A 144,179-nucleotide genomic window follows, 5' to 3' on the forward strand; every position below is an offset into this window, starting at 1 on the left:
TTCTTTTGGTGGTGAGATGCAATGGAACTGCCACCTCTGTTAAATACACAAGTTAGTTGAATGACCATAACATGTTTGACCTACGAGCAATAATCCCGTTAATACACAATAATCCCGTTCTCAAATATGTTTCTGTTCACAAGGCGGGTGATGTTTGTTTATAAATGCTGGCATACCTGCTTTTCTTCTGTGGCTGACTCTACTTTCACACTAGCAAATGACTTGTGTTACTTGTAGTTTTTCTCTTGTGGGTGTATACTGACTGTTTAAATCCCAACTAATTGCAGGTAGGAACTAAAGTTTGAAGTGGGGAACTGAAGCAATGTCGGACTATGGAGGCATAGGACTGGTCTGAGCAATCAATCGTTTGGATTTGTTACTTTACCGTGCCATAACTAATCTGCATAGAATTGAGAAAATTTAAATTCAAATTGTTACTTCCCACTGTGGATGAAATCACAGCTGTGTCTGCATATAGAAAATTACCTGTGCCTGCTGCTTTCTCACACTATATATATATATATGTGTGTGTGTGTGTGTGTATATATATATATATATATATATATATATATATATATATATATATATATATATATATATATAATTAATATAAAATCCTACACAGGGAGAGCCAGGAGCCTATCCCCAGGGACTCGGGGCACAAGGCAGGGCACACCCTGAATGGGGTGCCAACCCATCGCAGGGCATAATTATGCGCACACACACACACCCCAATCACACATTGTGATACCTGTGGAGGTTGTTGGTGATGTCGCTGACTGCTGTTTTGGGGTTTTTCTTCACAACTCCCATAATGTTTGTGTCATTGACTGATGCTGTTTTCCTTGGCTGACCTGTTCGATGTCTGGTTGTTAGTACACCAGTGGTTTTTTTTTTTTTTTTTTTTTTTTTCCCCCCTCTCCAGGACACTCCATAATGTTGTACTGGCTATGTCCAATGCTTGTGCTGTGGCTGTGATCGATTTTCCCTTTTTTCTCTGGGCCCAAACCAAGAGTAGACATTCAGAGCTATTAATTGTTTAAACAATCAATCTAACAGGGCACACCAGGACACAAAGAAACACCTGTCAGTCACATGTTCACACATTTTTGATCATTTGAAAAAAAAAGGGTGGGTTCAAACAAAAGGTGCTTAACACATCTATATCTACACATATACATTTATATAATATCAGGAAATGAAAGCTGAAATCCTGATCTATCATATCATATTCATCTTTTGATCTCAAACCCAAATGTCTTCAGTGTACAGCAAAAGAATTGGCCTTGCCGTTCCAGCAATTTCAAAGGGGACTGTGTGTGAGAGCAAACTGAGTATGAGAGCAAACATCCAGCCAAATAAAGTACATTGAGTACAACACAGTGGTGCTTATAACCACGTGTCACAACACACAACCAGACATACAAGGAATGGCAGCTTATGAGGTTTACCTAGGGTTAGGTGTGGCTACTGCATGTTCAACACAGGCTGCAAATATGAAGCTAGAATTAGAACATAGAAAAATATTAAGTTGTGCATCTTTTGCTTCATGTGCTCGGTTATGTTGTCGCCTAACCAAATCCAGCAACTATTATTACCACCAATACGCTAGATACTTACTGATTAAAAGAAAACACAAAAAAGGGTATTTTGAGAAACCTTTTATTCTTTGCATGCTTAGGCTATCCCCTTATTTTAAATGCTGTTTATTAAAAATATTTTTAATCATTATCATGTGAATAATCATTCACATGTCCAGCTTATATGACAACACTGTGCATTGAGTATATTTTTATTTTCCTTTGTTTGTAAATCACAAGCATTGGTGCTTAATGTCAATTTTTAGTTTTTCTGCAATCCCACTGTTAACTAATTCTGTAACTAATTTGAATTCTGTAACTAATATGATCAGATTAAAAGTTAAGTTCATGCTTTGTAATTAGTGTAACACGCATTCAGTGTATTGTTTACTACATAGACTCACCATACACTTTAATAGGAACACCAGTACACCTGCCCATTTACGCAGTTATCCAATTAGCCAATCATGTGGCAGCAGCACAATGCATAAATATGTGCAGATACAGGTCAAGAGTTCTGTGAGTGGAAATGCCTTGTTGATGAGAGGTCAGAGGAAAATGGCCAGATTGGCTCCAGCATCCAGGAAGGATTTAGTAACTCAATCACTCTTTACAACCGTGGTGAGCAGAAAAACATATCAGAATGCACAAAACATCAAACCTTGAGGTGGATGGGCTACAACAGCAGAAGACATCATCAGGTTCCACTCCTGTCGGACAAGAACAAGAATCTGAGGCTATCGTGGGCACAGGCTTACTGAAACTGGACAGTTGAAGACTGAGTTTTTTTCTTCTTTAATCTTCAACTATCCAGTTTGGGTGAGCCTGTGCCCACAATAGCCTCAGATTCATGTTCTTGGCTGACACAAGTGGAACCCAATGTGGTCTTCTGCTGTTGTAGCCCATCCACCTCAAGGTCTGATGTGTTGTGCATTCTGAGATGCTTTTCTGCTAGCATGGTTGTAAAGAGTGCCCATTTGAATAACTATAGACTTAGGAGTCCGAGGACTTAGAGAGTCGGACTTGTAACCCGAAGGTCATGGATTCGAGTCTCAGGTCCGGCAGGGATTGTAGGTGGGGGGAGTGAATGACCAACGCTCTCTTCAGCGCTCACCCTCAATACCACGACTGAGGTGAGACCCTTGAGCAAGGCACCGAACCCCCAACTGCTCCCCGGGTGCCGCAGCAAAAACGGCTGCCCACTGCTCCGGGTGTGTGTGCACTCGGATGGGTTAAATGCAGAGCACAAATTCCAAGTATGGGTCACCATACTTGGCCACACGTCACTTCACTTCAAATCAGTCTGGTCATTCTCTTCTGATCTCTCTAAACAAGGTGTTTCAGCCTGCAGACCCTCTGCACACAGGATGTTTTTTTTGTTCTTCACACCATTCTGTGTAAACTCTAGAGACTGTTGTGTGTGAAATTCCCAGGAGATCAGCAGTATCTGTAATTCTCAAACCAGTCCATCTGATACCAACAACAATGCCATGGTTAAAGTCACTGAGATCACATTTTTCCCCATACTGATATTTGATGTGAACATTAACTGAAGCTCCTGACCTGTATCTGCATGGATTTATGAATTGTGCAGCTGCCACATATTTGGCTGATTGGATAACTGCATAAATGAGCAGTTGTATAGGCATTACTATTAAAGTGGACAGTGAGTGAATATTAGTGATATATTTTCTGCTGCCTCCATATACTTAAACAGAAAGTATTGATTTCTGCTGTCCTGAGAAGCATACAGCATATCACCTTTTCGATGAATATCAAATCATTGAGTCAAACATAACATTATAGAATTTCTGTGTAAATTTTCAAAATAGCCTTTATTGTTAATTAGCTTTAGTGTGTGTGTGTGTGTGTGTGTGTGTGTGTATATGTATGTATATATATATGTATATATATATATATATGTGTATATATATATGTGTGTGTGTATATATATATATATATATATATATATATATATATATAAAAAACTTACTGGTAATTTTTTATCTTTTAAAAATATTAAATATGACCCACCTATTGGAAAAAAATCGTTGAACTCCAGTTGTTTACCAAACCTTTTATATTTATATATTAGAACCCATAAATGCACACTGCAAGTGGCTAGTATTGGGTAATGGTGATCTTAGTATACTACATAAATGCCTGTTTCCAATACTAATTATGATCACATGCAAATGGTCTGAAACTTTTGCCCTCTTTTAGGCTGTTTAAGTTTGAACTTCATTAAAATGATGTACATATCTGAGAGTAAAATCTTTGTGAACCTCTTCTGAATCTACTGTCGGATACCCAGTGGTGCTGCTGTTAAATGTAAGTTTTCAGGGAAAAAACTGAAATGAATAACATAAGACTAAACATGAGGGTCTGTATAATAAGCTAAATGAAAACAAGTTAATTACATACTTTAACAGGACAAGCAGCTGAACAGCTAGTGAAAATTAGAACTTTTTGTGCACAATACTGGTTTCCTGCTATAGATGCACAGTGATGTTCGATGTTCAATGTTCTGGGTGGTGTTAAAGGTCAGAACATTATGATGTATATGATGGAGAGTTGGTAAAAATAAAATGATGGCATTATAGAACAAAAGATAAAAAGTCCCTTTCTTGAGTTTAACACTGAAATTGAAAGGCACCACTCCCTATCTGTTAGAATTGTGTCAACCCAACAGAGACAAACAGATCAGAAAACTTAAAATTAAGAATTTGTATGTCTTTTCAGTGGAAGGCATGTATAATAAAACAACCTTGAAAAAGCATCCACACAACAAAATTTAATGACCGACACTGTATTTGCATGTATAAAGCATGACTACAAAAACCAAGTTCCAAAAAGTCTAATATTTCAGAGTTGGTTGACTGTGCACATAAATAAATGTGTGTAGTATTTCTAAAAATTACTGCTTCATTAAAAGAAAATAGCTTTGATAAAAGTGCAAAAAGCATGTAGAACCATCATGATGCATCGATATGTATCTATGTATCATTTATTAATTTCATTAATCATATGTGCAGAATTATTCAGAGAAGAATTTCAAGTCACATTAAAAGCTTTTAGTGCATTCTAATCCAAATCTTTGGTACAACCAGCTCCTTGGTTATACATTTAAATGTTCACTAGAAAAAGAAATTGCTTGATGTGCTTAAGTACATTCCTGGGGGAAAAAAAAGTCTTGATTAACCCCTAAACATAAAAAATTTCTAATTAATTAAACTATGAGAATGATGCTAAAGAAAGTAGTGTGTGAAGCACAAACCCTTTGTGAAAACTGTTGTAAACTCTTGTTTCACTAAACTAAAATTAAACAGCATTATATACAGTTCTGGGTATCCGACATGATGTGGAAATAAAAAGCCAACCAGTGTTCTGAATCAAATATGAGGGCGTATTTACTGCATTTTAATCTGTAAATGTTAAAGTTGCGGTGCTCAATTTTGACACCCAATTATATTTATCTAATCTTTCCCAAAAGTGCAGTACAGTACTCTGTTGTAATTAGAATGTGTAAAATATTCTATATAACTAACGTTATTGTATGTAATTAAATAAATATATTATGAGAAGCCATTTTACTGGGTAAAATGTAAATAATGTAAATAAATGATAGTAGGGCAGAGCTAACAAATACAGTAGTAGTAAGGGTGTGTTGGTTGAACATCATGAAAATCAAACAACATTTATCATTTATCTGCCACATAGATAGAAATTAGCTAAAGATAAATGTTATTCTGTTTTCCAATCATAAATAAACATGGTCTAAAAGTAGGAGTATAATCTATCATGTATTTTAAAACTGAAAGACATCAACAAAGTACTGTACTGTTAGTGGGAACTATAAAACATTACATTCTGTTGTATCACTATCATGGCATAGCCAAAGTGCCCCTGGTGAGGCAGGAGAGAGGGGAAGAAAGAGAACACCAGACAAGGGGAAAGGTCAAGGTCCAATCTGGTCCTTCTCACTGTTACCAAATAGTGTAACCCCCTCCTGAACCACCCATGAAGAAGTTGCTCTTGCGTTGTGTCATCACCACATTTGCACCCTGCATTGCTGCCAGCTGTGCTGCATTTGGAGCATGTCCAGGAGGAGGGGGCTGTTTTGATTGGAACAAGCAAATGAGGTACCATTATGGCTTTATAAACCAGCATTTATAAAAGTTATGGATAATTATAAACAGTGCTTAGACACAGAATTCATGAAAGAACCAAAGTGTTACATTAAGCCCACCCTGGAACATTCTGTAGTTTTTTGCATTACACAGTTAATGTACTATGTGAAAAAATTTTACATAACCATCATTTATTTATAATTGCAAACATGATGCAATGTGGTTTTCATTTTCTTATGAGAAATTTATTTAGTGGGCATACTCACAGGTATGGAAGCAGTGCTACCAGGGCCAAATCGAGCTCCAGCATCAAATCCCCCTTCCACTAGGACTGTGGAGCCTGGAGGATACACAGGTCCCATGGGGTAGTAACCCATGGGAACATTAGGGGTCATTGCACCAACAGGCACAGTCTGGGGCATGGGCACAAACATTTGAGTTGCAGGGTATGCAGTGGTTATTGGAGGTAGCTGCCCAGTAACCTGGGGTGGGTGCATATACCTTGGCTGATAGATCTGTAGAGGAAAAAGGAAGATGCCAGGTTCACAATTAAACTATTTATTCAAATGACTCCTACACCCTAAGAGTTAAGTAGTATAAAAACATTGCACTTCACCATAATTACGGATTGCAATGTTTGCAGTTTCACAGATGACAATAAATGAGCACGCAAGTATTAATCAGTTAGGGAAAGTTATGGATAATTATAAACAGTGCTTAGACACAGAATTCATGAAAGAACCAAAGTATTCATGAAAGAACCAAAGTATTACTACTCCTAGCTGTCAGTATTTTATCTGTGTACTTTATCTCTTACAACTGATGTTTTTTATTATGCTTAAATTTTAAGCACATTCTTATTTAAGAAATAGGCCTAGTCTTACTAGATTTTAGCACCTAGGACAATATAAGCTAAGTATACAATGTTATTTACCCAATGAACACCTACACATGTTATCTAATTTGGCTATGATTGTACCTTTATGCCTCTGCCACTAGGTGGCATTATGTTTTTGGGTTGCCCGTCGGTCCACATGTCCAAGATTCTCGTTAAAGCTATATCTCAAGAACAATTAGGTGCATGTTTGTAGGATTTATATGGAATCATCACTGTAACCAGCAGATCAACTGATTAGATTTTGGAATTGATCCAAACAAGATCACAGCAAGGTCAAATGTCTGAAAAAGGTTTTCTTCAATAGCTTCCTTCCTGTTTGTCATACAGAAATGTTACTTAAATGCTGACGTTCAGAAACTCAAGGCCCATTTTCAGCTATCTAAGATTTTTACCATCCGTCTCTCCTTCAGTCAATGTGAGAGTCTTGTTAATGTGATCTCAAGAACAAGTGGTTAATGTTTGTAGTGTCTATTTTGAATGGTGATTGTAACAAGCAGATGAACTGATTAGATTTTGGAATTAATCCAAAGGTCAAGCCTTAGATCTGTCAAGCCATCCAGTTCAGATGTCTGAAATAGTTTTTCCTTCCTCCCTTTTTGAAATATTGTTTAAGGGTATTTCAGGCATACAATTTTGTAACAAGAACTAGACTTGGTGGTGGTGGAAGCATCCCCATCTATGCCACTGGTGTACAGTTCTGCTTGTTTCTTACCTCAGAATAGGCAGGAGGGGCATCTGTGTATGGGGGTACCTGGGGTGGTGGCACTTGCATAGCAGGAGGGTATATGGGTGCTGTGCTCTGCTGAGGATACACAGCCTGTTGTGGATATGACCCTGCATGGATACAGTCAGGCATGGATTTTAGTAACAGCAGACACCACAATTCTGTGCTGTATTGAAGACATTTGATTGATAATAATAATTATATTATATTTAATAAATTGTAAATTAAAAAGTGGGATAAAAGCTATACTAGAAGCTGTCTAAATCTGTGTTGACCATGCCAGCTTGAGCACTGAACATATGCATGGACTGAGAGACCTGGTAAGATAAGTGGCTATGCTTGTGGAAATCAGGGTGGCAAATGATATTACACTAGTTTCTGCCATTTATTTTGCATAACAGCTAAGGCAGAAACTATTTACTAGAAACTAGCTAACATTTAGCCAACATGTTCATGTGCTTCGTATACTGAGGGTTGCCAACCTACCCGGATTAGCCTGGAGCCTCCTATAATTAGTCTAAGTCGCCCGGTATGAAAAAGAAAAAAAATTCCCTGAGATTATTTTGTGAGACTAAAAAGAGAATTCAAAGAAATTGATAATTAAAAATATAGCTGCAAGCAGTGATTAAAGGCTCAAGCACTTTCTTGCCCCACCCCTTAGTGACAGAGGGAGACCAGAAGCTGTTGGGACTATCCTACTAAATTTGATGGCATTATGTCAAGCTGTTGCTGAGCTATTGCCTCACTTTCTGTTTTAAGTAGCCCTACAAAGTTGCAAATGATCTCAAAGCTTGTTTGTTAATATAAGGTCATGTTGCTAAACTTAGGCTATATGCCAAATCTGGTGTCAAAATGCATTACTGAGAAATGGCCTTACTTTCTGTTTGGTGACTTCACAGACTTTACATGAACAATAAAGGGAATCAAGAGAAAGAAGAACCGTGATTTGATTTGCACTTCATTTGATTGATGTTGAACCGTTCAAAGTTATGAGCAGTTTTACTAATTTGTGAATTATAGTGCCCTAGGTCTGTTTGGTCTGAATACATCACAGAAGTGCCAAGATATGCCCTCAGCTCCTTTCTGGCCACTTCATTATCAGATTTCTTTTTGAGTGTTATGGACAAACTTTCCTGCATAAAATTTTTTTAAAAAATCGGAGAAGCAAGATTTGTTCGAGTTGCTCTCATGATACTGCCGTTCAAATTTCATGATGAATGGACAAAATTTGTAGGAGTGAAAAAAAATTGTTTAAAAAAGAAAAATCAAAATGAAGTAAAGTTCTACGTGGCGGAAATTTAACATCATATCTGGTATCCGTTGAATAACTCTGCATGACCAAAAGAATCAGACAGAAGTGAAACTGAATTTCTATGATGCTGTGCTTGGAGCTATGCTGCATTCAAGGCAAAGTTGCCACTTGAATTCCCCGCCTACAACCGGTAAAAGCCACAGAAACTACCCCCTCAACTTGTAAATTCAACTCGTCAACTTAGGGTAGTCTTCTCAACTACCAGTTCCTTCAGTGTTTATGGAGTGACCTCAAATCAACGTGACTGCGCACACTGCAAACGGTGTAAAGCAGGGGTCGGAAACTATGGCTCACGAGCCATATACGGCTCTTTTCAGTGATTGCCTATGGCTCAACGGTGGGAAAAAATAAATAAAAACAACCACGAAAGCTAGTGTGTCTCTTCAAATAAAATTTTACATATTACATATTTTAAAATATTACATAATTCATAATCAGTGCCCTTGTCATGTATACACCAACCATTCATGATGTGGCACAACAAGCCCAAATTTCACTGGATAATTTGGAGCGGAGCGGTAATTTCCTGGTCTAATTCACAAATCGGTTGAACACTACATAGCCATTGTCTGTTTTCAGGTTTGAACAAAATTAAAATGGCTAAAAGAAAAAAAAAATGATCAATATCGTTCTTTCCAGTCTGAAAGGACAGACGAATTTGCATTTGTGGAGGGAGCTGGATCTGCGGTTTGTCTCATTTGCAACAAGCGAACTGCGTCACTTAAAAAAAATTGAAAGTGAAGAGGCACTTTGAAACTCACCATGCTGCATTTGCCTTGAAATAACCATCAGGTGACAGGAAATAAAAAAAAAAAAAAAAAAGCATGTGCTGAGCTCCAGCGGAGAGTGCAGACCAGCCAGCAGCAGCTACAAGCATGGACCAACCAAAGCAATGGGCTCAACTGTGCTAGCTTTGCAGGTGATTGTGAAGAACGGAAAACCAATTACAGATGGAGAGTATGTCAAAGGATTTATGCTGAAATTGGCAAAAGGACTGTTCACTGACTTTCCAAACAGCGATGATGGGCCCAAGCACTACTGTGCCATCGCCACCTGATGGGTGTATGAAAACAACGCATACTGAAATGAGTGCTGTAGAGTAACTTGTTTTGCGCTGATCTGTTAGGTTAAGCCCACGTCTTGACAACAGCTTCCATGTCCAAACAAAGAGGAGAGATGTATTTTATCCTTATTAGCCATTAATTAATTGGAATGAAGTAATGTGTAGTGGGCACATGCGCAGACACACAAGGAATTTGTTGTGGTTTTTTAAGGTGCTCCTTGGTACATACATGCATACATATCTTACATGAGAACAGAAAACATTTAAATAGTAAGACTTAACAATAAAAAAAAAAAATAATAATAATAATAATAATGTGTATGAATCCGGAACAGAAGATTTATGTACAGATTTGTGCATTATTTACTCTATACACAGCTGTATAAATAAAGAGATATGCATTTGTATTAACATAATACTTGAGAAAGAGGCAGTAATTAAAGATGGAGGATGAATTACAGGAATGAATTACAGAACAGACAATGATTTCTATGTTAGCAGTTTAAGCTGGAAATGACATGGGGGGAAAAAAACTGTTTTTATGCCTAGATGTTCTAGTGCACAGAGATCTGTAACGTCTGCCTGAAGGGAGAAGTGCAAACAGGTTGTGACCGCGGTGAGAGGGGTCTGTGATGTTGTTACCTGCCCGTTTCTTCACTCTGGAGTTGTACAAGTCCTGAAGGTTGGGCAGGTGCACACCAATGATCCTTGCTGCTATGCTAACAGTCCATTGCAGTCTTCTTTCTGATTTGCTGGCTGACCCAAACCAGACAGTTACAGAAGAGCACAGAACCGACTCAATAACAGCTGAGTAAAACTGTGTCATCTGCGCTTGTGGCAGGTTGAACTTTTTCAGTTGACAAAGGAAGAACAACCTCTGCTGGGCCTTTTTCCACAATGGAGTTAATGTGAATGTCCCACTTCAGGTCCTGAGAGATGGTGGTGCCCAGGAACATGAATGACTCCACTGCAGCCACAGTGCTGTCCATGATGGTGAGAAGGGGGAGAGCAGGGGGGGTTTCTCCTGAAGTCCACTATCATCTCCACAGTTTTGAGCGTGTTCAGCTCCAGGTTGTTGTGACTGCACCAGACAGCCAGCTGCTCAACCTCTTGTCTGTAAGCATACTCGTCGCTGTCCTGGATGAGACCGATGACTGTAGTGTCATCTGCAAACTTCAGAAGTTTGACAGAGGGGTCTTTAGAGGTGCAGTCATTTGTGAAGAGGGAGAAAAGCAGTGGGGAGAGAACGCAGCCCAGTGCTCCAGTGCTGATGGTGCAGGTGTTGGATGTGAATTTTCCCAGCCTCACTAGCTGCTGCCTGTCTGTCAGGAAGCTGGTGATCCACTGACAGATGGAGGTGGGTACAGAGAGCTGTGTCAGTTTATTTAGAAGGATATGTGGGATGATGGTGTAGAAAGCGGAGCTGAAGTCCACAAACAGGATCCTTGCATAAGTCCCTGGTTTGTCCAGATGTTGGAGGATGTAGTGCAATCCCATATTGACTGCATCATCCACAGACCTGTTTGCTCGGTAAGCAAACTGCAGGGGGTCCAGCAAGGGTCCAGTAATGTTCTTCAAGTAGATCAACACCAGCCTCTCAAATGACTTCATGGCCACAGACATTAAAGCAACAGGTCTGTAGTCATTTAGTCCTGTGATTTTTGTTTTTTGGGTACAGGGATGATGGTGGAGCGTTTGAAGGGGACTTCACACAGCTCCAGTGATCTTCTGTTTCCTGAAGACTTTGCGTACATCATCTTCACAGCTCTTAAGTACAGGCTGAGAAACAGTAGGGGCGAGGGAGGGGGAGGGTGTTGATGGCTGTGTTGTGAGACGGTCAGAGCGGGTGTGGGGTGTCAGACCAGGCTTTTCAAACTTACAGTAGGACTCGTTCAGGTCTTCAGCCAGTTGTTGACTGGCCTCAGTGCTGGGGTATGGGGTCTTGTAGCTGGTGATGGCTTTCAGTCCTTTCCACACTGATGTAGAGTCATTACTTGAAAGCTGTTTTTTCAGCTTTTCAGAGTAGTTTTGCTTTGCCACTCTTATCTCCCTATTTAGTGTGTATTTGGCCTGTTTGTACAAGGCTTTGTCCCTACTTCTGTACGTGTCCTCTTTGGCCTGGCGAAGCTGTTTGAGTTTTGCACTGAACCAAGGTTTGTCGTTGTTAAATGTTAAATAAGTCCTGGTGGGAACACACATGTCCTCACAGAAACTGATGTAGGACGTCACAGTGTCAGTGAGCTCATCCAGATCAGTAGCTGCAGCCTTCAAAAACACTCCAATCAGTTCAGTCAAAGCAGGCTTGTAAATCCCGCTCTGCTTCAGTAGTCCATCTCTTTACAGTTTTTACTACAGGCTTAGCAGATTTAAGTTTCTGCTTGTAGGCCGGTAGAAGATGAACCAAACAGTGCTCAGAGTCTCCCAGAGCTGCTCGGGGGACAGAGTGGTATGCATCCTTTAAAACAGTGTAGCAATGGTCCAGTATATTGCTGTCCCTGGTGAGGCATGTGATGTGCTGTCTGTATTTAGGCAGTTCGCAGGTGAGATTAGCTTTACTAAAATCACGAGAATGATAATGAAAGAGTCCGGGTAACGCTGCTCTGTGTGTGATCTGATTGGTAAACAGTTCTAGCGCCGCGCTCACGCGCGTCAAGAGAAATGTACCAGAATAAACGAGGAAAACTCCCGTGGCGAATAAAAAGGCTTACAGTTAATAAAGAGAGCTTCCAAATTTGGGCAGCACATCTTTAAAACTGTCACGTCTGTACACCAGCCTTCACTGATATGAAAATGTAATCCACCGCCTCTCGTTTTCCCCGACGTCTTGGTGACGTGATCCGCTCTGAACAGCTGGAAGCCCGTTAGATGAAGCGCACTGTCCGGGATGGCTCTGTTCAGCCAGGTTTCCGTGAAGCTAAGCGCAGCAGAGTTTAAAAAGTCCTTGTTTGTGCGGGTGAGGAGTTGTAGTTCGTCTGATTTATTTGCTAGGAAGCAGAGATTCGCCAGATGAATGCTCGGCAGCGGAGTCCTAAAACCGTGCTGTCGGAATTTCACGAGCACACCAGAGCGCTTCCCTTGTTTGTTGCCTGGAGCGCTTGTATAGGATCGCAGCTCCTCCAACTAAAATGTCCAGTAAAACGTCTGAACGCTCAAACGTCGGCAAAAATTTGGTGTGCTATTTCTGATGTCCAGGAGTTCGTTTCTTGTAAAGCTGATCGGAAAAAAGTTGCTTAAGACAGGACAAACAAACAAAAATAGTACAAGTACCAAGGAACAACAAACCGAGGCTGCCATGTGCGACGCCATCTTGATACATGGCTCTGTTTGTGCTTTTCTTCTAGTTTCTGATTTGATTTGAATTACAATGTAACAGCTATGCAAAGATTAACTGTAATAATAGCTATGTAGTAGATGTCTTCAAAAAAAATTTTTTTTTCAAAAAAATCCACATTAAATCCAAAAATGACCTATTTCCTGTTGGGTGGAGCTAATGACTGTCATATTGAAAGTTGTTCAGCTTGATGAAAACAATATATGTACAGAGTTTGGCAAAACTTTTGACTTTAGTCAAAAGGGGGCACTACAGAGCTCCCCCTCCATGCTCATGTCTTAGCTTTTGCCTAACGGTGAACAACTCTGACGAGTATGCCGACTTTCATGAAATTTTAAGCACACTAAGAGCCTCAAAAACACCCTGAAAAGAGCATTAATGTTTGATGCGTTACCATGGCAACACTATTTAAGATATGAAAAATCCTTTCACAGTTTTACATCGGCCATATCTTGACATTATTCTGACTCTGAATGTCTTGGAGTAATGTTGACCAAATTTGGTGACAATCATGTGAATCCCCTACAAGGAGTATTTAAAACTTCACCCCATGCACTTTTCACAAAATCTAAAATGGCCGACTTCCTGTTGGGCAAAGCTAAAAAGTTGTTCGGTGTCAATGAGAACAATGTATGTACTAAGTTTTGTATATATACGTACAAGTATGAACGATATATGCACTAAGTACCATGTAATAGGGGGCGCTGCAGAGCCCCACCCCCACCACTCCCATGTGCTACCCTTTGCCCAGGCCTAATGGCCGACAACACTGTGTGCCAAATTTCATGAGTGTTTGAGCATGTTAAGGGCCCCAAAAGCTCCTGTAACCTTGAAAATAATAATAATAATATTGATAAAACTCCTTAGGAAAACAATAGGGCCCTGCACACATAATCTCAGTGCTTGGGCCCTAAAAATACAAGATATGCCACTATCAGCAAGAACGCTTCATGATCATGCCATCATGATGGGAAACCAATTAGAGACACAAATGCAGGTAGCTACTTTTCCTTGAGTCTACCGACGTTAGCAACATAGCACAGCTCAGTGTTGGGGAGAGGTGTGTAACACGTGACACATGTGAAGAGAGTCTTGCTGTTTTGCATGAGAGGCTCAACAAGAGGGGAGGATGTATTTTAATCATTTATGCACTTTGCCACAGAAAAGAAGCTGCAGCTGGATAAGCTTGTTTCTGTATTTACAGATGGAGCTCCCAGAACTTTGGGAAAAAAATAAAGGATTTGTTACTCTTTTGCGTGAACAAGAAAAGCGGCCCATTTTAAACTTCCATTGCATTTTGCACCAGGAGGCACTAATTATGGCCGTTAATCATGTGGAGAACAGCTTCAAGAGGTCATGTAACTGGTTGTGCATGCTGTAAACTTTACTGTTGCTCAAGCTTTGCATGATCGCCAGTTTAAATCGCTGTTAGATGAAGTTGGGAGCAATTACCCAGGATTGCTCTTGCACACCAATGTGCTTTGGCTGTCAAAAGGAAAGGTGCTCAACTGCTTTGCTGCCTGTCTGAAAGAAGTACGGGCTTTTCTGGAAATTAAAGGCATTGTTCATCCTAAGCTCACAGACATTGAGTGGCTGCTGAAATAGGCCTGTCATGATAATTATCAACTTGTCGTACGATATAGCCCATTCTGTTTACATGCGTGTTTGTTTACATAAAAATGAATGTCACAAACGTTTTATCCATTCACATTGCTTCTGTACTCTCGTCGGCTGTAGGGCTGTCAAATTAAAATTCGAACTTCGTTGAATTTAAGATGAAAATGCACACTGGAATGCAAAAACTGTGGGCATTTGAATTTACGATGTGTAGCAACCACTAGCACAGATTTTAATTAAAACATACTGCTGAAAAAAAAGAATAGTTCTAGTGTTTCAAATAATCCAGTCAATAACGTTGGGGATTGACCTGATTAAGCTGCATGAGCTGAAGCTGAACAGTGAATGAACACCTGTAAACTGAAGCACTTTACTAGTGGGTTAATTAACTCCTCCAAAAGCATCCTATACACATGAGATTAATCAGATATACCGTCATGTCCGGAAGTATTTGGACAATGACAGAGTTTTTGTGACTTTGCCTTTATACACCACCACAATGGATTTGAAATAAAACAATCAAGATGTGATCGAAGTGTAGACTTACAGCTTTATTTTAAGAGGTTCCACAAAAATATGGCATTTACCATTTAGAAATTACAGCCATTACAGTACCACTATTTTCAGGGGCTCAAAAGGTATTTGGACAAAGTGACAATTGTAAATATAACCATAATTTTAATACTTGGATGAAAATCCTTTGCAGTCAATGACTGCCTGAAGTCTGGACGCCATGTTCTCAAAACTCAAATTCTGAGTTTCCTCCCCGGAGATGCTTTGCCAGGCCTTCACTGCAGTCAACTTCAGTTGCTGCTTGTTTGTGGGTCTTTCTGCCTTCAGTCTTGTCTTCAGTGAGTGAAAAAGCATGCTCTATTGGGTTGAGATCAGGTGACTGATTTGGCGATTGAAGAATATTCCATTTCTTTGCATTCAAAAAGTCTTGAGTTGCTTTCGCAGTATGTTTAGGGTCATTATCCACCTGCACTGTGAAGTGGCGTCCTATCAGTTATGTAGCATTTGGCTGAATGTGAGCAGAGAGTATAGCCCTATACACCTCGGAATTCATCTCGCTACTTCTGTCAGCAGTCACATCATCAATAAACACCAGTGAGCCCATTCCATTGGCAGCCATACATGCCCATGCCATAACACTGCTTCCACCATGTTTGACACATGATGTGGTATACTTTGAATCATGAGCTGTTCCTTTCTTTCATCATACTTTTCTCTTCCCATCATTCTCATACAGGTTAATCTTGGTTTCATCAGTCCAAAGAATCTTATTCCAGAACATGGGAGGCTTTTTTTTAGATGTTTTCTGGCAAAGTCTAATCTGGCTTTCCTGTTCTTGAATGTTACCAGTGGTTTGCACCTTGTTGTCCTCTGTATTTACATTCATGAAGGCGTCTCTTGATTGTAGATTTTGACAATGATACGCCTACCTCCTCCAGATTGTTCTTGACTTCTGCTGATGTTGTGAAGGGGTTTTTCTTCACCAAGGAAAGGATTCTGCGATCATTCACTTTAGTTGTCTTCCATGGTCTTCCAGGCCTTTTGATGTTGTTGAGCTCACCAGTGCTTTCTTTCTTTTTAAGAATGTACCCAACTGTTGATTTGGCCACACCTAAGGTTTTTGCTATCTCTCTTATAGATTTATCTTGTTTTTTCAGCCTAATGATGGCCTCTTTCACTTGCATTGAGATCTCCTTGGGCTTCATATTGGTAGCTCCACTCGAACAGCTGCCAAACTCAATACCTGATATCAACTCCAGACCTTTTATCTGCTTCATTTGTCTTGAAGTAACAAGGGAATGGACTGCACTTGGTCAAATAACTTCGTCAGTCAATTGTCCAAATACCTTTGAGCCCTGAAAATGGAAGTACTTTGCTTAGAATGGCTGTAATTGCTAAATGGTAAATGCCATATTTTTGTGGAACCCCTTAAAATAAAGCTGAAAGTCTACACTTCGATCACATCTTGATTGTTTTATTTCAAATCCATTGTGGTGGTGTATAAAGGCAAAATCACAAAAACTCTGTCATTGTCCAAATACTTCCGGCCCTGATTGTATACACAACATAAATGTAATATTACAACTTGCTTCAGCACAAAATAACAAGAATGCATAACTTAAGTAACACGTTAGGTAGAATGGTAAGTCACATTGTGAATACGCTCTTTCTGTAACAATGCATTAGAACACCGGCAATGAATAACTAAAGAATAAAGAATTCACAATATTGTATTACAATAGTGCACTCATTGTAATATTTCAGGAGATCAGGTTTTCACAACAAGGGCAGTTTACACATTTTTACTGATACATGTTCAAGTTAATATATATAATGTGTGAATATTTGGTATTGTTTTATTTAATAGAGTAAAACTGACTAAAATAATTATCAGAAGACAAAAACTATGACTAAAAACAGTGTGAAAATTAACACTGGAACTGGCCTGAGAGCCTAGCTTAAATCTTTTCATTCTATAATTTTACACACTTTAGGTTAAAAATAAATGCACTTTGTTAACAGTTTGTTCTTTGCAATAAACAATAAGACATAGCACTGTTTGGTTTGTATTTCCTGTAACTCCTGTGGACTGTTGATTTAAAAATCTGGTGTTCTCTATTTTTTTGCCCTAACTGAAATAATGTCTTTAGAAGTCAAATATAATTAAAATTTTGGAAATATTTAAGTGAAAAATTCGAATTTAGTTTTTCCAGCCCTGTTGACAGCCGTACTCTGCTCTCTGTGTCAGAGGCGGGGCTCAGGCAGCTTCTCCACACACACAGAGCAGATAACGTGTTAACCGAGGCTTATGGCTGTTTTAACAGGTGTTTTCCCAACAACTGCATAATTCCAGCCATATGTATGTAGGATATTTAATTTTTGTGACATTCCAATTTCAATGTCTGAATATTTTTAAGAATTAAAAGTTTATTGCTCTTTAAAAGGGTGTACTTGCATTATGCTATTATATCAGCGGCATAATATATTCTTAAAATGACAATATTGTTTATCGCAATTATTTCTGGGACAATATATTGTCCAACAAAAGTAGTTATCATGACAGGCCTAATTCTGCAGACATTACTGGTCATCTGAACCAGTTCAAGGTTAAAATGCAAGGTATCAGAGAAACAGTCTTGTCCCTACAACAGTCTATGCATGCATTTTAATCAAAACTGGAGCTTTTCATAGAAGACATTGAAACTTGTCTTCTGCACTTTGAAACACTGCGGGGATTAAGAAATAAATGTTTAGAGACAGACCCCAGTCAACATTTTGACCTCAGGCAGCTGGCCGCCTTCAGGTCAGATCTTCTGATAACCTTCAAATCACATTTTGGAAAATTTTTTTCATGTTCTGCCCTCTTCAAATTCATAACCCCTCCACGTGAGTGTGCAGTGGATGCACAAGAACTGATCTTCATCCCTGGAGTTTCCATTGCAGATTTTATTTGGAAGTTGCAGAAATGCAGGCTTCCGATATGTGGGTGATCACGTTTAATACACTGAATGCCATACTGGAGCGTGTCAGTATTGCTGTACTGACAACAAAATGTTTGGCTCGACGTACTCATGCCAGCAGTCATTCTTGCATCTCAACAATATTAAAACCAATCTGCGCTCACGTCTAACTGATGGAAGCCTTAATGCCTGCATGAAGCTAAATCTCACCAGCTATGACCCAGACTACAAAGCACTCAGCAAAACCATGCAGCATCAGAAGTCGCGTTAATGGTAAGTAGAGTTCAATTTACTCTTACTGCATTTTGTATTGATTTACCATTTGATGAAGCTATCATAGTTGGGTAAATGAAGTCCAAGTGCCACCTACAGGCCTGTTAGGTGAAGTGTAGGCTGTTACGTCAAGAACCCGCAAAATGTGAAATGGCCTTTATTACATTACCACTTTTGATAATTATGCAATAATAGTAAAGATATCTACAATAATAAGAAGCATATAAAAGGTCGAAAAACTTAAAACGTTAACTTTTCTCTTGCTCTTTAAAGAAAAAAAATCATAACTTTTTTTTTTTTTTTTTTTTTTGGCGTTTATGGCTCTGCCAGCTGAAAAGGTTCCCGATCTCTGGTGTAAAGTGCCCCTTCTCTACTTTTAAATTTCATTTAGAACAGTATTGGCTTTAGATCAGTTAATATACAGACACAGTAGTTAGTTAAATCTATAAAACTGACCATACCAATCACCATTTTGAGAAGGTAATCATCAACATTAGACAGCTAGCGTGTTGCTAACACTACTTGCTATTGTCTGGTGGCTAGCTTGTTGCTAAGCTACTTGCTGCTGTCCTTTGTTGTTGCTATACTGTAAATTCAGTACAAAATGTTGCATGAATGTTTGAAGTTCACTATAGTAGAACAGTACCTATAGCCACTCAGGCCTGTAACTGAAAAAATCTTGTTAAAGTAGTTTTTTAATGAGCTTAATGTGCTCCCACTTAGCATATTTAACATGCAGAGGTGGGAAATGACGTTATTAAAACTTGCAAATGACCACTGACAAGGCACCACGCACACAATATTATTGCAAACATACGTCCAACTTGACCTGTAGGTGGTGCAAGAGCACTTGAGGGGCGTACACCAAAACTGCTGTGTAGACTGTGCTATAACACTGTGCCAAATTTCATAAAACACACACTAACAGTTCTATGGGCTGCCCTTGACTCCCTTATCGAAGAAGATGTACAATTCCAATATGGTGCCTTTGCACCTTCGGTTCTTCGCCCCTAATAAGCTGAAAGGTTGAACATGTGAGTCTCTTTACATGACATTAGACACGACTTCCAAAATTGTGGTCTTTCAACCATTCATGAGTGCTGTATATATGCACCGGGTAAACACAATAAAGCCCTGTCAGATATACAGCCCCCTCTGAAAGTACTGGAACAGCAAGGCCAATTCTTTTGTTTTTGCTATAAACTGAAGACATTTGGGCTTGAGATCAATAGATGAATATGCTTTATTAATATGAATCAAATTTCAGCTCTCATTTACTGATATATACATCTATATGTGTGAAACAACTTAGAACGTGGTACCTTTTGTGGCAGACCACCTAATTTTAGGTAAGCAAAAGTATAGAAACAAATAGGAATAATTGGTTGCATATCCTTGCTTGCAATAAATGCATCAAGCCAGCAACCCACTGACATCACAGAACTGTTGCATTCTTCTTTTGTGATGCCTTTTCAGTTTTGTACCACAGCTTGTTTTGGATCATGAGCAGATCCTTTGTCCACACTTTGGCCTTTCCTTCACTTTGGTAGGGGTTAATCTTGTTTCCACATTTGTGGCTCATGTCTGCCAGCCAAGTCTTACTGATGAGGAGTGGTTTGCATCTTGTGGTATGACCTCTATATTTCTGCTCTCAAAATCGTCTTTGAATGTTAGATTGTGAAATCTTCACTCCTGCCCTGTGGAGATTTTGGAGATATCACTGAATGTTGGTTATGGGTTTTCCTTCACAGGTCTCACAATGTTTGTCATCAACTGCTGCTGTTTTCCTTGGCCGACCTGTTTAATGTCTGGTTGTTAATACATTTGTGGTTTTGTTCGTTTTCAGGACATTCCAAATTGTTGTATTAGCTATGCCCAACACTTGCAATGGCTCTGATCAATTTTCCTTTTTTTGTCAGCTTCAAAATGGCGTGCATTTCTCCTCTTGACAGGTCGTCATTTTGGTTTATCCTTTTTAACAACAAATACAATCTTCACAGGCAAAACCCAGGGCTCAAACCAAGAGCAGACATTCAGAGCTATTAATTGTTTAAACAATCAATCTAACAATGCACACCTGGGCAACAAGAAACACCTGTCAGTTACATGTTTCAATATTTTTGATCACTTGAAAAATGAGTGGGTTCAAACAAAAAGGTGCAAGTTTTTTTTTTTTTCCCCCTTAAAACATAACTATATGTAAATATCAGGAAATGAAAGCTGAAATTCTGATATATCATCTAATATTCATCTTTTGATCTCAAACCCAAATGTCTTCAGTGTATAACAAACCAAAAGAACTGGCCTTACCGTTCCAATACTTTCAGAGGGGACTGTGTGCAGGGCAGCAGTGTTTAGAGAAAACTCTGGACATAATTTAAAGGCATCTTTGAAAATGCAGGAACAGTATTGTTATTGTTAAATGTTATTTCTACATTAACAAGAACAACTAAGAACTGTCCAGTGAACTTTGTAATTAAACTTTTGGCCCAAAGTACCCCTTGCTGCAGAACAAAAAGTCCACTACTTCTTTTCCGTATGGCTGCTCCAGTGTCCAGGGTTGTCTAATTCTTTAAACAAGGTACTAAAAGTATCTCGTTTTATTATATATATTGTCAAAAAACAAACAAACAAAAAAAACGTAGCCTATAGCTATGACAAAGGAGAAATTTACTCAAGTTTAAGGCCCTGTTTCGCAATTTTGTAGGGTCAGTCAGTTTCCTATAGGGTTTTGGCAAAATAATTTATTTTGCTTTAATGAGAATATACTTTAATTTATCGATATAATTAAGCCTAAATCCTAAACTGCGGACAAAATAAACAACTAAATAAGCAATCAAAATCCGGAAATGTGTCATTCGGTTGGCAACCCAACTACATCAAATTAAACCTGAAAATGCTACAAACTACAAATTGTGCCATCAGTAAAGAAAAACAAAAACCAACCAACCAAAAAAAAACATACAAAAAACAAAACAATGACCTAGCTCGCTATCATACTAGTAAAACTCTTTAAAGCTGTAGCGTCAGAGTTTGATTAGATAGCTAGCTAATTAGCTATGTTCACGGTCACCCTTTTATTCACGACAATGCTTGCAAGAATTTTGGCCACTCGTTATTAAAAATTAGCCTGTAAATATAGTAGTTCCATACGGGTGTACTGACATTAGGTTATAATACAATTTCACATTAAGAAGTAAACGGGAAACATAGTTGATGCTATTCGATTGATAGATGTTTGTATGCTAACAACCTCGCTAGTCACTCAAAGGAAATTAGAATAGCCTTACAAAGCCAATGTACAATGTGGCTAACTCGTCGATGCTCGAATGGTGTAGAAAAATACGTACACAAACCCACCTTTGTTATTCATCGTTCTTTGTCGAATACAAATTAATTTAAAACAGAGTGTATGAAAACACAAAACTCGCGTCCTGGCTACTTCCTTGTTTTCCTCCGTCGGTTCAGTCTGTGTACTCCTCTACGTCATTTCTTTTTGAGCTACTCTCACTTAAAGTGAAATGCATGACAAAAAATAAAGGCAGTCTAATAATTTCCTACTTGCATCTATTTTATTACCGGTTTCAGTTAAAATATTAACGGATTAAAGGATTTTTTTTTCTTTTTTTACTTCTTATTTAAGCAAAGTTGAAGATCCTCCCAAAAAAATCTTATGTTTTTTTTACGCTCTTGACTTGGAGTTCATTTATCTAGCAATAAGGCTATTAGTTAGCCAAATAAAACTACAAATAAAACGTCATGATTAAACCGTGAATGGCTTCGTGTTTAGCTCATAAAATAAAGTTTGGCTCAGCAGGAAAAGCAGACAAATTTTTCTTAAATTGACCTGATAATCCCTGACCTGAATAATGAAGTGAACACGATAAACAGTGAAACAAAATAAGATAGAAATTTAAAAAAATGAAGAAAAAAAGTCACAGTGGTATATACAGCCATGTGTTGTTTTTTCTCCCTCTTATAGCAGTGTATTTCTTGATGTTCCATCTCTTTATGGTCCCGAGCCAGACAATCAGAATAACTTTAATACATAATATGTATAATATATAATAAACATACAAACAATAAATGTGCTTATCAACGTATATATGACATCTATGTGGAAATATTAAGTATAATACTTAATAGTACTGATGAGGGGGTGGAGGTTCGAATCACGCGTGCTGTGTGTGCGCGGAGCTTGCGTTCCCTGGTTGGCATTTATAAATTGTGTGAGTGTGCGCGCGCGATTGCGCCCTGCAATAGGTCGGCACATCCTGCCCAGGGTGTCCCCCCGCCTTGTGCCCCGAGTCACCTGGGATAGGCTCCAGCCGCCGCCTCGGTTAGCTCCTCGGCACCATTTCAGGCTCCAGGGCCTGCTAGCAACACTCTTTCCCCGGCACAAGGCGAAGGAGCTCACGGCTTAAATAATGCCGTTCCATCGCTGCTAGTTCTGAAAGCTTATGTAAACCATACATTTGGACAGACAGCACGGGCTTTTAGCCTAAATTGGTTTCTTTCCAGTCCATGGCTTGAGTATGCTGTAAAATCTGATGCATGTTTTTGCTTTCCATGTCACACATATGGGGCCTAAAATGACAAAGATTTAGCTTTCACAAAGCAAGGATTTACAGTATGAATTAGAAAGTGGCATTAAACAGTGAATAAATAAATCCTACTTGCTCTCCTGAGTGTGTGCAAATTTAGCTGACGGAAGATTTAGCAGTGCATGCCATGTTTATGAAGAAAAGCTGGCTTAAAAATTGGTTCAGTTTCTACTGCATCTTTTAATGCTGTGCAACACTTCAACACATCGGCCAAGACACGTAAACACTTGTGGGACGTGCTTGGTGTGCATGATCCCCTGGATACAGTGTAGATCTTTTTTTTGTCCTCTGTTTTCATGTCAGACCATTTACATGTCACCTCACATAATAATCCTTTTCTGTAATTTATCGTCAGATCTTAACCTTTCATGTGCTATTATGCTGTTACATAATACTGCTACATAATATAGCCATAGACGTGAGTATAAATAACTTTCATTTATACCTCTGAGAAAGTCTTTTTTTTTTTTTTTTTTTTTTGCAATTTACTCATTATTTCAGCACTGTGAGATTTGCCTTGTATGGAGCTCTGTGGGCTACACCAAATGCAAATCAGCTGTGCTGTGTAGGAGCCTGTATGGGTGATTGTCATTCATCAACGTACACACGCAAGTACGAAGAACATCGGTATTTCCAAATCACTTGTAAGTCTGATAGAAATCTTTTGCTCGGTTTGGCTTACGCAAACATTTACACACAATTTTACTAAACGATTGATAAATGAGGCCCATTGTGAATGGTCTTTGTCCTTCTTAAATGATCATGCTTCATCATTATTAAAAGAAAATCTTACTGTAAAATCATACAGTTATTGTAATGAAATGCTGCTTGAAGGACCCCTGAAGCACTCCGTGTGTGTCCAGCTTTATAGAAGATTCTGATAGCATGTCCAGTGAACCTTCCTGATCTTTCTGGAATGGAACAAACCCACTAAAGTAAATCTGATAAAATATTATTACGAGGGTATTGCTGTCAACTGTATATACAGTTTTTTTGTAAGACGTTGTTTTGAAACATAGTTAGCTTGCTCACTCAGTCTCATTAGATAGAAGAGGGATGGGAAAACTTGCTAAAAAGTTCCACAAGTTACATCTGGTTCCTAAGTTAATTAAAGTTATATAATTAAAATAACAAATTAATACATAAAAATTAAATAAAGTTGTTATAATTTATAATTGAAAAATGACTTCCTTTTCCAGCAAGACTGTTTTTTCACTGTTTCCCAGTGTTTCCCGGGCATAGTGATATGGTTCACACTGCGGAAAGGAAAAAAAAAAAAAAAAAAAACACTTCCGGCATATACCACGTCCACTTCCGGACGGAAGTCAAATACGAAAGCACATATAAATATTTTGAGCACTAAACCGTTGATTAGATACAAATACAGATAATGGTACTGACTTATAAAATGGTACAGGTGTTCAGCGTAGTATACAAAGTTTCCAGTGAAACAGAACGTTTTGGAACAATTGTCCTTTGTCAGCATGCATATCAACATATACATACATATATATAATGTGTGTGTGGGCATGTATACATACATATATATATATATATATATATATATATATATATATATATATATATATGTATGTATGTATATATAAATAATATACACTGATACAGCCAAAACATTAAAACCAACTGCCTTATATTGTGTAGGTCCCCCTTGGTCCGCCAAAACAGCTCTGACCCGTCGAGGCATAGACTCCACAAGATCTCTGAAGGTCTTTCACTTCACAATTCACCTGTCAATTTTAATTTTATGGCTATCGGTGTGTGTATGTGCATATATATGTATACATACAGTACCTGTCAAAAGTTTAAACACACCTTCTTATTCATATTATTGTATATTAATACTGAAGACATCCGAACTATGAAAGAACACATATGGAATTATGTAGTAAACAAAAACTTGTTAAATAACCCAAAATATGTTTTATATTTTTGATTCTTCAAAGTAGCCACCTTTTGCTTTGATGACAGCTTTGCACACTCTTGGCATTCTCTCAGTCATCCTCACGAGGTAGTCTCCTGAAATGGTTTTCCAACAATCTTGAAGGAGTTCCCAGAGGTGTTTAGTACTTGTTGGCTGCTTTTCCTTCACTCTCCAGTCCAACTCATCCCAAAACATCTCAATTGGATTTAGATTGGGTGATTGTGGAGGCCAGGTCATCTGATGCAGCACTCCATCACTCTCCTTTTTGGACATTGTCCTTTGGAAAACAAATGATGGCCCAACTAAGTGCAAACCAGATGGGATGGCATGTCTCTGCAAAATGCTGTGGTAGCCATGCTGGTTAAGTTTTGACTAAGTCACCAACAGTGTCACCAGTAAAGCACCCTCACACCATCACACCTCCTCCTCCATGCTTCACAGTGGGAACCACACATTCAGGAACCGTCCGTTCACCCTCTCTACGTCTAACAAAGACACGGCGGTTAGAACCAAAGATCTCAAATTTGGACTCATCAGACCAAAGGACAGTTTTCCACTGATCTAATGTCCATTCCTTGTGTTTCTTGACCCAAGCAAGTCTCTTCTGCTTGTTGTTTTTCTGAAGTAATGGTTTCTTTGCCGCAATTCTACCATGAAAGCCTGACTCATGCAGTCTCCTCTGAACAGTGGATGTTGAAATATGTCTGCCACTTGAACTCCGAGAAGCATTTATGTGGGCTGTAATCTGAGGTGCTGTAAATCGGCGGTTTCTGAGGCTGGTAATTCTAATAAAGTTATCCTCTGCAGCAGATGTAGCTCTTGGTCTTCCTTTCCTGGGACGGTCCTCATGAGAGCGATTTTCATCATAGCATTTGATGGTTACAATTGATGGTTCTTGAGATTTTTCCAATTGACTGACCTTATAGTACATTTCTTAAAGTAATGATGGATTATCCATGCCATAATATGGATTTGTAAAATAGTTGTAGTAGCACTAATATTATTGACTCTGTACCCACCCTTCCTCTGCACAAAACAACTGATGGTCTAAAGCACATTAAGAAGGCAAGAAATGTCACAAATTAACTCTTGACAAAGCACATCTGTGAACTGAAAACCATTCCAGGTGACTACCTCATGAATCTGATGAAAGAATGCCATGAGTGTGTCAAGTTGTCATCAAAGCTAAATGCAAGCTACTTTGGACAATCTAAAATATAAAACATATTCTGGGTTGTTTAACACATTTTGTTTACTACATAATTCCATACGTGTTCTTTCATAGTTTGGATGTCTTCAGTATTAATGTACAATGTTGAGAATAATAAAAATAAAGAAAAACCACTGAAGGAGAAGGTGTGTCCAAACTTTTGACAGGTACTGTGTGTGTGTGTGTATACATATGTATATACATATATATATATATATATATATATATATATATATATATATATATATATATGTATATATATATATATATAGATATATAGATAGATATAGATAGATACATACATACATACACACACTCAGCGTCCACTTTAATAGGAACATCTGTACACCTGCTCATTTATAGAGTTATCCAAAAATGCACAAAATTGTGCAGATACAGGTCAAGAGCTTCAAATAAAGTTCACATCAAACATCAGAAGGAAGAAAAAGTGTGATCTCTGTGACTTTGATCATGGCATGGTTGTTGGTGCCAGATGGATAGGATTTTCACACACAACAATCTCTAGAGTTTACACAGAATGGTGTGAAAAACAAAAAACACTGATTGAGCGACAGTTCTTTGGCTGGAAATGCCTTGTTGATATAAAGAGGTCAGAGGAAAATGGCCAGATTGGTTCGAGCTGTCAGGAACAATATAATAACTCATATATTCACTCTTTACAACCATGGTGAGCAGAAAAGCATCTCAGCATACATAAAACATTGAACCTTGAGGTAGATGGGCTACAATAGCAGAAGACCACAATGGGTTCCACTCCTGTCAGCCAAGAACAGGAATCTGAGGATATCGTGGGCACAGGCTCACCCAAACTGGACAGTCAAAGATTAGGAAAAAAAAATCACCTGGTCTTTTTCCAGCCTTCACCTGTCCAGTTTTGGTGTCTGCTTGATTTTATAATTTTGTTCTGCTTCCACATGATTGGCTGATTGAATAACTGCATAAATGAGCAGGTGTACAGGTGTTCCTATGAAAGTGGACGGGGAGTGTGTGTGTATGTATATCTATTTATCTATCTCTGTCTCTCTCTATACATATACAGTTGAGGTCAAAAGTTTGTATCCCCCTTTCAGAATCTGCAAAATGTTTATTATTTTACCAAAATAAGAGGGATCATACAAAATGCATGTTATTGTTTATTTAGTGCTGACCTGAATAAGATATTTCACATAAAAGATGTTTACATCAAGACAAGAGAAAATAATAGTTGAATTTATAAAAATGACCCCATTCAAAAGTTTACATCCCCTTGATTCTTAATACTGTGTTGTTACCTGAATGATCCACAGCTGTGTTTTTTTGTTTAGTGAGAGTAGTTCCTGAGTCCCTTGTTTGTCCTGAACAGTTAAACTGCCCGCTGTTCTTCAGAAAAATCCTTCAGGTCCCACAAATTCTTTGGTTTTCCAGCATTTTTTGTGTATTTGAACCCTTTCCAACAATGACTGTACGATTTTGAGATCCATCTTTTCACACTGAGGACAACTGAGGGACTCATGCAACTATTACAGAAGGTTCAAACGCTCACAGATGCCCCAGAAGGAAAAAACATGCATTAAGAGCCGGGGGTGAAAACTTTTGAACAGAATGAAGATCAGGGTAACTTATTTTGTCTTCTGGGAAACATGTAACTATCTTCTGTAGCCTCTGAAGGGCAGTATTAAATGAAAAAAATACGATATTTAGGCAAAATAAGAAACATGTGCACATCTCCATTCTGTTCAAAAGTTTTCACTATATAGAAAATTGGAGTGCTGCCTCTTTAAGGCAGCCATCGCGTTTGGTATCGAGCCAGCGACATTTTTTCATGGTAACACTCGGCCTGCATAAATTATGTTCATGACGTAGTGCAAAATACTAAATTTCTGTTAATATTTTGAGACTTGTCTGCAGATAACGCTTACATTTACTTTATTTCAGTGGACTTCGTTCAACTGAGCGACAGTTTACAAGGATACCTGTCATTAAATATTTAGTAAACGAGCTACATTGCGCCGCCGAGCCTCTTTATCAATGCAAATGCCTCTTTTGTGTGCAGCCATAGCGTCCGTCTGGAAGCTGTGAGATGAATTTTTAATTATGTATGTTTAATACAAACTGTGGGAAAGCGCGCTGAACGAGGTGAAAGGCAGAAATTAACCGTAATTCCTCTGGTAAGTTATGATCATAATTGCATTTGAGGGTGGCTTTATCTCATTTACGAGGCAAAGTAGTGATGGGAAACGAGTTTAGGGTTAATATGCAATGGTCTTAATTAGCATAATTTATATATTTATGATAAAGAGAAAGGAAATGCACAAAATGCAGCTCAGAGGATTGGCGTGTGAGGAGTATGATTTGAAGAGGCAGGTTCTTGAAGAAATGCGTGCTTAACACGAGTCAGAGAGGTTTTTTGAATGGGGTGGGGAGGCACAGAAAACCGCAACACCTGCTCAAGTTTTGACAGATGCTGAATTTTAGTGACCGCTTTCACTTCATGTCCTCTCTGACATTAACAGCAAATGGGGAAACGTGCGATGTTTGTTTTTTACGAGTTCACTTTTTATTTATTTATTTATATTATTTTTTTTACAGAACATACAGAACAACCCACGACTACGGCTACTGTAGGCCACCTTATATTAAATCGTGGTTGCGCAGTACTTGTATAATGCCCTGTTGTTTTATAGCTAATGGTACACGATTAAAATGGTTGCAGAATAAAATGCTCACGCGTCCCCGTCCCGTTATATCAAGTAACAACGAAATGTCTTAGAATAATATCTTAGAATGAATACATGTTTTTACATTTCAGTCTACCTTTTCCACCACCATATCTTGTAATGCCTTATTCCAGATTATTGAAGATTTCGTTATAGGCACGTGGAACAAGTTGTATTCCCAAACCGTGGTACGTCATGTAACTACGTAATTCACAACCCGTCGAATAATCTGGGTCAAGTGCTGATAGATAAGATATTGTATAGCTTTGGACAAAGTGAGGGATGGCCCTGCTTATTCAAATATGTCTGAAACCCTGTCAGTGGATTTTAAGTAAAGTGTAATCTTACTTTCCACAAATTGGGCATTTAAAAATTTTAAGCTTGAGCCTAAAGTCACGACATGGATGAGCATGGTGAATCCTCTCATTTCTTGCCTCAGGTGGGCTTGTAAGCAGAACACCCCTTAGTCATCATGCCTAACCTGTGATCTCATGGATGAAACTGAATGATGGATTCAGAAGATCTTCCTTCAAATGATGCACCACTTACTGTCAACGAGCAGGTATTTACTACAGGGTGTCCCAAAAGTCTCCAGAGATAGGGGAAATTAACAATTTTTAGCAAAATGTAATTTACAAAATGTATTTACAAAACAGCCTCTGCATGATTGCCATTTCTTTGTAAACACCTACAGAGTCTTCTCTCCCAACTTTGGCTCCTAGTTTGGCAAGTGTCGTGTGGGATGTGCTTGCCATGTTTCCTGTTAAAGTCCATCGCAACCTTGCGGCAGCGATCCGATTCAGCCATGGGAATTATTTCAATACGTTCTTTTTGTCAAAGGTGTTCTTAAAGGCTACCTGAAAAAAATAATATAATATAAAATAAGTGTGAAAAACTTTGGAAGACATTTTAATTTCCCCTATGTATCAAGACTTTTGGGACACCCTGTATTACAGCTGAATGATGAATGTATGTACACCCTATGCTATTGCAACATGGTTCACAGCCCCCCCCCCCAACTGAAAGTACATTTCTGAAATATGGACCAATGCTTTCCTAATATATGCAAATTAGGCTATTTTGTATCTGACAGGCTCAGTGAAAAAACGATTGGATTATGAATAAAAAATTTATACAAAAAGATTTATCATCTTAACATTGTTTATTTTCTTTTTATTTTATATTAAGAATGACTCTTCTCATTTACAAAGTAGGACTAAAAGTGAAAGCACTTGATAATTTAACCCAAGTACTTTGTTTCTGGTTCTTTCTGCTGTTACACCTAGCTCTAAGATGCAACATAAAGGGAAGGCGACACAACTGGGTAAACTAAAGCAGACATTTATTAACACAAAAACTGGGATAACAGAATCATAACGTCAGTAATCAGTGATATCAGTCAGTCACGAACGCAAATGTATGAACATGAAATATTGTACCAGCAAGTGTGTGAATGCACAAAGTCAAAATAAACAATAACCAAAGCTAAAGCAAGGAAATAGCAAACTGCCTAAGCAGCAGCCCTGACTAGTGTAAGCAGTGTGGTTAAATCAGCCACTGCAACAAGGCTCAGGTGCACGCACACCACACCCAATTACATCAACTGAACCTAAAAAAAAAAAAAAAAACACAGACACAGCACTAACTGGGTCGTAACACTACAGATTACTGTTTTTTTTTTATACTGCTTTTTTGTAAACTAGGACTATCAAGTTCCATTACAAGTAGTATTTGAATTTTATTTAGTCAAAATTTAGTTAAGAGCCTGTAACTTTTATGCTGCCACAGACAAAATGAACAGCAGTAGGGGTGGGAACCTCTAAGCACCTTGCTATTCAGTATTCAGCTATTTTAAAAAGACTGTACTGTACATTAGTCACAAAAAGCCATAGTTTAATGTTTAGAATTGCACATATTGCCTATGATCCTTGTGCCATTCAATGTACACAAATGGCTCTGAATAAATGCATGTCATTTGTTTTGTTTTTTTTCAATTATGATTCAATTAACTATAAATAAATATAAAAAAATGAATGAAATGAAAGTGATATTAGGCTACATGTATTTAGAATATTTTGCTTTTCCGCATATAATGCAACCATGCAGTCGTGGCCTACTGGTTAGAGAGTAGGACCTGTAACCCGAAGGTGAACCTGAAGGTCGTGGGGTCGAGTCTCAGTCTGGCAGGGATTGTAGGTGGGGGGAGTGAATGACCAGCGCTCTCTTCCACCCTCAATACCACGACTGAGGTGAGACCCTTGAGCAAGGCACCGAACCCCCAACTGCTCCCTGGGTGCCGCAGCAAAAAAAAGGCTGCCCACTGCTCTGTGTGTGTGCACTTGGATGGGTTAAATGCAGAGCACAAATTCCGAGTATGGGTCCCCATGCTTGGCCACTTCACTTCACTAAATTCACTACATACATTCCCCTCCAAAAGTATTGGAACAGCAAGGCCAATTATGTTTTTTGCTATACATTGAAGACATTTGAGTTTGAGCTCAAAAGATGAATTTGAGTTGATGGATCAGAATTTCAGCTTTCATTTCCTAGTGTTCCAAAACTTAGAACATGGCACCTTTTGTTTGATCCCACCCATTTTTCAAGTGATCAGAGATATTGGAACATGTGACTGACAGGTGTTTCTTGTTGCCCAGGTGTGCCCTGTTAGATTGATAGTTCAAACAATTAATAGCTCTGAATGACTAACCTTGTTTTGAGCCATGAGTTTTGCCTGTGAAGACATTTGTTGTTAAAAAGGGTAAACCAACATGAAGAAAGGCAAGCCATTTGAAGCTGAGAAAAGAGGAAAAATCGATCAGAGCCATTACACAAACATTGGGCGTATCCAATACAACAGTCTGAAATGTTCTGAAATAGAAGCAAATCACTAGTATACTAACATCCAGACGTCGAACAGGTCAACCAAAGAAAACAACAGCAGTTGATGACAGAAATGTGAGAGCTGTGAACAAAAACCCAAAAACAACAGTCAGTGGCATCATCAACAACTTCCACAGTGTAGGGGTGAAGGTATCACAATCCAACACTCGAAGAAGACTTTGACAGCAGAAATACAGAGGCCATACCACAAGATGCAAACCACTCATCAGCAGTAAGAAGCTGAAGGCCAGATTGGAATTTGCAAATAAATACAGAGATGAGCCACAAAGTTCTGGAACCAAGATTAACCTCTACCAAAGTAATGGAAAGGCCAAAGTGTGGAGAAAGAGGTCTGGCTGTATTTATCAGGAAATGAAAGTGGAAATTCTGATGTATCATTCATTTTTTGACCTCAAACCCAAATATCTTTAGTGTATAGCAAAAACAAAAGACTGGCCTTGCCTTTCCAATAATTTCAGAGAGGGCTGCAGGTACTACAGCACAGTTATGTCAAACCTATGCAGTCAGCATCTTAAGTCAAAAGAATTCAGTTAAGATTTTGACTGAATTATTCTGGCATGAAAGATGGTTAAAGATGGTGGCTGCTTATGCGGATCTTGGTTCACCTAAATCTTAATTCTAAATAAATAAATAAACAGCAATAACATTTTTGATGTGATATGTCTCAAGTGTTGCGTGAGGCCCAGGCTGAGAGAATGTGGCTCGTGTGTGCTTGAATAAAGCTAAAGAACCAAACATGACCATCATGTGAAGAACAGTAAAGCAAATTAGCCATTTTGTAAATACTTAAGGAGCTGAATTGCTATAGCAGTTTGTCAGGGATTATGTCTATAATTATGCAGAGATCATACCTCTGATACCTTTTCATGAGTCTGTGCCCATGATAGCCTCAGATTCTTGTTCTTGACTGACAGGAGTGGAACCAGTCTTCTGCTGTTGTAGCCCATCCACCTCAAGGTTTGATGTGTTGTGTGTTCCATGATTCTTTTCTGCTCACCACGGTTGTAAAGAGTGCTTATTTGAGTTACTACAGACTTCCTGTCAGCTCGAAACCAGTCTGGTCATTCTCTTCTGATCACACTCAACAAGGTGTTTCGGCCTGCAGACCTGCCACTCACCAGCTGTTTTTTGTTTTTCTCACCATTCTGTATAAACTCTAGAGACTGTTGTGTGTGAAAATCCCAGGAGATCAGCAGTATCTGAAATACTCAAAGCAGCCCATCTGGCAACAACAACCTTGCCATGGTTAGTCACAGAAATCACATTTTCCCCCATTCTGATATTTGATGTGTAGATTAAAAGAAGCTCTTGACCTGTATCTGTATGATTTTATGCATTGTGCTACCACATGATTGGCTGATTGGATAACTGCATAAATGATTGGATAAATGCATAAAGGTGTACAGGTGTTCCTGTTAAAGTGACCAGTGAGTGTACAGTCTCTGCTGAAAGTATTCGGAGGCCAGTTCTTTTGTTTTTGCTATACACTGAAGACATTTGGTTTTGAGATCAAAAGATGCATATTCAATTCAATTCAATTCAATTTTATTTTTATAGCGCTTTTAACAAAGAACATTGTCTCAAAGCAGCTTTACAGAACATAAGAAACAAAAAACATGCAAACAGTCCTAGATGTTAGACAAAATTATCCCTAGTGAGCAAGCCTGAGGCGACTGAGGCGACTGTGGCAAGGAAAAACTCCCTTAGATGATATGAGGAAGAAATCTTGAGAGGAACCAGACTCAAAAGGGAACCCATCCTCATTTGGGTGACACTGGAGAGTGTGATATGAACAATGTCCTTTCTGCATTTATGTATAGTCATGTAGAATTTTATGTGTATATTAATTTGGAGGTTGTTGTCTTCCTCAAAGTCCACATAGGGTTGGCAGCGATGCTTTGAATACCCAAGTCCTCACGAGGCAGAAACCAGCTGGAGCTGGTCCATCTCTGGATGCCTCAGGATCCTCGTAAGGTTGGCCTCTGTCTACTGGAGCTGGCACAATCTCTATGTGCCTCGGGATGGGTAGAAGAAGGGAAACAAGTGGAAAGGAATTAGCGTAGCCGCTGTTCACAATATATCATAATGTGCAATTAATCAGATGTACAAGGTTATGGTATGTATTAAGTGTATGCCTGGTACACATCGCTTTGAGGTAGAATATCTATATCAGTGACATCTGTTCCATGTGATATAATTAAATCTAGCGTATGATTAAAACGATGAGTTGGTCTAGTAATGTTTTGTTTAACCCCAAATGAATTTAATAAGTCTGTAAATGCGAGTCTTAAGTCGTCATTAGCATAGTCAACATGAATGTTAAGGTCTCCTACAATCAACACTTTGTCAAAATTAATCAGCAGGTCTGAGAGTAAATGTGCAAACTCTTTAAGAAAATCAACGTACGGCCCTGGGGGGTCTATATACGGTGGCCAGAGCAAGATATAGTAGGGATTTTTTTATGTATGTCGGTGAGTGCAACATTGAGGACAAGCACTTCGAATGAGTTAAACCTGGGTCCTGTTTTCTGAGTAACGGTAAGAAAATTGTTATAGATAGTTGCAACACCACCTCCACGACCAGTCTGACGGGGCTTATGCTTATAGGGATATCCTGACGGAGTAGACTCATTCATCAAGCCAGGTTTCAGTAAGGCAGAGTGCATCAAGACTATAATCTGAGATCATTTCTTTAACAATAAGTGCTTTCTGTGTAAGGGATCTAATGTTGAGAAGCCCAAACTTTAGAAATTGTTTTTGTTTGCTTATTTGGCCTTTTTCAGGTTTAATGGTGATTAGATTATTTCGAGAACTTTTAGTGAATTTATTCTTTGATCTCACTATTTGGGGAACAGACACAGTTTCTACAAGATGAGCTATGTGTGCACTTGTATCAGTCTGGTGAGTTGAACAGTAGCTATTATAATTGCGATCTGAGATATGACTTACCAGTCAGATGGTGCGTAGTGTCCTGGAAATGTTTTCTGAGAGGACCGCTGCTCCAACTCTGCTTGGGTGCAGGCCATCAGTACGGTAGAGCCTAGGACACTCCCAGAAAATATTCCAGTTATCAACAAAGGGTAATTTCTGGTCTTGACACCATGACTGTAACCATTCATTAAAAGCAATAGCTAAAATAGCAAATACCTCTCGATTCCTCACTGGAACGTGGGAAGCGGTGTGCTGTGTACCTTGTCAACCAGGCTTCTGAAGTCCTTCTTCAGGATGTCCATCTGCCTCAGCCTGGTGTCGTTCGTGCCAGGGTGGAGGACCACAGCTCCGATGTTTTTCTTATTGTTTCGCGGGTACCTGTGCAGCGACATCAAGAACATGAGTACCAGGAAAACAGCGAGTGCGCACCTTATGTTTAGCCATGGTAGCATGGACGTGCCAGACGATGGAGTCTTCGATGATCACCCCTTCGCATTCCATCTCGCGAAGGGGAGTGAAGCGGTTCTGGGTCGAGATCTTGGAAATGGGTGGCGGCAGAGGGGGAGAGGTCCTTGCCCGGGTCCTGGCTTGTGTCTTCCACTGCTGCTGCATCCAGGCTCCGTGGTACCCTGGCACCGGAGTGAACGAAACCTGGGCGGACCGCGTCCTTGGTGCACTGGACCTGGGCAGAGAAGTACGCAGAGTTGAGGTTGTGGGAGCGTTTGTTTCCTGCCGCGAATTTACCTGGGACAGGTAAGCGTCAGTCCGGGACGAGTCCAGCGCGGCTTTCCGTTGTCACAGCTGAGATCTGCTTCTCCACGGCCTCAAGCTCCAGATCCACCGAGTGCAGCTCGAATGTTTCCTCACCTGCACTCAAAGGCGGACACACAACTGACATAGTGTTTTATAGCAGTAGTACAACAGAGGTAATCGGTGTGAGAAACGTAAACAAACTTTGTGGTAGCTGGGCTAACGGGCTAGCGATGCTAATGGGCTAACCGGCTAGAAGCGGGTGTTCTGGAAAACAAGTAAAACTTGCGATATAAAAAGCGTTTCGTATGAGAATATTATAAAATACTATCAGCTACTACAGATACTATAAAAAAAGTTATAATATAGGACTGGATTAATATAAAAATCGAGAAATTTTTAGCTCCTGAGGCATATAATTTCATATAGGAGTAAAGGTCTGTGATTGGCTTGGCCAGTCTAATACCTTCCACTTTTTTCCCTGATGAAGTCCTTTGTTGTGTTGGCAGTTCAATTCAATTAAAATTTATTTGTATAGTGCTTTTAACAATAGACATTGTCACAAAGCAGCTTTGCAGAAATCTGGATATAAAATTTTAATTTAAATTTATCCCTAATGAGCAAGCCAGAGGCGACGATGGCAAGGAAAAAAAAATCCCTGAGCCGATAAGAAGAAGAAACCTTGAGATGATCCAGACTCAAAAGGGAACCATCCTCATCTGGGTGACACCAGATAGCGTGATTGTAAGTCATTCCACTTCTATGACTGTATACTATAAAGTCAAGCAATGCTAAATGTGTTAAAAAGAACTTGAATACAAGTATCATTAGAGCTTTAAGTTTCTTGTATCAAACTGAAGTTATCAACTGTGCAGTGATGGAGGCTTGAGTTTAAACTGTTCTTAGTAAATACTGGCTTAAGGCTATCCAAGATAGAGCACCCACAGCCATCTTTTGGGTGTCCCTCTGGTACCATCCACAGTAAATCCATGGTGATTTGTAGTCTATCCGTGCAGGGGCACCTTCAGCAGCGGTGAGTGATGTTCAGGTGAGCGAGACAGAAGTGGGGCATCTGGATGGATCAGACAGGTCTGGAGGGTAGAAGGTTTCAGGATCACTGGTATCTCAGGAGTAGATAGAGAGGTGGGGGGAATAACAGATTATTTGGTATGCTGTTGTACTATAATGGTTTAAGGTGTATATTGTGCACAGAGTGCAAGCAGGGACTCTGACAAGACTAGCTATGACAGCTGTGGCAGGTGGGGGCATGGTTTATTGGGAGTGTGGGGGAATGTGAAGTGAAGTGACTTGTGGCCAAGTATGGTGACCCATATTCGGAATTTGTGCTCTGCATTTAACCCATCCAAGTGCACACACACAGTAGTGAACACACACCCGGAGCAGTGGGCAGCCTTTTTTTTGCTGCGGCACCCAGGGAGCAGTTGAGGGTTCGGTGCCTTGCTCAGGTGTCTCACCTCAGTCGTGGACAGGCAAGCTACAGGACCAAGCCACCATCCAGAGCCTGCTAACCTCCTCCTCCACCACCTTTTCCATGAGTGCCCCTTTTGCTTTTTCTCTCTGGCCAAGATGACACCCCAGGGTAATGCCGAGGCATACCTCGAGAGGATTGAAGGTGTGTGGATGGCTGAGAGGAGAGTGGGGGCTGCGCATTCAGGCCTTCCTGACTGGAGAAGCTGAACTGGCTGCCCGTAGTCTACTACCTGACTGCCAGCTTTTCTACACGGCTGTGAGGATTGCCGTGCTTGAGCTAGTCCAATTGTCCACGCCTCCGATCCATGCCGTTGGGCGGGGGGGAATCATCCATTCACGCTGGCTGCAACTGGACCCTGCTTGACCAGAGAAATTCATTGAGCGGGTGTCACTGGAGCAGTTAGCTGAAATGGGCCCAGTGCCACCAATCCAACTTGCTGGCCAAGCCATCCAACTCGCTGAGCACCACACGTCCACATGTGCGGACCTGGGGACACAGTGAGCCCTCCTGCCCACCTCCAGGACTCCTACTACTCCGGCACTGCCTGCAGTTCCCCGGAGTTCAGCCGCACCTCCTCCCAGACATGCCTTTTCCTCACGAGCGCTGGTATGGAGGTCTGACGGGCCTGATGGCAGCAACGGCAGTGAGCCCAGGCGCATGGGGAGCATGGGTCAATTCCAGTCTCGCTCTGACCTTTTTTTTTCTTTTTTGCTTTCTCCTGTTTTGACCTTTTTCCTGTTTCACTTCTCACTGTTCTGACCTTATTCCACCAAAGCTTGATTCAAGACAAAGCTTTGGAGTGGTGATGGGAGGTGAAGGTGGAGTGTGGTGTATTCACGGCGATGTGCACACGTATCCTTTGGTGCCTCCTCACAATCGCTTATAAGGGACAAAAAAAGCACAGTCTGAAAGTGGTGGTTAGTACCCACCTTTCCTAAGAAGTAATTTTGGGCACTGATTGGCCAGGGTTTAGGGAGTTAGCTGCAGATTTAGAACTGGGTGGGTCCCGCCCTGTAGCATGGTTTGAGATCTGCGCTGCCCTGGCGGTCAACACACTTACAGGTACATCGCACAACCATCACCAAGCAAGCGGTGAGACAGCTGGTCCACCCACCTCTAGATAATGTGTTAAAGCATGTGTTCAAGCAGGTGGCTGTGATTGATGGGGAAACATCTCAGGCTGGGGAAGTGCTTACCTTTCCCCATTTTGCTATAATTAAATATCATTTATACCAAGTGAGCCGGGACACTCAGACAGGCGAAACAATGACCCAGTTGTTGGTACCGAAAAGCCACAGGGAAATGCTATTCCAAATGGCTCATTATAATCCAATGGCAACGCACATCAGGGTGGATAAAACACTAGCTCGGTTAATGGCTCGCTTTTATTGGCCGGGCATTCACAGTGATGTATGCAGGTGGTGTGCATGTTGCCGTGAATGTCAGCTGGTGAACCCACTAGCCATCCCAAATGCACCATTGGGCCCTCTCTCTCTTATCAAGAGCCCCTTTGACAGAATTGGTATAGATCTCTTCAGGCCATTAGACCGGTTAGCACAGGAATTTCATCCGTTTCAGTGTCTTTCATCCCCAAACTGACATGTTAGTGGAGTGCTTTAATCAAATGCTTAAGAAAATGATTGGTAAATTCATGCAGGAAGATAGCAGAAATTGGAATAAACAGTTGGAAGCCCTATTATTTGCAGTCTGGGAGGTTCCCCAGGCCTCCATGGATTTTTTCTCATTTGAACTATTATACAGGCGGAAGCCCTGTGGAGTGTTGGGCGTAATTAAAGAAAACTGGTAGGACAGTCCAAAAATTAAATTCAATATATTCTGGATTTGTGAGCAAAACTTCACACATTAGGTCACTTATTACGGGAAAATTGGCTCCGTGCCCAGACAGCACATCTCTACAATAGATACTCCCAACAGAGACAGTTTACATCAGGAGATAAAGTCCTTGTATTATTTCCCATCTCCAGCTCAAAATTACTTGCCAAGTGCCAAGGGCCCTTTGAGGTCACATGGCGAGTGGAAGAGGTCGACTATGATATTTTGCACACAGACAGGGGAAATACACAGCAGATATAGCACCTAAACCTCCTTAATCAATGTAAGGAGGCGATCCCTCTTGCTCTGGCGACAGCAGTGGCCAAGAGAGATGAGTTGGGGCTGGAGTGTCCAAAAACAGCTGATTCCACTCCGGTCCCAGTTGGAGACCATCTGTCATCATCTCAACCTAGGTCATTGAGGTTGCCAGGTTGCAGTCCGAATTTTCAAACGTTTTCTCCCCACCCTGGTCGCACAGACCTGATAAAACACCACATGGAGACTCCTCCTGGTGTGGTTGTGTGCAGCCACCCATATCACCTACCTGAACCCAAAAAAGGGGGTCAGAACGAATTAAGGAAAATGCTGGAGATGGGAGTGATAGGAGTCCCACAGTGACTGGAGCAGCCCCATTGTGCTGGTACCCACAGCTGATGGGGTGGTTCGTTTTTCTTTGGACTTCCACAAGATGAATGCAGTTTCTAAATTTGGTGCCTGTCCAGTGCCTGATGAGCTCCAAATCGGCTAGGCGTGGCTTGTTTTTAATTCAATCCTGGATTTGACCAAGGGCTATTGGCAGATTCCCTTGTTGAAAGTCCAAGAAAAAAAACCCAGCATTCTCTACACCGTTCCATTTACACCAATTCGTTACACTTCTGTTCAGGTTTTTCGGGGCACCGTCCAAGTTTCAGAGACTAATGGACCAGAAATTATTAGTTGCACACTGGATGACTCCCTGGCTTGGTGGGGGTGCTGTGGCAGGTGAGGACATGGCTTAGCGGGAGTGTAAGGGAATGAGCAAAAAAACGTGGCACACTTGTCTCTTATTTGTGGATGCTTATTTAACATGCTGGTTTCTTTCTTTCTCTCTCGCAGTGAGTGGGACTGTTGGGTGTGTGTGTGTGTGGGTGATAGCAGAGCTGAGCTGAACTAAACTGGACTGAATCAAACCGCTAGAAGCTTCAGAGTTTTTGTGTATTTTGTTTCAGTGGTTTGCCTTTTTCCTTGTGCAGAGGCAGGGACAAATAAAATAAACGATCCCCAGTCAAATCACCCTGAGTCCGCTGTTTCCCTGAGCTGCGTAGTGTCATAACAGCATAACTAGAAGGGAGAGCCTGGAGGTAAGACAGATATGAGGGTGCCCTAGGACATAAAGTGACCAGCCACTCTACCATCAACAAACCTAAGCAAATAGTAGCAAATAGTAGGGGGGAGACAATATCCAAACATCCCAGTTTACCAAAACACTCTATGCCCATAAACCTTCCAGATCTGCACCTTTACCTAAGAAAAAAAGCTATTGACAAAAGGCTTGACTAAACAAATTGGTTTTCAGCCTAGACCTAAAGACTGAGTCTGTGTCTGAGTCCCAAACAATAAATGGAGCGCTGCTTCATAACTGTGGGGCTTTGTAAGAGAACGCTCTGCCTCCTGCTATAGCCTTCATTATTCAAGGTATGAAAAGGAGCCTGCACATTTTGATTGAAGTGTGGTGGATCATAAAATCTAGTGTGGTGGATCATAAAAGCGCAAAAGTTCGCTGAGGTATTGCAGTGCATGACCATTCAATGCTTTATAGTAGTAGTAGTTTTTTTAAGGGGTGATTTCCTCATATTTTCTGGTTCTAATAAGGACACTGGCTGCTGCATTCTCGACTAACTGGAGCTTGTTTATGCACTTATGCACTTAGAGGTAACAAAAGCATGAACTAGTTTTTCTGCATCATGTAGTGACCTTATATTTCTTATCTTAGCAATAGTTCTGAGATGAAAGTAGGCTATCCTACGTAATCAGAAAGCTTGCTTCTAGCTGCCTGTGGTCCTAGTAGAAGTAGTTTTGTCTTGTCGGAATTAAGTAGGAGGAAGTTACTCAGAATGTGGTGTCCTTTACACATTTTTAAACTTTATTAAACTGGTGTATCTCATCTGGCTTTGCTGAAACATATAACTGTGTGTCATCAGCATAACAGTGGAAGTTAATATCATGTTTATGAATAATTGTACCCAGAGTTAGCATATATAGAGAAAATTGCAGTAGGCCTAGAACAGACCCTTTTGGAACACCAAACTTTACTCTAGTTTGCATAGAGAACTCACTATTTACATCTTCAAACTGATAACGGTCAGTCAAATAAGACCTGAGCCAGGAGAAGGCCATTCCCTTAACTCCAACAATGTTTTCTAGTCTCTCTAGAAGAATGTTATGATCTCTGGTGTCAAAAGCTGCACTAAGGTCAAGCAACACTAGCAAGGAGACAACCCTGATTGGAGGCCAGTTGTAGGTCATTTATCACTTTAAATAGTGCTGCCTCAGTACTGTGATGAGGCCTAAATCCTGATTGAAAGATTTCATAAATGTTATTCCTATGCAAGTATGCGCATTGACTGACATTGACTTTAAGTATTCAGTTGCTTGATCAAGTTCTGCTGGCTGCTGTGATCCAACCAAGGTTGATAACTCTGGTAGAATATTGATAAAACTATGTACAGTAGCTGAAGTGAATATATGTTTGATGCGATAGTGTGGTGCATATATTATGACAAAGACACATTTTAAATTAGATGAGGTAATGATCTGAGATAACTTAAGACTGGGGTAAAGGGACTGTAATTTCTATATTTAGTCTGAATATTAGTATTAAATCAAGAGTGTGTCCACTGTATGAGTGGGTCCTATTACATCCTGATTAACCTCTACTGAATCTAGAATAGACAAAAACACAGCAGGTCTTGTGGATTATCAAAATGAATATTAAAGTCTCCTACAATTAATGGTTTGTCCACAGGGGAAAAAAAATAGGTTTGAGATGAAATCTGCAAATGCACAAAGAAATTCAGAATATGGCACTGGGGTCTGTAAATATTAATTAGTGGAAACACTGGGTAGACTTTGTAGCTACATATGTTAGAATAAAGAACTTCTTTCATGTATAAGGAACATCAAATTCATGCCCAGGTTTTTGTGTGATGCCTAGAATATCATTATAAATAACTGCAATGTCTCCTCTTCTGCCAGTTAGATGAGGGTGATGTATATAACTGTAGCTGTATGCAACTGGTGATGTATGCAACTGTAGGAGGACTAGCTTCATTTAATGCTACATGCTTATTTGGTTTAATCCATGTTTCTGTTAAACATAGTACATTAAACTCTTGATTGGTAATGGTTTCATTTACAGGAAGCAGTTTAAATGCAAGATATCTGTTAAATACTAGATACTTAAAGTGCTTCCTGTAAATGAAACCATTACCGATCAAGACTTTAATGTACTATGTTTAACAGAATATTAAAGTGATTCAAATCAAAGGTGCTGGCTGTGCATTCAGTATGATCTAATTTTATGTTAATTAGGTTACTAAGACAAACTTTGTGAGATTTTCTACATTTTTGTTTAGATCGGGGAACAGACACAGTGTCAATATGGTGGAACCTGACTGACAAATCAAAGCTTGCATATGGTCAGTTTAGCCTGCTTTTCTGCTCCCTGGCCCTGGCAAGAAATGAGAGCAGCACCTTCCCAAGTGGGATGGATACCATCCTACTCTTAAAGGCCAGCCTTGCCCTCAAAATTGCTCCAATTGTCAGTAAAGCCCATATTATTTTCATCGCACCATCTGGATATCCAGCAGTTCAGTGACCATAACCTGCTGTAAGCTACACTGCCACGCTACACTGGGATGGGGCCAGAACATATTACTGCATAGCCTTCACTAATTTACACACCTCTACAATCTCTGTAATCTCTGACTGATGAAGGCGTATATCATTATAATCAATAACTATCTTTGAAAACATATGCTTGCCTAAGACCCTAAGATTACCTGCTATGTCTGGTTCCCTGGCACCTATCTAGTGCTGCTGGTGCCCCTAAAGACCTAGCTAATTTCACATGCCATAAGGTAGAGTTTCCTTTAACCTGGGCTCATTCAGGTATTCAGCTGGTGCTTCACTGAGGAGAACAAAACCTGTTTGACATGTGAAGTGGACAGAATTGGTTCTCCCATGGGCGTGCCTTAGTATTAGAATTGGCTTTGCGATTATGCCACAGAGTCATCACCCATTCACCCCACTGTGAGGGCTCTAATGCCAGAGTTGGGGACTTGCGATCCAGAATTTCTGCTACTGAAACGATGCTGCTCTTACTCTCGCTAACCCTCTCTAGCATCTGGATGCACACCTCTAATGCTGCAATCTTCTCTGTCAGAGAGCTAACTGATATACACTGATCAGCCATAACATTGAAACCACCTGCCAAAACAGCTTTGACCCCTCAAGGCAAGGATGCCACATGACCTACGAAGGTGTGCTATGGTATCTGGCAGCAAGACTTTAGCAGCAAATCCTTTCAGTCCTGTAAGTTGGGAGATGGTGCCTCCATGGATCGGACTTGTTTGTCCAGCACGTCCCACAGATGCTTGATTGGATTGAAATCTGTGGAATTTGGAGGCCAAGTCAACACCTTGAACTCTTTGTCATGTTCCTCAAACCATTCCTGAACTTTTCGCAGTGTGGCAGGGTGCATTATCCTGCTGAAAGAAGCCACTGCTATTAGGGAATACTGTTGCCACGAAGGGGAGTACCTGTTCTGCAACAATGTTTAGGTGGTACGTGTCAAAGGAACATCCACATGAATGCCAGGACCAAAGGTTTCCCAGCAGAACATTGCCCAGAGCATCACACTGCCTCCGCTGGCTTGCCTTCTTCCCATAGTGCATCCTGGTGCCATCTCTTCCCCAGGTAAGCCACACACACACAGCCATCTACATGATGTAAAAGAAAATATGATTCATCAGACCAGGCGACCTTCTTCCATTGCTCCCTGGTCTAGTTCTGATGCTCACGTGCCCATTATAGGTGCTTTCGGCGGTGGACAGGGGTCAGCACGGGCACTCTGACCTGTCTGCAGCTACGCATGCTATACATGGCACTGTGTGTTCTGATGCTTTTCATCTAGCTATGAATTTTGTCAAAGTCACTCAGATCCTCATGCTTGCCTATTTTTCCTGCTTGCCTATTTTTCCTACTGACTGTTCACATGCTGCCTACTATATCCCACCCCTTGACAGGTGCCATTGTATTAAGATAATCAATGTTATTCACTTTTGGTTATTGGTTGGTTATTGGTTTTAATGTTATGGCTGATCAATGTACACTTAGCACAAATAACGCTACTCCTACTGAACCCTAATCAACACACTGAATTAGCTGAATGTTAATCGTTGAAGCTTTATTGAGATTATTTTAGGCAGAGCAGATGTGGATGGCCTCCGCTTGCTGTCTTTAGCTGAAAAAACAAAAGCGTTCTTCTAGAAAATGAAAAGGTGGCAGAAGGAGAAGGTGAAAAAGAAAATAAAAGAAAATGATGGTGCAAAATTATTGATGAAAAAAGGAAAAAACAGTATTGTTTAAACTCAGAGACTGGCAGGAAACTCCGGGTAAATGATTTGAAAACAGGAACTCCGTTGCCAACAGGAATAAGAATATAAGAAGAGGCAGTGTGTTTTGGGTCAGTGTCTTGCTGCATACTGACGTTCCTCCCAATTAGATTGGATGCATTTCTCTGTAAATTGGCAGACAAAATGTTTCTGTAGACTTCTAAATTTATTCTGCTTCAACCATCATGAGTTACATCATCACTAATGGAAAAAGCCTGTTCCAAATGCAGCTATGCAAGCCCAAGCCATGATACTAACTCCACATTGCTCGACCAGTGAGCTCAGTGAGCTGTTTTGGATGATGAGCAAATTTCTCCACACTTTCTTGCTCCACACTTTGGCCTTTCCATCACTGGTAATCTTCGGTCCAGAGCTTTTGTGGCTTGTCTCTGTATGTATTTGCAAATTCCAATCTGGCCTTCCAATTCTTACTGCTGATGAGTGGTTTGCATCTTCTGGTATGGCCTCTCCAAGTCATCTTTATGTTAGATTATGATACCTTACCCCTGCCCTATGGAAGTTGCTGATGTCACCGACTGTTGTTTTTGGGTTTTATTTCACAGCTCTCACAATGTTTCATCAACTGCTGCTGTTTTCCTTGGCTAACCTGTGCAGTGGCTTGTTGTTAGTACACCAGTGGTTTCTTTCTTTTTCAGGACGTACCATATTGTTGTTTTGGCTATGCCCAATGCTTGTGCATTGGCTCTGATCAATTTTCCCTCTTTTTTCAGCTTCAAATGGCTTGCCTTTCTCCCATAGACAGCTCTCTGGTCTTCAGTGGTCTTCATGGGTCCCCTTTTTAAGAATAAATGCAGTCTTCACAGACAAAACTCATGGCTCATACCAAAAGTAGACATTCAGAGCTATTATTTGTTTAAACAATCAATCCAACAGGACACACCTGGGCAACAAGAAACAACTGTCAGTCACATGTTCCAATATCGTTGATCACTTGAAAAATGGGTGTGATCAAACAAAAGGTGCCATGTTCTAAGTTTTGTAACACATCTAGATGTAAATATCAATATTAAAGAAAGTCTAGAATGTCTTTGTATGCTGTAGCATTAAAGTTTCCCTTCACTGGAACTAAGATGCCTAGCCCAACACCATCCAGCATGACAATGCCCCTGTGCTCAAAGTGAGGTCCATGATGACATGGCTTGCCAAGTTGGGAGTGGAAGAACATGTGTGGACTGTACAGAGCCCCTACCTCAACCCCACTGAGCACCTTTGGGATGTATTGGAATGCCGACTGCGTGCAAGTCCTCAAGACAGCTCTTGTGGCTGAATGGGCAAATCGCCACAATCACTTTCCAAAATCTAGTGGAAAGCCTTCCCAGAAGAGTGTAGGTTATTATAGCAAAAGGGGAACTAAATCTGGAATATGATGTTCAAAAAGCACATATGGGTGTGGTGGTCAGTGTCCACAAACCTTTGGCCATATAGAGTGTAAGGCTCAGTGGTTTTGTGCGGTTCAACCAATGACTGTATGTATGGGTCAAAGTTGTTATAGGGATTCAAAAGTGAAGCCAGAATATCTCTGTGGCCCTCTAGTGACTGGCTGCAGTACTATTTTTCAACTCCACCCATTTCCATGTTAGTGAATGGGAAAAGACTTACATTTTAACTACCACTCCACAAATGTTTTTGGGAATAGTGTCCATTTTACAAGTTCAGCAATATTTTTTCTTACGAGAAATACATTTTATACGAGTTATTTGATGATAAATAAAAGGGTGTGGTTGAGATGAGGTTTACCTTTAAAAATAGGTTGTGTTCTGTGTAAATGTTGACTGCTGTTACCAGTATAATTTCAGTTGGTACTATATATAATCTACTTATATTTTCATTACTTTAATTAAAATGATGGATAATGTCAGTTAGACAGCAAATGGTTGCTCAGTCAATCATGACTCAAAGCTCTAAAATCTTTTCCTGACAATGGTCAAAGTAATATACTTGTGAATATTATACAACTACAATTTAGCATTATATTATAATATAATTATAATAATTAGAATTATTAGAATTATAATACAATATATTAATTAATAATGCCGTACTTGCAACGGAGTTAGCCAATGTGCCATCTTAAGTTGAACTTCAAGTAACATTTCAAAGCGTGTGCACTCGTAACTGTGGGAAGTAGGGGTGCTGGGGGTGCTGCAGTACCACTGTCAAATAGCTGCCGGAGAGCATATTGCATAGAAAAAATTAGTTAATTAAATACAGTTACAAAAATATAACAAAGTCATTAATGGCAGCAACAAATGGTTGCTATAAAAATAAAATGATGCCAACCATTGTTGCCATCCATTATTGCCAAATCTTTGTATCTACTCAAGTGACATGAACTTACTGACATAGCTATTGATCTTATGTTGGCTGAAGTAGTCTATCTAGTGGAACTCCGAAAAGTCACAGAATTGCATTTTTTAATTCTTTGCAAAGCCTAAACAACAAAAAAAATGCATCAAGTTAAATGTTCATGGCGATACTTCATTAAGACAGTCTGGACATTGATGCCATAATGAAGATGTTCATCAAAGCCAACCGAGAAAGGCCACATTCTGAGTCCTACATTGCCTGCAGGTATACGCACGTTGCCACACTACTGCTTCAAACATACATTCACGTCAGCTACTGCAATTTTATCAATAATCAGACAGTTTTTATCAATAATCTCTCAGAGTTATCAGCTTTGATTGGATAACCATCTGACCCCACAGAACATGATTAGGCGACTAAATGCTTTGAGTCAATGTTATGCTATACTCTAGATAATGTAGCTCCACTTTAAAGAAAATTAATTAGAGCAAAAAACATGCACCTTAAAACAGACCACTCAAAAATTAGAACATAAATGGTGTCAAACTAAATTGGTAGCATTCAAAACAGCATAGAAGGAGAGCCTCCTGTGCTATACAAAAACTCTTAGTGCTGATAGATCAATGTATCTCTCTTCCCTAATTGACAATAACAAAAATAATCCTAGACTCTTATTTAATACTGTAGCAAAATTAGCTAGGAAGTCTATGTACCTAAATCCTTTAAACTCGCAGTTATCATACCCCAATTAAAAAACCTGACCTTAACCCCTGTCAACTGTCCAACTATCGGTTGGTTATGCTGATGACACAAAGTTGTATGTTTCAGCAAATCCAGATAAGAGACACCAGCTTTCGCATTGATTATAGCATTGATAGCATACCTAATAATCTGCATTTTTCTCTTTCTCACTGTAAAGGTACAAATGCTATTCCTGTGATACCAGTGATCGTGACCCCTTCTCCTCTCTGGACCTGCCTGATCCATCCTGATGCCCTACTTCTGGTTGGAGTTCTTATTACCTGAAAAATCACTCGCTGGTGCTGAGGATGGCCCCACATCGAAAGCCTAAAGATCTGAGATTACTTTAGATGGTACCACATAGAAACTATAAAGATGACTGAGGATGTTTTTTTTGGATAGCCTTAGGACTGCAATTTCTAGGAACAGTTTTCCACAATTTTATTTTCTGACTATATAGTATAGAGTTATAAAAGAGAAATTATTTACAATTGCACTATCCGGTGTCACCCAGATGAGGATGGGTTCCCTTTTGAGTCTGGTTCCTCTCAAGGTTTCTTCCTTATATCGTCTCGGGGAGTTTTTCCTTGCCACTGTCGCCTCTGGCTTGCTCATTAGGGATAAATATATAAATTCAAAATTTACATCTGGAATTGATACATTTCTGTAAAGCTGCTTTGTGACAATGTCCACTGTTAAAAGCACTAAACAAATAAAATTTAATTGAATTGAATGCCTAATCTGATCAGATACCAATTAACCGTTTCAGGCCAGTTGTAGTTTGTCATTAATAAGGTGTATTGGATCAGTGTATCTTTAATTAAAATATTGTATTACGCCATGATCCATGCATGACTGCCTGGGTAATGTCCTGTACATTTAGAATAAAGCTAAAGCATTGATTCCATTAGTTTTGTTCTATGTTCATTCCTGTTGTGTCCTTGATTCAGAAGAACATACTGGATATGCTGAGGCCTCCCAGCTTTCCTTAGCTATTTACTCTTTGACAAGAGAAATGGTTTTTTGAGCTGCTAGGGTGCTGCAACTTCAAATCCCATTCTCAACACAATCTGGTATACATGAAATATTCTTCAGAAAGCAGCTTTGTGGCTTCTCTATCTAGCCTATGTTTTATCTTCAAAACTATTAACTCATCAGTCACATTATGCAAGCCTTAATGTTGCTATAGATAGTACTGTTAACACTTTTCCACATCAATCCACACAAAGAACCACAACTGCACAATTATCATAACTCAATACATTTATTTGCTCGTTTGTCTTCAGGTGATTGTCATGTCCAGTCATGAGACCATTCGAGTTCTAGAGGTTGAAGTGGACGCAGCTGTGCCCTCCCCAGGAGCTCATGTGAAAACTGAGGCAGGCGCAGAAGAGGGGAGAGGAAAAGCTTTAGAGCCAGCAGAGGGGGCCACTCAGGATAGACAAACAGCATCCAGTACCATCTCCACAGGTGGGGGAACAATTGCACACATGCATATTTTGTTCCATTTTATTCTGTGATGTTCTGGTCATAGCCCCTCAGTGTTTTGAACTTCTCTCATATTAATCTTCACAGTTTCTAATGAGGCTGCAGCCCCTTCGGTTCAGAATGTTGCAATTCCTATAAGTCTCTCTTTGCCTCACCCTCAGACCAGCATGCCTATCACTATCCAGGCCTGTCCACAGGTGAGCTAGTCATAAGTCTACACAGCTTGTAACTCAGCAGTTAAGGTAGATGGTGGAAGGTATAATTACAAGTCCCAGGAGGCAGGCAGAATGCCATTGTTGCTCTTGAGCAAGGTTCTTAACCCTTACCTGTTTAGCAGTATGAATGGACTTGTACGATGCTTTAGATAAAAGCACCTACCAGAAAATAAACCTGCCAAAAAAATCTAATTCCCTGTTTCATATTGTGATATCCTCTTTAAGGTTCTGACCCAGGATGGCCTTGCTACTCTGATGACTGGCATGATTGCCCAGCAAAACACTCTGAGCCAGCCTCTGCTGATTCCACTAAGTATGGCAGGCTCTGTGGGTGGACAAAATGGCCTGGCACTACTGACCCTTCCAGCAACCACCCTAGCCACTCTACCAGGTTTAGGTGCTGGTGGCCCGACAGGAGGGCTCATTAAACTACCTTTTGCTGGCCTGCAGGGTAAGATGCTGTTTAGAACTGGAAATATTTGACCCATGAATTTGTGGATAATTCATTCAAGCTTTCTTTTAAAGTATGCTGTGATATCAAAAATGAAGCATTTTATAGGAGATCTGGGCAGTTATATATTACTTTTTCAAATTGTATTGTCAACATTACCACTATTTTCATCAAAGAGGATGAAAAAACTGAAGGATATGTATGTTTGATGTTGGGATGAATTAGGAAGTTGAATAAATGTGGGCATTGGGATGAATGGGTGAGGGGATTGGGATGAAGGGCAAAGAGACTGCAAAAAAGATGAAGTTGTTTAGAAAACATGGCTGCAATCTACTAGACCAATGGGAAGAAGGACTGAGCCATGAGAGACACTGAGATAGCATCTGTGCTCCTTGCGAGAGCACATCCTTCAGAGGGAGGGAGAGCTGGAGGGAGGAGGGGAGGGTCTGTGATCTTTCAGAGAGCGCACCTGCTGGAAAGCTCTTCATGTGATGCATCAGTATTGACTTCCAAGGTAAGTGGGAAAATGTTTAATATGAATGGGAGTGTTTGCATTTGGTGCAGTTAAAGAGTCATCATACAGAAACTACATAAAAAGTAGAATAAAGGTAAGAGATGTGAATTTATAAGAGGTTAACTAGGAAGAAGGTGGAACTTCAAGCATGGTCTTTTTCCAAAACATCAATTCTGGCTTTTAATGGAATGCCTCTTGATCTGCAGTAGAGTGTGCCTGTGGAATCACTTTCTTTACAGAACAGACTTGTCCAGGTACTAGCAGCAGTTGGCACAGAGAGGTTTTTGCAGGCTCCAGCAATGGCCTTTGTACCAGGTAAACATGCCTTCTAATCAGTGTTTAAAAAAAAAAAAAAAAACTCTGCGGGCTGCTGAGTGGTGCAGCAGGAAAGCCTTCGCTCTATTGTCTGGAGATCAAATTCTGATCATGCCACAGCCATCTGTGGCCGGAAGTTGAAGAGGGCAAAATTGGCTGTGCTTTCTGGGTGGGAGGGGTGGCATACTTTCATTCCTATCGATCACAGTAACACTAGCAAATCATGGATGCCTGTGAGCTCATACATGCAGAAGGGGGGTACATAGCGCTTTCCTCTGAGTGTGTCACGTTGCCCTGTGACGCAGCATGAGCAGGAGTTTTAAAAAAAGGGGCTGTCTTCATGTGTCTTCGAAGAAGCACATGCCTCCCTGGTTGGTATCTCTTGTGTGATAGTGGAGACCTAACTGATAGGTGGGAATTGGCCAAGACTAAATTAGGGAGAATTCTGTGCTCTACTGTACTTTATTGCTAGGCTCCCATTGCTTGGTGTGCTGCCTGTTGGTCAAACCTGCAGTGTCAAAGTGTCAAAGGCCTTGTGGATCGGCATGTCAGCCCTGTTTATATACGTGCTGTTAATGACACAGGTTTATGGGCAGAGCTTCATCAGTCTGTACCATTACTGAGGCCATCTGTGTCTCTACCAGAGGCACTGATCTCTGCTCTAGTGCTCCAAATCTGCCACTGTCAATAATATACACGAACTATGTCCTTTTATCGGGTCACAGCTTCAATGGGGTCTTGAATGCACATAAAAGCTCTTTATTGAAATTGGGACATAGTGGAGTTGTCCAGCCACTTACTTTTTTCCCATGACGAACTAAGTCCAGAGCCAGAAAGCAAAAAAAGGGTGTATCTACTGTTGAGAGTTCAGCCAGTGACTGGACAGGCAATGAAAAATTAATAAATGTTTATTTATTTATACAGTTCCCTCTGAAGGTATTGAAACAGCAAGGCGAATTCTTATGTTTATGCTATACACTGAAGACATTTCGGTTTGAGATCAAAAGATGAATATGAGACGATAGATCAGAATTTCAGACATCATGTCCTGACATTTACATCTAGATATGTAATATTAAATAACTGCCAATAATCACCAAACTATTGCATTCTTTTCTTGTCATGCCTTTCTAGGCTTGTACTGCAGCTTCTTTCTTTTGTTTGTTTTGGAGGTTGACACTTCAGAAGGTGGAAATGCATGCTCAGTTGGGTTAAGATCTGGTGATTGACTTGGCTAGTCTAAAACCTTCCACTGTTGTTCCCTGATGTCCTTTGTTGTTTTGGCAGTGTGTTTTGGGGCTTGCTGCATGATGAAGTTCCTCCCAATTAGATTGGATGCATTTTTTCTGTAAATAGACGGAATGTTTCTGTAGCCTTCTGAATTCATCCTGCTGCTACCATCATAAATCATAAACATCATCAGTAAAAATTAGTGAGCCCATTCTAGAAACAGCTATGCAAGCCCAAGCCATGACACTGCATCCACTGTGCTTGAACAATGAGCTCGTATGTTTTGTATGACGAGCAGATCCTTTCTCTCTCCACACTTTGGCTTTTTCATCACTTTGGTAGAGGTTAATCTGTGTGTCCTCAGACCATAAAACTCTGTTTAAAACTTTTGTGGCTCATCCCTGTATTAATTAGCAATTTCCAATCTGGCCTAGTTGTTTGTTGGATTCTTCAAATGGCAGATTGTGACTGTTTAGTGCATTTAACAATGGACATTGTCACAAAGCAGCTTTACAAAAATACAGTGGTGTGAAAAAAGTGTTGGCCCCCTTCCTGATTTCCAATCTTTTTGCATGTTTGTCACACTTTAATGTTTCAGATCATCAAACAAATTTAAATATTAGTCAAAAATAACATGAGTAAACACAAAACACAGTTTTTAAATGAAAGTTTTTATTATTAAGGGAAAACAAAATCCAAAACTACATGGCCCTGTGTGAAAAAGTGTTTGCCCCACCTGTTAAAACATAACTGTGGTTTATCACACCTGAGTTCAATTTCTCTAGCCACACTCAGGCCTGATTACTGCCGCACCTGTTTGCAATCAAGAAATCACTTAAATAGGACCTGCCTGACAAAGTGAAGTAGACCAAAAGATCCTCAAAAGCTAGACATCATGCCGAGATCCAAAGAAATTCAGAAACAAATGAGAAAGAAAGTAATTGAGATCTATCAGTCTGGAAAAGGTTATAAAGCCATTTCTAAAGCTTTGGGACTCCAGCGAACCACAGTGAGAGCCATTATCCACAAATGGCAAAAACATGGAACAGTGGAGAACATTCCCAGGAGTGGCCGGCCGACCAAAATTACCCCAAGAGCACAGCGACGACTCATCCAAGAGGTCACAAAAGACCCCACAACAACATCCAAAGAACTGCAGGCCTCACTTGCCTCAGTTAAGGTCAGTGTTCATGACACCACCATAAGAAAGAGCCTGGACAAAAATGGTCTGCATGGCAGAGTTCCAAGACGAAAACCGCTGCTGAGCAAAAAGAACATAAAGGCTCATCTCAGTTTTGCCAGAAAACATCTTGATGATCCCCAAGACTTTTGGGAAAATACTCTGTGGACTGATGAGACAAAAGTTGAACATTTTGGAAGGTGTGTGTCCCATTACATCTGGTGTAAAAGTAACACCGCATTTCAGAAAAAGAACATCATACCAACAGTAAAATATGGTGGTGGTAGTGTGATGGTCTGGGGCTGTTTTGCTGCTTCAGGACCTGGAAGACTTGCTGTGATAAATGGAACCATGAATTCTGCTGTCTACCAAAAAATCCTGAAGGAGAATGTCCGGCCATCTGTTCGTGACCTCAAGCTGAAGTGAACTTGGGTTCTGCAGCAGGACAATGATCCAAAACACACCAGCAAGTCCACCTCTGAATGGCTGAAGAAAAACAAAATGAAGACTTTGGAGTGGCCTAGTCAAAGTCCTGACCTGAATCCTATTGAGATGCTGTGGCATGAGCTTAAAAAGGCGGATCATGCTCGAAAACCCTCCAATGTGGCTGAATTACAACAATTCTGCAAAGATGAGTGGACCAAAATTCCTCCACAGCGCTGTAACAGACTCATTGCAAGTTATCCAAACGCTTGATTGCAGTAGTTGCTGCTAAGGGTGGCCCAACCAGTTATTAGGTTAAGGGGGCAAACACTTTCTCACACTGGGGGCCATGTAGGTTTGGATTTTGTTTTCCCTTAATAATAAAAACCTTAATTTAAAAACTGTGTTTTGTGTTTACTCATGTTATCTTTGACTAATATTTAAATTTGTTTGATGATCTGAAACATTAAAGTGTGACAAACATGCAAAAAGATTGGAAATCAGGAAGGGGGCCAACACTTTTTCACACTACTGTAAGTACATTCAAGATATAAATTGTAAATGTATAAATTTATTCCTAATGAGCAAGCCAGAGGTGATGGTGGCAAGGAAAAACTGCCTGAGACGATATGAGGAAGAAACCTTGAGAGGAACCAGACTCAAAAGGGAACCCATCCCCATTCGATGTGACAAAGGGTAGTACAATTGTAAATAAATCCTTTCTATAACTGTGAACTACATGGATAAATAGTGCAATTGTGTAACCAGGAAATTCATTACAGTTTTCAAATGAAGTCTGTTTTGTTGAACCTATCCACTGTCCACTGATGGAGACCTGAGTGCAAAACTGCTCATGGCAACCACAGCCCCAACGCCACCACAGCAATCACAGTCACAAGCCATCACAGTACAACGGCCATATGAACCAGAGCAGAAGGGGTCAGGATCACTGGTATCTCAGGAGTAGCATGTGTAGCACGATAGAGAGAGAGACAGAGAGGGAGAGATTGTTAGGTATGCTTTTTGTACCATAATGGTTAAGGAAAAAGTACTTTGCTTGCAGAGTGCAAGCAGGGACTCTGGCAAGATTAGCTATGACAGCATAACTAAAAGGGAGAGCCAGAACATGACACAGACATGAGGGCACCCTGAGACATAACTCCACCATCAACAAACCTGAATGAACCTGAGTGGGGGGGGCCAACAGCATCCAAACATCCTAGTTCACCACAACACTCTGTGCCTCTGAACCCTCCAGATCTGCTCCTTTACCTATGAAAAAAACTATTCACAAAAGTCTTGACTGAACAAATATGTTTTCAGCCTAGACTTAAACATTGAGACTGTGTCTGAGCCCTGAACACTAATTGGAAGGCTGTTCCGTAACCGTGGGGCTTTGTAAGAGAAAGCTCTACCCTCTACCTTCACTATTTGAGGTAACAATAAATAGCCTGCACCTTTTGATCGAAGTAGCCAAGTTGTATCATAAAAGACCAAAAGTTCACTCAGGTACTGAGGCATGAAACCATTCAGTGTTTTATAGATCAATAAGTAGTATTTTATAATCAATGCGAAATTTGTTTGGGAGCCAATGCGGTGTGGATAGAATTGGGGTGATGTGGTCATATTTTCTGCTTCTAGTAAGGACTCTCACAGCTGCATTCTGGACTAACTGGAGCTTGTTTATGCACCTTCTGGAACATCCAGACAATAAGGCATTACAATAATCCATAAGGCATTACAATAAACCTAGAGGTAACAAAAGCATGAGCTAATTTTTCTGCATTGTGTAGTGACAGATGAAGATTTCTTATCTTAGCAATATTTCTGAGCTGAAAAAAGACTATCCTAGTAATAGTATCTACATGAGCTTCAAATTAAATACTGGAGTCAATAATCACACCAAGGTGTTTTATTGCTGCACATGATGAAACAGAAAGGCCATCCAGAGTTACTATGTAATCAGAAAGCTTACTTCTAGCCACATGTGGTCCTATTACAAGTACTTCTGTCTTGTCCTTTAGACATTTCTCAACTTTATTAAGCTAGTGTCTGTCATCTGGCTTTGCTGAAACATGCAAATACATTTACATAGAGTGATGATACATTTCATGACTGATACATTTCATGAATGTTATTCCTGTGTAGTAATAAGCATAACTGCTGTGCTACAACCATTTCTAGGATCTTGGAGGAGAGGTTTGCTATTGGCCTATAGGACAATAGACAGGGGTTGAGGTCAGGTTTTTTTAATTCAGGGGTTTGATAACTGCTAGTTGTACACAGCCAGTGCTAAGGGAAGATTTGATTATTTTTAGAAGAGGTTGAATTGCTTCTGTAATTATCTGTTTGAAGAAACACGTAGGTAGGGGATCTAGTATACAAGCTGATGATGAAAAAATTAGTGAAATTTGTTTGGTCTTTTGAAGGGGAGTAAAACATTCTAATCTCTGATCTGATATTGTTGTATTATTATCTTCTGGGTTAGTTATAAAACTGTCTGATTTAAATTAATAGTCTAAATTTTTGGCCTGATATTTTCAATTTTGCCACTGAAAAAATTCATTAAGTCATCACTGCTATATAATGATTGTGTGCATGTTTCTGTTTGGTCTTATTTCTAGTTAATTTTGCTACAGTATTAAATAAGAATCTAGGAACATTTTTGCTATCTTCAATTAGGGTGGAGAGATACACTAATCTAGCAGCACTAAGAGCGTTTCTATAGCTCAGGAGGCTTTCCTTCCATGCTGTTTAAATTTTGTTTGATGCCATTTACATTTTAATTTTTGAGTGGTCTGTTTTAAGGTGCGTATGTGATCATTATACCAGGGTGCTAGCTTTTTCTCTCTAATTATTTTTCTTTTAAGTGGAGCTACCTTATCTAGCGTGTAGTGGAACGTTGATTCTAAGCATTCAGTTGCCTGCTCAAGTGTTTCGGGATCAGACGGTGATCAAATCATGGTTGGTAACTCAGGGAGATTATTAATAAAACTCTGTGCAGTAGCTGACGTGAATGTTTGACTTGGTAGCGTGGCAAAGTGCATATATTATGATTAAGATACGTTTTAAATGAGATGAGATAATGATCTGAGATAGCTTCAGACTGCGGAAATACGACTATATTTTCTATATTTAATCTGAGTGTTAGTATTATATCGAGTGTGACCACCTCTGTGAGTGGGTCCTATTACGTTCTTTTTAACCACAAGTGAATCTAGAATGGACACAACCACTGTTCTCAGAGGGTCTTCTGGATTATCAAAATGAATATTAAAGTCTCCAACAATTAATACTTTGTCTAAAGAAACAGTCAGGTTAGAGGTGAAATCCGTAAATTCACGAAGGAACTCAGAGTATGGCCCTGGGGGTTTGTAAATAATAATTAGCGGAATCGACTGGGTAGACTTATTTTTTGTGGCTACGTATGTTATGTTGGTGTAAAGAACTTTAAATGCTTTGAATTTCTGACTATGTTTTCATGTGATGCCTAAATTATCATTATAAATTACTGCAACATCTCCTCATCTGCCAGCTAGACGAGGCTGATGGATATAACTATATCCAGGAGGACTAGCTTCATTTAATGCTACATACTCATTTGGTTTAATCCACATTTCTGTTAAACATAGTACATTAAATTCCTGATCAGTAATAGTTTCATTAACAATAAGTGCTTTAGACGCAAGAGATCTAATGTTTTTTCTAATATTTTTTATCTAATGTTTTTGGGTTTTCTTCACAGCTCTCACTTTTGTCATCAATTGCAGTTTCGACCTGTTGGATGTCTGGTTGTTAGTACAGCATTGGTTTCCTTCTTTTTCCGGACATTCCAAACATTCCACAGGACAATCCACAGCATTCCATTGTTGTATTGGCTATGAATTGTTTAAACAATCAATCTAACAGGGCACACCTGGGCAACAAGAAACACCAGTCAGTCACATGTTCCAATATTTTTGATCACTTGAAAAATGGGTGGATTCAAACAAAAGGTGCCATGTGCCATGTTCCGAGCTGAAATTCTGCTCTATTTTCTGATATTCATCTTTTGACCTCAAACACAAAAGTCTTTTGGGGCTGTATATAATTTGGTGAGAATTAATTGTGTGCATGATTTTATGTGGCCATGATATACTAAATTGAGATAGTGAAATCATAATGTGTGTACGGACCATAAGCTATGCATTATGTTTTTAATTTGTCACTTTGATTTGTAGAAAGTATTAAAATAATACAAATATTTTTGGTAATTTAATGTGATCACCGGTGGCATGGTGGCTTAGTGGTTAGCACTGTTGTCTCACACCTCCAGGGTTGAGGGCTTGATTCCCACCTCCGCCTGAGTCCTCTGGGATAGGCTCCACACAACTGTGTAGTGCATGAATCTGGAGTTAGTTCCAAGGTCTAAATACTGATGCATGCAATTTCATAATTAACTCTTATGCAAGCTTAACTGAATGCCAAATGTGGCTCTATATGAGTGGCAACTGTACTCAACTCATTTAAGCTCTGTGCTTTATTCTTTTGTTGTATTGTTGGTAACAGCTCTTGAATTTTGATCTTCTGCTCTTAGTTCGAATGCAGCAGTGGTGCTCCCATTCTCTTTTGCTGCAAGAACACAGCAAAAAAGGCTTAACCTTTCCTTTTTAGAGGGCTCAGTAACCATGTGTTTTATTTGCTTCAGTCACTATTGCAACAGTGCTGTGACAGAGAAAGGTATTGTATAATCAGCAGTTATTCCCATAGCCTACAACAGGGTTTCCCAAACTCAGGGTCATGACCTCAAGTGGGGTTGTTCCGTTCACAATCTCCTCTTTTGCTTTGTTCATTTTAGAAATTAATATTAGAAGTATTGCCCTAACTATGAAAATGGATTTGTGTGCTATTATTTAATCACTGGGATTCATGTTCATTCAAGCCACATTTAAATGAAGAGTGTACATGCTATTTTATTCTTTTTCACTATCCTGACACTCTGCACTAGAATAGGAGTTTAGCACTAAAAAAGGAACACATTTCCCTGTCCATCAGCCTCCAATAAACAAACTAGTGTTTTGTCTCAAATTGCATGCTCAAGTACCATTCTAGACCATTATTGAGCACTAACACCAACTAGTTTTCCTATTATGGTTTGACATTTAAAAATCCCTCATGTAGCCTTCAAACCTACCAGAAGGTCTGTTTTGTGTACCAGTCTTCTGGATATTCGAGATTAGTAAATACTTTTGAATGTAAGGTCAGAGTTTTCGATTTGAGATGCAACTCATCACAACAACAGCAGAAAGTTTTACAGAGAAGCAAAGCTCGCCAGTCTGTTTAATGTCACAATTATAAATCTGGAATTAAAAAATGTAGAGTGGTTAAGGCTTGAGGTCACAGAAAATTCCAAATGTCCAATTGGGGTTATTTTACCCAAAAAAATTTGGAAACTCCTGGTCTACAGGCTTCACACAACGTGATCAGAATTATGTAGCAGTTAGGGCAAGGCTCTGAAAGTAATTGTCGAAGATGCCTCAAGTCCCAAATAGTTTTAACTATTTTAACATCTGTGAATCCCCTTCCTCAGCTCCCAGCAAGAGAAGAATGGGAAAGAGGATGAACATAAAATAGCAGCGACCCATGTGAGGTCATAATGTGACAACTTTGCTATTTGTACTTGACCAGTAAACAAGCACACTGGAAGACTCCTCCAGTTCTGTAGGAACCACCCTGGTGGTCCAGAAGATAAGCAATTGGAAAGTAACATTGCTTTAATCAGATGAAAAAAGTAAACTTGGTATACTTTTTAGACCATTTAGAAATGTGGTTATTAAACATACATACTAGTAAAACAACATGAATAGTAAGACAACAGCCATGATCTGGTTAAAAGAATGATTGTATATGAAATGGTATAATTGTTAAAAAATGCTCCTGTAGGAAATAATCCTTTGAACCAGTGGAGACCATAATTCTAAATAAAATCCTACAAGCAGATTTTACCTTCTCATTCTTTCTTAGTTCAGTATTTGGAAAATGATAGGCAGTGATCTGGTCAGTTTGATTTGATGGCTTTTTTCATTAATTTTCTGTACCTCTGTATCTTCTCTCCCTATAGCTGCTACTGTTCTGAGCTCAGTCCAGCCTCAGCTTCAGGCACCTGCACAGACACTCCTGCAGCCCCAGGCAACTGCACTACAGTCAGTGCAGCAGTCTCAGGCTGCTCCAGCCAGCACTGCTACTGTAGCTTCAGTTATGCACAAGGTCACTGAGCCTAGTGCATCAGTTGCAACACTTCAGACCACAGGCCTCACCATCAACCCTGCTATTGTGAGTTAGTGGCCCTGTGCAAATTAATCGCACACCAATTACTCAGTGGACTTTTTGATATATTCAGTTGGGAGATTAAAGGAGTCATTCCTTCGTGTGTAATTAAGCTGATATGCTGTGATATTGTTATAAACAAGTTTCCATGGTTCAGGTGTACAGTATATGGTGAATTTGTGTAGCATTTATTAAATAGATATTATAATAGATTATTTATTTATATCTCAGATCAGTGCTGCATCTTTGGGTGCTCAGCCACAGTTCATCAGTTCTCTGACTGCAACTCCCATCATCACTAACACCAATGTGGCAGGATTAACCAGCCAGATCATCACAAATGCACAGGGTCAGGTGAGATAACATTGATTATTTGCAAGTAATTCAAGCATATGTAATAGTTATGGATTTACCAGAATCAGTGCAATAGCTTTTTAAATCCTTTATATTCAAAGGATAGTGTGTTCTCTCATAAAGACAGATTCATTAATTCACAAATTACGTACCCAATTTGCACTCGTCATTGTATGACATTTGCAGTGTCAATTTACATTCTTGTACATTCCAATAAAAAGAATTCAAATAAAAGAAATTTCCATAAGCAAGTGGGATTTTGCTTATGTAGTTTATTACCTTATCTTTAGATGATAGGCACGTTGCCTGTGCTGGTGAACCCTGCATCTCTGACAGGAGTGTCGTCAACACATTCACCACCATCTCAGGGTCTTCAGGTGCCGACTGTGGCTCCTCAGCTGCTGCTGAACTCCCAGGGCCAAATCATTGCCACCATTGGGAGCAACCCTGGTGCTGCTGCTTTCACTACATCCACCAGCTCCACAGCCGTGACTAAAACTACTCTGTCACACACCAAGATCAACACACAGGTGCAGCGCAGTGAATGGCTATTTAATGACTGCTTGTGTGGACACAATTCTTTTACAGAATATTCAGTTGCATGTAGGAGTTGTATGTATTATGTTAATGTGGCTGTTGTGATCTGCACTATAGGCTCCCATTGTAACAGTAAACCAGTCTCCAGTCATGATTGCCCCACAGCCCTCCACAGGGAAATCAACCTCCTCATCGATTCCTGTTGCCTGTGCAGAAATGCCCACAGTCAGCCAACTTGTCAACAGTATGCGTACACCCTTTCTTTTTTAACCAGAATAGTGTACAGTGGACATCAAACATGGCTTTATTTAAATTCCAGATTTTCAATTTCAATTCAATTTATTTTATTTGTATAGCAGTTTAAAAAATAGAAATTGTCACGAAGCAACTTTAAAGAAATATGAATGTGGCTTTATATTTAGATCTACAGTATATAACTTCAGTCTTCCCGAACCATGGGAAGATGTCTTGGGGCTACTTTTTCACCTGGAACAGGGGCTCCAGTTAAGAGAGAGGGGAAAATGAATAGTCCCAGATAGACCTTTTGCCTTTTACCAGGGTGCCAAAGAAAGCACAGACAAAAGGTTTGGAGGTTTTAAACAGGCTATTTTATTTTAAACACAGCTGTTCCATACCTGCAATGAGTGAGTGAAGCAATTAAAACATTATGCTGTATCTCTATCTATATACAAACCCGTTCTGCTTTATAATCAGGACAGACCATCTACAGCACAGTGTGTAGCTCAGTGAGCCAATCACAGCAAGGCGCATGGTTCCCTGAGCCAATCACAGCAGGGCGTGCAACTCTAGCATTTTTTGTGGATTTCTGTGACTGTCTTTACTAAACTTCTTGTTTATAGTACTTTTTTTTTTTTGTAGAATTCAAATGTATATTTGTTATCTTTTGGATACTGAAATGAATAGGTCCTCATAACTGATACTGCACATTGCTTAAAGTGATAATCTAATCATCTTGCCTGCAGAAGGCTATAGTTGAAGGAAGAGTTAGTGCAGAATGATTAACTAGGTGACTCTAGATCCTAGATAGACTATATGAACAAACGATGTGGATACCTGACCATCATACCTATATGTGCTTGTTGAACGTTCCATTCCTATAACAGCCTTCCTTCTTTTGGGAAGACTGTCCACTAGATTTTGGAACATGGCTGTGGGAATTTCCTATTCAGACACAAGAGCATTGGTGAGGTCGGGCACTGATGTCAGGCGAGAAGGCCTGGCGCACACTTAGCATTCCAATTCATTCTGAAGGTGTTCAGTGGGGTTGAGGTCAGGGCTCTGTGCAGGCCACTCAAGTTCTTCCACACCTGGCTTGGCAAACAATGTCTTGGATCCTTTTCAGGAGCTGACTTTGTGCACACCGGCATTGTCAGGTTTGTATTAGGAAATCTTAAAGCTACAGCATATGAAGACATTCTAGACAATTGTGTGATTGCAACTTTGTGGCAACAGTTTGGGGAAGGCCCACATATGGGTGTGATTGTCAGGTATCCACATGCATTTAGCCATATAGTGTAGGAGAACTTCAGTCCCTGTATTAATTAGTTCTGCACCCCTAAAATATTAAGTCTTTCTGTAACTTAATGAAATTCCTTTAATTTTGTAAACTTTTTAAAATCTGTTTCTATATTTATTATATTGCATTGTATTTCACCCCACCTAACCACCACGGGCAGTGAATAACACCTGGATAATATATGCCACAATGTTATGAGGAACTAACCCACCTTATCACTGACTGCAAAGGTGGTCAGAGATTACTGCTACACTCCATGTCAATGGTGAGGGGTGATGTTAACCTTGTAGAACCTAGAGACGGTGCACGGTGATGCCCAAGTAGCAACAGCGCTTCCTTGAATGGCACGACTTTAAGTATGCCCATGAGGAGTAGAAACTAGTGTGGCAGGTTATAGTAGGGTAGCTTGTGAACCAAGGTGATGATGTCCATCACACAGTGGGTCAGTTTCTGTTTAGACAAAGAAGATCCCTGTGTCTGTTCTCTGTGCCAGATGAACAATTGATTTAGGTTGAATCACCACCATCACCACTCTAATGGGATGCTGCAAGGTCAATAAATTAGTAAATAAAAGTAGGTGATTTAATGGCGCAGGAACCCTGGGTTCAACCCCAAGGTCACTCTGAAGTCAGTAAGGCAAGCAAGGCAAGTTTTTTGCCAAGGCATGCAGTTCTCCCAGTCTTAGTGATCACTAGTAAAACAGCAGCCTTTAGAGAAACCCATTTACATTGCATGAAGGAGAGTTGCCACACCTGGCTTTTGGGGGAGCATGACAGACAAAGGCACCTTCCTCCCTTCAGAAAGGTTGTGACAAGTTTACGACCCTTCCAGCAAGATGCCTTCCATGGTGCTGTGCCACATATACAGTTAGTTACATAAGTATTTGGACAGTGACACAATTTTTGTAATTTTACCTCTGTACACCACCACAATGGAATTGAAATGAAGAAATCAAGATGTGAATGAAGTGTAGACTTTCAGCTTTAATTCAAGGGGTTTAACAAAAATATTGCGTTAACCGTTTAGGAATTACAGCTATTTTTTTTTACAGAGTCCCTCCATTTTCACAGGCTCAAAAGTAATTGGACAAACAAGCATTATTATAAATATTAGGATTATTTTTAATACTTGGATGGAACTCCTTTGAAGTCAATGACTGCCTGAAGTCTGGAACCCATGGACATCACCAAGTGCCATCTGCATTGTGAAGTGCTGCCCTATCAGTTTTGCAGGATTTGACTGAATCTGAGCAGAATGTATAGCTCTATACACTTCAGAATTCATCCTGCTACTTCTATCAGCAGTCACATCATTTTTTTTAAATGTTATCTTATTAATGATCTTGACATTTAATCTTGATTTTGATATCCATTGTATACATTCTTTATTGTGGGATAGTTTTTGGGAATATTTAAGAGCTGTATGCATAGAGAGATAACCAAGATCATATTATGATTATTAACATGCATTAACTGAAGGTGTTTATGCTGACTGTTTAAATACTGCTGCAGGGTTTGTTTTGTGTGCCACTAGACATAAATTATGGGGGTTGAAAACTTTCCACTCTGTTATATTTAGAGCCACAGTCTGGGGTGACTGAAGAAGAAGGCATTAATCTGGAGGAGATCCGTGAATTTGCCAAAAACTTTAAGATTCGACGGCTTTCATTGGGGCTGACGCAAACACAAGTGGGTCAAGCTCTTACAGCTACTGAGGGACCAGCTTACAGCCAGTCTGCAATCTGCAGGTCAGCTTGTTTATCTTGCTTTTTTTCTCCCTCTCACTCTATTTATCTCACTGTATTAATTATACATGATACCTCTGGACATCTAGGCCCTGAAGCATCTTAAGATCTGACCCATTTCAGGTTTGAGAAGCTTGATATAACCCCTAAGAGTGCCCAAAAGCTAAAACCGGTTCTAGAGCGTTGGCTTGCTGAAGCGGAGCTCTGGAACCAGAAGGGCCAGCAAAATCTAATGGAATTTGTGGGAGGTGAGCCGTCCAAGAAACGCAAACGCCGCACCAGTTTCACACCACAAGCCATCGAGGTCCTGAACAGCTATTTTGAGAAAAATGCACTTCCAACTGGGCAGGAGATCACAGAAATCGCCAAGGAACTGAATTATGACAGGGAGGTTGTTCGAGTTTGGTTTTGTAACCGCAGACAGACACTGAAGAATACCAGCAAGATCAATGTGTTCCAAGTGCAGTAGAGTGTACAATACAAGCCTGGAAAGACAATGAGATATATGCATGGATATGAATTGTTCTTTTGTACCGTGACATGTTAAAGTTTGTTAAAGTTTGTGACTTGAATGTTTTGTGAGGAGCCTCTTGGTGGGTTTTCACATTAAAAGCATTGGTATTGCACAAATGGTCAGTGTGGCAAAAATCATGATCGGTTGTGTCATAATGTTTTTGTTAAATCTGCATGTGAACTTACTGTTGAAACAACAACACAGTAAATTAAGAACTAATAAATTATACAGATTGTCAGTTAACATTAAATAGTAGTAGTGGCAAAATCTCCTAAAAAATACTCTATTTGCTTTTTCAGTGTGTGAGCCTATTTGATGTTACTTCTTACACATTTGATTTCTTGTGCCATAGAATTTGCAGCTAAGATTCTAGTGGATTATGTATGCCCAGGAGTCTATCTGACATCTAGAAAAATTTGACTTCCAGAAACATTTAAGTTTGTTGGGGCTGTAACATTAAATGCTTTGTTTTAGCTTTTTGTGTCTTTCTGGTCTTCTATAGCCAGCCTCTTGTTGGAAATTCTGCCTGTCCCCTGTTTTTCTACAGTACAATGGATATAAAAAGTCTACACACCCTAAAAAAATTCAGGTTTTTGTGATGTAAAAAAAATGAAACCAAGATAAGTTACGTCAGAACTTTTTCCACTCTTTGTAAAATTACAATGTATAAAAATTAAGCGAAAAACAATCAGAAACATTTTAGGGAAATAGGAAAAATAAAAAAGTTACAATAACCTTGTTGCATAAGTGTGCACACCCCTAAACTAATACGTTGTTGAAGCACCTTTTGATTTTATTACACCACTCAGTCTTTTTGGCTAAGAGACTATCAGCATGGCACATCTTGACTTGGCAATATTTTCTCACTCTTTCTTGCAAAAACATTCTAGAGCCATCAAATCGTGAGGGCATCTCCTGTGCACAGCCTGCTTCAGGTCACCCCACAGATTTTTAGTTGGATTCAGGTCTGGGCTCTGGCTAGGCCATTCAAAAACATTGATCCTCTTTAGGTTAAGCCATTCCTTTGTTGATTTGGATGTATGTTTTGGGTCAATGTCGTGCTAAAAGGGGAAATTCCTTTTCATCTTCAGCTTACTAGCAGACACCTGAAGGTTTTGCACTAAAATTGACTGGTATTTGTAACTATTCATGATTCCCTCCAACATGATAAAAGCCCCAGTTCTGGCTCAAGAAAAGCAGCCCTAAAGCATGATGCTGCCACAACCATTCTTCACTGTGGGTATGATATTCTTTTGGTAATGTGTGCTTTTTTTTTTTTTTTGCACCAAACATACCTTTTGGAATTGGTCTCATCAGACCATAACACACTTTCTAGCCACTTCTGTCTAGCCACCCTACCCCATAGCCCAGACATGTGAAGAATATGAGAGATTGTTGTCACATGCAGAGAGTAATCAGTTACTTGTCAGATATTCCTGCAGCTCATTTAATGTTGCTGTAGGTCTCTTGGCAGCCTCCCGGTTAAGTATTTGTCTTGTCCTTTTGTAAATTTTGGAGGGACGTCCTGTTCTTGGTACATGTTCCATGGTACATCTAAGGTTTTGGAAACTTTTTTTTTTTACCTCTCTTCTGATTGATACCTTTTGACAGTGGGACCCTGTACATGCTCTTTTCAGATCATGGCTTCAGCAGTCAGATAAAACCAAGTAGATGTGAAGAAAATCCTACAGAAACAGCTGGTATTTATTTGGGGTTAATCAGAATAATTTCATTGATGACAGCTGTATGATAATTACTTTTGAACATGAAATTCAATGTGGTTGGTTCATTCTGAACACAGTCATATCCCCAATTATAAAAGGGTGTGCATACTTAGGCAACAGGGTTATTGTAACTTTTTTATTTTTCCTATTTTTTCCTAAAATGTTTCTGATTGTTTTTCACTTAATTTTTATACATCATAATTTCACATTGAGGGTGGAAAACGTTGTGACATGATTTATCTTGGTTTCATTTTTTACATCACAAAAACCTGCCATTTTAACAGGGGAGTGTAGACTTTTTATATCCACCCTTATGTATAAGAAACACTGGACAGTCATAGTACTATGGGCTTTCCTGTCTATTTTGGAGTTGAGTATAGGCGAGATGTTGATGCATACTGATGTCTATTCATTTAAATACAGAATTTAAGAAGTAAAAAATATTTAGCTTTTCACTGAAAAACCTAGGACAAACTACATTTACTGTTACTTTATAGAAATGTCGTAATCTTGCTGATGGGTAATTTTGTGTATTAAAGGAAATGCTCTTTGTAATGCAAACGTCTACCTCAGGTAGACATACAGTGGGAATGATATAGGACAGGGCATCCCAAATGCCCTCCTGACTGAATGGCTTTTATTTAGATTTCAGTTTTACATGGCAGAAGAGATATTCACTCCATTCACATATATTTAATCATTTTATTTCAAAAACCTTGGTTCATTTACTGTTTAATTCTCTCTCTCTCTCTCTCTCTCTCTCTCTCTGTATTTGTACATTTAAGATGGCACACAGTGCTGCAAAGAAACTTTGTGAAACCCTTTACAATTTTACAATTTTCTGTATTGTGATCTTCATCTGAGTCCTAAAACTAGAGAAACATTATAGTTTTTACACTTATTTATTGGGCAAAATTATACAATGCAAAATATGTTTGTAGGAAAACTTATGTGAACCTCTAGGAGTACAAGTTAATTTAAAGGGATAATTGAAGTCAGGTGTTTCAGTCAAGGGGCTGGCCATCAGGCATGAGTTTAGCAGGCCCTCCCATGTTTCAGGAACATAAATCTGGGGCTTCACTATCAAAGTCTGGTCTTCACCACAAAGGTTTATGGAAGTGTGCCATGCCTTGATCAAAGGAGATTTCTGAGGACCTCCGAAAAACAATTCTAAAGAGTTTGGCCTCCACCAGTCCACTGTGAGGCAGATGATATACCAATGGATGAAATTCAGCACCATTATTTCTCTCCCAAGGAGTGGTTGTCCAGCAACTAATATTCCAAGAAGACACAAAGAACCCAAGGGTAAGGACCTACAGGCCACTCTTGCATTGAGTAATGTCAATGTTCATGAGCCCACCATCAGGCAAACACTGAACAAGAACGGTTTACATGGTAGGACAGCAAGGAGGAAGCCACTAATCTCCAAAAAGATCACTGCTGCCCGTCTGAAGTTTGCTCAAGACCACAAGTCAGAAGCCTGTTGGAAGAATGTTCTGTGAGATGAATTAAAAATATAACTTTTTGGTTTAAAAGAAAAGCTTTCTGTTTGGCAAAAACCAAACACTGCTTTCCAACATAAGAACCACATCCCAGCCATGAAGCATGTGGCTGGCAGTATCAATTTTTGGGGCTACTTTGCTGCCTCTGGTCCAGGATTGCTTGCCATTACTGATGGACCTATGAATTCTGGATTGTACCAGCAAATTCTAAAGGAGAATGTCAGGGTATCGGTCTGGGACATAGGGCAAGACAATGACCCTAAGCACACAAGTAAGTTTACAAATAAATGGTTAAAGCAGAAGAAATTTAACATTTTGGAATGGCCAAGTCAAAGTCCAGACCTTAACCCAATAGAAATCTTGTGAAAAGTTCTAGTGGAAAGTGTAGTTCATGCAGGAAAGCCCACCAACATCACTGATTTGAAACAGTTTTATAAGGAGGAATAGGCCAAAATTCCCCCAGCCTGTTGTGCAGGATTGATCAACAGTTACAGCAAACATTTGGTGGAGGTTATTGTTGCTCAAGGGGTCACACCATTTACTGAAAACAAAGGTTCACATAATTTTCAGACAAAATTATTTAATGTTGAATAATTTTGCTCAACAAATCAATGTAAAAACTATAATGTTTTTTTTTTTGCATCATTTGTTTAATTGGGTTCTCTTTATCTAGTTTTAGGACTTAGATGAAGGGCTGATCACATTTCAGGTGAAAGTTATGCAGAAATACAGAAAATTATAAAGGGGAAACAAACCTTCCAGCAGCAGGATATTCAATCATAAATATTTTTGTTAGAACCTTAATGATTAGTTTTGAGAATGAAGAGTATGGTTCATAATTTTTTTAATAGTGCAGTTATAGCATGTTTTAGAAAATGAATTCTACTTAATCATGGATTTTTGTTTTATAAATAGATGTTTTTAAATTATGTTTTATGAAATAATAGCATGGCAATATGAAATAATAATAATAATAAAATAATAATAATAATAATAATAACAATAATAATAATAATAATTTATGCAAAGGGATTCAAGAGTGATTTGTACTTTCATTCATGATGTGTATGTTTTGACCATGGAGAGTGGTTAGATGAATAAATGGGCATCAGGGTGGCATTGCTAAGTGGCACTGTCACAAAATTTGTTGTATAGCCTCAGGGGATGGTCCCGAAGATGCCTACCAAAATTTATGTCAGTGTGCAAGGTCTTTACTGAGATACAGCCTCACTTCCTGTTTGGTGGATTTGCCATCAGATTTGCTGGCACATTACAGGCAAACCGTTTGGAATATAAGCATTCTTTTGATAACATTCTATTCGTGTTTGTGCACACAAAAGCAAGCATATCTCTTGAAAAATAAGTGTGTACAGTGTGTAGAGTGAAAGTTGTTCAGCATATTTTCTTTGCACAAACACTACAAAATTGCCTTTTGGAACATTTGGCTCTGCCCACTTAAATTTAAGATAATTTGCATAATATGCAAAACCTACTATTGCAAACTAGGATTTTTGGCCAACCTTCAGAAAATGCTAACTACTTAGGACTGTGTGAATCTCAATAATTATCAAAAACATGTTGACATTTCTAAACAATATGGCCACCATATGTCAATCAGTTATTTACTCAAATAGCTGTAATTCATGATTGGTCATATGGGTTTCAACAAACTGGAAATAGTTTGCTCAGTAGGTTCTAAAGATGTCTGCAAAGGTTGGGGTGTGGTCATCGCTAGGGGATGGAGTTTACGTTCAAATAGCTGCTTCTGAAGATACCGTAAGGCAGACTGAGTTGAAATTTGGCATGCTGCATCTATGTGCTAATCTGTATAAGGATTTTTGATGATGACCTTATTAATTAAAAAAAAACAAACAAAAAAAAAACATAGCCATTGGCCAATCAGCTTTCAACATGCATTTGACAAGATTAACATTAAGCTATCATTTTGAAACTTGAATGGTAGGTTCACGTAGTAACCCAATCTCACTCAAATTGGTCACTAGGGGGAGGTGCTTTTCATATTTTTCCACACAAAAGCATATCTCTTAGAAAATAAGGTGTAGAAGTGAATTTCCTTTTTTTGTAGCTTGATTGTGTTGCTGGTTATATACAGTCAGATCCAGAAGTATTTGGACAATGATAGAGTTTTTGTGATTTTGCCTTTGTACACCACCACAATGGATTTGAAATATAACAATCAAGATGTGATTGAAGTGTAGACTTTCAGCTTTATTTTAAGAGGTTCCACAAAAATACGGCATTTACCATTTAGGAATTACAGCCATTTTAAGCAAAGTACTTCCATTTTCAGGGGCTCAAAGGTATTTGGACAATTGCCTGACAAGAGGTTTACTGACCAGATGCGGTCCATTCTCTCATTACTTCAAGACAAATGAAGCAGATAAAAGGTCTGGAGTTGATATCAGGTGTTGATTTGGCATTTGGCAGCTGTTCGACTGGAGCTAGGCTGAAAAAACAACATAAATCTATAAGAGAGATGGCAAAAACCAAAAATCAACAGTTGGGTACATTCTTAAAAAGAAAGAAAGCACTGGTGAGCTCAACAACATCGAAAGGCCTGGAAGAACACAGAAGACAACTAAAGTGGATGATCGCAGAATCCTTTCCTTGGTGAAGAAAAACCTCTTCACAGCATCAACAGAAGTCAAGAATACTCTGGAGAAGGTAGATGTATCATTGTCAAAATCTACAATCAAGAGACACCTTCGTGAATGTAAATACAGGGTTAACAGTGCAAACCACTGGTAACATTCAAGAACAGGAACGCCAGATTAGACTTTGCCAGAAAACATCTAAAAAGCCTCCCATGTTCTGGAATAAGATTCTTTGTACTGATGAAACCAAGATTAACTTGTACCAGAATGATGGGAAGAAAAAAGTATGGCGAAAGGAACAGCTCATGATCCAAAGTATACCACATCATGTGTCAAACATGGTGGAAGCAGTGTTATGGCATGGGCATGTATGGTTGCCAATGGAATGGGCTCACTGGTGTTTATTGATGATGTGACTGCTGACAGAAGTAGCAAGATGAATTCTGAGGTGTATAGGGCTATACTCTCTGCTCACATTCAGCCAAATGCTACAAAACTGATAGGACGCCCCTTCACAGTGCAGGTGGATAATGACCCTAAACGTACTGCGAAAGCAACTCAAGACTTTTTGAAGGCAAAGAAATGGAATATTCTTCGATGGCCAAGTCAGTCGCCTGATCTCAACCCAATAGAGCATGCTTTTCACTCACTGAAGACAAGACTGAAGGCAGAAAGACCCACAAACAAGCAGCAACTGAAGGTGACTGCAGTGAAGGCCTGGCAAAGCATCTCCGGGGAGGAAACTCAGAATTTGAGTTTTGAGAACATGGGCTCCAGACTTCAGGCAGTCATTGACTGCAAAGGATTTTCATCCAAGTATTACAATTATGGTTATATTTACAACTATGTCACTTTGTCCAAATACCTTTGAGCCCCTGAAAATGGAGGTACTTTGTTGAAAATGGCTGTAATTGCTAAATGGTAAATGCCATATTTTTGTGGAACCTCTTAAAATAAAGCTGAAAGTCTACACTTCGATCACATCTTGATTGTTTTATTTCAAATCCATTGTGGTGGCAAATCCATAAAGGCAAAATCACAAAAATCTGTAATTGTCCAAATACTTCTGGACCTGACTGTAGATGATTGCCTTTTGGACCATTTAGCCATGCCCATTCAAACTGATGATGATTTGCATCATGGATTTGAATGAAACTTAAAATATAGCCCGAAACTTGCAATGAGCCTGATTGGCCAAATGGTGGTGCTATAGGAAAGTATTTTACCTTTTGGCTCGTATCTCGAATACTGTAAGTCATATAGTGAAAATTGTTACTTGTGCCTCAGGTTCTCTGAAACAAGCATGAGGATGAGGATGAGCATGAGGTCATGTGCAAAGATTGGGGCATGGTCATGCATAAGGGACGGGGCTAATGTCGGGTAACTGTTTCTCAAGTACCGTATGTCTGATCGAGCTGAAACTCGGTATACTGCATCTCTATGCTAATTTGCAAGTGGATGTTTGATTATGATTTGATTACTTAAAAAACATGGTCATAGGCCAATCAGCTTTCAGCTGGTATTTGACTCATAACACTGAGTTATCATCACGAAACTGGAAAGTATGGTCCCTCTAAGGACCCCCTAATAATTGATACAGTCTCACTCAACTTCGTCTCTGGGGGTGGACACAATTCATGTTTTTGTACATTATAAACAAGCATTCTTTTGTAATTTAAGGGGTATTGTGAAACTTCTTTTTTCCCATGCTTTTTCTCCTTACCCCCTAAAAATGTGCCTTTGGACCATTTAGCTCTGCCCACTCATATTTTTGATAATTTGCTGAGCTCATAATAGCTGTTTCTTCGGAACCAATAGTCCAACTGATTTTAAAATTTTGTGTGCAGTATTGAACTGCTAATCTTGTAAGTGGACTTTTATTCGTCACTGAATTACTTCAAAAACAATCAGCTTTCAGCAGGCATTTCACACAGCTATCACTGAGCTTTCATCATAAATCTTTATAAGTATGTTCATCTATCGTCTCTTATTGTTGTCTGTATGTTGACTACAATTGGCCACCGTGGGCACTATTTGCCTGGGGTGCTTGGACTGGAGTGCTTGGTCAGATTGCTGCTTGTGGTTATATTTATTATTTATAATTTAACTCTTATATTTCATATATGCCGTATATTCTGAGGTAATCTTGTTTGGGGCATGGCCATACATAGGGGACAGAGCTAATATCAGATAACTGTTTTTCAGAAACTGTAAGTCCGATCAAGCTGAAATTTGGTATACTTCATGTGTCTGCTAATCTGTAAGAGGATATTTGATGATGACCCAATTAGTTTAAAAAAAAAAAAAAAAACATGGCCACCACCAGCCAATCAGTTTTTAGCAGAACGTTGACAGGGTTAACATTAAGCTGTTGTTCTGAAACCTGAAAGGTGGGTTCCATGTTGGGGCGCACTTGCAGCTTTAACACGTGATTGGTTGCATGGATTTGCACAAAACCTGAAATCTGAGGTCATATGCAAAGTTTGGGGCATGATCATATATAAGGGGTGAGGCTGGGCCAAGTTCAAAGTTCAAAGTCTTGAAATTTGGTAGCATGCATATCTGGGCAATCTGTAAGTGGACCATTGATGACCTGATTACTTAAAAAGCATGGCCATAAATTTTTAATAACTTAAGTTCATTTTTGTGCATATCTTGTAATAAGGTGCACAATGAAAATTTTAAGATTCTAAAAATCTTTTTAAGGTTGTTTCTTTTGCGCAAAAACAAAAAAGGCTTCTGGACCATTTACCTGTGCCTATGGAAATTTGTAATAATTTGTGATGATTTGCATAATATGCGAAACCTATGTTTGCAAACTAGTTCTAGGATCTTTACAATCTTAGTGTCAAAATTCTCAGGTGAGTGTGAAAGTCAATAATTATCAAAAACATGTTGACATTTGTAAACAATATGGCCACCATATCTCAATCAGTTTCAAGGAGTTGGACACTAATTTACACATACAGCTCTAACTCATGATTGTGTGCATGGTTTCATATACAGGATGAGTAAACCATGCGACTCCCTCAAATTAGCCACTGTGGGGTGCTGTTTGTGTTTTTTCACACATAAACAAGTACATCTCTGGAAAAATAAGGTTAATAGTAAAATTTATTTTTCCTCATAACCCTTTGGCTGAACACATAAAATTTTGGACCATTGAGCCACACACATACACACACACACACACACACACACACACACACACACACACTCAAATTTATGAAATTTGCATAATATGTACAGTACCAGTCAAAAGTTTGGACACACCTTCTTATTCAATGGTTCTTCTTTATTTTTATTGTTTTTAACATTGTATATTAATACTGAAGACATCCAAACTATGAAAGAACGTGTATGGAATTATGTAGTAAACAACAACAACGTGTTAAATAACCCAGAATGTGTTTTATATTTTCAATTCTTCAAAGTAGCCACCTTTTGCTTTGATGAGAGCTTTGCACAATCTTGGCATTCTCTCAGTCAGCCTCATGAGGTAGTCACCTGAAATGGTTTTCCAACAATCTTGAAGGAGTTCCCAGAGGTGTTGAGTACTTGTTGGCTGCTTTTCCTTCACTCTCCAGTCCAACTCATCCCAAAACATCTCAATTGGATTTAGATTGGGTGATTGTGGAGGCCAGGTCATCTGATGCAGCACTCCATCACTCTCCTTCTTGGACAAATAGCTCTTACATAACCTAGAGGTGTGTTTGGGGTCATTGTCCTGTTGGAAAACAAATGATGGCCCCACTAAGTGCAATGTCTCTGCAAAATGCTGTGGTAGCCATGCTGGTTAAGTAATCAGTTTTGATTAAGTCACCAACAGTGTCACCAGCAAAGCACCCCCACACCATCACACCTCCTCCTCCATGCTTCACAGTGGGAACCACACATTCAGGAACCGTCCGTTCACCCTCTCTACGTCTAACAAAGACACGGCGGTTAAAACCAAAAATCTCAAATTTGGACTCATCAGACCAAAGGACAGTTTTCCACTGATCTAATGTCCATTCCTTGTGTTTCTTGACCCAAGCAAGTCTCTTCTGCTTGTTGTTTTTCTGAAGTAATGGTTTCTTTGCCGCAATTCTACCATGAAAGCCTGACTCATGCAGTCTCCTCTGAACAGTGGATGTTGAAATATGTCTGCCACTTGAACTCCGAGAAGCATTTATGTGGGCTGTAATCTGAGGTGCTGTAAATCGGCGGTTTCTGAAGCTGGTAATTCTAACAAACTTATCCTCTGCAGCAGATGTAGCTCTTGGTCTTCCTTTCCTGGGACGGTCCTCATGAGAGCGATTTTCATCATAGCATTTGATGGTTACATTCAAAGTTCTTGAGATTTTTCGAATTGAGTTACCTTCATTTCTTAAAGTAATGATGGCCAGTCTTTTCTCTTTACTTAACTGAGTGTTTCTTGCCATAATATGAATTTGTAAAATAGTTGTAGTAGCACTAATATTATTGACTCTGTACCCACCCTTCCTCTGCACAAAACAACTGATGGTCTTATGCACATTATGAAGTCAAGAAATGTCACAAATTAACTCTTGACAAGGCCCACCTGTGAACTGAAAACCATTCCAGGTGACTACCTCATGAATCTGTTGAGAGAATGCCATGAGTGCGCCAAGCTGTCATCAAAGCTAAATGTAAGCTACTTTGGACAATCTGAAATATAAAACATATTCTGAGTTGTTTAACACTTTTTGTTTACTACATAATTCCATACATGTTCTTTCATAGTTTGGATATCTTCAGTATTAATGTACAATGTTGAAAATAATAAAAATAAAGAAAAACCATTGAAGGAGAACATGGGACATAAAATTAGATCATACTGAATGCACAGCCAGTACCTTTTAGCTGAAGCTAGGACTGTTAAATATTAGATCTCTTGCATGCAAAGCACTTATTGTAATGATACTACAGGGTGTCCCAAACATTTCCATACATAGGGGACTATCTATGTCAGCACTACAGCGGTTGTGCCTTCATCAGTGGATGTTCGTGGACATCCACTTCTCGGTTGGTCCACAACATTTCCAGTCTTTTTGAATTTGTTAATAAGTTTGGCAGCAGTGTTGCTTGCCATGTTTCCTGTTAAAGTCCATCGTAACCTTGCGACAGCTTCCTGATTCAGCCATGAGAATGATTGCAATGCTTTCTTCTTTTGTCAAGGGCATTCTTAAAGGCTATCTGGAAAAGAATATACATAATATAAACTAAGTATGAAAAACTTTGGAAGACATTTTGCTAAAAAGGGTTAATTTCTCCTACATATGGAAACGTTAGGGACACCCTCTATTACTGATCAGGAGTTTATTGTACTGTGTTTAACAGAAATATTTAACAGAATAAAGGTAGTCCCCCTGGATAGTTATATACATATATATCACTCTCATCTAACTGGCAGAGGAGGAGGTGATGCAGTTATTTATAATGACACAAAATTTATAGGCATCACACTAAAACCTGGACATGAATTCAATGCATTTGTAATTCTCTCTACTAACATAACATATGTAGCCACAAAAAATAGGTTTACCCAGTTGCTTCCCATAATAACAATATATATATATATATATATATATATATATATATATATATATATATATATATATATATATATATATACAGACCCCAAAACCTGGTTGTCCACAAGTCCCACTGAGAACAGCATTTGTGTCCATTCTAGATTCAGTAGGGGTTAATCAGAACAGGACCCACTTATATATAAAAAAAAAAAAACTCTTGATTTAATACTAACATTCAGATTAAATATAGAAAATATAGTCCCATTACCCCAGTCTAAGGCTATCTCAGATCATTACCTCATCTCATTTAAAATGTGCCTTAGTCATAATATATGCACTTTACCACACTACTATGTCAAAAATACATTCATGTCAGCTACTTTACATAGTTTTATCAATAATCTCCAAGTTGCCAAATTTGATTGGATCATGATCTGACCCTGCAGATCTGGCAGCTGAATACATAGAGTCAATGTTCTGCTACAGATGATGTATCTTCATAAATTAGAATGTAAATGGTATCAAACTAACTTGCTTGCATTCCAACTTGATTGGAAGGGGAGCCTCCTGATCTATAGAAAGGCTTTTAGCACTGCTAGATCAGCATACCTCTCCACCTTAAAAGAAGATAACAAAAATAATTACAGGTTCTTAATTAATACTGTAGAAACATTAACTAGAAATAAGACCATCATAGAAACATACACACCATCAGTATATAGTAGTATAGTAGAGATGACTTTATGAATTTTTTCAATTACAAAATCCCTTAACTACACATTTCATCAAACAGACAATACCAGAAGTAATTGAACCTATTCTTAAAAATAAATAAATAAATAAATAAATAATTAAAAAAATCAATTCTTCTCTTAGCACTGGTTATTTACCTAAATTCTTTAAACTAGCAGTTATCAAACCCCTGAGTAAAAAGCCTGATCTCGACCCCTGACAGCTAATATCAAACCTCCCTTTTATCTCCAAGATTCTAGAAAAGTTTGACGCACAGCAGTTATGCTCATACTTTCATAGGAATAACAATCATGAACTCTATCATTCAGGATTTAGGTCTTACCAAAGTACTGAGACAGCACTGGTTGAAGTGGTAAATGAAAAAAAAAAAGGTTAGCAGATCCTTGCTAGTGTTGATGGACCTTGGAGCAACTTTTGATACCATTGATCATAGTCTTCTCCTTGATAGACTAGAAAATGATGTTGGAGTTAATGCAGTGGCCCTCTGCTGGCTCTGGTCTTATTTGGCTTCTTTTTATCAGTTTGTAGAGGTAGAGTTCTCTATGCATACTAAAGTAAATTTTGGTCTTATACAATTTCCTCCTACTTAATTCTGACAAGACAGAAGTACTTATCCTAGGACACAGGCAGCTAGAAGCAAGCTTTCTGAGTACATAGTAACTCTGGATGGCCTTTCAGTAGCATCATGTGCAGCAAGTCAAGTGGCTTGTATTGTCATTTCAACCATACACACCTGGTACAGTACACAGTGAAATGAAACAGCATTCCTCCAGGACCATGGTCCTACATAAAACAACACAGAACTACACAGGACTACATAAAGTGCAAGTGCACAACATGTGCAAACAGCACACGTCAAGCACAAATTTCCTAAAACAGGACAACAGGCACAGTAAAGGACAATGCAACACCAACTAGTACACAGTTCAAGTGTGGACAAAATGCCATATGTAAAAGGTTGTGCAAAAAGATATAACAACATAATACTAAAATGTTGTAATATAAACATAACATATTATGACACTATGTATTTACTATGATAAATACAGTGTTAGCAGCAAGAGTGCAGGTGGTCAATACAGTATTTTGTGTATGGTGTTTTAGCAGCAATTTAAGAAAGAAATGTGCAAAAAATTGCAAAGTGAGTTGAGTGGTGTTCAGTTGTGTGTGTGTGTGTGTGTGTGTGTGTGTGTGTGTGTGTGTGTGTGTGCATGTATGTGTGTCAGTCCACTCTCTGAGTATTGAGAAGTCTGATGGCTTGGGGGAAGAAACTGTTACGCAGTCTGGCCGTGAGGGCCCGAATGAATCAGTACCTTTTGCCAGATTGAAGGAGGGTGAAGAGTTTGTGTGAGGGGTGCACATGGTCATCCACAATGCTGGTGGCTTTGTGGATGCAGCATTTGGAGTAAGTATCTGTGATGGATGGAAGAGAGACTCTGATGATCTTCTCAGCTGTCTTCACTATCTGCTGCAGGATCCAATTTCCAAACCAGGCAGTGAGTTAGTCGTTAGTCGCTGCACCTCCTCTCTGTATGCTGACTTGTCTTTCTTGTTGATGAGACCCACCACAGTGGTGTCATCAGCTAAACTTGATGTGATTCGAGCTGTGCATTGCTGCACAGTTGTGGGTCAGCAGAGTGAACAGCAGTGGACTGAGCACACAGTCCTGGGGGCCCCAGTGCTCAGTGTGGTGGTGTTGGAGATGCTGCTCCCGATCTGGACTGACTGAGGTCTCCCAGTCAGGAAGTCCAGGATCCAGTTGCAGAGGGAGGTGTTCAGGCCCATCCAGCTCAGCTTTCCAATCAGTTGCTGAGGAATGATTGTGTTGAATGCTGAGGTGAAGTCTATGAACAGCATTCAAACAAAGGGTGGGGGCGATGGCATCATCTGTTAAGCGGTTGGGACGATACGCAAACTGTAGGAGGTCCATGGAGGGGGTCAGCAGGGTCATGACAAGCCACTCGAACCACTTCATGATGATGGATGTGAGTGCAACATGATGGTAGTTGTTGAAGCAGGACTCTGAAGAATCCTTTGGCAGAGGGATGATAGTTGTGGCCTTGAAGCATGTTGGAATGATGGCACTGCTTAGGGAGATGTTGAAGATGTCAGTGAGAACATCTAGCACCTGGTCTACACACATGTTGTCTGGACCAGCAGATATGTAATATTTTAATAAAGATTTAATAAAGATTTTAATAAAGAAATATAATGTCACTACATGATGCAGAAAAACTAGTTCATGTTTTTGTTACCTCTAGATTCGTTTATTGTAATGCCTTGCTGTTTGGATGCTCCAGTAGGTGCAGCAGTTAGTGTCCTTAATAGAAGCAGAACCACGTTCATTGGATCCAGTAAAAGTTCTCATTGATTATAAACTATTACTATTGACTTATAAAGCATTGAATGGTCTGGCACCATAGTACCTGAGTGAACACTTGGTCTTTTATGATGCACCACTGATGCTTTTTGATCATACTTTTATGATGCCTGCTTTGATCACAAGGTGCAGGCTCTTTGTTGGTACCTTGAATAATGAAGGCTACAGCAGGGGGCAGAGCTGTCTCTTACAAAGCCCCACAGTTAGGTAGCAGCCTTCCAATTAGTGTTTGGGACTCAGACATAGTCCTAGTCTTTAAGTATAGGCTGAAAACATATGTGTTTAGTCAAGCCTTTTGACAATAACATTCTTCTGAGTTCACAGGTATAGAGTGTTTTGGTATTAAATTTTATTTGTATAGCCATATAGGACATTGTCACAAAGCAGCTGTACAGAAATAAATAAATTCTAGATATAAATTTTAAATTTATAAATTTGTTCCTCAAGAGCAAGCCAGAGGCACCAGTGGCAAGAAAAAAACTTCCTGAGACAACACAAGGAAACCTTGAGAGGAACCAGACTCGAAAGGGTACCCAAATTTATGTAGATGGAGCTAAATGGTCCAAAAAGCAATTTTTTTTAGAGTTTGAGCATAAGAAATGATCTAAAACGAACTTGTACTGTACACCTTATTTTCCAAGAGATATGTTTATTTTTGTGTGCACAAACAAATTAACCCCCAATAGCCAATTTGATTAAGATTGCATCAGACAGTAGTGGTTCCCTACCCAAACGTACCATTGAAACCATGGGTCAATGGAGAGATGGGTGTCAGGCTGAGAGCACGAACTGTAGCTTTCAACTCTGGAGACCTGACTGCCTACAGGAAGTCCAGGTATGACCTTCAGAAGGCTATTGGATCTGCCAAAAGAGACCTTCAGGGACAGAGTGGAGTCTATCTATTGCGGCTCTAACCCCAAACGCATGTGGAGTGGACTGCGCACTAAAACAGACTACAAAGGCAGGAAAAGCAGCAATGTGCCTACGTCTGCCTCCTTACCAGGTGAGCTCAACACATTCTATGCTCGCTTTGAGGCAGGCAGTTCATTCCCTGCTGTGAAAATACCTGCTGACCATGACACCTGCCTTCTGGCTCTAACTACACCCAAAGTGAGCAGGGTCTTTAAGAGAGTAAATGCTAGGAAGGCACCAGGACCTCCATGAAGGTGTCTTGAGGGCCTGTGCTGACCAGTTAGCAGATGTTTTCCCTAACATCTTTAATCTCTCTTTGAGTCTTACTTTGATCCCCACATGCTTCAAGCAGCCCACCATCATCTCTGTCCCCAAGAAAAATGCTGTCTCCTGCCTGAATGACAACCACCCTGTAGCATTCGCATGAGTGGACATGAAATGCTTTGAGCAACTTGTCAAATCCTACATCTGCTCCTCTCTACCAGACACCTTGGACCTTTTCCAGTTTGTTTACTGCACTAATTGATCCACTGACTACATCATTGCAATGGCCATGCACTCTACCCTGAACAAAGAGACACCAAAGTGCAGATGCTGTTTATTGATTATAGCTCTGCATTCAATACCAGCATCCCTACCAAACTCATAGTCAAGCTGAGGGATCTGGGTCTTAACAGTCACATGTGTAACTAGATTCTGGATTTCCTGACCTCCAGACCCGAGGTGGTCAGCATTGGCAGCCACACATCCTCCACACTCACACTCAACACTGGTCCCCCACAGGGATGTGTGCTCAGTCCCCTTTTGTACACCCTGTTCACCTATGACTGCTCTTCTAAGCACAGCTCCAACATGATCTTCAAATTTGCTGATGATACAACCATCCTGGGACCCTACAGAGAGGAGGTCAGAGCACTTTCAATATGGTGTGATGACAACAATCTCTCTCTGAATGTCAGCAAGACCAAAGAGATGATTGTGGATTACAGGAAGTCACAGACAAGGGATCACAATCCTATCTACATCAATGGGGTGGAGGTGGAGAGAGTTAAGAGCTAGTTCCTTGGTGTCCACATCTCCAAGGACATCTACCAAACACGTTGTTTGAGGAAGACCCACAGTATCATTGGGCAGTGGTAGCCCAGTGGTTAAGACGTTGGATTACTGATCGGAAGGTTATGAGTTCAATCCCCAGAAACACCAAGCTGCCACCGCTGGGCCCTTGAGCAAGGCCCTTAACCCTCAACTGCTCAGTTGTATAAATGAGATAAATGTAAGTCGCTCTGGATAAGGGCGTCTCCCAAATGCCTGAAATGTAAATGTAATTAAGGACTGCACTCACCCTGCTTATTATCTCTTTGTGACACTGCCATCTTGAAGACACTTCCATTGCATCCAATCATGGACAACCAGCCAGAAGTTTTTATCTCCAAGCCATCAGACTACTTAACCACCAGCAGTCCTTTATCTAGCACTGCAACACTTCATTACTGCCACTTACGGACAATTAGATATTTACTATTCAGTTTTACTATGTACTATTTATTGTACTTGTATTTACTGTTCTGCCTTATTTAATAGCACATCATTTTTACCCTGCCATTGTAATAATTTAATAGCACATGTCACTTTTACTCCATTGTACTACAATTGTACACCACAGTTTCATTTATCTTATTAAATTACAGCATCATCTCAACCATTCATGTCCAAAAATGTGTTTGTTCATGTCTAATAAATGTTTGTACTGTCAATGTCTAAATCTGAGCCTCGTCACAAGCACTTCAATGCCCAATGTATAGTTTGACTGAAGTTTCGTGACAATAGGTCAGTGTTAACCTTGTTCAATGCCTTGTTAAAGGTTGATTGGCTGATGGCAGCCATGTTTTTTTTAAGTAATAAGGTCATCATCAAAGGTCCTTTTACAGATTAGCCCAGATATGCAATCTGCAAATTTTCAGCTCAGTAGGACTCATGGTTCCTGAGAAACAGTTATTTGAACTTAGCCCAGCCACACCCCCTATGTATGACCATGCCACAAACATTGTATATGACCTTAGCATGGTTTCCTGTATAATCTTCAGGCTTTGTGAAAATCCATGCAACCAATCATAAGCTAAAGTTGTTTGAGTAAATTAGGCTCCACCTCACAAGAATTGATTGGCATGTGATGGCCATATTGTTTGTGGCCATATTGTTTGTGAAAATCCATGGCCATATTGATGGCCCTATTGTTCGTGAAAAACCATGCAACCAATCATAAGCTAAAGTTTTTTAAGTAAATTAGGCTCCACCTCACAAGAATTGATTGTGATGGCCATATTGTTTATAAATAGCATGTTTTTGCTAATTATTGAGGTTCACAGTCTACTGAGTTGTTAAGTTTGACACCAATTTTTTTTAAGATAACCCAAAAAATCCCAGGACTAGTTTGCACGAGTAGGTTTTACGTAATATACAAATTGTCACAAATTTGAGTGTCCAGAGCTAAATGTCAGTTTTATATGGAAAACAATCAAGCTAAAAAGAAGTTTAACTGTATGCCATAATTTCCAAGAGATATTAGCACATAGATACAGCACATTGGACTTACAGCACATTGGACTAACAGATTAGCACACAGATACAGCACATTGGACTTCCAGGTCCTGAGAAAAAGTTCTCTCACCATCTCTTGCTTATGAACTCAGAATCTTGTCCTGTATAAGCCTTTCAGGTTTCATGCAAATCCATTCAAGCAAGCATGAGTTACAGCTGTTTCAGTACATTAGACTCTGCCTCAATAGAATTGATTGACATGTGGTGGCCATATTGTTTACAAATACCAAGATTTTTCAAACTACTCTGCTGAGTAGTTTGACACCAAATTAGTGAAGATTGGCCAAAAATCCTTGAACTAGTTTTGTGACAATAGCTCAATGCTAGTTGTGTGTAATGCCTGCTGAAAGCTGATTGGCTGAAGGTGGCCATGTTTTATAAGTAATTCTGTGGTGATTAAAAATACAGCTACAGATTAGCACATTGATGCAGCACACTAAATTTCAGCACGATTGGACTTTCGGTTTCTGAGAAATAGCTATTTCAACTTAACTCTACCCCTTTTCAGTGGTTATGCCCCACATTTTGCATATCACTTTAGAATCCTTTTCTATACATAGATTTTAAATTTTGTCTACTTCATGAATTTGTCTATTCATGAAGTACAGCTGTTTGAGTAAACCAGCTCCACCCCATTTCCACTGATTGGCATGTGGCAACTAGACTCTTTATAAATTTCAATGTTTTTGATAAATATTAAGCACAGCTTAATATTCACACTCTCCCAAATATTTTGACACCAAATATGTGACAATCCAACAAAAATCCTAGGACTAGTTTGCAAAAGTAGGTTTTGCGTATTATTGCAAATTTTTATAAATTGGAGTGGGTGGGGCTAAATGATTCAAATGGCAAATTTGTATGGGTTGAGCCAAGGAATTAGCATTAACATAAAATTTAACTGTGGCTCTTATTTTCCAAGAGATATCCTCATTTTTGTAAGCAAAAACATGAACAGCGCCCTCCACAGTGGCAAAACTGAATGAGAATGCATCAAATAGTAGTGGGTTTATATTTGAACCTACCATTCAAGTATCGTGAGAATAGCTCAATGTTAACACTCTCAAATGCCTGTTGAAATCTGATTGGCCGATGACAGCCAAGTTTTTTATATAATGTGGTCATCATCTTGTCCTGTATACGCCAGTCAGGTTTTGTCTGGATGCACCCAAGTATTCATGAGTTACAGCTCTTTGAGTAAATTATGCTTCGCCTCATTAGAATTGATTGACATGTGGCAACCATATTGTTTACAAATGTCAACATGTTTTTGATAATTAATGAGGTTCACACTCTCCTGAATAGTTTCATGCCAGGGTTTGAAGAGCAGACAAAAATTCTAGAACTAGATTGCAAAAGTAGGTTTTGCAAATCAATTAATTACGAGGGAAAATCATTTTGAGTGTACACCTTATGGTTCTTGCTTGTGCTATAGTGCCACCATTAGGCCAATGCTGGTCCCTTTACTTCCCTGAGTAGCAGTGGGAATTCTGCACCATGTGACAAAGTTTGGTGTTTCTATGATTGTTTGGGCTACCCATCACGTTTTAGTGAAAAATCAGAATAATAATAATAAGAAGAAAATCCAAAGAATCCAGATAGAGTTACAAAAAAAAAAAGCTAACACTAAGCAAATTCATAAACATAACATTAACTTAGTTGACCTTACATTAAGTGTGTTCAACTAGCTCGATGAGTTCACACTTTTGCCTTGCTGCAGCATGGTCCTTACAAGATCAGCACATCACACGTATTGCAAACAGCGAGGCTGTGGATGTGAGTCGCTTCCCGATCTGAGTAGCAGATGCGCGTGCGCGTCTGCCAGCAACACCACTCAGACAAAAACGCAGAACTGCAGTAAATGTTTGTTATAGTTATGATTATGATTACATTAGCTAATGATTATTTCGGATGGCGTTGCGTGGTTGCCTGTCGTAGCCTAGCATTTTTTTTTTCAGTTCAGTTCAATTCAAAGGGGCTTCAATTCAAAGGACGTCTCATGTTTGCTGAGAACAATGGTATAAATGGTCCAAAAGACAGATTTTTATGTTTTCAGCCAAAGGATTATGAGGGGGAAAATTCACTGTTAACCTTAATTTTCCAGATATATACTTGTTTTGTATGAAAAAACCCTGAATAGTATGGGATGAAATTAGTCTCAAAATTATTAACAAATGCATGCAGTCCATGAACTTGAAATATGTTGCAAATGCATCTTACTATGCACAAACAAATGCCTTACAATTTGAGTTTGCGAAATTCAGAATTAAATGAATGTGTAGCGATTTGTACAAATAGAGACACTTGTTCTATTTTGTATGAATGTATCATAATTTGTGCATGCAAAAAAATATGTTCCATTCATTTGGATTTTGAGACTTTCTTTCCGCGGTTTTAGCCTTGCACAATCCACACACAAATATCTCCCGATCCACACACAACTGTGCCTAGCAAAGCAGAAAGCACTAGACGGCAGTCCCAGTTTTGCAGAATTGGTGGCACTTGCCTGCTTGTGCTTAATTTGAGAACAAGTGCTACTGGACATTTTCGGCATCCTCCCAAAGAACCTCAGAAACGTCTAGTAAAATGGATAATACTAATTTAATACTAGCTGGATGGGTACGATACTTTATTTACACAGTCCTTATGAACACGGCCTGAAGTAGTCACGCCCCTGATCGGAGTCGAATCTAAGCTTTGGAGTCGATTCACAACGACTCATCGACTCCCTGCCGTAGTAACACACCTTCAGAAAGAGCTGGGAATTTCAGGTTGCTAAGAAACTTGCTGAGCCCACTGATCTATAATATAGAGATCAGTGGCTGAGCCCCGTGTAACAGTGATTCAAAAGTATAAATTGTTTTATAACCTTTACGATTCATCTCCACACAAGCGCTGTGAAATGTAACAAGTACCACGTGACATTACATCTATCTGTGATTCTATAACCTGCTTCAGGTGATTTAAGCAATGCCACTCAGAAACTATAGATATTAAAGATGAAAAATATAATTTATACGATCGTACCCGACCAGTCTGATAGAAATTCAAAAGCCACACTGTCAAAGTCAAAGCCCACACTGTTAAGTGATTTTCCTTTTAACTAGACAAATAAGTAAGCTTGATGACTTGTCATCCCGTTACGTAGTTTAAAATGGTTGTACGTACCCATCCAGCTTGCTGGTTTAAATTAGTATTATCCATTTTACTAGACGTTTCTGAGGTTATTTGGGAGGATGTCACTGCGGTTAAGCCAGCCGCTCTTCCTGAAGCCACGGTTAATCTAGCCGCTCGTTCAATTGGGGGGCGCGGCTTTTAGACACTTAGCGGTAGTAACACCGAAAGCGGAAAGCGAGCGCCCGCGAGCTCCTACACAACCAAAGCAACTTAACTTTTATACAAACTGAAATTTAAATAAATAACAAAACCAGCACACAACAGGTCACAGTATTTATGAGTATCCAGGGTAAATGTTTTTATATTTGAGCCTTTACTTTTAAATTATGGGCAAAATCGATCAAGTTTATAGAGACGGTATAAATCATTAAGGCAAATAAAAAAAAAACATCATTTAAGAAACTTCATTATTATTATTATTATTATTATTATTATTATTATTATTATTATTATATTAAAAATAGCATTATATAAAATATAATAATATAAGATATATATTAATATAATAATATAAAATATTATTATTATAAATCTAAATGAATAAAATTAAAAAAATATATAGATGGATCATTTCACAGAGGAAGTCTCTGACACCAAAAATATTAATATTTCTCTTATTATATTATTAAATATTAATATTTTCTTATGTACTGCTGAAATAAAATGGACATTTCAAATCTCAAATCCACTCAAATCAGTATACAGTGACCTACTCTATGCTTACAATTGAAAGGAATTAATTCTACTGTAGAATTTTTAAGTAATTCCTCTTCACACTCACAAGATCTGTCAGTATAATTGAACCACAGGCTATTTTGATTCATGATACTCTTATTCTCTATGCAGTAGAATTAATTGATCTTTATTGTGAGCATAGAGGAGGCACAGTTGTGTGCGGATTGGGAGATACATGTGTGCGGATTGTGCAAGGCTAACACCAAGTCTCAAAATCAAAATAAACCGAAAAGAATCGACACAGATAAGACGTCAATGAATGCACGTGAGTCACCTGATCCACAAATGCACATTTTACTTGTTTCAAATTATGATACATTAATATAAAAGAGAACATTTGTATTCACAAATATGTCTCTGTTTGCACAAATCGCTGCACATTCATTTAATTTTGAATTTCGCAGACTCAAGTTGAAAAACATTTATTTGAGGGTAGTAACGCGCATTTGTGAACTTTTTCAAATCGATGGCTAAATGTGCACACATTAATGAACAGCACTGAGGCTTATTCATTGGTAGTTGCTTGTGTGTGGGTCGTACAGTGCTGAACCCGCGGAAGGAAAGTCTCAAAATCCTAATGAACCGAACAGGATCGACTGAAAGAAGACGTCAATGAATGCACGCGTGTCACCTGATCCACAACATTTATATTCACAAATATGTCTCTATTTGTACTGATCGCTGCACATTCATTTATTTGATAGTAAGATGCATTTGCAACATTCATCAAGTACATGCATAATTGTGCATGCATTTGTTAATAACTGAGACTAATTTAATCCCATAAAATCAGGCGGTTAATTCGGAATTCATTCTTACGGATTGGCGAAAATCGTTGCATGTAAACATAGCCAGTTTTCACGAATCCTAGGTCAGATTACTCTGTGGACAATAAACTGGACAATTTTTGTCAAAGATGCTACATTTGGCTCAGTCTTTTTTCCGTTGAACATGATTGGTCCGTTATGCAGTGGTCATGAGTTTGGTTCCTGCACACCGCAGTACAAATAGAAACCCTTTTTTTAATACCCTATCCAGGTTACTGAGGGTATTCAACACAATAACATAACATAACATAACATAAATTCAGATGAAAAGTTATGAAAATAGAAAGAAAATGTCGACACCAAAACGATAGGGGGCAATAATGTTCTACAGCCTATTAAGCCTTATGCAATCGACGAAGAAAACGACCACGGCTGTTACGGCTCTAGTGAGCAGAAGGAATAAACAAACATGTCTCACGTGTAAATTTTCATTTTTTTGTGTTGGTCCAGTCAGTTTTCGCTCTTTTCTTTCTGATAAATCAATCTTCGTTACATTTACCGGCCACCAGGACTTCTGTGATATAACTTACGGTAACAGTTTCCTGTCTAGACCCCATCTAGCTGTTTCATTGCGAAGACGACGGATTGAAATATGGCGTGAAGAGGGGTCCAATGGATTGCAATTGACTTCTTTTTATTCCTGAGCCAAATAAAACGAGCGTCACGCAAGTATGTCCTTAAAGTGTTATGACTGCTCCTCGTGTTTACTTGTCGTGACCACTTAGTGAAGTTGGGAACCAAACTGATTTGTGTATGGGAAGGTAATTGCTACCATCACCAGGTTGTCTCTTTAGTCTCGCACGTGTAATTACATCGGGAAAAGTTTAAACTCATTTAACTTTTAAATGATTGCACAATGCTTGATCGCATAAACGTTGTATCGTGTAACTTTCAAACCACGGATGTAACCTGTTTGATACCGTTTGACTCCGCAAATGCTTTCTCGAATACCATAAAGCAGTGTATCCTCTGTGACAGGTGCGTGTGATCCTGCACACAACTCGAAAGAATTCTAGGCCACTTTTGTTCATCGTGGTCAATACGAGCTGAGTAAGCTCCTCGTCGTGATGGCCTGGGCTCTGAAACTGCCGCTCGCTGATGAGGTGATCGAGTCCGGCCTGGTGCAGGATTTCGACGCCAGTCTGTCTGGAATTGGCCAGGAGCTTGGAGCAGGAGCCTACAGTATGAGGTATAGTTCAAGCTTCTGCAGTAAGATCTATGTCTCAATACTTCAGAAGCACAGTACAGTAAGTTTGTCTACAAATGACTGCGTAATTTATGATGATCCTACTGATGGTGAAAGAAAAGTCATTCAGAATCTTTAAAGAACTTATCAGTTACGCTTAGACTCATAAAAGACAAGTCATACAATAACACTTTCTATATCTAAGTCTTTTTTCAATCTCAATCTCAATCTCTCTCTCTCTCTCTCTCTCTTTCTTTCCCATACTTTACAGTGATGTGCTGGCACTCCCCATCTTTAAACAGGAAGAGTCAAATCTGCCACCTGATAATGACAACAAAATCCTTCCCTTCCAATATGTTCTTTGTGCTGCCACGTCACCAGCTGTCAAACTACATGATGAGACACTCACCTACCTCAACCAAGGTCTGTTCCTTCTGAATTACTGCATAAAGAGCAACATGGTTTTTTGCAGCATGATGACATGGCCTGGTATAGGGCTGCAATGATTAATCGACATAATGGATAATGTTGATTATGAAAAAAGTTCTGTCTTGAATTTTAATAAACCGCTTTTAATAATGTACATTGTTGCACGGCCGCTTTAGAGATATCCAGATATAGGTATAGATTTAGAATTATCCCTAATGAGCATTCCAGAGGCGACGGTGGCAAGAAAAACTCTGTGAGACCACACGGGGGGGACACTTGCAACATATAGACTTCTTACTTCTTCTTGCATGAAGCTGAGCAAAGCCATCATACCAAACGAGGAAAAGAAGTTTAATGTGATTTCATGCGGTGCTCAAGTGAACTTAGACGTGAGTGATAGAAAACACTTGCAGGTAGAACTTTGAATGATTGCAGCACCAAGAGAGCAGTCAAAATAGCAGTACTTAACACTCGTATCACTCAACAGTTGCTGTTATACAATCACAGTAAATTTCATGGATGGGGTTTGATATTTTTTCCAATGTAGTAGTAGAATATGCAAAAATTTCATAGTTTAATGAGGCCAGTAAAGTTTTGCCTGCTTAATTTTAGCTTGTTAAGATTAGTGATGAGGCAATGTTTGCGATTTACTACAGTTTAAGTAGATGTAAAGTGATATACTTGCTTAAATCCACAAATTTCAAGTATTGTATGCTGTTATTTAAAATAAATTCTTTATCAGATTTCTTATGTGTCACTTAAATTGGTATTATGTCATTTGATTAGCCCTAGAGGACAAAGTTAGTTGAGTAACAGGATGTTAGATGTTAAATTTTTCCATACAGTTTTGGTTAACGTTATGTTATTCAGAAAACAATAAACAAAAGCGGGCAATTGATATTTGTTAAAACCATTTCCATTTATAAGCAATATATAAGATCATTATAGAGATTATTTGTTGATTAATTCACATCAACTTGAAAAAGATCTTTTTAAGGTGTGTGTGATACAGATTTTTTCCATTCTTGCGATTTACCATTTAAAAAAATCTCAGTTTTAATCTCTCTCAGAACCGTCAGGCTAAAAAAAGACAGGAAAGAGCATTTCAGGTTCAAGGAGAGTATGGGAGTGCATAATAATATTCTTAGCTATGCAGTTGAGAACTGCTTGCTGGTGTAACAACAACAAAAACGTATTTAATTTCTTTCTAATTATCATCAACATTAGCATTATTTGTTAAGTGTTAGGTTTGACCCTTCGTTGTAGGTGAGAACCTTTTGTCCTTTTTTCTCTTTTGGCCAAAAAGAGAATATCAATCAGCTTCATTTAATTAATCAATATTAATGAACTCAAAACATTCTCAAAACACCTTTGTGCAGAGTTCAAAACACCTGTGCAAATCATTCGAAATTCACATGCTGATTGGCTCATCTCTTGTTTTATTGGGGAGAAAAAGACTGTTCTTTTCTGCTGCAAAATGTGTAACGATGGGCAGGTCTGGTAATATAATGTCACTGGACATCATGGCAGTGTAATATCATGTAGGAACGATAAAATCATTATATCGGATGAGTCACAATATTTGTTTTTTGTAGACCTAGCTTTGTATCCATGCTGCCTCCACAACGGCTTTGTGTTTCAAAAACCTATGCATATTAATTACTTAGGTTTTGTTGGTTGTTCTCTGAAAAGCATTTTTTCCAACAGTTTCCATGCTATTAGAATCACCACCAAAAATATATCTGTGAAATAAGTTGTCAAAGTTTTATTTGCAGGACAGTCTTACGAAATTCGAATGCTGGACAATCGGAAAATGGGTGAGCTTCCGGAGATCACAGGCAAAATGGTGAAGGTATGAGCTTACATTGATATTCATGATACAGGACAATGCCTCTGTGGTGATGGCTTACTTCCTCCTATGTTGGTTTTGGTCAATGCAGAGCATCATTCGTGTGGTTTTTCATGACCGGCGACTGCAGTACACTGAGCACCAGCAGCTGGAGGGCTGGCGCTGGAACAGACCAGGTGATCGAATCCTTGACCTAGGTGAGTGCTTTGCTGAAGTGCTTTGCAGATTTCTTACATCAGGAACATGACAGTGCTGTGTAGATTTTATTTCCATATGACAATAAACAACAGAGTATCAGTGGAGCCTTTGACAATGAGGGTTCATGGTGCTGGGTCAAAAATGCAGGCTAATGGTCAGTGTATTAATTTGGTCATTTTAGCTTTTGTATGTCAATTTATGATGGCACAAACTGTTTCTCTTCTGTTTACCTGTGTACCTTTGTACCCATGTTTATCTGTGTACCCTTGTGTACCTTTATTTTTAATCAAACGTTAGCATTGATTATATGTTTCTATTGAAATTCTTTTCAGATATTCCTATGTCTGTTGGTATCGTGGATCCCAGGGCAAACCCAACACAGCTTAACACAGTGGAGTTCCTATGGGACCCATCAAAGCGGACTTCAGTGTTCATCCAGGTGTCTTATTTACTTGTGGCATTTATTAAACTCTCTTGTACAAGTAAAAATATAACGGATTATATCAGCATGCATGGTAGTGGTAAAAAGCTGTTTGCTTGTTTTTAGGTTCATTGCATCAGCACAGAGTTCACAATGCGCAAGCATGGCGGTGAGAAGGGGGTTCCATTTCGGATCCAAATTGACACGTTCAAAGAGAATGAAGCAGGAGACTACACAGAACATCTGCACTCTGCCAGCTGCCAAATCAAAGTCTTCAAGGTAGGAATGGAATGTAGCACTCGTTGTACTTTTAACGTGTAAAGTATCTCCATACTGAGTGTTGACACCTGGATGGAGAAGGTAATGGTATTCATTTTAATCCAGGTATGCAGGGTAAATGATATACTTGTTTAGTAACATCACCATATTCATTGCTGGTAGTTGTGCAAGTATTCTATTTTAATTGGCTAAACCCCTTAAAGCTAGCTAAATATAGACTGTTTTGTTTGTAGCCCAAAGGTGCTGACAGAAAGCAGAAGACTGATAGAGAAAAGATGGAGAAGAGGGCACCTCAAGAAAAGGAGAAATACCAGCCGTCATATGAAACCACCATCCTTACTGAGGTTTGTGCCTGGGAATTGAGTAATATTTTGAGCAATATTTCATTGAGTTTGCATCAGAACATCTCCTGTACTTCTGCTATTCTAGGGCTGCAACTAATGCTGTCATCAACAGCAATAACGGCAGCTACAACATGCATCCACAAAAATAAAAACAATTAAATTCAAAGTGTAAATAAACCAGTACCAGTCCAACATTAAAATGGGGAATTTGGTGGGCCTTGGTCAAGGTGGGCGTTCTACAATTTTCAACACTTGGCCCAGTAGATTATGACTAACATAGCACTGCACTGAATCTAGAAGGATTCTTAGGAGAAGCAGTATTTTATTTTTATTTTTTAATTTTTGTTTTATTATTTATTTATTTATTTATTTTAAAATAAATCCTGAGTGATACTAAAAAATAGATGAGGGTTTCCCACGCATAGGTAAAAGTCCTTGGGATCCCATCTTCCCCCATTTTGATTTTGACAAGATTAACTGAACCGAAACTAAACAAAATTAAATATTGAACCACTACTCCATATAGCTCACCAGATCACACCTCTCGACACACCTCTCAGCTCTCGACAAAATAATCATTTAATTTAAAATGACATTCAGAGCTAGTAATTGTAATCTAACACAGCATACCCAGGCAACAAGAAACACTTGTCAGTCACATGTTCCAATATTTGTGATCACTTGAATAATGGGTGGGTTCAAAAAAAGGTTCCATGTTCTAGTTTGTTTAACAAGATATAAACATCAGGAAATGAAATCTGAAATTCTGATCTATTGTCTTATATTTATTTTTTGATGTCACCCCTTTCTGCGGGAACTGTATGTCTGCACGAGTTATTGCTTTCTAGAGTGTAATGCATTTTGCCTGAAAAATAAATTACAGAGCGTTTAGCAGAAGTCTTTATTATACATTACAGCACAGTGAAATTCTTTTCTTTGCATATCCCAGCTTGTTAGGAAGCTGGGGTCAGAGTGCAGGGTCAGCCATGATACAGCACCCCTGGAGCAGAGAGGGTTAAGGGCCTTGCTCAGGGGCCCAACAGTGGCAGCTTGGCAGTTATGGGGCTTGAACCCCCAACCTTCTGATCAGTAATCCAGGGCCTGAACCATTGAGCCACCTGTTGAGATTTAAAGCCCCAGTCCCCTTATTTTTACTAATTAGTATTTACTTAGCTGCCTCCTGTCTGGAATTTAGCATCATCTGCAAAACGGAGAACAATGTTAGTCTTCTCAGCAATTTATTTATTTTTTTCCTGCTTTTTTTCTGGCTAGTTTGATTTGTGTTCGCCTATCATTGCTAGAGGTGACATTAGAAAAGATTAGGAAAAAAAAAGATATGCCTTCCAGGGCATATTATATATCATCATCTCTCTTTATTCCAACCACAGAAATCAAAATGACTTCTTGCTTACATAGCATTATTGTGCCTGAACAACCATGAGTGGAAATGAATCTAGCAGCATTTGTAGCATTTTATGTACACCAGTTTAGTGTAGTAGTTTATTTGATCAAATTGTGACCATAAACATTTAATTAGCTGGTCGCCTCACTGTGGTGATAGGCAGTTAAATGTAAGGATAGTAAAGCTCATGTTAAACTGAATATGAATTACTGAAATAGTTTTCTTCTCTAGTGCTCACCGTGGCCTGAGGCCACTTATGTCAACAACTCTCCATCGCCAGGCTTCAGCAGCACCCACAACAGCTACCCTACTGAAGGGTAAGATCACACATGCTTGTGGTGTCTGTTGTTATGGTATTAAATGATGGGTCCATAGTACATAAGACAGTTGATTTTTTATTTATTAAGCACTCGTGGCCTTTATTCACCAAAGTTAACATAATGTCGGATAAAAATGTTTGAATGTATGCAAGAATGCTGTATGAACGATTCTGCATCTGATGCATTAAACAAATGATACCAAATGTCCTTTTTGTAGCCTCAAAGGTACCACTAAATGTGAACCACTAAACACTAAATAAAAACTTAACACAGTTTCAGTAGAGGAATGGATGGTTCAAGAACAGATTTAACTCATTTTAGATCTTAGAAATTAATAATAAATATGGATGAGTCAAGTTCCCATCATGAACCCCCAGCTAGTGCAGCAGCTTAAAGGTAGCATCAGGCCTTGTGAAAGGTTCCACTTTTTTCTTACTGATGTGTAGGTAGAATATGTTGAAAGGATATAATAGATCATCACTGCTGTAAACAAATCCTTATTTCATTTAAGTAAACCTGTGAAAAATGGAATACAATAATGAATTAAATTTTTCTCATTATTTTTTATTAAAAAAAAAAAAAAAAAAGGCACAATTTTTTAATATTTTGGGCTTATGGGTTCACAGCATCACATTCAAGTCCTCAGGTTGTGGAATAGCCTCTGGGAGAGACCTCTTCATGGCTGTATAGAGATACCACCTGCAACTTCCATGCAAAGCCATCTGCCCTTCAGCAGCCCAGTGCAGATCTCAATAGTGGCTCTTGCACACAAATGTGGCTATACCTTGACTGGACTAATGAGCTGATAAAGATCCACCTCTGCACATACCGATTCACATTTGCAAATTAACAAATTAAATTGAATTATCTACATATCACAGGCTCCTAATTGCAATTATGATATTAATGCTATTTTCTGTACTTAGTGTACTTGCTGTAATTACTGATGATATTGACATTGGTTTTAACAATTTAACTGCAAATGAGGTATTTCTCAGGTTGTTAATCCATAAAGATGAAATTGAGTTAGGAAACTATCGGTGGAATTTGTGCCATAGTTTTGTTGTATGCAACTTTAATAAATAAGGGCCAATATGTAATTGAAATCTTATCATCCTACAGCTTGTTTGCCCTATCTCTATTTTTTTTTCCTGCATAAATCTCCTAATTTGGTTGCATTTGTGTCTAGGAATGGCTCACCGAATCACCAGCCAGAACCAGTGGCACAGGTAGCAGATGTAAGTGCCTTTGTGTTCTTCCAATTTTTGGTCTCTTTTTTTTGTACTGTTCTTTGCTTTGCAGTTCTTATTTATTTAGAATTTAATTTGATTTTTTCACGATTTGATTGGAAATTACACAATCACTTAATATTTAAGGTACTATATCACATGGTAGTGTTTGGTTTATGACTACACACTATATTACATGTACAAAAACAGTGACCAATTTATTGGTATATCCTACCTTATACCAACATACGGGCTATTTCATATAAATTGTTAAACTGGTGTATATAAATTGGTGTATAGTTGCTGATGGAAGCCTGTTGGAAGGTGGAGTTTCGTCAACTAAACTCTGAAAATGTTTGATTTACATGTACAATATATGGATTGCAGTCCAGATTTACCAATAGCTTCCTTCCTTCCTTTCTTCAATAGCTTCCCTCCTGTTTGAAATATAAATTAAGAGCATTTCATACTTACAAATTAGTAACAAATTACTAAGAAGGACTAGGCTTATTGGCAGCTGAGGCATCCCTGTCCATGCTGTTCGTGTTGAATTCTGCTTATTTCTTTCTGCTTAATGCAAAATCCAGTCATGTTTACTACCCAGTCTGTGTTTTTTTGTGCCAGTATTTATTACTCTTCCATTGTAAAGTGAAGCTTAATAGTGGCATTATCTTAATAATTTGTACATATTACAAAATATTTATTATATTATCCAACTATGTGTGACAGGTTAATTCTAGTAATGACTATTGTTCAAAAAATAGCTTCATTGTAATATTAACATCAAAGAATATGTTTCCAGTTTAGAGATTTGAGAAAGCAGTAATAAGTTCATCTGTAATCACAATGGCTCTCACTCATTAGTGTTGCGTATGGTCAAGTCTGATAAAATCATGGTGGAAGCAAATTCCACCAACAATTTGCTTGTTCTTCTCATCTCAACCTGAAAAAAACTTTGGCAACTTTATTATTTATTTTATTTGGTGACTTAAGTCAATGTCAATATTTATGAAGGAAACTCATATTCAGAAATGGTTAGTCGATTTTCTTGGTACAGCGTTCAGATTCTCACTTGTGTGTAGTTCATGCCTCAAAGGATTACAGTTTTTTTGAGGGAGCGGTGCCATTGTTTTTCAATATTGTGTAGACCACCTTTAAACACAACCACCACTTTAAGCCCCCAAAAACCACAATCAACATTCACAGACAAAAGCAATAGATCTCTCACTGTGGTTGGCAGCCATACAAGTTTAAAAAATTAGTAAAGGTAAAGAAGGGTAGTCCCACAATTAAAATTAAAATAGTAGTAATGGTAGAGCAACCCATAATACGAAAACACAGACGTAGGTCTTAAGAAAGGCTTTTAATGTAAGTCCACAATGGGGCCCACAGTCTCCAAAATCTTTATTTGGTGTTGCAGATCGTAAGTCAGTTTTTTCAGGGGAAGGAAGGCTGCAGTTTGAGAGAGAGCCATTGTTTAAAAGGTGGAACATCTGGACTGACCCACAAAGTAAATTATTATTTTTTTTTTGCCAAATATGACAATATTAAGAACAAAAATTTGGTGTCTGAACCAAATGTGTGTGTTGACCCTGTATCAAGAAGATATAGGGTGGGACTATACTGCCAAAAATAATGAAAAAGTGTTCCCTTTTCTCTTTCGCAATTAAAGCACAAATTAAAATCTGTTGTGGTCGAACAGGCATAAAATATAGTTGGGTCTATAAATATTAGGGCAGCGACATAATTTAGCCTCTGTACATCACCACAATGGAGTTGAAATGAAGCAATCAAGATGTGATTGAAGTGTAGACTTTCAGGTTTAATTCAAGTGGTTTAACAAAAATATGCATTAATCGTTTATCCAGACCTTTTATCTCCTTAATTTGTCATGAAATAATGAGGAAACAGGCTACACCTGGCCAATTACTTTTTGAACCTGTGAAAATGGAGGGACTATGTATTTAAAAAAAAAAAAAAAAAAAAAAAAAAAAAAAAAAAGGCTTTACTTCCTAAATGGTTATTGCAATATTTTTGTTAAACCCCTTGAATTAAAGCTGAAAATCACATCTTGATTGCTTCATTTTAAATCCATTGTGGTGGTGTACAGAGACAAAATTACGAAAATTGTCATTGTCCAAATGGTCCCGACTGTACATCCTATTTAGAAATTTGAAATTCAGAGGAGGTGCATTTGGGAGACAGATCTTTCCAGATATCAGACCAATCCGAGATGCAATAACCCAAGTCCCTTTCCCAAACTCTCCTCAGTTTATCCATTGGCCTCTTTTTATTTAACAGGTTTCTACAGAGTACAGAAATAAGACCTCTGATATGTCTGTTTACTCAAAAGTGCTTCGGTCTAAGTTTGCTCCCACCGCAGCCCAACCATTCCCAATAACAGTTGTAATAAAGTGTCAGTCTTGGGTAACTCATTGTTCTTGAAGTTGTAAAAACGATTTGAAAACATTGTTAGAAAACAAACGTGAAAATTCCCAGCTCACTTTCCTAGTCCAAGCCAAAAGCCCAAAATTATTCAACTATGATGGAAAATAAGGATTGGAGGCTATGGGAGAAGACACAGAAAAAATATAGAGATCTCAAGGTAGTGCAAGCCTTTATGGTGTTGTATAAAGCAAAAATTTCAAGTACCTTTTACTTTCATAGTATTATTAATAAATGGTAAACATTCAAGGGGTATGGGGAGACACACCTCAGATTCCATAGTTACACAATGGGAGTCCAATCTGTAAACCAGCTGATCAGATGTTTAACTTGAGATGACCAATAACATAACTACAAGTTAGGTACACAGGTACCCCCTTCTTGTTTGGGCCACATTAGTTTAGGGAACTTGAGTCTTGGACTTTTGTTATTTCACACAAATTTTGACAGACTTCTATCTAAATCTTAAAAAAAAGGCAAGACAAGATCCTGAGTAAGGAATTGATTGGAACAAATATAATATACAAGGGAGAATATTCATTCTAATTGTATTTATCCTACCAAACAGGGAGATGGGAAGGGATCCCATATTTCAGGATCATTCTTTATATTCTCAACTAAGGGAGAATAGTTCTTGTCAGCAAGCTCTTTAAGATCTGGGTGATGTAAACACCTAAGTATTTGCAGCCTGCCATGGCTAACTGAAAGGGGGATGTGTCCACCCAGGACGAAAGGTACATTAAGAGGTAGGATTAGGGATTTTGGAAAAATTGAACTTGCAGGCGGAAAATTTTCTATACTTTGAAATGCATGCCATTATGGCTGGAATGGATTTCTCTGGATGGGACATGTATAAAAGGATATCATCCGCATATAGTGAGATTCGATGATCTTCTCCACCTGCACCCATGCCTGTGATGTCTTGGCAACGCCTTATTACCACTGCTAATGGTTCTGTGGCCAGGGCAAAGAGCAGTGGTGAAAGAGGACGGCCCTGTCTTGTTCCTCTACCTATTTGGAATTGCTTAGAACATAAATCATTTGTGTTAATGATAGCATAGGGGTTTGAATATACAGGGTGTCCCAAAAGACTCCATACATAGAGGATTATGTATGCCAGCACCATGTCGGTTGTGCCAGTGAATATACAGGATGTGTGTGTGTGTATATATATATATTTTTCTTGTATGTATGTATGTATGTATGTATGTATGTCAGGTCCATAAATATTGGGACATTGACACAATTCTAACATTTTTGGCTCTATACACCACCACAATGGATTTCAAATGAAACGAACAAGATGTGCTTTAACTGCAGACTGTCAGCTTTTATTTGAGGGTATTTACACCCAAATCAGGTGAACGGTGTAGGAATTACAACAGTTTGCATATGTGCCTCCCACTTGTTAAGGGACCAAAAGTAATGGGACAGAATAATAATCATAAATCAAACTTTCACTTTTTAATACTTGGTTGCAAATCCTTTGCAGTCAATTACAGCCCGAAGTCTGTAACGCATAGACATCACCAGACGCTGGGTTTCATCCCTGGTGATGCTCTGCCAGGCCTCTACTGCAACTGTCTTCAGTTCCTGCTTGTTCTTGGGGCATTTTCCCTTCAGTTTTGTCTTCAGCAAGTGAAATGCATGCTCAATCGGATTCAGGTCAGGTGATTGACTTGGCCATTGCATAACAGTCCACTTCTTTCCTTTCAAAAACTCTTTGGTTGCTTTTGCAGTATGCTTTGGGTCATTGTCCATCTGCACTGTGAAGCGCCGTCCAATGAGTTCTGAAGCATTTGGCTGAATATGAGCAGATAATATTGCCCGAAACACTTCAGAATTCATCCTGCTGCTTTTGTCAGCAGTCACATCATCAATAAATACAAGAGAACCAGTTCCATTGGCAGCCATACATGCCCACGCCATGACACTACTACCACCATGCTTCACTGATGAGGTGGTATGCTTAGGATCATGAGCAGTTCCGTTCCTTCTCCATACTCTTCTCTTCCCATCACTCTGGTACAAGTTGATCTTGGTCTCATCTGTCCATAGGATGTTGTTCCAGAACTGTGAAGGCTTTTTTAGATGTCGTTTGGCAAACTCTAATCTGGCCTTCCTGTTTTTGAGGCTCACCAATGGTTTACATCTTGTGGTGAACCCTCTGTATTCACTCTGGTGTAGTCTTCTCTTGATTGTTGACTTTGACACACATACACCTACCTCCTGGAGAGTGTTCTTGATCTGGCCAACTGTTGTGAAGGGTGTTTTCTTCACCAGGGAAAGAATTCTTCGGTCATCCACCACAGTTGTTTTCCGTGTTCTTCCGGGTCTTTTGGTGCTGCTGAGCTCACTGGTGCGTTCCTTCTTTTTAAGAATGTTCCAAACAGTTGTTTTGGCCATGCCTAATGTTTTTGTTATCTCTCTGATGGGTTTGTTTTGTTTTTTCAGCCTAATGATGGCTTGCTTCACTGATAGTGACAGCTCTTTGGATCTCATCTTGAGAGTTGACAGCAACAGATTCCAAATGCAAATAGCACACTTGAAATGAACTCTGGACCTTTTATCTGCTCATTGTAATTGGGATAATGAGAGAATAACACACACCTGGCCATGGAACAGCTGAGAAGCCAAATGTCCCATTACTTTTGGTCCCTTACCAAGTGGGAGGCACATATGCAAACTGTTGTAATTCCTACACTGTTCACCTGATTTGGATGTAAATACCCTCAAATTAAAGCTAACAGTCTGCAGTTAAAGCACATCTTGTTCATTTCATTTGAAATCCATTGTGGTGGTGTATAGAGCCAAAAATGTTAGAATTGTGTCGATGTCCCAATATTTATGGACCTGACTGTGTGTGTGTGTGTGTGTGTATGTGTGTGTGTATATATATGAGGGTAGGATCTTTGTGTTTCTGAACAAGATCTATTATATTCAGCAGTCTGTGTATGCTGTCAAAGCCATATCGCATCCGTCCTGGTTTTATCTGAATTAACAAGCTTGGGCAACACTGCCTCTAATCGTCATGCAAGGGATTTGGCAAATATTTTTCAGTCTACATTAAAAAAAACAAATTGGCCTATAGGAGACACAATTCTCTGGGTCTTTGTCTTTTTGAGTAGTAAACACATTGAAGCAATTTTCCAAGTATCAGGCACTGTAGTTTGATTGATCAGGTCTTTGATGATTGGCATAAATATAGGTTGAAGTTCAGGCCAAAAAATACATAAAATTCAATAGGATAGCCATTGGGTCTTGGTGATTCTTGTGATATCATTAACTGAATAGCCTCCAAGATTTCTATAGGAGTGAAGGGGGCATTAAGATTAGATACATCAGTGCCGGAAGTGCTATACCATCCAAATACGAGATGATATCAGAATCTGGAATATTATTCTGAGATTTATATAATGATTTATAAAAGGTTTCGAAGGTGGCATTGATCTTGATAGGAGCATATGTACGGAAACCCGCAGGTGTCTTCACTAATTTAATTGACCTTTCAAACTGCTCTTTTTTTTTATATCTGATAAGCCAGGAATCTGCTGGGTTTATTACCAAATTCGTTATACTTTTGTCTAGCTAGAAACAGTAATTTGTTAATATGATTGGTGTATTCTATATTAAGTTCAGCTCATGACACAATGCAACCCAATTGGATTCACTAGGATTTGATTTATGTAACCACTCAAAATACCTTACTTTCCTTTAATAGACTGAGCTGATTTTGTGCCCTCATCTTTTGCTGTAACGATGTATAAAGTATGGTATGTCCTCATATTGTGGCTTTTAGGGCTTCCCAGCAAGTAACTGGTTAGACATTGCAATTTTTATTAAAATGCCAGTACTCTTTAATCCATTGGTGGACTAAGTTAAAAAATATGGTATCAGACTGAAGGGAGAAATTAAATGTCCAAGTCTTACTCTTCCTAACTAAGATACTGAGGTCAGTATGATTACTCACAGATCCGATAAGACAATTGAGCCAATATAACATGATTGCACTAAATGAACAAAGCTGCGTAGATTGAGAACATAATCAATTCTTGATTAAGAAGCTTGGGGATTAGAATAAAAAGTATGATTTTTATAACGAGGGGTTTAATTCCCACCAGATATCCACTAAGTTGGTGTTACTGCACATATCTTTTAAAATAAAAGATCTAACGTTGGAAGCTGTATGAAGATCTATCTATCTGATGGTCTAATGTACAGTTAAAATCTCCTGCCAAAAATCCCAGACCTTTGCAATGTTGATTAAAAAGTAGTACTATGTCAGTCATACATTTAGATGCATCTTCATTAGGGGAATAAACATCAAGTATAGTAATATATTGACCATGTAGTGTGCCTGAAATTAAAACAAATCTACCTTCAGGATCGTTCAGCTGATGTTCAATAATAAATGGTAGCTGTTTGCTAATTTAAAATTGCAGTACCTCATCTGTGTGCATTTAAAGAATATTAAGCTGCTATTTTAAATTTTTGACTTAATGGCTTCAACAGAAAAGCATCAGGAGATTGTGTGTTCAAATCCTGATGATGTCAAAGGAGCAAAATTAGCCCAGATTTGTCTCTAATGTCCTTCATGTGGGGTGGGGGTGATTTTCAGGACCATACTATTAATTAATTTATGTGAATACATTAATTTATAGCGTTATATTTAAGCAGTATCGCACATGATACCAGCATCAACAATATTTAGTATAACCGCACAACTGTGAGTGTGATTATTGTATTTATAAAACAGTTTTATAAATAACAAATTAATATTGAGTAACTGACATTTCAGACACAGTATGGCCAAATAATTTGTTTATTTTTGCTCTGCGAATGGAAATGGATCCCAAAGAAGTCACACTGACTGATGGCCCGTGAGCGAGCTAGCTAGCTCGCAATGATTTGTACATTCCTGTTAAATGTGAATCCCTTGAAATTAGCTTCTCTTCTCCCTTTTCATCTTCATTTTACGAGCTTTCTTATTTTAAATCAGAAGTTATATTCATGAAAAATGTATTGTTTGCCATGTCCGCTGCCACGGGACAAGTGGAGTGATACAAATAGTGAAACTTCCCAATGTGGTTATACTAAATATAAGCACTCTTGGAACACTGCTCATCCGATCAAATTAGTGGGCTGGAACTAACTGTTGTATAATTATATATTATACAGCCCCCTCCAAAAGTATTGGAATGGCAAGGCCAATAATTTTGTTTTTGCTATACACTGAAGACATTTGTGTTCGAGATCAAAAGATGAGTAAGATGATAGATCAGAATTTCAGCTTTCATTTCCTGATCTAGATTTACATCTAGAGGTGTTAAACAACTTTAATTATGGCATGTGATCAAATATGTTGGATCACGTAACTGACAGGTGTTTTTTGGTGTGCCCTGTTAAATTGATTGTTAAACAATTTTTAGTTCTGAATGTCTACACTTGGTTTGAGCCCTGGGTATGCCTGTGAAGACTGCAGTTGTTCTTAAAGGATAAACATGAAGACCAGAGAGCTGTCTATGGAAGAAAAGCAAGTCATGGGCATTTGGAATGTTCTGAAAAAGAAACAAACCACTGGTGTACTAACAACCAGACATCGAACAGGTTGGCCATAGAAAATAACAGCAGATGATCACAGAAACATTGTGAGCGCTTTGAAGAAAAACCCAAAAACAACAGTCAGTGACAGTGTCTGCAGCATTACCATGGTGTGACAGTTGCAGTGAATGGGGCAAGGCAAGCGATTGTGTGGGGTGACTGGAGTCCTTCATGATGCAGCATGCCTTTGTGGGGCAGTGTGTAATGTAAATGTCCTCCACAGCTGGGAGCTGAGTGTCTGTGATCCTCTCAGCTGTTTTAATCACTTTCTGCAGTGCTTCACGATCCTGTCATGCAGTTGCTGTATCAGGATAGTATACACCCTGTGATTGTTGGTTCTATAGCACACCTATAAAAACTATTCAGGATGATGGTTGACATGCAGGCTTTCCTCATGCATCTCAGTTTATAGAGGTGACCACCTTTACAGTGGTTACTGTGATTCATTGAATTCATTCCAATTACCAGTTAACCTGGAAAAAACTATTCTGCATTTATTAAGTCTAAAATAAATTATAAAAGTGTAAAATTAAATTAAATAATTCTACATAAAAAATCTAGTATAAAGAGCAAGGAACAGTAATGTATTAAACAAAATCAATATTTGTTGTGACAAGCCTTTGCTTTTTGAAAATGCATCAGTAGTCTTGGGTACACTTTGTACAGTTTTATAAGGAGATGTCTGGAAACTCTTCCACTTGTTTCTGTTTTTTGCAGGTAAAACCCAATAGCCTTCATTATGTTTTTGGTCTGAAAAGTGGCATATTTTGTAATATGTAAAATTTGTAAATTTTGAATGTTGTATCAGGTGAATGAATTTAACATTCAAATCTTCTGCATTACACCTGCTATAAAATCTACTTGTAAATGGGTTTGTTTGTTTGGGATGTTTTTAATATTTTGCTGAACAAAGGGAGAACATGTCCTTGGCTCTTAACATTACCAGAAACATTCACATTTGTTGGCCTTGTGAGATTGGTCTCTTAGGTCTCATAAAATATCTAAGAGGCATCAGTCCATATCTGTCTGCAAAGGGGAAAGTGCTGTTGAATGGAATAAAATTCCTAAGGACTTTATAATCTTAAGCCCTACCTGTTTCATTTCTCTTTATCCTGAACAGAATCTGGTGCCCACTGCAACACCTCAAGAAGCACAGCAATGGCTCCATAGAAACCGCTTTTCGCCATTCTGTCGTCTCTTCACAAACTTCTCAGGTAACTCTATATTCTGGCTGCATAACCCACTACATAGCTCTTGTATCTGTGCTTTTCTCACTCAGCATCCTCAAGGCATTGTACATCAACTCTGTCAAGCTTAGCTTATTCTGGGTTTAAAGAAATATTTTTATGCTTAACGTTAAACTGAATCTTATCACCTAGCTAATGATTCTTTTTAGCACAAAATAATGTATTTTTCTTATGTCATTTATTGAGGTCATTTATTGCTGAAATGTATGCATTCTCTTGTTGGGATGGTCCTCAGGGGCAGACCTGCTGAAACTAACTAGAGAGGACGTCATTCAGATCTGTGGCCCAGCTGATGGCATACGACTGTTCAATTCACTAAAAGGAAGGTGGGAATGTTTTCTGTACATAAACACAGCCACAACATTTGTGTGAGAATATGTTATATACATGTATAACTATACTCTAGTTATACAGTGTGTTAATACTTACTTACAATACTTGTTGTTTGTTTATGCATATTAAGGGTGGTTCGCCCAAGACTCACTATCTATGTGTGCCAGGAGTCTCAGCAGGCCCGAGACCAACAAAAACATGAGAACGGAGATGGTGCTAGCAATACCTTTTTTGGTGTGTCCTTGATTGTGGGGAAATCTTGTGGGTAAATTACGTCTTCATGAAACCAAACTCAAAACAGCATAAGAAAAGTTTTTTTTTTTTTTTTTTTTTTTTTCCTCCCCCTTGTTTAATTTCTATAGTGTACCATGCTATTTACCTGGAGGACCTAACGGCCATCGAGCTGACTGAGAAATTAGCTCAGCTTTTCAACATCTCTCCACGCCAGATCAGCCAGATCTTCAAGCAGGGACCCACAGGCATTCATGTGCTTGTCAGCGATGAGGTGCAGTTTCACAGTTTCTCATGGTGTTATACAATCCCTTTCAAAACTATTGGAATGGCAAGGCCAATAATTTTGTTTTTGTTTAGGTTTGAGATCAACAGATGAATATGAGACAATAGATCAAAATTTCAGCTTTTATTTATTTTATTCTATACTGATGTTTACATATAGATGTGTTAAATTATGGCAAGTGGTCAAAAATATTTGAACATGTGAACAGGTGTCTTTTGTTGCCCAGGTGTTCTATGTTAGACTGATTGTTCAAACAGTTAATAGCTCTGAATTTATATTCTTGGTTTGAGTCTTGGGTTTTGCCTGTGAAGACTGCATTTGTTGTTAAAAAGGATAATAATAATAATAATAATAATAACAAAAACATCTATTTATATTGCACTTTTCATACATAATATATAGTTCCAAATGCTTCACAATGGGAAAGTTATAATAAAATAACAAACAAATAACAAAACTAAAATAAAATATTAAACCTAAAAAGTCATTAAGAAATAAAAATAAGTAATCAAACAAAAATAAAATATTAAAAAGATCATTAAGTGATAAAAAAACAGTTTAAAGCATAAAATCAAGAGGACTAATTAAACGACAAGGTAAATAAATGTGTTTTAAGCTGCTTCTTAAATATATGTAGTGAAGGTGCCTGACGGATGTACGCTGGGAGTGAGTTCTGCATCCTGGGAGCATGGACACTAAAAGCTGTTTTACCAAGCTTCTTATTAGGAGGTACCTTAATGAAGCCAGCATTTGGTGATCTTTACAATGCCATTAAGAGTTTTTGAAACTAATAAGAGCACTTTAAAATCAATTCTAGATGTCACTGGTAACCAGTGCAGTTCATTCAGAATAGGAGTAATATGGTCTCTCTTTTTGGTTTGTGTTAGAAGCCGAGCAGCTGCATTTTGTAATGTAACTGTAATGGATAAATAGTTTTTTGGGAAGGCCATAAAAGAGAGCATTACAATAATCTGCTTTTACTAAATGCATGAAGAGTTTTTCTGCATCTTCTTTAGATAAAATTGGATGAACTTTTGCAGTGTTCCTCAAATGATGCGACGTTAGAGATGATACTGATGTGAGGATGAAAACTGAGATCGGAGTCCACTATTACACCCAGATTTCTAATCTCTGTTTTTACAGATAAAGAGAAAGAACACAGCTTGTTCAATAAGTTTTCTCTTTTTTGTTTATCTCCTACAGTTAATATCTCCATTTTATCCTGGTTTAGCTGTAGAAAGTTCTGTGACATCCAGTCAGAGATTTCATTCAAGCATGTAATTAATTTGTTAATTGGCTCTTGATTACCCGGTGACCCTGATATATAAAGTTGTGTGTCATCTGCATAACTATAAAAACTGATTTCACCTGCATTTGAATGAGTCTACCAAGAGATAACATGTAGAGGGAGAAAAGCAAAGGTCCTAAAATGGATGAATTAAGATGAATAATAACAGCTTTTTTTTTTCTAAAAATTTTACTTAAAAAGGGTACGTTAGATATAGGTCTTAAATTACTAAAAACAGCTGGATCTGAATCCACTTTCTTAAATGGAAGTCTAATCATAGCTATCTTCAGGGCGTTCTGGAAGTCACCAGAAGACAGTGCACAGTTTACAATATCTAAAAAAAAATAAAAAATCATCCAAGACACAGGGTAAAATTTTCTTTAAAAAGGCCGTAGGAATTGTATCTAATTCACAGGTAGAGGATTTTGTTTTCTGGACAATGCTAATAAGAGTTTGCATAATAATGGTGCAAAATGAATGCAAAACAAGCATAGGGGTACAAAAGGACAGTCAGTATATTTAATGTCTGTCTCTGTTCAATATAATAATATTATTATTATATAATTTTACACATTATGATTTAAAAATTTGCATCTAATGTCTTTTTCCTTGCATGTTCTATGAGGAGTAGCCTATCACATCATTTGTTGGTAGTTGGATGCGAACTACATGATGAGAAAGAATGGAAGGAGCTAAAAATAAAATTCAATAGCCTGTATGATTGCATGTGAAGAGCAGCCTTTAACCAAATTTACCTCACAGATCTTACTAATGAAGAAAAACGGACTGGATCTGTGCAAGACGCATGATGACACAGCAAGCTTATAGGATGCATTGCAGATGAGATCAAAGAACAAGCACTGACAGATGCTCAGACAGCTAATTACATCTCTATTATCACTGACTGTGGCACAGACGTTTCTGGGAAGGACTCAGGTGGAGTAGGTGCACTCCTAAGAGGAGAAATAGGAGAACACATTCTTTCCATTCACTGTATGCCACACAGACTGGAATTAGCCATGTTGGGTGTTCAGAAGTCTCTTCCAATGATTGAAATGGATTGGAATGATTGAAATCTATGACTTGTTACAGCTGGTATGGAAAACATACTATTTTAGCCCCAAAAGCATGCGTGAATTGAAAGCCATAGGTGTGGAGTTAGGCTGTGCCATACGAACACCACCTGCAGTAAAGACCCAGCTCTGGTTGCCTCACATTTACCAGGCCCTTTCTGTATGTCTTGCTTCTGATCACACTACAGGTCAGGGTCAATATACAGCTGTGCACCTCCAAAACACTGAAATAAGAGGAAGAGCAAAACACGTCTCACAACAAATGGAAGAATTGTCTTTTGTGGTGTTTTGTCACTTTGTCCATGACCTGTTTGGATAAATCTCAGAGTTGAGTCTTGTGCTTCAGAAGAACTCACTTATTCTTCTTCAGGCTGTAGCAGCTATTGATACCTGTGTTTGTACATTCAAGGGAATAAAGGACAAACCAGTAAGGTGAAGGAATTTCTCCATTACACAAACTTAGATTCAGTCTCTCAGCATAAGAATGTGGTGCAGCAGGACAAAGCCCAAAGAGAAAAACAGACAAGGCAGAAAAAGGCAGCCTCATCTGACTACATGGGCATTTCCTTTCAGAACATACAGGCTGTGGTCTCTCAGGTTTCAGTGAAGCACTAAACCACCTTGTCGAAGAAACTGTAGACATTACAGTTAAGGAACTTAACAGAGGTTTGAAATGAGGTTTGAGACAACACACAGCACAGAAACACTCAAGGAGATCATTCAATGCTTCTCCGTCTTTTGTCATGATTCATGGCCAGATGACGTACACACTTTTGGAGAAAATGAAATTGACAAGCTGCTAAAATGGTATCAAGGCATCTTGCTGAAAAATGGATGTGACATCAGCACTGTACAGGCAGAATGGAGATTGATGAAAGCTCTTGTAAAAGCACAGTTTTCAGATAAATTCTATTGCAGTTTGTGGGAAGTCCTACTGACAAAAGAGCCTTACTGCTCAGATTTCCAGAATGTTTTGCATCTAGTTGAGATATTTCTTGTCCTACCAATTTCGGCCGCTTAGTGTGAACCTGGCTTTTCAGCTCAAAACAGGATAAAATCAAAAGTACGCAATTCACTCCATGTGTCAACCTTGGAAGACTTGATCAGGATCAGCACAGTGGGCCCATCACTTGAAAAGTTTGATCCTGAACCATGTGTTAACCGCAAACTACACTCAAAGGCCAAGTGATGCTTACATAATTATGGTCAGTGACACTGACTCAGATTCTGTGTAAAGAACAATTCTTTGTGACTGTATATAGTTCTCAAGTTGGAAAAGACGTTCAGTTCCCACTTTACGGGAACTTCAATTCCCAGGACATCCACAAGATGGATGAAAATGCTGACGCTGTAAAAGGAAGGCAGACATACACACAAGGCAGGATGACTGAAAGTAAGTGTTTTAAAATTTTGAAAACTAAGTTCATTCTTATTTGGGACCTGTTTTTTTTTTTTTTTTTCCTTTCCCCCTTATAGGAGCCAATCGCTCCTAAATTAATTTTTTTTTGTCTGGAGCCCTGCAAGCTATTTTGAAGCCGAGAAAAGAAGGGAAAATCAATCAGAGCCATTGTACAAGCATTGGGCATAGCCAATGCAACAATTTAGAATGTCCTGAAAATGGAAGAAACCACTGGTGTACTAACCAGTCATCAAACATGTCAGCCAAGGTAAATGACAGCAGTTGATGAGAGAAATATTGCTGCTGTGAAGAAAAAAACAAAAACAATATGGGTTCAACAAGAAAATGACCCAAAACACACTGCCAACATAACAAAGGACTTCATTGTGGGCAAAAAAAAGTGGAAAGTTTTAGACAATTATGAGACCATAACCCAGTTGAGCATGCATTTCACCTCCTGAAGAGGAGGCTGAAGGGAGAAACCCCTCAAAACGAACAGCAACTGAAAGAAGGTGCAGTACAAGCCTGGAAAAGCATCACAAAAGAAGAGTGCAACAGTTTAGTGATGTCAGTGGGTCTCTGGCTTGATGCAGTTATTCCAAGCAATGGATATGCAACCAACTATTAAGTGTTATTTACATTAAGACTACTTATTCCAATACTTTTGCTCACCTAGAAATTGGGTGGTCTGTCACCAATGGTGCCATGTTCTAAGTTGTTTAACACATGTAGATGTAAATATCAGCAAATGAAAGATTAAATTCTGATCTATCATCTCATAATCATTTTTTGAGCTCAAATCCAAATGTCTTCAGTGTACAGTAAAAACAATAAAATTGGCCTTGGTGTTCCAGTACTTTTGCAGAGGACTGTACATCACGCAAATCTGATGGTGCAGAGTTATTGAAATGAGAGAAAAGTTTGACTTCAAAGTTGCCTTTGAATTCAAGCTTCATTGCCTTCAGTACTACTACTAGATGTGTGTAGTAGTATGATCCTCAAAGATTCCTTTGTGTCATCTGAGCACAAACAAGTACATTCTAACTTAATAGTACATTCTAACTTTGTAGTATGTCCTCATTTTAATTTTCTCTCACACAGATGATTCAGAACTTTCAGGATGAGATGTGTTTTGTGTTGGACACAATGAAAGGTACTGAGAACCTATAATTAATCAAATATGTGAAGTTAATTGTGTAGTAACATTTAGTAACATCTATTATATATCTTTTGTCTGTTCCTGAATTCTCAGCTGAGACGAACGATGGCTATCACATCATCTTGAAGTGAGAATGCAGATTGGGCAAATAGTCGACACCCATTTTCCAGCAGATTAATCTTGATCAGTATGCTTCCCCACAGTCCCTACCTTCACTGTTCCTGGATCTTTTGATTACGATTGTTTCTTACAGTTGTATTGCTCAGGCATTAGAGGCCACTGTGGTAAAGTGGAAATGCATCTGGCTTGTTCCGATACCTTACTGTCGTACTCTCCACAGACTGTCTGTACTGCCAGTACTATCAGACTGCAGATTTTATTGTTTTGTATTTTATTGCTTTAGTTATCCTTTCTTTTTAAAAATCTCTTTTCTTTGATGTCTATACATTAGTTGTAAGCACTGGTGTGCCAGAGCCTGCTGCCTGAGAATGACTGAATGGGTTGTTGTAGAATTAGCATTAGCAGACACTGTCTGACAAGGTCTTTTTGCATCCTGTGCCTATATCCCACCATTTATCAGCATTGCGAGTTATTATCCACCATGCAAGGCAAAAGTCATAGTAAAAGTGTAATCAATAATTACACCTGATAGTCCCCTATATTGATTCCCCACTGAAAAAGTGGTTTCAACATGTTCTGTTAGTAGGCTAATTTATAACGCGTATTACGCTTATGTTATCAAAATAAATTATTTCAGTAACTTCCCCTGGTTTGCCTACAGGAAGAAAAGTAGCACTGCTGCTACTGCTACTGTTGAGTTACTTTTCTGTAGCTCATTTATTAACAAGGGTTTTCTGCAGAGTAACTAATCCTTTCTTTGTAAGTGTAGTAGTACTTCTAAATTGGTATAAATTCTCAATCCGAGAAACATGAATTCAGTTGGTAATTCACAACAGTATAGTCACACTACATTTTGTTGTTAAATGTTCCATTATACTATTCAGACAGTGGGTATAAATGGCAACACCAGTCCATTACCTCCTCCATATTCTTTTTTGTGCTTAGTATTTTTCTTCTTTAAATACAGGCTTATTCTATAGAACAAGTTCTTACAAAGATCTGTTCAGACCAGGATTTGTTTTCTTTTATATCATGTTTTATGTACGTACACCAACTGCTTTGTGTTGGCCGTGATCATTGTTGGGCTGTTGTTTTTTTTGTTTGTTTGTTTTTGTTTGTTTTTTTTTTTGTCTATAACCATTGCAATGCAAATCGATTTGGTGTGAAAAGCATATGTTTTAAGTGCTTCTGAAGGTAGAGCGGGTTAGCTGTGTTGGATGTATGCAAGGCAGTAAAGTCACTGAAGACTTTCTCTCCACCATTTTCTCATGTCAGTGCAACAATTAAAACATTTTACCCATTAAAAGCAATTTTGCTTGTGTGTCAGCTTTGCTCCAGCCACAGTTTGCAATATCTCATTTGATGCTAACATTTTATACTGAGTATATTTCAGATGGATTGTAATTTATCTCGATGCTGGCTTGAATTTCATGTATGTACAGTATTCACACAACCAGTAAAAGTGAAAATCAGTATTGACAAACCACATGATGTGCTTGAATGTTTGGGCAAGATTCTTTGTTCAATTCAGGTAAATTTTCTAAATTAAATGGTTTTAAGCAAGGACCACATGCTTTCTCAAAAACAGTGGTGTTTGTTTTGTTTTGTTTTTTCCCCCAATTGTTACATGGTGCAACATCCTCTACAATGGTTAAGCTTTTTCCTTTAATTCTTAATACTTGCATTTTAGCATGTGTTCCTCATCTGATGACAAAATATTCCAGCTACACAAAAAGGGATGTGTGGTTATATTTGCATTTGTTCATTCATCTTCAATAACCACTTTAGCAGGGTCACAGTGAATCCCCCTGGATGGGACGCCAGTCCATCACACTATTTTTTAGCAATTTAGCATAGCCAATCCACCTACAGGCATGTTTTTGAAACCCACAGAAAACCCGCATGAACACAGGGAGAACATACAAAACTCCACATAGACAGTAACTGAAGCTCAGGATAAAACTGGGGACCCTGGATCTCTTAGACCCACTGCACCATTGCACCTCCCATCATGATATTTTTGATGCATATTTTGCAAATGAATCATATCTTATATACACTGATCAGCCATAACATTAAAACCCACTGATGGGTGAAGTGAATAACGTTGATTATCTCATTACAATCGCACCTGTCAAGTGGTGGGATATATTAGGCAGCAAGTGAACAGTCAGTTCTCAAGGTTGATGTGTTGGCAGCAGGAAAAATGAGCATGTGTAAGGATCTGAGCGACTTTAACATGAGGCCAGATTGTGATGGCTAGACAACTGGGTCGGAGCATCTCCAAAATGGCAGGCCTTGTGGGGTGTTCCTGGTATGCAGTGATTAGGACCTACCAAAAGTGGCCCAAGGTAGGACAACCGGTGAACCTGCAACAGGGTCTTGGGCACCCAAGGCTCATTGATGCTTGTGGGGAGCTAAGGGTAGCCTCTCTGGTCCCACAGAAGAGCTACTCTAGCATAAATTGCTGCAATCATTTAATGATGAATAATATACATTGATCTATCTTAGTCAATGATTTTTGCTCTGTTTAGGCCTATATAACTACATGTAATCACAAAGGAACTACTCTTTCTCGTCTTCTCCTCTCTCTTTCTCTCTAGAACTACTCTGGAATTTCTCTCAGAAGACATTCTCCGTATAATGTTTGCTACATGGTTATGTTCTTTCTTGAAATAAAATAAAATCACTAGTCAGAATTTATCATTCTGCATGCCTCATTTTGGACTTAAACTGTACAAGGAGAAGCTAAAACATAAAAAAATAAATAGCAAAAGGGAAACAGCATGTTGAGTTAATGAGATGTTTGAGTTACAAAGCTTTATTGATTAAAATTATGTGGTCTCTGAGGGCCCAGCTCCCCGAGGCATCACCTGATCTTTTTCAAGCTGTCTAAAATGCCTTAAAATATTTTTATATTGGTGTCTTTACGGTTCAATCATGGCAAAAACCTATGAGTGAATATCAGGATTAGCTGATATCTAAGAACAACAGTGTGAATTCTCCAAGTGAATTCATTGAGTTTCTTCCCTCACTGTGCATGTTTTTGTCAGATTTACTACATACAGCTACCTTGACAGTAAAGGTCTGCTAAGCCACCACTTTCCCTCCAGCCCTCCAACCTTCCATCAATGTGTGTCTTTTTTTTAACAGACAAGGTGAAAAGAGTGCCCCTAGGTTTGACTAAATGGTTTAATAAATGAAATATTTTATGTTTCAAAGGAACATAACATACATTGATGGCTGCCATTATACACTATATGGCCAAAAGTTTGTGGACACCTGACCATCACACCTATATTTGGGCCTTCCTCAAACTGTTGCCACAAAGTTGGAAGCACACAAATGAATATAATGTCTTTGTATAGTGAGGCATTACAAATCTCCTTCACTAGAGCTTATATGACTTAGACCAAACCTGTTTCCTGTGTACAAAGTGAGGTCCATAAAGACCTGATTTGCCAAGGCTGGTGAGGAAGAGCTCAAGCACCTGCACAGAGCCCACCCCACAGTTACATTCACAAATCTAGTAGAAAGCTTTCTCAGAAGAGTGGAGGTTATTAAAACAGCATGGCGGATTAAATCTGTGGACACCTGACCGTCCCACCCATATGGGCTTGTTGAACATCCCATTCCAAAACAATGGGTATTAATATTGAGTTGGTGCCCCTTTGCTGCTATAAGAGACTCCACTCTTATGGAAAGGCGTTCCATTAGAACATTTTCGAACATGGCTGTGGGTTTTTTTTTTTTGCACCTTCAGCCACAAGACCATTAGTGTAACAGGTTTGGGATAAGAGCCTTAGTTCCAGTGAAGGGAAATAATAATGCTACATCATAAAAAGACATTCTAGACAATTGTGTGCTTCCAACTTTGTGGCAATATTTTGTGGAAGGCTCATGTATGGGTGTGATGGTCAGGTGTCCACATACATTTAGCTATATAGTGTATAAAAATACAAAATACAAATATGAAATGTTAAATGGTTCAGTAGCATGACAAAGCATGAAAAGAAAAGAAAAGAAAAAAATTACAAACCTTATATATATATGATATACAGTTGGGTCCATAAATAGTTATAGTTATTTTAGCTATTTACTGCAGTATATTGGAGTTGAAATTAAATATTGAATATGATCTCAAAGTGCAGACCCCCCTCCTCCCCTTAAGTGACCAATGGTAATTGGACAGTTGACTGCTCAACTGTTCTAGGTGTGTTATTCCCTCATTATTTCAAATATTTCACCCTTATTATTTCAAGTGTGGCATTTGCAATCTGCTGCAGTTATCTCTTAATATGAAATCCAAAGAGCTGTCACTGCCAGTAATGCAAGGCAACATTAGGCTGAAAATTCAAAACAAACCCATCGGAGAGATAGCAAACACATTTGGTGTAGCAAAATCAACTATTTGGTATATTCTGAAAAAGAAAGAATGTACTAGTGATCTTAGGAACACCAAAAGGCCCAGAAGACCATGAAAAAACAACTGTGGTGCATGACAGAAGAATTCATTAGGAGGTGAAGAAAAATCCCTTCACAACAGTTGACCAGATCATAGAACATCCTCTAGGAGGTAGGCTTATCTGTCAAAGTCAACAATCAAGAGAAGGCTTCACCAGAGGTAATACAGAGAGTTTACCACAAGATGTAAACCATTGGTTAGCCTCAAAAGCAGGAAGTGCCAGATTAGTGTGTGCCAAAAACATCTATAAATATAGTTGCAAGCAGCAATTAAGGGGGCCAAGCACTTTCTGTCCCCCATTAGCAACGGAGGAAGACCAGTAGCCAACTGGGACCCTCTGTGCTTGCTCTGAAATAGATATACTAAATTTGACAGCAAAACATCAAACTGTTGCTGAGATATTGCCACACTTCCCATGTTTTTGGTATCCTTCCCAAGTTGCAAATGAGGTCAATTCTTGTTTCTTACCTTCAGCTCATGTTGCTAAATATATGTGACAAGTTTAATGTCAATATATAAAAGCATTCTGAGATATGCCCTCATGTCCTATTTGGCAAATTAGCAGGTTATGATTATAATTTGCAGATTATGGACGAAACATCATAGATATCAAAAATCTGAGAAACTTTTTCCAAACTGGTCTTGATGCTTTGATCCAAATGATTGGACAAAATTTGTAAATAAATAAATAAATAGTATTTAGTGAATTTCAACTTGGCCGACTTCCTGTTTGTCAGATTACAAATTCATTACATGGTGAACTCTCTGCGACTTCCAAGGAATCTTGATTGCAAGTTAAGCGGTTCAAAAGTTTTACTAATTACTGAATAATAGCACCCCCCAGATGGGATTTAGACAAAACCTTTTGGAGTCACTTAGGACAATGTCATTTACTTGTCTACAAAGTTTGGTCAAAATCCATCACACTGTTGCTGAGATATGTTCTCATGTCCTGTTTGGCGGCTTCACAATCAAACATGTTTGTGTGTTATAGATGAACCATACCACACATTTTTTATTGGATTTCTTGGAGACCCTTAGGGTGAGGTCTTTCAGTTACCTATAAAGTTTGGTTAGAATAAATCACACCTGAGATATGCCTTCACTTCCCATTTGGCTGCTTCATCATCAAATTTGTGCATTATAAACGAACTGTCCTGTGCATCAAAAAGCTGAGAAACAACTTTTTATTGGACTGGTCTCACAATATTGCATGCCAAACTTGGTGATGATTAGAGAAAATTTGTAGGAGAAGAAGCAAAAGAAAAAATGGTATCATTGTTCTCGAGATGACCAAAGGAAACTATTAAAACCAGTCTCATGACAAAGTCAAAAGTAATCAAAAGTTATTAGCATTTTAAATTTTTTTTTAAATAATTTTTGACTTTTGTTATAATTTTTTGATGATGTGGCGGTGTCCTGAAACTCTTTGAGTGCCTTCAGGGCATGGTACCGATGGCATATATTGAATTTTGTAATGATACACCAAGTCATTTGTAAAATACAGCATTTTATGACTGTAAAATGGCCAACACCCAAAATGGCCGACCTAGGAAAATTTCATGTTGTTTGACTGGGTATGCCCCACAGAATCTAAAGACACCAGATTCATGATTTTAGGATAAACCATTCAGAAGTTACAAGCAAAAATATGCTTTTTTTCATATCTCGTGAAAACTATGTGGCACTGTTCCCTCAAGTCATGATGGCTATGACATATACTAAGTTTGGTCTAAATACATTAAAGCGTTACGGAGATATAGCCTCACGTCCATTTTGGCGTGCTCACCGTCATATTCATTTGAGTGTTATTCGAGAATAGTTTGGTCTATCAAAAAGCTTTTACTAAGTTTTTGCCAGCATGGTCTGAAGATGATCTGATTCAAATTTGGTGAAGATCCGATGAATCGTCTAGGACAAGTTCGAAAAAGTAGGTTTTTCAGAAAATTCAAAATGGCGGAAAATCTAGTCTGGCGAAAATTGAAACCATGGCATGCATTCAACTCGGCACTAGCCAAGGGATCAAAAGTCATTAGCATAAACATGAGTGAAATTTTGACTTGTTGGTGGCGCTAGAGGGTTTGAGGTAGAGACCCCAAATTTGCTCAAATGCATATTCAAACTGTCCCCAGAAGAAGCAGAAGAGCAGAAGAATTATAATAAGAAGATGATCTGCCAAATAAATACATGTAAATTCACACTAAATGTAAATGTGTTGGCGAATGAAAAGGTATATGTAACTGTTACTGGTTACATCTCAATAATAACAAGTGTTGTGGTTATTCTGTTTATTTTTAATAATAATTTTAATAACTGATTGTTTTTTTTAAATATAAAATATTCATTAATGCAGGATTGCTAATTTTCTTTTAGAAATATTTGTAGAATTCTATTATTAATTTCTAGTTTCTTGTATACTGATTTGTTAATACTTAAAATGTTAAAACTGATAGCATAAATATTTTATGTTTGCTGTAGTTTTTTATTATGAAGTCATTGTTGATTTTATGCCTGTTCTTTAATTTCCTCATACATAACTCAATAGCGATTCCTGAAGAATGTGTATTTTATTATTTGTCTTGCACTAAACAGTTTAACAGAAATGGTATTAACATTTTCCTTAAACGTAATTTAAACACACTTCTTCTTATCTAGGATTAATAGTACAAATGCATGTCTATGCTATGTTACTACAAATATTCCACTGTCTACCAAACCCAAGCAATCACTTTTAACAAAACCATTTAAAATTTTAGGTACCAGCCAGTACTCTCATTTGCACTCACATTATATGTAGGTTAACATTTTCTTGTAAAATAATAGACATCCTTATGTGTTTACTTGTCACAAATTGCATCATTTCCTGTTTTGCCAAAGGCCTAGTAGCAATTGTAAAACACAAAAGTTATTGAGCCCTCAAGACATTGTTCTAAAGAAATGTACCAAGTTTGGTGTCACAAAGAAAAACTTGTTGCTGAGATATGGCATCACTTCCTGTTTCACTAAAGCAGGACCCAATAAAAAATATTCAGCTAGTAACTGTTGTCAGTAATAGTCTCAAATTCACATAATACCAATTTGGTGAAGTTTGGTCAGCAGTGAGTGGAGGAGTATCCAAAAAATTCTTTCTGATCAAAATTAAAATGGCAGACAATCAATATGGGCCACTCATACAAATTTATACAGTTTCAACAAGATAAAACAAAGGAAAACAAAAGGTGGCACAATTATAATTGTAGGCAAAGAACTTCAAAAATTATTAGTAGAATTATCCATGATTTATCAGTATTTTCCAACAGGGGCATGGAAATTTTCTTTCAATAAACAAAGTTGTAGCTGGGACACAGTCTTGACCACAAGGTGGCACAGTCAGGAAACTTCTTGGGTACATTGGGTACATGCATTGATGAGATACACCCTCACATCCTGTTTTTTTGCATTTGCCAGCGTGTTACAAGAGAACAGTTTTGAACATCAAAATTCCTTTGATAACTTTTCTTCAGACAGGTCTCGAGATGATGTGAGCCAAATCGTAGGATGCATCTCGACCCAAGGAATCCATGGATGCCCTGATTTTAATTTTTGGACACATGGTTCAAAAGTTATGACCATAAGTGTACTTCTAAATTAGGACCAAATTTGAACTGACGTTGGCAACACTTGGCTCAAATTTGGTCAGAATGTTCCTTAGACCCTCCCCAATCAGTGTACCAAATTTCACTTTTTACAAGATGGTTCTATGAACTCTCATAGACACACTAGCCAGAAGAAGAAAAACATAGAATAACAATAGGGTGTCTACGCACCAAGCACCTTCCATGCTTGGCCCCCTAATAATAATAATAAATATGTCTACAAGGGGTAGATATATAGACAATAATAAATATGTCTACAAGCTACTGAGGAGTCCAGCACTACATAGCGGCACGTTGCAGTCTGACTTCAAAGCAGCAGTTGCCAAGGAGCCACAGGACAAAGACATCATTATTTTAGGTCAAGCAGTTGAAGAGTGTGGAAGCAGGGGCATGGTCAAGTGCCAGTTTGTGAGTGGAGGGCGGAGACGGAGAAAGTGAGTGGTAAGGATTACACACCTGAAATTTGAAATTTGGCTAATCAATGTTCTGTGTTGCAGTGAGCAGTGGAGGGGATAAGGAGGAGAGACGAAAGCCTCAGGGGAGAGAACTGTGTGTGTGTGTATGTGTGTGCGTTTGTGTGTGTCTCTGTATGAGTCTATGGAAAAGCAAAAGTAAAAATAAAGAGAATAAAGAGCCCTTCCTCCTCCTCATTACCGACCCAACCAGGGAGAAGTGTTACAAAGAGTTATGAACACTTTTTTAAAAATGATTTTACAGACTAAAATCATTGTAGTGCTTGTAACCACTGAGATTATTTCTTAACATAGGAGTTTTATTGTTACCTTAACTGTAAGAGTGTGGTTGGACATCTGTTTACTCAAGTGCACTTTAAGCGGTATTTAGTGTGTGCACATATAATTCATATTTGTTACGCCTACAAAAGTTTCAGCACACTTTGTAAAATACACTAATGATGAAAAAAAAAATGTTATAAACACAAATTCATAACAATAATAAAAATGCACAGTTTCTTCTACAGAACAAATAAAGCAAGACATGTTAAAATATCAGGTTTCAGAGCTCAGTGTAAAAGGCCTTGTATGCTTTACACACATGGTAGGCCTCAACATTGCTTTTTTTTTTGCTGTGGGTCTACAAGCATGATTCATTTTGATTAGTAGATGTCATTTTTACATGATTTTATGAAATCGTACACGTATTTTCAAAATATGACATCATGGTTTCAAACATCAAAAATTCATCTGACAACCTTTGTGCAGCTTCTTCTGAAGATGATCTAAGCCAAAAGTTGTGAGGCTTGGACAAAAATTGTAGACTGTGACAAGTTTAAAAGGGTTTTCAAGAAAATCCAAATTGTTTATAAAATACAATAGTGGCCATGAAATCTAAACACCATCTGACAGAAGCTTTCAAGGAATCAGGGAAAATAAGAATCATGATGCTAAACCAAACATTAGCTTTGTATGCTGTGCATGCCTGGTAGGAACCCAGCATTGCTTTTTCAACTTGTCTGTGGGTCTACAAGCATTGAATTTATTTGATGAGTAGATGTTATTTTTTATAGGATTTTGTGAATTCAAAATATAACCTCACTTACTGTTTTGCACCTTCATTGTCAAACTTGTATCTTTTATAATTTGCATTGAATATCAAAAAACTTTCTGATAACTTTTGTGGAGATTAGTCTCAAGACCATCTCAGCCAAATCTGATGAAGATTGAACAAAAATTGTGGGCTGTGAAAACTTTTAATAGTCACGCCACAGTACCTGAGCGAACTTTTGATCTTTTATGATCCGCCACGCCTACTTAGGTCAAAAGGTGCAGGCTATTTGTTGGTACCTCGAATAGTGAGGGCTACAGCTGGGAGTAGAGCTTTCTCTTACAAAGCCCCACAGCTACGGAATAGCCTTCCAATTAATGTTTGGGGCCCAGACAGTCTCAGTGTTTAAGTCTAGGCTGAAAACATATTTGTTTGGTCAAGCCTTTTGTGAATATTTTTTACTTAGGTAATGGAGCAGGTCTGGAGGGTTCACAGGCATATAGTGTTGTGGTGAACTAGGATGCTTAGATGTTGTTGCCCCCCACTCTCATGTGTTCACTCAGGTTTATCGATGGTGGAGTGGCTGGCTGCTTTAAGTCTCAGGGTGCCCTCATGTCTGTGTTAGCTTCTGGCTCTCCCTTTTAGTTATGCTGTCATAGCTAGTCTTGCCGGAGTCCCTGCTTGCACTCTGCGGGCAAAGTACATTGTCCTTAACCATTACAGGACAAAAGCTTATCTAACAATCTCTCCCTCTCTGTCTCTCTCTCCCTCTCTCTGTTCGAGCTACACATGCTACTCCTTAGATGCCAGTGATCTGGACCCCTTCTGCTCTCTGGACCTGCCTGACCCATCCTGATGCCCTACTTTTGGTTGGAGTTCTCATCGGTTGAGATTGCTCGCCTCTGTTGGGCGTGGCCCCATATGGACGGCCTGAAGAACCGTTTGAATTGCTGGGGATGTTTTGCCATCTGGGGGCTGTGGAGATGGCTTGGGGATCTCATATGGGGAGTTGTACTGAGATGGCTTGGGACTGTGATTGCTGTGGTGGCTTTGGGGCTGCAGTTGCCACGAGCAGCTTCATACTCAGGACTCCATCAGTGGACAGTGGATAGATTTTAACCAACCAGACTTCTTGTGAAAACTGTGATGAATTTACTGGTTGCACATTTGCACTATTTGTCCATATAGTACACAATAATAGAAGGGATTTATTTATAATTGCACAATCTCTTGCACCCAGATGAGGATGGGTTCCCTTTTCAGTCTGGTTCCTCTCAAGGTTTCTTCCTCATATTGTCTCAGAGAGTTATTCCTTGCCACTGTTGCCTCTGGCTTGCTGATTAGGGATAAATTCACATATTTACAATATATTTTGAATCCATTTATTTCTGTAAAGCTGCTTTGTGACAAAGTCCATTGTTAAAAGTGCTATATATTAAAATTGCATTGAATTGAACACTGGCCTGAAGGTGCCTTTCAATTTTTACATGGATCCATACAACCAGGCCTCAGTTACAGCTGTTTTAGTAAATCACACTCTACCCCACTTGGATTGATTGCTGTGTGGGGGTAATGTTGTTTGTAAATCTTAACATGTTTTTGATCATTCTTGAATAATATATTCTGTTGAACAATTTGACACCAATTTTGGGAACACAGGAGAAAAACTCCTAAGCTTAGATTGCAAAAATATATTTAGCATATAATGCAAATTTTCATAAATTTGAGTGAGTATGGCTAAATCATCCAAAAGAATTTTCACTGTAACCCTTATCTTTCAAGAGATTCACTCACATAACACTTTATTAGGAACAGCTGTACACCTACTCATTCATGCAATAAATCAGCTAATCAGCCAATTATGCGGCAGCAGTGCAATGCATAAAATCATGCAGATATGGGCCAGCAGCTTGGGTAATGCTCAAATGGGAAAAAAACATGATCTTAGTGATTAAAGAAAAAACATCCAGTGAGCAGCAGTTCTATGGACAGAAAACCCCTGTTGATGAGAGGTCAATGAGAAATGGCTAGACAGAAAGTGGTCAGACAGAAAGGCTACAGTAATTCAGATAACCACTCTGTACAATTCTGGTGAGCAGAAAAGCATCTCAGAATGCACAACACGTCAAACCTTGAAGCAGATGGGCTACAACAGCAGAAGACCTTGATGGGTTCCATTCCTGTCAGCCAGTAACAGAAAGATGAAGCTGGTGGAGGTGTTGTAACTGTGTGGGGGACTGTTTTTTGGCAAACTTTGGGCCTGTTAATACCAATCAATCATCTCTTGAATGCCACAGCCTATTTAAGTATTGCTGCTGACCATGTGCAACCCTTCATGGTCACAATTTACCCATCTTCTAATGGCTACTTCCAGCATGATAATGCACCACATCACAAAGCAAAAGACATCTCAAACTGGTTTAATGAACATGACAATGAGATCTTCAGTGGCCTTCCCTGAATCCAATAGATCACCTTTGGGATGTGGTAGAACAGGAGATTTGCAGTATGAAAGTTCACATGAAAAATCTGCCAGAATTGCATGATGCAACTGCATGGTGATCATGTCAACATGGACCTGAATCTCAAAGGAATGTTTCCAACATCTTGTGGAATCCATGCCATGAAGAATTGAGAGCAAAGGGAGGCCCAACCCAGTATTAGTATAGTGTTCCTAATAGAGTGCTCAGTGAGTGTATACTTGCTTTTGTGTGCAAAACATGAATAGCACCCCCAAGTGGCCAATTTTAGTAAGATTACATCAGACAGTAGTATCTACCATTCAAGTTTCATGATAATAGGTCATTGTTAATGCCTGCTAAAATCTGTATTGCTGATGGCAGCGATGTTTTTCAAGTAATCAGGTCATCATCAAAGGCCCACTTACAGATTAGCCCAGATATGCAGTCTACCAAATTTCAGCTGATGGTTCCTGTTATTTTAACTTTGCATATGACCTCAGAACGATTTCCTGTATACTGTATACCTTGGATACCATGGATTTATGAGTTAAAGCTGTTTGAGTAAGTTAGGCTCCACCTTATAAGAACTGACTGGCATGTGACTGCCATAGTATTTATAAATGTAATTATTATAATTATTTAGCTTCACAATCTCCTGAGTAGTTTGACAACAATTTTTTGAAATCCAAAAATCCTAGTAATTTGTTGTTGTTGTTTTGCTAGTTTTGTTTCTTTCCCTGCCATAGTTTGATTCATTATTGTTTCTTTTAATAAAGAAAATCTGCACTTAAATCTGCACTTCCACCTTGGATTTGTTACAGACCAGTAATTGTGTAGTGATGGACATAGCCAGAACATATGAATTAGCAATGCAGGCACTTGCTCTATGTCCTAGAAAGACCATTTATCCAATCTTCACCAAATTTCACATAGATAATCATCAGAGTATGCTGGCAAAAAACCTATTTGATATCTCAAAACATTCCCATATAAAGCATTGACATAAGAACTGTATAGTGTTTTTTGCAATATCTTGGCAACACTATTGCTCATTGCACTGAAACTTGATATGTAACTCATGACCATGCTCTGATGCTTGCTTATCTCCTTACTTTGCCTTATCTCTTTACTTTGTTGTGCTTGGCCCCATAATTGCTGCTTGCAGCTATATTTATTGGTCAGGCCCTGAAGGGGTGAAGACCCCTCTTGTATTCGTTAGTGTTCTTATTAGGGGTCAAATTATTATTATTCTTCTATTGCCATGGAAGTCTAGGGCAGCCCATAGAACCATATGGTAAAAAGTTGTGAAATTTTGCACACAGATAAGATAAGATAATCCTTTATTCATCCCCCAATGGGGAAATTTGCATTGTTACAGCAGCAAATAAAAAGATATAAAAAATATATAAGTAAGTGGGAGCCGCTGTAACAGGCAGCCACTCACATGGCGCCACCGGAGGTTGAATGCTCATAGAGGACAGTCTGAACTGTTACCACAGCAAGTTTGAAGTCTCTATCTCCAAATCTCTAGCGCCACCAACAGGTCAAACTTCTGGTATATTTAAGACTGCAGTAAAGGTTGAATATTATAGCCTCAAGTCCCTTGTACCACTATCATTAATGGCATAAAAAACAAGTTATGTCAGACATAGTGACACATACATCATTACTGTGTTATTATTAATTCACTTTGTATCTCAAGCGTTGAGATGGCCAACGATCATTTTATATCCTGTTGTGCTGGCGGGGGCGTGAGCGTCAGCTGTGGACAGAGAGGAGGCAGGTTGAACCAGCGGGTAATGTGTTGAATCGTACCTGTGTCATATTAGCCCGAGTTTATTTATGTGTGGCTTTTTGTGCTTCCAGAGGCCCCCATAACGTGCCAGAGAGAGAAAGATACCTGAGCAGAACAGGGCCATGTGCATATTTATATGTGCATGGTGAAATAAAATAACTGAAAAGCGGATGTAAAAAAAAAAGGTAAAGTAAATAAAGAGCTGTTTAGTTGTCACAAGCTTGTCTCCCGTTTCCTCATTTCTCTCCGAACCAAGAAGGGAATTGTTACACTGGTGCCGAAACCCTAGATTTGAGGAAGATTCACTGGTATGGAGTCCTCGTCACTCGCGGAGATCATCGAGACCCTCGCCCGCATCAACTAGGCGCAATACCAGGCCATCCTTGAGCTGCGTACGGAGCAGGAGGGGCGGTTCCAGATCCTTCTGCAAGCTCAGGCAGAGGACTGGCAGGTGCTATGGAGCCTGGTCCCATCTCTGGGTACCCCAGCAGCAGCCCCGGTGGCCGCTGCAGCCATGACCCATATCACGCTTTCGAAAATGGGACCGCAGGACAACCTGGAGGCGTTTGTCAAGCTTTTCAAGTGTACCATGGAAGCTTCATGCTCCGATGGGTGGGATGGGCCATTGAAAAGGTGCACGTGAGGATATCGCTTTGTGTTAATCCTGGTGGATTATGCAACACAATATCTGGAAGCAGTGCCTGACTGATCCTGACTGTATAACAGGGGTACTCAGCTACGGGAATTTGCACTGGGAGAAAAAGTGCTCCTTTTGCTACCCATGTCAAGCTCTAAATTACTCGTGAAATGGCAAAGACCCTTTGAGGTCACATGGCGAGTCAGAGAAGTTGATTATGAGGTCAGGAGAAAGGATAAAGGCAATGATCTCCAGGTATACCACCTCAAACTCCTAAAACCGTGGAGAAAGGTGATTCTTGTGGCTCTGGCGATGGTGGTTCCTGAGATGGAGGAGCTGGGACCGGAGGTAAGTCTAAAAATTGTGGCCCAATTCACCATGGTCCCCTGTGGAGACCACCTCTCACCGACCCAGAGAGCACAGGTTGCAGGAGGAATTTTCTGATGTGTTTTGCCTGTCACACCGACCTTATAGAACACCACACTGATACTCCTCCAGGTGTGGCTGTATGCAGCCGCCCATACCGGCTCCCAGAACACAAGAAAAATGTGGTTCAGGAGGAACTCAAGGCTATGCTCGAAATGGGGGTAATAGAGGAATCCCACAGTGACTGGAGCAGCCCTGTGGTTTTGCTGCCCAAGGCCGACGAGTCAGTCCGTTTTTGTGTGAACTTTAGAAAAGTCAATGCGGTGTCTAAATTTGATGCATATGATCCAATATCTTGTGAAAAAACGGCCTTTTCCACACCATTTGGTTTACATCAAATTGTCACCCTTCTGTTTGAGTTGTTTGGAGCCCCAGCGACATTTCAATGTCTCATGGATAGACTTCTCTGGTCGCATAATGCACATGCTGCTGCTTACTTGAATGATAAAATCATTTATAGTAATGATTGTCAGTGGCACGTACAACATCTGAGGGCTGTCCTGAGATCCCTGAGATGGGTGGGATTCACAGCAAACCCAAAGAAGTGTGCAATTGGGCTGGTGGAATAACAGTATCTGGGGTTTCACTTGGGCCAAGACCAAAAAGGGGGTAAGGCAGTTCCTGGGGCTGGTTGGCTACTATAGAAGGTTGGTTCCTAATTTTTCGGATGTCACCAGCCTGCTGATTGACCTCACTAAAAAGGGGGTACCAGATCCGGTCCACTGGCCAGAGCTATGCAAGCGGACTTTCTGCCAGTTAAAAGCGGTTTTGTGTGGGGGCCTGCTGTTGCATTCTGTGACGATGCCATCATAAAAATATAAACTTCATCATTCAGTTATTTTATTGCCCAAAACAAAGATGGCAATGTCAGTAGACCAATCCCTAAATAAACTTTATTGTGACGTGGGGCCAGATTAGTGGCGGCAGCAGTGTGAGTGAGTGATCGAAAACTCTATCGGTGGTATTCATTCATCGCAACCCCAATCACAGCAGAAAATGAAAGGATAATATTCTATCTGTTGCTGGTGAATGTTGTGGAGACTCAGCATGCAACTTTCTAACAGGATGCAAACTTTCTAAAAAGGTGATCTGGATTTACGTAGTGGGAGATGAAGCTCATATCTATGCATTCACAGCCATCTAGAAGCCACAGAAACCCAGAACCGGACTACTAGATAAGTGGTGCATGGAGTGAGTACCCCATTAAGCAAGATTGCTGACTGACTGTTTTAATTTTTTTGATGTTGTGTGAATATTAAAAATGTGCCTATTGTGCCTATGTGTTTGCTGAACTGCTTGCTGATTATTATTGGTTTTTTGTGTGTGTGTAGCTGTGCCCAGGTAAAATTGTTTGGACACAAAAATTTATGTCACCCAAGATCTTCCCATAAAATAAAAACCATACTGCCTCTCTCCTACAAAACAGAAGGTAATCAGGCATCTCGTTGATGAGATGTTAACTGCTGATGTCATCGAGATGATGCCTTCCTCATCAGCGTGGGCTTCCCCACTGGTATTATTTCCCAAGAAAACTGGTGGTTATTGTTTTTGTCTGGACTACTGGAAGGTAAACTCCCAAAATCTCGAAATCAGACGCCTATCCCCTTCCTACTGTCCAAGAAATTTGAAAATAGAATCCTTGAGTCCTTAATAGTAGCTATTGGCAAGTTCAGATGGATGAAGACAGTCAAGACACGGCTTATGGAAAGAGTCCTGGGAGAGGTGCAAGGAAAGTTGTTTTGTCCTGTACTGGACAAATTGAAAGAGGCCAACCTGACAGTTAATATGAAGAAAATGCATTTCTTCTGTACCTCCTTGAAGCTTCTTGGCCACATTGTGACTGCTGCAGGAATCGAGGCAGACCCAGAGAAAACTAGAAAGGTCTAGGAATTCCCTGTAACAAAGAACATTAAGGAAGTCCAGAGGTTGTTAGGCATGGCTAGATGGTATCATCGGTTCACCCCACACTTTTCTCAAGTGGGTGAACCACATAATGCCCTAAAAATGAAAGGTGAGAAATTCCTTTGGAGTCCCCAGTGTCAAGCCTTCTTTTACACCTCAAAACATCCTTATGTTTCCTCCTGCACTGTGGCATCCTAACCTCAATCTTCCCTTCGTCTACACTGAGGCAAGTAAGGTCAGCTGAGGAGCTGTCTTGGTGCAGCAAACAGGACTGGACACTGAGGAAGTCCGGGCTTTTGCCAGTCGTACCTTGAATCCAGCAGAGAGAAATGATATGACTACCGAGCAAGAATGCCTGGCAGTCGTGTGGGCCCTGGAAAATTGGGGCTAAAAATTCTTTACCATGGTCACTGATCATTCTTCTTTGATGTGGGTCTTAAAAACTCAGAAATCTAACACACATCTAATTCAATGCGCACTTCGACTGCAGGAATTCAACTTTACAGTGGAGTACAGGAAAGGGAAATACAACACTGTTCCAGATGCCTTGTCCAGAGCACCTGTGGACACCAGTGAACCTGGCCTACTGTCATGTTCCACCATGTTATCCCTTAAGTCAACTGTGAAACCAGAAGAAAATGAAATCAAGAGAAATCACTGTCAATTCTTCCACCAAATTCTCCATATTAGACGAAACAGTCTACAGAGTTGTCCAGTTTCCACACAGACTTGTGTACCAAGGGTATATACCAAAAACTCTCAACTCCTCCAGTCCCGCCAGGAAGCCCCTCTAGCTGGACATCTTGGCAGATTTAAAACCTTCAAAAGATTACAAGCTCTGGCCTAATTTAAACCAAGATGTCAAGGAGTTTGTACAAACTTGTCACGTTGGTCAGTGTTACAAGTCGGAATGCTGTTGGCTGACTGGCACACTGCAAAAAACTATTTTGCAGTGACCATGGGAGATGCTGGGAGTAGGAGGGGTGGTTCCATTTCCCAGGAGCTTATCTGGGAATGTGTATCTGTTGGTATTTGTTGGTTACTATTCTTTATGGGTGGAGCTCTCCACGGTCTATGGAAGGCCACAGCTGAGACGGTCTCACAGATACTCAACAGAGAAATACTCACTCGATGGGATTACATCTTGTCTGATTGAGGATCACAGTTTGTCTCCTCAGTGTTCCAGGAACTCTCACTGAGTGAATCTCACTGAGAGGATTAACAGTAATGGACTCATAACAACCATAAACACCAGGACAAACTCTTACCAGAGTTCAGGTTTGCACTTAATTCTGCTGTCCATGAGTCCACTGGAGTAACACCAGCTGAATATCAATTGCTCCCTCAGAGGTCCCATGGATGTGTTGTTGCAACCACTAGATGGCTATGATAAAATGAAAGAATTAAATCAGAGGAGTATGTTGAGAAAAGACTAAATACAGCTCGTCAATGTCAAAAACGGAACTATGATAAAAGACAGAGAGAAGCTGTGATTGAGGAGAATGACAGAGTCTAGATGCGCACTCACCCTTACTCCAAGGCCGATAAGTATTTTTCTGCCAAAATTGTTCCAAAGTGGCAAGGGCCCTACCAGGTAGTCCAGGAGTTAGGACCCTTCAACTATGAAATTCAGTTCAATTCAATTTTATTTGTATAGTGCTTTTAACAATGGACATTGTCACAAAGCAGCTTTACAGAAATAAATAGATTCAAATTAAATTAAACCAAAATAAATTGTAAATATCTGAATTTATCTCTAATGAGCAAGCCAGAGGCGACGGTGGCAAGGGAAAACCCCCCGAGATGATATGAGGAAGAAACCTTGAGAAGAACCAGACTCAGAAGGGAACCCATCCTCATCTGGGTGCTAACGGATAGTGCAATTATTAGCAAATCCCTTTTATGACTGTGTACTATATGGACAAATTGTGCAATTATGCAACCAGTAAATTCATCACAGTTTTCACAAGAAGTCTGGTTTGTTAAACTTATCCATTGTCCACTGATGGTGTCCTGAGTACAAAGCTGCTTGTGACAACCACAGCCCCAAGGCCACTACAGCAATCGCAGTCCCAAGCCATCACAGCACAACTCCCCATATGAGATCCTCAAGCCATCTCCACAGCCCCCAGGTGGCACCATCTCCAGCATTCCCACAGATCATAAGGCTGTCCATGTGGGGCCACCCCCAGCAGCAGCGAGCAATCTCAACCAATGAGAACACCAACCAGAAGTATGGCATCAGCATGGGTCAGGCATGTCCAGAGAGCAGAAGGGGTCAGCATCACTGGTATCTCAGGAGTAGCATGTGTAGCTCGACAGAGAGAGAGAGAGAGAGAGATGGAGAGATTGTTAGGTAAGCTTTTGTCCTGTAATGGTTAAGGACAATGTATTTTGCATGCAGAGTGCAAGCAGGGACTCTGAAAAGAATAGCTATGACAGCATAACTAAAAGGGAGAGCCAGAAGGTAACGCAGACTTGAGGGCACCCTGGGACATAAAATGACCAGCCACTCCACCATCGACAAACCTGAGTGAACGAGTGAGAGTAGGGGGACGACAGCATCCAAACATCCCAGTTCACCACAACACTCCATGCCTGTGAACCCTCCAGACCTGCTCCTTTACCTAAGAAAAAAATATTCACAAAAGGCTTGACTAAACAAATATGTTTTCAGCCTAGACTTAAACACTGAGACTGTGTCTGAGCCCCGAAAACTAAGTGGAAGGCTCTTAGAAAGCAAGACCATTTAGTGCTTTATAGTTCAATAGGAGTATTTTATAATCAATACGAAATTTGATTGGGAGCCAATGCAGTGTGGATAAGATAGGGGTGATGTGGCCATATCTTCTGGTTCTAGAAAGGAAGGAGAATCACTGCTGCATTCTGGACTAACTGGAGCTTGTTTATTCATCTACTGGAACATCCAGACAGCAAGGCATTCCAGTAATCCAACCTAGAGGTAACGAAAGTGTTAACTAATTTTTCTGCATCATGTAGTGACAATATACTTCTTATCTTAGCAATATTTCTGAGATGAAAGAAAGCAATCCTAGTTATATTATCTACATGAGCGTCAAATGAAAGACTGGAGTCAATAATCACACCAAGGATTTTTACTGCTACGCATGATGAAACAGAAAGGTCATCCAGAATTATTATGTAACTGGAAAGCTTACTTCTAGAACTGTGTGTCATCAGCACAACAGTGGAAGCTAATACCATGTTTACAAATAATTTTGAACAGAGGTAGCATATTTAAAGAAAAGAGCAGTGGGCCTCAAACAGAGCCTGGCAGAAAACCAAACTTTACCTTAGTATGCATAGAGAAGTCACCATTTACATCTACAAACTGATAATGATCAGTCAAATAAGACCTGAGCCAGGACAGGGCCATTCCATTAACGCCTACAACATTTTCTAGTCTATCGAGGAGAATAGCATGATCAGTCGTATCAAAAGCTGCACTAAGGTCAAGCAACACTAGCAAGGAGATACAACCCTGATCAGAGGCCAGTAGTAGGTCATTTACCACTTTAACCAGCGCTGTTTCTGTGCTATGATCAGGCCTAAATCCTGTCTGATACATTTCATGAATGTTATTCCTATGTAGGTATGAGCATAGCTGCTGTGCTACAACCTTTACTAGGATCTTGGAGATAAAGGGGAGGTTTAAAAGATTTAGGTACATAGCCAGTGCTAAGGGAAGAACTGATTATCTTTAGAAGAGGATTGTTTCTGGAATTATCTGTTTGAAGAAACATGTAGGTAAGGGATCTAATATACAGGTTGATGATTGTAATGATGAAGTTAGTCAAATTAGTTCCGTCTATCTAAGGGGAGTAAAACGTTCTAATCGTTGATCTGATATCATTATATCATTGTCTATAGGGTTAGTTATAAAACTGTCTGGTTTTAAATTAATAGTCTGAATTTTGTGCCTGATATTTTCAATTTTGCCATTGAAAAAAATCATGAAGTCATCACTGCTATATAATGATTGTGTGCATGTTTCTGTTGTGCTCTTATTCCTCTTCAATTTTACTACAGTATTAAATAGGAATCTAGGATTAATTTTTATCTTCAATTAGGGTGGAGAGATCAACTGATCTAGCGGCTCAAGAGATTTTCTATAGCTCAAAAGACTCTCCTTCCATGCTATTTGAAATACTACCGATTTAGTTTGAAGCCATTTATGTTCTAGTTTTCGAGTGGTCTGTTTTAAGGTGCGTATGTGATCATTATACCAGGGTGCTAGCTTTTTTTTCTAATTATTTTTCTTTTAAGTGGAGCTACCTTATCTAGCGTGTAGCGGAACGCTGATTCTAAGCATTCAGTTCCCTCATCAAGTTCCTCGGGATCAGACAGTGATCAAATCATGGTTGATAAAACTCTGTACAGTTGCTGACGTGAATGTAGGTTTGATGTGGTAGGATGGCAAGAGGCATACATTATGATTAAGATACATTTTAAATGAGATAACATAATGATCTGAGATAGCTTCAGACTGCGGAAATGTGACCATATTTTCTATATTTAATCTGAATGTTAGTATTAAAGAGTGTGACCACAACTATGAGTGAGTCCTATTACATTCTGATTAACCCCTATTGGTCTTCTGGATTATCAGAATGAATATTAAAGTCTCCAACAATTAATGCTTTGTCTAAAGAAACAACCAGGTTAGAGATGAAATCCGCAAATTCACAAAGGAATTCAGAATATGGCCATGGGGGTCTGTAAATAATAATTAGCAAAATCGTCTGGGTTATTTTTTTGTGGCTACATATGTTATGTTAGTATAAAGGACTTCAAATGCATTGAATTTATGACTAGATTTTTGTGTGACATCTAGATTATCATTATAAATAACTGTGATGCCTCCTCCTCTGCCAGTTAGATGGGGCTGATGTATGTAACTGTATGCGGGAGGACTAGCTTCATTTGCTACATATTCATTTGGTTTAACCAGTGATTAACAGTGCTGGCTGTGCATTCGGTTTGAATTAATTTTATGTTAATTAGGTTACTAAAACAAACTTTCTGGCTATTTCTACATTTTTGTTTAGCTCAGGGAACAGACACAGACTCAATATGTTGGAACCTGAGTGACGACTTAGTGCAGCTAGCAGATGTTCGGTTTAGCCTGCTTGTCTGCTCCCTGGCTTTGGCTCTGGATTGTCACCGATTAACTAGGCCTATTCTGAGACTATGTGCTGTGCTACAAGAAATGAGAGCAGCACCTTTCTGAGTGGGATGGATACCGTCCTGCCCTAACAGGCCAGCCTTGCTCTCAAAACTACTCCAATTATCTATAAAACCCCCCCACTGTTTTCATAGCATCACCTGGACCTCCAGCTGTTCAGTGACCATAACCTGCTGTAAGCTACATCGCCAGGCCGCATTGGGATAGGGCCAGAGCATACTACTGCATCGGACATACTCTTAGTAACTTCTGAATGATGAAGGCGTATATCATTAGCTCCTACATGATTAACTATCTTTGAGAACCTGTGCTTGCCTGAGACCCTAAGACTACCTGCTATGTCCAGCACTCTGGCTCCCAGTATACACCTAACTAGTGCTGCTGGTGCCCCTAAAGGCCTGTCTAATTTCATGTGCCTTAAGATAGAGTCTCCTATAACCAGAGCTCTTTCAGGTTTCTCAGCAGATGCTTCACTGAGAAGAGCAAACCCGTTAGACATGTGAAGTGGAGAGGAGTTGTGCTCCTGTGGGTGAGCCTTAGCGTTAGCTTTGGCTTTGTGATTATGTTGCTGAGTCGTCACCCATTTGCCCCGCTGTGAAGGCTCTAATGCTGGAGTTGGGGGATTGCCAACTCCGCCTAAGGCATCCAGACTTTCCCCTACAGAAACTACACTGCTCTCGCACTCACCAACCCTCTCTAGAATCTGGATGGGGCACCTCTAGTACTGCAATCTTCTCCCTCAGAGAGCTAACTAACATAAATTTATCTCAAATAAAGCTATTACTAACGATGGAGGAATGAATAATGATCCTACACTCAACACACAAGCTGAATGTTTGCCATGTTTAACGTACCTTAGTTGAAGATTAGTTGATATTATTTGAGACAGCGTGGATCCGGCGTGGATGGCCTCCGTTCGCTGTCTTGACAAAAAACAAAAGTGTTCTTTGAAAAAATGAAAATACAGCAGGTTCAAGGAAAGTGAAAAATACAGCAGATGAAAACGATAGCACAAAATTATTGATTAAAAAGAAAGAAAAGTTATAGTTTAAACGCCGAAACAGGCAATAAACTCCCGGCAAACAATTCAAAAACAGGAACTACAACAACTACATCACAGACACTTCTGGAGGAAGGTGGAGAAGACTTAAAAGTGGTACATGAGTGATGAGGAAGAGTTTCTTGGATTCAGAGAGAGACATTAAAGAGAATTAATCTTATGTCTTCCCCATATTGGCTGGCTTTTCTTAAGATGGGGGGAGTGTGATGATGCTGGCATAAAAATATAAACTTCATCAGTCAATTATTTTATTGCCCAAAACAAAGATGGTGACATCAGTAGACCAACCCGCAAATTACCTTTATCTGGATGAAATGAGCCAGAGTAATGGCAGCGGCAGTGTGAGTGAGCGACACTTGGGAACAGAGCTTATCCTGATTATCCAGAGCTTATCCTGATTCCTCCAGTTGCGTTTTTTTTGTTTTACCCGTTGCCAGTGAATGTTGTGGAGACTCAGCATGCAACTTTCTAACAAGAGGCAAACTTCTAAATAGGTGATCTGGATTTATGTAGTGGGAGCTACAGCTATGCATTCACTGCCAATCTAGAAGCCATGGAAACCCCGAACCGGACTACTAGATAAGTGGCATATGGAGTGAGAAAACCATTAGCTTGTTGACTATTTTTATTTTTATTTATTTTTGCTATTGTGTGAATATTAAAATGTGCCTACTGTGCTTATATAATGTGTTGGCTGAACTGCTTTGCTGATTATTATTGTTTTTTGGGGAGATTGTCAAAGCTGTGCACAGGAACTGATATTTGTTTTTCTTCCAAATTATTTGTGGGATTTTTTTTGGTTTTGTGAAACTTGAAACTTAATGCGGTGGCCACGTTTAAAGACTTGACACAAACTGCAGACAACCCAACTTTTTGACAGAAAATGACAGAAACCCTGTCTAGCACTTTAACAAATTAACCTTAGATTGGGAAAACATTACAATTCACCTGACTTTTCTCTCCCTTTTGTTTTGTAGACAGACACATCAGACAGAGGGAGAGGAGCACCCCGTGCTGTACATCAACCAGAAGCTTTCGCTGTGTGAGACGAGGTACAGCGCCATCAAGAAAGAGTGTCTGGCCATCACGTGAGTGGTCTTCACCCTCCAGTACTACAAACTGGGGTGCCCTTTCATCCTGTGTTCCAGTCACATCCCGCTCCAATGGATCCACTGCATGAATGATGCCAATGCATGGATCACTCATTGGTATCTGGCACTCCAGCCATTCAAATTTGGTCCACAGGCCAGGGGCACAGATGGTGGTGGCGGATTACCTCTCCCGTCGGGGGCGAGTCATCTGCAAGCTGGACAGCTCCCTGGCCTGAGTCAGGCAGTGGGGGTATTTGGTGGTGGAGGTGTGGTTGAGCGTTAGCTGTAGACTGAGAGGAGGTAGGTTGAACTGGGAGGTATGCCTGATGATTCTAACCTGTGTCATATTAGCTTGAGTTTATTTATGTGTGTGTTTTTGTGCTTCCAGAGGCCCTGGTAACCAGCCAGAGAGAAAGAGAGATACTGGAACAGCACAGAGCCATGTGTGTGAGTGTGTGTATTTATATGTGCACAGTGAAATAAAATAACTGAAAAGCGAAAGTAAAAAAAGTAAAGTAAATAAAGAGACCCTGTTGAGTTGTCGCAAGCCTGCCTCCCGTTTCCTCATTTCCCTCTAAACCAAAAAGGGAGCTGTTAAACCTGTATTTGGATGACAACCTTAGGCAAGAAATGCAATGAATGGAAGAAATGGAATGCACTACACACATCAGACTCCAGTTCAGTCTCCAGTACTGTGGCCCAGAAGAACCCGAACCACTTCCTCCAAATTGCTGAGCACTACAGAGTAAACCTCTTTGTCAGCAAAATGGACTAAAAATGGACTAAATTGTCAGCCAGCCTCCACATGAAAGAGTAAATAATCTGCAATTGCATTTTCATCCAGGTCAGCCAAGAGTCCCAGGTCTCTGGCTATCTGTTGCCTGTATGCAGCCATTAGTGTACCAATTTTCCATAGCTACTGGTGTTGGAGTAAGGAATGCACAGTCGATCAACAGAGTCTGATATTGATCAATCAATTGGAATAATAAGACACTGTGACATAATTGATTGACAACCCCCTCACTGTTGTAAGGACAAGGAAATACAGAAATAAATAAATAGGGAAATAAATGAATATATAAATTAATGGTTAGGCAACTAAATAAATAAGCAAGTAGAAAACTAATGAATAAGGAAACAAATAACAATAAGTTAATACAAAAATATATTAATTCCAATTCCATGGGGCGATGCATGCCCACCATTTTGAGGACAAGTGATACTCAGAATGAGGTTAAAAGGTTTTACCTTAGGAAAGATTTCTAGGTTATTTGGTACATAATTTATATTTAAATTTTTTTTCTTCGTGTGTCTGTTTTGGTGGATTATGGAAGAAGGATGGTCCTGTAATCCAAGAAGTGCTACTGAGTCTTGCCTTACCAATGAGAAAGCCTAATTCTATTTGCTTATTATGGCTAGTAATATGAGATATGCAACAGGAAAAATGGCCGTAACAAAAGTGCTTGAGAAAATGCATAGCTCTATGTGTGTGCTGGGCTTTGGTTGGTTAATTATGTATGGAGTATCTTGGTGTCTTTGAGATACTGAAGAGAGTTTTGCCACTCTATCCATTTGTCCCACATATCCTCAGGGACATTTGAGTCCCAGTCATGGGCTTTTGTGGAGAGGTCTCTGAGCAAACGTTATTTTCCATTTAAGGGATATAAAAGGTAAAATTATCTAACATGATACTCCATCTCACCCCTAGCCTTCGCTGATCAGGTAGGTCATCCACAAACTGGTTAAGATTAAGGTGCTCCTTGGCTCTGTCCTCTACCACAACTGCTTCCTCAACAGATGAAACAGAAGCACCATTCAAAAAACTCACTTTCTCTTTAATTTTATACGGAATAATTGTATATAGATACTTCAGTATTATTATTATTTTAAATATTAATAAATATGACTATTTATTACTATTTTATTAGTAGTAAATATTGCCATTACTACATAGCATTACTATTATTATTTGTTATACATTAGCCATAACATTGAAACCACCTGCCTACTATTATATAGGTTCCCCTTGTGCCACCAAAACAGTTCTTACTGATCAAGGCATGGACTTCACAAGACCTCTGAAGGTGTGCTGTGGTGTCTGGCACAAAGACGTTAGCAGCAGATCCTTTAAGTCCAGTAAGTTGCCAGATGGGGCCTCCATAGATCGGACTTGTTTGTCCAGCACAACCCACAGATGCTCGATCGGACTGAGATCTGGGGAATTTGGAGGCCAAGTCAACACCTTGAACTCTTTGTCATGTTCCTCGAACCATTCCTGAACAAATGTTGCAGTGTGGCAGGGTGCATTATCCTGCTGAAAGAGGCCACTGACATTATGGCATACTGTTGCCATGAAGGGGTGTACTTGGTCTGTAACAATGTTTAGTTAGGTGGTGCATGTCAAAGTAACATCCACATGAATGCCAGGACCCAATGTTTCCCAGCTGAACATTGCCCAGAGCATCACACTGCCTCCGCCGACTTGCCTTCTTTCCATAGTCCATCCTGGTGCCATCTCTTCCCCAGATAAGCGACACACACGCAACCAGCTGTCCACGTAATGTAAAAGAAACAGCATTGGACAGGGGTCAGCATGGGCACTCCCCATATGCAGCAAGCTACAACGCATTGTGTGTTCTGACATCTCTCTATTATAGCCAACATTGACTTTTTCAGCAATTTGTGCTTCACTAGATGTTCTGTGGAATTGGACCAGACAGGCTAGCCTTTGCTCCCTATGTGTCCATGACCCTGACGCTGGTTCACTGGTTGTCCTTCCTTGGACCACTTTTGGTAGGTACTATCCAGTGCATACCGGGAGCATCCCACAAGACCTGCCATTTTGGAGATGCTCTGACCCACTTATTTAGCCATCACAATTTGGCCCTTGACAAAGTCGCTCAGATGCTTACGCTTGCCCATTTTTCCTACTTCCAACACTGTGAGAACTGACTATCCACTTGTTGCCATCCATCAGCTTTGAGAAGTGACTGTTCACTTGTTGCCTAATATATCCCACCCCTTGAGAGGTGTCACTGTAACGAGATAATCAATGGTATTCACTTCACCTGTCAGTGGTTTTAATGTTATGTCTGACCGGTGTGTAATCCAATTGTACCACTCTGTTTAATGCACTCTGAACTGCATTCAGCTGCTATTTCTGCCTCCACTGTAATACAAATTACAGTCCAGCAATTTCTGCTTAAGGTGCAATATTAGATGTTAGAGTGGTAATTGGGTTGTGTGTTCTGTTGTCTGTGATGTGAGTGTACAACACAGTGTTGAATGTATCATGTTGTGACTAAACACCAATTCCCAATATGTGTACATGTATATGGTGAATAAAATGATTCTGATTTCAACAACATGATGAACATCACTGCCATACTCTGGCTGGCTACAGTAGGTGAGGGGTGTCAGGTATTTCCCTCTTGCGCTGAGCACCGTGTGCAAAAGCGCTCTTAAGCAACTGGCAGTGTAACAGCATGCGCTTCCAGGTTATGTTGCCACGTGTGTTTTTGTTTTTATTCATGTCCTGTCTCCACCAATGTCTTGTCGTTGGTTGTTTCCTTAATGTGTCTTGATCATTCACACCTTTTTCTGTTCACCCTTTGATTAGTTAGACTTTTATGAAGCAAGAGGCAAGAGAAATGTAATGCCGGGATCACTGTGCAGGCATTTGACTTGGTGCACCTTCCCCAGTGGACCTTCATGTACCCCCAGACTCCTTTGAAAGCTCTGAAGACATCCTGAATTATTGCTTCAGAGCCAAGTCTATTTTGAGAGCTTGTTGAACCCCACCAGAGGCCGATGAGGTGGCCTTCCCTGCAGAGCGCCCTCCAAAAGCTGACAGGGTGGCCTCCACTGCTGAGCTTCAGTCTGAGGCCAACGATGCAGCCTCCCCTGCAGAGCTCCGTCCAGAATCTAAGATAGATAGATAGATAGATAGATAGATATACTTTATTGATCCCATGAGGGAAATTCTTATGAGAGGGCGACCTCCACTGATAAGCTCCAGCCAAAGCTCCCTCCGGAGGCCAAGAGGGCGGCCTCCGCTGCCAAGATTCAGCCAGAGGCCGATGTGGCAGCCTTCCCTGCAGAGCTTCCTCCAGAGGCCGACAGGGTGGCCTCCACAGCCCAGCTCCAGCCAGAGGCCAGCAGGACAGCCTCACATGAAGAGCTCCCTCCAGAGGCCAATAGGGCGGCCTCCACAGCCCAGCTCCAGCCACAGGCCAACAGGGCAGTCTCACACAAGGCTTTTCACAATGACATTGTCACAAAGGAGTTTACAGAGATCCAGATATTAGATGTAGATTTAGATTTATCCTTGGACCTATTATTGGAACCCATCCTTTTTTCAAATGTGATGGATTTCCCCCTCACGCTGAGCACTGCCAGCAGAGGCATTCAGCGCGGAAAACAGCCAGCACTATGGCACTCACATGTTGTCTTATGTTTTGTTTACTTTGCCACGTGGGTTTTGTTTTAGTTTAAGTCCTTTCTCCACCCATGTCCTGTCATTGGTTGTCTCCCTCATTTGTCTCTATTAATTGCAACTATTTTTAGTTTACCTTTGATTAGTTTGTATATTTAAACTCCTGTGTGTCTTTGTCCTGTGAGAAGTAATGTTCGACATTCTCTCATCTGTCTTTGCTGAACCTTTGTTTCATATGCTGATTACCCAGTTCTTGAGTTTGTATTGTTCACTTGTTTTGTGCTCTTTGGATTACTTGATTCTAGTTGTTCACAAATCACCTGACCTTTGCTTGTTTCCTGGTCCCAAGTGTGATCTACACTTTGGATTTGTCTGCCTGCCTCTCTAATAAAATGCTTAAACTGTAATCATGTCCATCTCTACTCACCATCCCTGATATCAAGTGATCAAAAATATTGGAAGATATGACTGACAGGTGTTTCTTGTTGTGCCCTGTTAGGTTGACTGTTTAAACAGCTCTGAATGTCTACTCTTGGTTTGAGCCATGGGTTTCCCCGTGAAGACTGCATTTGTTAAAAAGGATAAATCAAAACGAAGACCACAGAACTGTCTATGGGAGAAAAGCAAGCCTCTGCTTCCCTAGCATTGCTTCTAGATTAGCCTTTTCAGTTTTTATTTCACTTTCTTTATATTCACTTTCAGCTCCACCCTGGGAAGATTCAGCTTCAGTATGTCGTTTAGCTGCTGGAGTACTACCACTTGAAATAGTTAAGATTTATTTGAACTGGAGGCAACAGGTCGTACATGGGTAATATAGCCAAATTAATTGATTCATTGCAGTGGAGGGTACCATGCCCACAAACCTAGGGGCAATCTAGCATATCCAATCTGCTTACCTCCATGTTTTTTTTTTCAGAGGAAACTGGACAATCTGGAGGAAACCCAGGCAAACACAGTGGTTACATGCGAGTAATCACACATGCAAGTCCACACAGACATTAACCTGAGCCCATGTTTGCTCTTGTAATTTATTTTAATGGTTATGAGCGCATCACAGGTTAGGCATTGGCACATGTAACATGCTTAAACCAAACCATTCCAAGAAGTCTTCAGCAAAGTTAAAGTGAGTGGACTACCACCACACTGCCCTTACAACTGTGCCATCGAGCTACTGGTGGGAGCCATGCCCCTTTGTAACTGGATTTACCCCTTGTCCACAAAAGAGACTCAAGCCATGGACGAATACATTGAAGAAGCCCTGAAACAGGGATACAATCACCCCTCAACATCACAAGTATCTGCAGGCTTCTTTTTTGTGGAGAAGAAAGGGGCAGCCTTCTGCCTTGCATAGACTACTGAGGTCTAAACCAAGTCACTGTCAAGTTTCGCTATTCCCTACCACTGGTCCCTGCTTTAGAACAACTGAGGGAGGCCAAAATCTTTGCAAAACTGTATCGGTGGAGCACATGCAACTTGGTGTGTATCTGTGAATGGGACAAGTGGAAAATGGCCTTTAGCTCTACCTCTGGAAAGTTCAAATACTGCGTCATGCCATATAGGCTATCTTCAGCACCAGCAGTGTTCCAGTGCCTTATTAATGACATCTTACTGGGGGAAATTCATCATAGCTTATATTGATGACAGACTGATTTTTTTTCACCTAACAAGAAGACTCGCATCACTCATGTCAAAAAGGTGCTATCCAGGCTTATCAAGCACAAACTCTATGTAAAGCGGGAGAAATGTGAGTTTCATGTATCTTAAATCACATTTCTCAGATACAGGTGTTAGGTGCTTATTGACCAGGACAAAGTCACTGCCGTCATCAACTGGCCCATTCCCACAACACAGTCAAAGAACGCAATGATTTCTAGGATTTGCCAACTTTTATTGGACCCTCATCCAAGGCTTCAGCATCATAGCATCACCTTTAACAGCCCTGTTGAAGAAGGAACCGAAAAGTTTGAAGTGGAATCTCTCAGCAAATCAAGCATTTGAATGCCTCAAAAAGCATTCACCTCGGCCCTCATCCTAAAACACCCAGATCCCTCCAAGCCCTTCATCGTGGAGGTGGACACCTCTGAAACAGAGGCAGGAGCCATCCTCTCACAGCAGTTTAGAGAAAAACCCAAGATCCACTCAGTGGAATTCTTCTCCAGGAAGTTGTCCCCTTCTGAGCAAAATTATGACATCGGAACTCCTTGCTATGAAGCTGGCATTCACAGAACACAGCAACTACTCCAGTGCAAATATTGGTGGCTCTGCATGCTCCAAGATATCCACAGTTTCATCTCTTCCCTTTCTGATGGCCAAGTGGTAAAAGCCAATCAGGAGATAGGACTTTTTTTTTTGTGAACGTTCTGCACTAACAATTAGGAGGAATGGGCACAATTCCTAACAGGGACAGAATATGTGCAAAAATCCCTCCGGCACTCAGCAACTAAGCTCACACCTTTCCAATGCACCCTTGGATACCAACCATCTTTGTTCTGGTGGAATGCCAACACTACCGACTCATCCACAGTGGTTGACTGATTCAGGCAGAATGAGCGTGTATGTGAACAGGTCCACCATCACCTCAAACCCACAGCCCAGGTAAGAGTTACGGACGCCGCCATTCAGCTAGATGGGCTCACATCGTTTCATGCCTGCAGAAATGCAGCTCTGTGCGGTAAGGCTCACGGTGATGGCTTGTGTGTTTATATCAACACGGAATGGTGCAAGAACTAATTTCTAGTTACTGCTTGTCGCTGGTAGAGTTTGTGATTGTTAGATGCAGACCATTTTATTTACCTCGGGAATTCACCACTTTCCTTATAGTCGGAGTGTACACTCCCCCCAGCTCTAATGCTAAGGGACTAGTAGCGAACTGTATGGGACTATTAGCAAACTGCAGAATGCACACCCTGATGGTCTGTTTATTGTTGCCAGAGATTTCAACCATGCGAATCTCAAGTCAGCACTCCCTAAATTCCATCAGCATGTGGAATTTTCAACAAGAGGGGCAAATGCACTGGATCTTGTTTACACAAACACTCCCAGCACATACCAGGTGGAGCTCTGCCCCACCTCAGCTATTCAGACCACATCTCTGTTATAAAGATCGCTCATCAGTTGCTCCAAACCGGTTTTGAAGCAGGTGAAAACTTGTCCAGCAAGAGCCATCTCTGACTGGCACATGTTCAGGGAGGCTGCAACCCATGGCAACCCATGGCAACCCATGGCAACTTCTTGGGGGCAGTCGTGGCCTAATGGTTAGCGAGTTGGACTTGTAACCCGAAGGTCATGGGTTCGAGTCTCGGTCCGGCAGGGATTGTAGGTGGGGGAGTGAATGACCAGTGCTCTCTTCCACTCTCTATACCATGACTGAGGTGAGACCCTTGAGCAAGGCACTAAACCCCCAACTGCTCCCTGGGCGCTGCAGCAAAAAAAAGCTGCCTACTGCTCCGTGTGTGTGTGTGAAATTGCTTTGCCATGTTACAATTGCTTTCAAGAAGAAAATAAAATAAATATATACCTATTTTATAAATATATATACCTGAATTTGTATTGCACATGAAAGTCCCTTATTGCACATGAATTGAACATGTATTGCATATGCATTACACATGAAAGACCCAGCACTTATAGAGAGGAGTTGTACAGCTTGATGGCCACAGGGATAAAGGATCTTCTGAAGCGCTCAGTGGAACACTTGGCAGTGATCAGTCTCTGGCTGAAAGTGTTCCTCTGGTCGACCAGCACACTGTGTAGTGGGTGAGAAGGGTTGTCCAGGATTGAGTGGAGTTTTGACAACATCCTTCTCTCAGCCACAACGTGAACAGGGTCCAGCTCCATGCCAAGTACAGAGCCAGCCCTCCTGATTAGTTTGTCCAGTTTGTTTCTGTCTGCCACCTTCATGCTACTTCCCCAACAGACCACTGTATAGAAAATGACACTAGACACCACAGACTCATAGAACATCTGCAGCATGGTGTTGCAGACATTGAAAGACCTGAGCCTCCTCAGAAAATACAGCCTGCTCTGGCCTTTCTTGAAGAGTGCTGTTGAGTTTGATGTCCAGTCCAGTTTGTTGTCTATATGGACTATTTGTAGTCTGCAACAATCTCAACTTCTTCACCATGGACAGACAAAGGAGTGACGGGGGTCCTGGATTTTCTAAAGTCCACTACAAGTTCCTTTGTTTTCCTGACATTGAGCTGTAGGTGATTGGGCTCACACCAGGTAACAAAGTTGTCCACTACCGTCTGATATTCTGAGGTGTCACCACCCCGAATACATGCAACAATCACAGAGTCATCAGAGAACTTCTGAAGGTGGCAGGATTCAGAGTTGTAACTAAAATCAGATGTATACAGGGTAAAGAGGAAGGGAGAAAGAACTGTCCCTTGAAGAGCACCGGTGCTGCAGATCACAGTGTCGGACACACAATTCTGTATGCGGACGTACTGGGGTGGCCAGTGAGGTAGTCCATAATCCAAGAGACCAGAGGAGTGTACACCTGCATGTTCTTCAACTTCTCCTCCAGTAGGGTGGGCCTGATGGTGTTAAAGGCACTAGAGAAGTCAAAAAACATAAACCTCACAGAGCTCCCCGGTTTCTCTAGGTGAGTATAGGTTCGATGGAGCAGGTGGATGATGGCATCATCCACTCCAAGTTGAGGCTGGTAGGCAAACTGTAACGGATCAAGGAAGGGTTTGACAAGGGGCCGAATGGATCTGAGGATCAGTCTCTTGAAAGCTTTCATTAGGTGAGAGGTCAGCGCTACTGGCCTGTAGTCATTGGGGACACAGGACCGTGCTACTTTTGGTACCGGCACTAAGCAGGATGTTTTCCATAGCACTGGGACCCTCTCCAGATGTAGGCTCTGGTTAAAGATGTATTGTAGCACACCACAAAATTGCGGGGCACAGGCTTTTAGTATTCTTGAGCTGATTCCATCAGGGCAGATGACGTCACTGTCTCCAAGAGCATCACCACGCAATGACCGAAGAGGTGTGTGCACTGCTGAGGACCCAAGACTCCACCTTCAGAGCAGGTGACAAGACGGTCCTAAGAACAGCAAGGGCCAAGGATATTTCTGTATTTACTACCAGCATTTTTTTTACTACCAGCATTTTGCTCCTATATTTATAAAAATATTGTATATAATTTCTTGTCACTACTATACTCTCTACCTGGCTGCTACATAACTAACTGCTATGTACACATTTGGCATAAGCTTATCTGCTGAATACTATGTCATAGTATGTTATGTTTATATTCATAGCATTTTATTATATTATTCTTTTGCACTACCTATTATATCTGACATTTTCACACTAGAACTGTGTACTGGTCGGTGCTGCAGTGTCTCTGACTGTGCCTATTGTCCTGTTTTAGTAGGTATTTTACTGTCTTGTGCTGTTTGCATGTGCACATTATGTAGTAATGTGTAGTCTCATGTAGTTCTGTGTTGTTGTATGTAGCACCATGGTCCTTTTGTTTCGCTGTGTACTGTACAAGCTGTATGTGGTTGAAATGACAATAAAGCCATTTGACTTGACTTGAAATTTGGGCAGGACTCTTGCCCACACCAGGTCAGTTTGGTGTTACCCATAGAAGTGAATGCAAAACACTACATGCCAAGAAGAAGTCAGATCTCACAGGACA

At 39.5% G+C, this 144,179-nt stretch overlaps 3 protein-coding genes and 1 long non-coding RNA gene across 11 annotated transcripts; 2 read left to right on the forward strand and 2 right to left on the reverse strand.

Annotated features, from left to right (window-relative positions):
* Positions 1-4,373: 4,373 nt before the first annotated feature.
* dazap2 (DAZ associated protein 2) lies at positions 4,374-21,920 on the reverse strand. The gene is made up of 4 exons (XM_026920854.3): positions 21,762-21,920; positions 7,321-7,442; positions 5,977-6,225; positions 4,374-5,695 (listed from the first exon to the last, which is right to left on the reverse strand). The coding sequence occupies exons 1-4, from the start codon at positions 21,772-21,774 to the stop codon at positions 5,567-5,569; spliced, it is 513 nt and encodes a 170-aa protein (XP_026776655.1). The 5' UTR covers positions 21,775-21,920; the 3' UTR covers positions 4,374-5,566.
* Positions 21,921-24,711: 2,791 nt separating this feature from the next.
* pou6f1 (POU class 6 homeobox 1) lies at positions 24,712-64,784 on the forward strand. Of its 7 annotated transcripts, none has more exons than XM_053240727.1 (12): positions 27,370-28,325; positions 29,314-29,436; positions 47,682-47,856; positions 48,790-48,973; positions 49,079-49,188; positions 49,432-49,657; positions 59,420-59,631; positions 59,857-59,979; positions 60,270-60,509; positions 60,634-60,760; positions 63,632-63,800; positions 63,921-64,784. In XM_053240727.1, exons 3-12 carry the CDS (start codon positions 47,854-47,856, stop codon positions 64,264-64,266), a joined length of 1,740 nt encoding a protein of 579 aa, XP_053096702.1. In that variant the 5' UTR covers positions 27,370-28,325; positions 29,314-29,436; positions 47,682-47,853; the 3' UTR covers positions 64,267-64,784. The 7 variants fall into 7 exon arrangements, with proteins under 7 accessions (XP_026776196.1, XP_034167680.1, XP_053096702.1 ...); XM_053240726.1 differs by lacking the exon at positions 47,682-47,856 and adding an exon at positions 32,936-33,020 and having other exon boundaries at positions 27,371-28,325; XM_026920394.3 differs by lacking the exon at positions 47,682-47,856 and having other exon boundaries at positions 27,372-27,982; positions 28,211-28,325.
* A 10,132-nt stretch (positions 64,785-74,916) lies between these two features.
* On the reverse strand, positions 74,917-85,832 carry LOC128320551 (uncharacterized). The gene is made up of 3 exons (XR_008304094.1): positions 85,501-85,832; positions 76,221-76,306; positions 74,917-75,351 (listed from the first exon to the last, which is right to left on the reverse strand). It is a non-coding gene; the product is annotated as an uncharacterized LOC128320551 (long non-coding RNA).
* A 1,566-nt stretch (positions 85,833-87,398) lies between these two features.
* tfcp2 (transcription factor CP2) lies at positions 87,399-111,394 on the forward strand. Of its 2 annotated transcripts, none has more exons than XM_053240804.1 (16): positions 87,399-87,832; positions 88,050-88,260; positions 88,529-88,680; positions 90,462-90,538; positions 90,627-90,732; positions 91,066-91,172; positions 91,281-91,433; positions 91,667-91,777; positions 93,411-93,496; positions 94,689-94,737; positions 103,895-103,988; positions 104,257-104,347; positions 104,485-104,588; positions 104,717-104,859; positions 109,733-109,784; positions 109,884-111,394. In XM_053240804.1, exons 2-16 carry the CDS (start codon positions 88,139-88,141, stop codon positions 109,919-109,921), a joined length of 1,485 nt encoding a protein of 494 aa, XP_053096779.1. In that variant the 5' UTR covers positions 87,399-87,832; positions 88,050-88,138; the 3' UTR covers positions 109,922-111,394. The 2 variants fall into 2 exon arrangements, with proteins under 2 accessions (XP_053096779.1, XP_026776642.1); XM_026920841.3 differs by having other exon boundaries at positions 87,399-87,740.
* The last annotated feature ends 32,785 nt before the right edge of the window (positions 111,395-144,179 follow it).

The sequence above is a fragment of the Pangasianodon hypophthalmus genome, chromosome 16 (genome assembly GCF_027358585.1).
Source record: "Pangasianodon hypophthalmus isolate fPanHyp1 chromosome 16, fPanHyp1.pri, whole genome shotgun sequence".
Taxonomy (NCBI): Eukaryota; Metazoa; Chordata; class Actinopteri; order Siluriformes; family Pangasiidae; genus Pangasianodon; species Pangasianodon hypophthalmus.

What these genes read in the sequence shown, in the direction of transcription:
- pou6f1 (XM_026920395.3), top strand. Translation starts at nt 29,380, where the DNA reads ATGATGGATTCAGAAGATCTTCCTTCAAATGATGCACCACTTACTGTC. An exon ending in CTATCCAGGCCTGTCCACAG is followed by an intron (nt 49,189 to 49,431) that starts GTGAGCTAGTCA and finishes ATCCTCTTTAAG; the next exon opens with GTTCTGACCCAGGATGGCCT. An exon ending in AGTCAGCCAACTTGTCAACA is followed by an intron (nt 60,761 to 63,631) that starts GTATGCGTACAC and finishes TGTTATATTTAG; the next exon opens with AGCCACAGTCTGGGGTGACT.
- dazap2 (XM_026920854.3), bottom strand. An exon ending in CCCCTCCTGCCTATTCTGAG is followed by an intron (nt 6,226 to 7,320) that starts GTAAGAAACAAG and finishes TTTCCTCTACAG; the next exon opens with ATCTATCAGCCAAGGTATAT. An exon ending in GTAGCACTGCTTCCATACCT is followed by an intron (nt 5,696 to 5,976) that starts GTGAGTATGCCC and finishes CAATCAAAACAG; the next exon opens with CCCCCTCCTCCTGGACATGC.
- tfcp2 (XM_053240804.1), top strand. Translation starts at nt 88,139, where the DNA reads ATGGCCTGGGCTCTGAAACTGCCGCTCGCTGATGAGGTGATCGAGTCC. An exon ending in GCAGGAGCCTACAGTATGAG is followed by an intron (nt 88,261 to 88,528) that starts GTATAGTTCAAG and finishes CATACTTTACAG; the next exon opens with TGATGTGCTGGCACTCCCCA. An exon ending in TGCTAGCAATACCTTTTTTG is followed by an intron (nt 104,589 to 104,716) that starts GTGTGTCCTTGA and finishes TAATTTCTATAG; the next exon opens with TGTACCATGCTATTTACCTG.